At 40.4% G+C, this 144,179-nt stretch overlaps 1 protein-coding gene across 1 annotated transcript; it reads left to right on the top strand.

The window, feature by feature from the left end:
• The first annotated feature begins 73,987 nt into the window (after positions 1 to 73,987).
• On the top strand, positions 73,988 to 136,960 carry arhgef39 (Rho guanine nucleotide exchange factor (GEF) 39). The gene is made up of 12 exons (XM_076722518.1): positions 73,988 to 74,070; positions 78,997 to 79,168; positions 83,442 to 83,536; positions 88,961 to 89,081; positions 92,284 to 92,402; positions 105,429 to 105,499; positions 112,286 to 112,414; positions 123,523 to 123,752; positions 132,193 to 132,281; positions 134,959 to 135,079; positions 135,717 to 135,814; positions 136,025 to 136,960. The coding sequence occupies exons 2-12, from the start codon at positions 79,019 to 79,021 to the stop codon at positions 136,059 to 136,061; spliced, it is 1,260 nt and encodes a 419-aa protein (XP_076578633.1). The 5' UTR covers positions 73,988 to 74,070; positions 78,997 to 79,018; the 3' UTR covers positions 136,062 to 136,960.
• The last annotated feature ends 7,219 nt before the right edge of the window (positions 136,961 to 144,179 follow it).

Below are 144,179 nucleotides of genomic sequence, written 5' to 3'. Positions count from 1 at the left end.
AGGACAGATGCCTGGGAGTTCCCGGTCAGTTAGAACTGAAGAAGCCTTTTGGATGAGAGGCGAAACATCTTCTAGAACCACAAGCAAGTCCAGTTGTCTTTGGAAGCACTTAGAAGTACCATGACCTGGATGGATGAGAATTATCACAGACATGTGCTAACTCTAGGATCTTGGTCTCAGACTCTGAAAACTTCATCATGACATTGGGAAATCATAGCAAAGGTCATGTTGTCTGTACTGGATTTTAGATGACTCTGTATGCGAAAAATGAATATGACTGTGGAAGCCCTCACTCCCTGATATAATCCCTCCATGGAGGGTCCATCCAGGTTTTAGGACAGACGCTCTGACAGTTATTGATAGCTGATGTGTCAGTTTTGGATAATCTCTGTACAGACGTTGAATCACTCTCTTTTTTATGAGTGGCTATATAAATAGACCTGTGGAGACTTCACTCGATTAGGCTATACGTTCTGATTTAAAACTTCATCAGGAAGTTTTGTCAGGCATATTACAACATGGTAATTTCAGCAGCCCAGAAAAAGCAGCAATAATCATGATTGAATAGTGATGACGACTGTCATAAAGCTATGGTTGTCTGATCAAGTTAGTTCACCAAGACTAACGACTGCAACAACACAGAAGAATTGACGATGACTAATTAGCAAATCCATAATGTTTCCCTCCTCTTAAGCATCTCCCTTGAGGCTGTTTTGAATCATTATGCAAATGATGTTGTCAAATGTCAATTAACGTGAGCAGAAATCCTGTGATTTATTATTTTGAAGAGTTGTGTGCAAGAGGAAACTTTCTTCTCTAAGTCATTAAAACTGTAGGGGAGACAAAGGTGGCAGAGAGGAAATGGAGGAGCAGCTAACTAGCATTTAGCTACAGAGAGAAAACAATCCTGCTGTTCTGATGCCATATCACTGACCAGGAGAAACTGAAACAGCGAGCCAGTTTTCATGTAATGATCAAGAAAATACATACAATTAGCATGAAAAGTGGGGGAAAGTGTATGTTACAAAACGACTAGGACTGGTAGGGCCCTATGATTTCCATGATGCAGAAGACAAAAACATAATTGTGGATCTTTATATCAAAAATGCATTCAAATGTAAATGGAGGAATATCATGAACATTTGCCTAATGTGGATGTAATTTATAAAAAATAAATAGATTATTCCTACCATAATGAGTGCTTTGTCACAGAAAAAAAGTCTCAGTTTCTTTTACGGGCACGGTGCTTCTGTTCTCTGCTCTGTGTTGGTGTTTTATTGACCTGTAAGAACATATGCGATGGCCACATACTTCTCACATCAAAAACCAAGAGAGGCAGCACACTAGCAAGAGCTGATCACTTCAACAAACTCTCTGAAGTGCAACCAGACTGACGGATGCAAGCTGTGAGTGCGTTGAAGATTTCATGGTCGTATGTGTGGAGTCAGATATTCTGTTGGAAAAAAAGGAAAAGCTACATACGTTTCTTGTCAAGCATTGTTGAAACGGTGTTAGGAAGCTTCTGCCTCCTCCTCCCTTTCCTTGTGTTTTCCTGTGTTTTTCTCCTGTCGTGTGTGTGAGTGTATGTATGTGTGTCTGGAGTGGGCGGTTCCTCCGTGATCATGACTCACTTACACCTGATCCTCTTGCCAATCAGCCACCAGAGCTGCAGCTAATCCACACTTATCAGCCACAAGATAAAAACCCAGATCTCCTGATCAGATTGTTGTACTCTCTAGCCTCGTAGCAACATCCCAGCCACATAGCTCACCTTGTGCTATGTTCTTGCTTTACTTTGTTTGCCCTGCCTGTTTCTGAGTTACAAAGTCTGTTCTCCTTGTGTCTCAGGATCATCTCCTTGTGTTTCAACCTGCCAGGTTTACCCAGCTCCAGTCCACCACCAGAAAACCTGCTGATTCACGTCACCTCACCTACCTGCCAGCTCCTTCCTGGATGTCTCCCAGTGATCAATATTCCCTTTTGTGACAATAAATCCTAACACTATTCAAATTATTAGTAGTTGTGTCCTGCATTTGGAATCCAGCCATTTCCTCTGCCCTTAAAACACCGAGGGATGTGACATGAACATGAGGGTAGCCTCCTTCAAACTAACTTACCAGGTGTGTTCAATCGGCATATGTCCTACAGAAGATCTGTGTGATAAAAACAACAATATGTTGTGTTACTTAAAATTCAATGATAGTCCTTATATTTTGTGATTTTTGTGATTAAACTGTAAAACAGTAAAAAAAAAAAAAAAAAAAAAAAAGTAAAACGGAAAACTTGGACTTTTGAGAAAACTTGCAATCAGTCTGGAAAACATTACAACAGATTTTAAGTGGCCCTAGACTTGGTGTACACAACTACTACTAGGACACAACTACAAACCAGAGAACTTAGGAAGTACTTGTAAAGTAAAACGGATCAGCATAATCCATCAGTACTGCTCTCATGTTTTGAAAATTTGAGAAAATCTAGTTTGGGCATAGAATTTCTTTTTTTCTTTTTTCTTTCCTTCTTTTTTTTTTTTTTTTTTTTTTTTTACTTTGGTGGTGACAAGTGGAACTTGGTTCCTGACCTGAATTGCCAAACACATTTCCGAGGTGTTCTCATTTCAAATAGGTCTGTTGCTGTTCTCAAAGATGCACGTTTTCACTTGTCCAGAAACAATCATTCAGTGTTGTCGTCAGGCAGCGTATTACGTCCAATTTTATGGCATAATGTGATCTGGAATGTGACCTAAATTACTGACTGATAATTGTGATGCAGGATGTTGCAGGACTTTCTCACGGTGAGATCTATGATCAACACTTCTCATGAAGTCTGGAAAAGCACAGGATCACACACTGAATAGAGACCTTAAAAAGGGGTCAACAATTAGCAGAAGACCAAAACCTAACTTGTTTGATGTGGTTCAGACTTTGTTGTTTATGGGCTAGTTCATATAGACTGCCATGAAAGCTATCATTTCAGCTATGGCGCTGAACAAACAACCACTTGAGACTTACTTGAAAAGGACACTTTGTTGGTGGTGTAAATGCAAACTCAACCAATAGCAGCACTGTGCAATGGTAGATATTGTGATTTTAGCTCAAATTCAAAAGTTAATTCCAGTTACATTTACAGGCCTGATGTGCTGACTGTGGTATCTTCAACACTGTGGAATAGATGAGTCTTGTAGATCCACATACAAAGAGGTTGATGCGATGTTTGAGAGTGAACAGGTGGGAGAGGAATCCAGAGAACTCATGAATGACAGACTGACAAGACGTGGACTGGAGCAAACTGAGGTAAGGCACCTGAACACAAAAAAACAGGTGTCAGGAAAGCAGGCAAAAAATACTCAGAGTTTGATGCAGGAGTTTCAGTCATTACCACGAGGATGAACGGTCGACTCAGTGAATACTGGGTGGAAGGCCGGTGCTTTTATACTGTGGCAGCAGGTGAGTCTCGGTTGAATGATTGAGAGCAGGTGTGCTCAGGAGAGGAGGAGGCCGGACCAGATCTGCCAGCCACTTCCTGCAGTAACACATACACACAACTTTAGTCATAGTGCAAGTGGAAGGAAAACACAAGAACACAAAAGGAGAAGGAAGGGAAGACTGCAGGCCCTAACACTATCTACAACTGTCATTATCTGGGCGCAGTTTCCAATTCATGCTCATGTTTTCAACGGGCAGGAATGTTTACAGTTTCACAAGTAGTTTTCTCACTTAACCGTGACCTTAGGCAAACCAACCTATCTATAGCCAAACTGTTTTAGCTGCCTTAGCCTTAGCTCACTGTGCTAACTGCAGTGCTAACTCTAAGTTCAGATGTATCAATGCTATATAAATCAGAAGAGTTTGAGCCCGTTATGTAAAGTTTTATTAGACACCAATGTGTTGCAATCTCCTAGGAGCACTGTGTTTTTAATGGTGCTTCATGGATTCAACCAAACAAAGGATGGAGAGCTGGGGGACTATACCAAAACACTCATTATTCCTGTAAAAACACAACACAATCAACAACTGCAATCAAAAACACAATGAATCTTTTTTCCTCTTCATTGTTGCAAGCCTGACAAGTACCCTGTGAACTGAACGGCCACAGACTTTCAATAGCAAGGGTGAAGTGGCTTTTTTAGAGGCAGCACAATTATCCAATAAATCAACCTATAAAAGACAACACAGGGTGTCAATTAGCTTGTGTAATTGAATAATTACTGGCCAGAGAGCTCAGGCACAGTCACTGCAGAAGCTGTTCTCCAAATGTCAAAAAGCAATTGAAATAAATTACACATCTCTCAGATCACTCCAGCGATTAGAACGGCCATAACAATTCACTCCATTTACCTGCAATAGTTCGCTCACATCAGTGTACCACCACACAAACACACATACACACACACACCCACACACGCAGAGTACATTCTTCCAGCTAGTGGAGTCTCTGTGTTTTCAGACCTCTGCTCTCTCCAGCAATATTTCAGTCTGATTTTGTGTGTGTGCTTGTGTGTGTGTGTGTGTGTGTGTGTGTGTGTGTGTGTGTGTGTGTGTGTGATGAGGTATTTATCACGTTGTGGGGACAAAAATCTGTTTACACAGTCACATTGTGGGGACCCACCTGCCTTATGGGAACAAAATGCAGGTCCCCTTAATGTAAATCATAAAATTTTAGGGTGAAGACTGAGGATAGGGTTACGTGTTAGGTAAGGTTAGGTTAGGTATAGGGTAAGGAATAAGCAAACAGTGGTTAGGGTTAGGGTTAGGGTAATGCTCCAGGAAATGAACGTAAGTCTATGTAATGTTCCCACAAATGATAAAAACACAGTGTGTGTGTGTGTGTGTGTGTGTGTGTGTGCAAAAGTAGAATTCCTCCCAAACTCAAATTTCAAAATTCAAAGGGTCTCATTGGCATGAACACACTTGGATAGAGCTTTGCCCTCTATGATTACTGACATAAACTGTTTAAAAATTGTAAACAACTGATAGAAAGAAGCATCCAGTGTGGTGGCAGACACAGGGATAAACTGTCCCGCTATTCTTTGATTTCATCAGTATAATCTGTACTTTCTTGTTATCTGAACAAACTGTGGATGTTTGTGAGTTTTTGGAATACTTGTTCGTGAACAGGTTTGAATTTTTGGCACAGTGTGGGGAGCTGCAGTTCTGATTCTACAGCAGCAACTTGACACAGTTGCCACAGTTGCTCCTCCTATGGGAGCCAGGATTTCCTGTTCCTACACATTCTATTCCTATGGGTTCTTAGTGAACATATTTTAATGTTAAACGTGTTACGCATACTGTATGTGGTGAGGTACTACTTGATTGCTTTTTTCTTTTGATACTGGTGTTCTACAAAGTGTGTAATATTTTGGCTTACTTGTCCCGAGGCAGGAACACAGTGACATTATTAAAAAGAAGTTTGATGGGTTGTGATAGTAGAAGCAGTTGTGTTCAGTTTTCTTGTGCCAGGAGAGATTACTGGCAACATTTCAGGTGTGTTCACTTTCAGTTTGCTGAGGTTTCAACTGATAGGAATAATGGTCAAAACTACAGAAGAAAAACCCAAGTTGCAATTAAGTTGAATTATCCAAGAAACATAATCAGGCCACAGATAACATTCAATTCTTTTTGTCTTGTTCTTATGATGAAAAGGTTTTCATTCAGTTTAGTTTTCATTTTCATAGAGACATAGTGCTAACTGTGAGACGCTTGTGTGAACAGTGCTGGAGCAGCAGTGGAATTTTCCCCACACATAACCTAATTAGAGATCACATCAGGGTTGTTAGGTGAATGGTTTATTCATTATCCAGAGGTACATTTAATGGGCCAAACTCATTTAGACGCTCATTATCAAACTTGGCAACAGATCATATTATCCTGTGGTTTTGATCTTTCTGAAGGACAGAAGCGTCAAGAAAGGCAGAGAGAGGCGAGTGCAGTGAAAACTAACAACGTGCCAGATCAGTGCTTTGATTAAACATTGAAGGATCGCCTCTCACAAAGAACACTGTCGTCTCTCTGCTCTGTTTCCATGGACTCCCATGAGTCTCCTGCCCCCACCATTGTCCAGCCAGCACTGCAGCCACACCCTCTAGCTGGGGTTAACCTCACCTTATTGGCCGGACCAACCTTTGATGGTTTCCCTGGTGCCATCAGTAAAGAGGTGGATGTAGAATATTCAATCTTTCTTCAGTCTAATGCCTAATGAGCAAACAGGGGTGGGGACTGCCTTTTGATTGGCAGGCTGAACTAAATATGGAGTATCAAGGTCATCCTTAATAAGATGCTGTTGATTCATGTTTGTCATGGATCCACTGGGTCTGCACAGATGATGTCCCATGATAGTGTGCGTGTTCATATTTTGAAGAAAATGGGATAAAAAAAAAGGATATGAATAAAACAATGACTGGTAGGCACAAAGTATTGCTTCATGGGTATTTTTTCCATGTTCCATTTGTTTGATATGCATAATCATGTCACCATGATTGGCTAACCCTAGAGGAAGACAAGAGTGACAGACTTGGAAAAACAGGAAATGAAAAGAATAAAAGTTATCTTGCAAATATTACAATGAATGTTTCAGAGACACAGCAGAGCAATCGGCAGTGCTGTATTTAAAATGAAGGTCCAGGATGGAGGAAAACAGAATATGAAACACAGTGGACTTAATTCCACTTACAGGGTGATTAATGTAAGGCTGACATTAAAAATAAGGCTGGTGTTATTCTATGTCTTTCAAATCCCATGAGAAGACCAGTACCAACAATCTGTTAGTCTCAGCCCAAACCCAATGGCTTCTACTGAAGGTGCGAAGCCACTAATATGGCTGAGTATTATACTTCAATATTTTTATTTTTGTAGTACTAACAGAAATGTGTCTGTAGCACTGAGTTTCAAAAACTGTCAAGTAAGAAAATCCAGCATTAAACAGCTGGTCACATATGGACTTGTTTACTCAGTCTGACGATGTTTCTGATTAAAGCAACCTTTTCCCAATGTTAGACTATTTTATTAAGGTAAAGTTCTAGTATAGGTGCTTATTTTTAGACATTTAAAGCTGCATTAATGATTTTTTTTAGGCCAGTTCTGGGCAGCAGAGCAAGATAGAAACAAAATATTTGACATATTATATAAAGTTATTATGGTGAATGATTATGCAAGCAATTAAGCAAACTATTTCCACACTGAGCAAACACAGTGCAACACTATCATCAAAGTCCAATATTCACTCTCCTTTTACTTGTTTTCTGGTTTGGTCTCCACCAACTCCTGAGGGAAATATTTGGCCTTGTAGCTGCTAAATGCTCACTATATTCACCAGCTAGTCTGTGTGTGTGTCTGCTGTTTGGCACGGGACAGGTTTGTACAGTTGGTTTAACAGAGTTGAATAACTGAAAACAGTTCCCTGCTGCTGCTGACAACTTGTGTAAACAAACACAAATACTTCATTCAGAGATGCAGAGAGCTTCAGATATTTTCATGTCATATCTCGTGGCCTTCATTAGCAGAGGAAGTTTGCTCTGTTGTCATAGGTGTCATGGAGATATTACAGCCTTATTTTGTTGTCATTACCCAGGTATCCTATCTGTGGTACTATTGTGAAATTTTAGACACTGATACATATGCACTGTAGGTTTACACTGTAGTACTATACAAACTGCAGTTTTTAATCAAATATCTCTGGAAGAAGGAAGAAAGTGCATTTGATGGGGACTATTTTCAGCACTGAGTTAGTCCACGTTTGGTGCTTGAGTGTGTGTTTCTGGGAGCAGGACAGTGTACGTGAGACAAAATAAACTACAGTGTGCGCTCATGGTAATGAATAAACATGTCACCCAGTGCCACAGTGTGGCTCATTCATGTGTTTTTAATAGTTTTTTTTTTGACAACAAGCTCTATCAACTCTATGATACACAAATGAGATATTATCAAGATTTAGATACACACATAATACTTGTTTGTAGGCCACATTCACTGATGGTTCTGGTCTTTTCATGGTAATTGTTGACAATATGAAAAATGTAGAACATCACCGGACTTTAACTATAATTTAATCTAAATAAACAGTGTATACTTTGTTTAATGGGTCATCTGCTTGCATCAGGCCTTGAGGTATGTGGAATCAATCAGCATAGATGATGAAAAAACTGTCTGTTTTAGATCCTGGCTGAGTTGATGAGTTCTATCTCCTTTAATTTCCCATCAAAGTGTCAGGAAGATCACTCGTTTCCCAAATTAAACATCATTCACTGGTAACTTATTCAAGAGATTCCAATTAACTGAAAAGTGGTTCTTCATGATTGTGTTCCCTCCACCCGCCCCCCTTTCCCATTCAAATACTTTAAAGAAAGCCTTAAAGGAGAAAGCTCGCCTCCCACCCCCATCCTTCTTTATCCAGTGTGTGTGTGCTTCTGCAAGTGAGCTCTATCAAGTGGTATAAATCTTTAATTTTGGAGATCAGCATTAATGGCCGAAACAGCCTCAGATCTGGGTTCCACTCCCTGCTTTCATCCTCTCGGCTGGAGGAATTCCGGGAGGGTAGGGGAAGGGGGGGGGGCTACACGATCGTTTGCTCCCATAAGTACACAAAATTAGCTGCTTATCAGTTGATCTCCTTACATGATCCTTTAGAAATCTTTTGTGTGCATCCAAGGCCGCTGCCTTCACCAGAGTCATGAATCCCTGCTGGCTCCACAGAGGGGGTGATAGAGGAAGGGGGTGGAGGGAGCTCTAATTAAATCACTTTTCAAAGACAATAAGGCCAGAGCTTCCTCCTCTTCCTGAACTTCTGCTGTCGCCAGCAGACAGTAAGCTTCAACTTTTAAATCACAGCGCTGTAGCGTGAAGGAAATTGAATCGTCATTAATACGTTTTAGCCTCCTGTGTTGGCCATTGCCCTGTTTTATCAAAATTCAGCGAGCTAAACTTAACAGGGAGACAGATAGAGAAAGAAAGATATGGAGGGAGAAATACTGGGTGGAGAGTGAAGCGGCGAGCACTGCAAGCCTGCTTTTGTTTTGATGTATTCTCTCGTTTGTTAACTCGGCTTTCTCCTAATCAATCAAGCACCAGACACATAATTTTGCTGTTCTATTTTGACTTCTTTTGCCGAATGTAAGCATTGGTTATTCTCCAGGCTCTTTCATAATGTCGCTGTTGCCGAGTATTTCTCCACATTAATGAGTGCAGGCTCTGGAATTAGGCTGGGCGCTGCCTGTTAATGGGGCCTGTGAAAGCTGGAGAGTGACTGCAGCTCTCGTTAGCCGAGCCGGCGGCTATTGATTGCAGCAGGCCACTGGGGGCTCCCTACCTGCGGTTGACTTTGTACTTCTGCAGGAGTTGTGAGGGTCTGCTGAACAACAGGGACCACGCACATCTCAAACAAGGTCTATGAAAAGCCTATCAATTAGGCTTTGAAGGTCAAGCAAACTCTCCCCCCACACTCTCTGTCTCCCCACACTTGCTTGGTCTTGAGATGGCGGTATCTCCTCTGCTCTCTCCAAAATACATCTGAAGACTCCATTCAATTAAATATCTCTCAGCTCCAGCTGCTCCCTAAGTGAAAGGTCAACTAAGTCCAGGAGGCTAAAAGAGAAAGGCTTGGCTTCTTCACAACCCCTCCCCACAACAAAGCCTCCCCCAAGCAGGCGCTCTAGCTCTTAATGATACCCACTGGTCAATCCCTAACTAGCAGTGACAGTTACCCCCAGAAGCACCACTGCAGACCAGAGCCAATCGATCAGGTGAAAAGAAAAATACATATAATGATAACCCGCAGACATAATGTCAAGCCCTTGCACTGTCCCAATTGGTTGACATTCAGGTAGATAGTGGGGAGAGAGAGCTGGCCAGACATCAAAAGCAAGGTGCAGCAGTGAGCTGCTTGCTCTCTTGCGCCCACTGAGGTGGGTTAACCCTCTCACATGAACTCTAATTATCCACATTGTGGCCTCAGGGAGTCCCAGAGGGATGGCCAGCGAGCCCAACGACACATACACTCAATAACCATCAACACAAACACCACCTAATTGAGTCAAATTGGGTCTCATTATTTAAGCTTTAGTGCAACCATGTTAAAACTGAAGCCAACTGTGTGTGTGGACCCAGGGATGCCACAATCGTCCAGTTTCCAGGGCAGTTGTGGAAATAGTCAAAAAAGAAAAAGAAATGTAGAAAAAAAAGCCATTACCACCAAACCTTTTTCAAATCATACTATACCATTTTACATCTTTGAATATGGTATATCTACTGTCCATTCAAGGGCACCATTGGTTTACATTCATTCCCATATACACTGCTTTCTATTTATTTCATTAAACATGAAAATCAGTCCAAGTACCAAAATGACAGCATGAGTTATTTTCAGTGTCTTCCATAATGGTTCCAAAAACAATTCATATGAGCAAATAATGCTGCCACATCTAGAAATAATGTTTGATTCATTTTTTGAGAATTAAACATACTTAGGGCTTGGGTTAAGAGGACAAGAGTGTGGTTATGGTTAAATATGAGAAAACATGTCAGTCATGAATAAGAGAAACCAAAGTCAGGGACTTCGTTGAGGAGTGATCTGTCTGACATTTTGATGGGAAATTAGAGATAGAACTCATCAACTCATCTACCTGATGCAGATGACCCCACTATGAACTGAGCTCACAGCATAAAGAAATGTTTAAAGGCTAAGTCTGGTTATATTCTATATTATTCATATTGTCAACAAGCCCTCTGAAAATACCAGAACAATCAATGTGCAGTGCAAAAAAGCACTATGTGGCAAGCAATATGAATTCAAATTGAATATCATCTAAATCATATCAACGTTGAACAGCAGTGAATCAAGGACTCTAGTCAAAGTGCCTTAACTTACCATTAGTAGGCCTCCAAAGTGGTGCTAAAGATTCCTAGCAAAGAGTTTCCTCTAAAGAGCTATTCACAACACTGCTGAGAGCACCTTTTAATGATGAACTGAGAGAACTCCTCAACTAAGAGAAGAGGCAGGGTCAACCCAGTTGCTATGGATAACATAATTTTTTTGCTAATTAATTTGAATACTGAAGTGTTGGATCTACATGTGCAGATGCATGTGATTTACTGGATAGTTCAGCAATGGACATGAAACAATATTAATTTTTTTAGTGAGTGGTTTTGTATACTTAACAAACTGTCCAAAAAATTGCAGTGTAAAATGTGTGTTTTTCATGATTCTGTCAGGCTGAGATATTTCTAGTTCACCAGCACTACAAACTGCATGGTCTTCCCAAGTTACTTCAGTACCGCAGAGTTGCGTAAACTATCATCTCTGATGTTACTGGATTGTTCAAATTGATTGTTAGTGATGTGTTTAAAAGTTAGTTATCATTTTAACACTGATGAGATGAAGTACATTATTTGTGGCAACTGTTTAACTTTGAGTGGGTCTTTGTGACTTACGACCTCAAACTTCTCACAGACCAGAGTTTTAGCACTAAAACACTTTATGACTTATAATTACAATTAATCATTTGGCAGACACTTTTATCTAAAGCAACATACATATGAATTCACACTCCGATGGCACAGCATTTGGGGCAGTTTTGGGATACATGTGGACTGCTGAGGCCAGGGATCGAACCACCAACCTCCTGATGAGTGGACAACCCCTGTACCTCCTGAGCCACAGTCGCCCCAATTACTCTCAGATGAAAAAAAAAATGTAATAATAACAACAAAAAATTTTTGAAACTAACACACGCTTTAGGGGCTACTATTAGGTTAAGGTTGTTTGTGAATATGGTCCTAGATCATCAATTTGCATCTGTACACTTTTAGCAATGCTGGCACTAGTTGTGGATGCTGGTTGTAGATGGCAACTGACTGGCGACTAACAACTATTGAATGGATTGCCATGGAGTTTTGTAAAGACACTCATTGTTCTCAGATGATGTATCCTACTGGCTTTGGTGTTCCCCTTAGTTTTCTCTTGTGCCACCAGTGGGATTGACACAGTGAACTATCCTGATAACTACTGGATAATTGTCATAATGAATATTCTTGGTGGCTGCCAAAGGATGAATCCTGAAGACTTTGATCCCCTGACTTTTCCTGTAGCATCACCATGAGGTTGACATTTGTGGTTTTGAGAGAAATGTCTCATCAACTGTTGGATGCATTGCCATGAAATCTGGTACATTTAGGGTGAACTGGAATAACTTTTGTGATCCTCTGACTTTTCATCTAATTCCATCATCAGGTCACATTTTCACTTTGTCTATTACCTGTCATGGGCTGACTGTTTTTTGTTGATTTTGTGTTTGTTCTCTCTCATAGACTCTGTTTACACCTGCTATTAACATGTGTCTTGGGTGATCCGATCACAAGTGGACAGTGCCGGTTTCCTGTTCCTGAGTGCACACTTCCTGGTTTGTCTGCGATCCAGGAATAAAACAAATCTCATTCCTCTTCAAAAGACACTTCTGGTGGCCCACTACAGAGATACGTACCTATGCCTTTGTCTCCACCTGTGTGTCTGTGCTTGAGGAAAGTCCTCTCAGCATCACCCGCTGGCCTTTTGTGCCCTCTGCTAGTTAGGTTGTCCCTCGTCCCATTCATTCTTTCTCCATCACAAGCTAATACAGTCTTTTTTACCATTGTTGACCAGTTCTTGAAGGCAGGTCAAGTTCAAATTCAAGTATGTGAAACTGCTGACCACATAGTACACCGTGTTGTGTGTCCATGGCATCCCCCTGGACATTGTCTTGGACCGAGGTCTTCCATTCATCTGTCAGGTGTGGCAGGTGTTCTGTCATGCCCTTTGTCTCACAGCTACGGCATCAGTAAGTGGCAACGGTCTTAAGTGTTTCTTCTGGTGACTTGGGAGTTTTAGAGTTTTAGGGACCTGGTGGTTCCTGTTGACACACTTGGAGGTGTGGCCACACTGCAGTACCTGGGAATGGACAGAAACAGGGACAAAAAGGTGGTTAGCAGGACCATTATCCAGGTCTGGCTGAGACTGCAGCTCCTTTCTTACTACCTCCTCAATCTCCCACGACACACACACCATAATGCACAATGCAAGGAAGACTGACTTGAGGTCAAAGCCAGACTCATCAGGATTGTGTTGTTGGGACAGGGCATCAGGTTTCACATTCCGGGATTCTAGGCAGTAGGTGAGTGTGAAGTTGAAATGGCTGAAGAACAAGGGCCACCATGCCTGACGGGAGCTGAGTCTCTTTGCAGACTGGATATATGAGAGATTCTTGTGGTCTGTCCAAACAACAAAGGGTTGTTCTGAACCCCTGAGCCAGTGGCATGCCATCTTCACCACCAGAAGTTCTCTGTCCGTGACACATTGTAGTTCCATTCCATGAGTGATAACTTTTTTGACAAAAAGGCACACAGGTAGAGCTTTTGGTCCACGTCCGAGCAGTGGGATAACACCACCCCCTACGCCGGTGTCAGACACGTCCATCTCCACCACAAATTGAAAGGCCAGATCTAGGCAGAAGTGAACAATCCCTTTAATTTGGAGAAGGCGGTGTCAGCTTTGGTGGGCCAGGAGAATGGGACTGATGGAGAAGTGAGTCAGGTTAGAGGGGCCACCACTCAGCTGTAGTTGCATATGAAGCGTCTGTAGAAGCAAAACCCAGGAAATGGTGAAACTGTTTCCAGGTTGCCAGGACTGGCCACTCCTCCACGACTTTGATTTTGTCTACCCTCATCTGTCTATAATGAATCCCAAAAAAGTGACAGTATTAGCATGAAACTCACACTTTTCTGCCCTTACAAACAGTTTGTTCTCCAAAAGTCGCTGTAACACCTGCCAGGTCTGGAGGAGGAGTGTCAGCCTTAGGAGTGGGGAAGTCTCTCTCAGCATTTATGTGTGCAAAAGCAAATTTTTGCGGGGTGCACGGGTGGGTTGGGGGCCCCAGGGATTTCTTGCTTGGAGTCCCATGAGACCTTAGCAACGCCACTGACAACAACAACTTAAACAGTTAATCCACCAACCTCACAAACCCCAGTATTCAATGTTTACACATTATTTGCGCTACTGCAGTATTGCACATACAGTTTATTGTTCACATTTATTTATCATCAGCAACTTGCACATATTTTTTCTGGTAAATAGTTTATAGCTCTAGTTCGCCCTCTCTCATAAGAATTGTTTTCAATATTTGTTTATATACTTATTTATATTGTATTTTTGATGATCAGAATATTATATAATGTATTATATATTACAATACATATTATCTAACTATATATTTAGTTGTACTTATATTACTTACATTTTTAACAACTGCTATTATTCTATGTTTATATACTTAGGTATATTTTAAGAATTGCTGTTATTCCATGTTTATATGCTTAGTTTTTGGGGGGGTTTTTTGAGAACATTCTTTTTCTCTTAGTTTTCATTTCTCATCCTTATTCTTCTTTATTGAATATATTTTATGTTCATGTGTATGTTTAAACTGCTGCTGCAACAAAAGAATTCTCCCAAACTGTGATCAATAAAGTAAAAGTCTAAGTCTAAATCTAAGTCTAAGTCTGGAGAGAGACTTGACCTGGAGTTGAAATCATGAGTGGGGTTTTAGATTCGGATGGACTCATCAATACCCCCACAGCTATTGATGAGTCTTCTCTTTTGGCTGATTAGCAAATGCTGTTATTCATAAGGGTGAAAAATGCCAAAAAAAAAAGAAAAAAAAGACAGAAAAATGCCGGAAAAAAATGGCTTGTTAATTGTCTATGGTTGGGAGGAGCCGAGTCGGGTAATGTTGAAAATGGTGTAACATCATTTCCACCATTAGCAATTACTATTATTATCATTAATAGTAGTATTATTGCCATTACTGCCTATTATTATTTTAATACTTTGCGAAGGCAGTTGGGGGGGGTGTTGGTGTCTGGTCCGTCCAGGCATGGAGCACACCAGGCCCAACAGGCTCTCTTGGCATGTTGGAGGGCCACTGGAGGCACCCTGGATGGAGGGGTGGGTGGACTGTGGCACTCCTGGCATCTCGTCCACGGTGACCGGTCATGCTCACATCATTACTGACCCCCCCACCACATGATCTAGGGTGAATGTGACTGTTCCCCCAGCGTTAGGGCCATCAGGGCCATGGGAGTTACAGACACCCCCAATACAATGGCTACACCATCAGTGGCGACATCCCCCTGGCCCTCTGACCCCCTGACCCCCCAGTCAGATCAACAATCACGTTTTCCCCTGTGTGTGTTGCTGAGACTGGAGACAGTCTTCCTGGAGGATGTGATATACTCTCAACACCCCCGCTTTTCCTGCAGCAGGCCTCCTGGCACTCTTGATCATCAATAGCTGCATTAACTGTCGGGGCAGTGGGATCTCCAGCCAGGGGATCAGTGCTCTTGGGTCACCCATACCTCACCTGGTGCGTCTGCTCATGTCGAGGGGCTCCGTGCCTGGGTGGGTCACACCATGACCCCCAGCTGAATCGGGGTAAATAAAGTTGATCACATTTTTGGGCCCATATTGGAGTCTACCACTCAATATTCATGGCAAGAGTACAGAGCATAACCAGAATGCCAGCATCAGCTAGTCATCCACCACAGTTACAGGTTTCTGTCTCTCTCTCTCTCTCTCTTCAGTTTAATCATCTTTTATTAACTCATCTCCTAAACTACACTCTCCTTTAGTTCTCTTTCTTTCACCTATCCGCCTCAGAGAACAACTATTCAAAATGCTGACACACACACACCTGTAAACACCAACATCAAACCAACACAACACACGACAGCTAACATAACCCTGTTCTGTTACTCCCTGTGAAACTCAGTTAACTGGCCTGTATGTATTCACTGTTCTTACTGTTCTTGTCTTCCTCATGTTGCTTTGTCTTTTTGTCTTGATAAAAAAAAAGGGGGGGAGAAGAAAAAAGAAAAGGGAGAATAAAAAGAAATGTGATACAGGGAAGAGCGTGTATACATGCATGTTTGGGGACGGTAGTAGAAGAAGACTTTCTTTTTACTTTGCTCTGATTCCCATTTCTTGATCGATCCTTAATTTAAAAGCATTGCTTCTTATCCTTCCTTCTTGCTTCTAATTTATTTATTTTTTCTTTTGTCGTTGCTTTGTTTGTTTTAGATGCACACACACACACATGCCCCTAGGAACCAAACTGCAGCAGTAACTGGCTGGCATTATTACAATTATTTATATATTTTCATTTGTTGTTGTGTTGTTGCTGTTGATGATATTTATTTTAGGGCTTTTGTTGGGTGTCGTCGAGTTCTCTTACTGTCTCACTTTATGTCTCACCTTAAGTCTTTATGCCTCAGTCCTGTGTTGGAGCACTTGACACCAATGAAAAAGAAAATGAAAGTATGCATAATTCTAAATAAATGGGGTAAAAGGCTCTTTGTGCAGACAGCAATATGGTCCTTTAATTGCAGACAGACAAGTGAAACCATTTGCCCCAATACCACTAAGCTCAAAATATAAGCACTACTGATCTGTCTGATTTAAAACCTGGTTCCTTTTTCCAATTCTTCACTTAAAGTAAGAGAGTTTTATCAATTAGTCAATATGATACGCAAACTCAGGTCTGTCCCCTGGTCCCCTTCTCAGATTCAACTCGCAGTGTCCCATTTTTGGATATGAACTGGACAGACGGCCTGACTCCAGTGGCAGATGAGAAAGTGCTCAGCTGAGCCGCCCCAAATTCCCATCAATAGGCTATAGTGGCAGCCAAGCAGCAGTAAGACAGGATGGCTGTCGCTGCTTCACTGATTACAGCAGCAGACTGCAGGAGGGTACAGAAAGACGCTAAGAGACCAACAGGATCCCTTACACACTCCCTCTGTCTTCCCGCTGATTTCTCTATCTCTCTCACCCTCTCTTCCCAAATGAAAAAGTGCAGACTAAAGGCGATCACATTTCCCATATTATCAATAGTTTCTGCTCTGTGGGTCTGCTGTGATCCTGTCGCCCATGGCCTTGTAACCTTGTTCGACAGTCTCTGTCCTTCTCCACTACTTCACTGCTCTTACTGGAAATGCTGATGACAAGTCAACTTGTGATGAACCAGCACATTATCTCATCATCAAAAAAGTAGGACTTCCACAATAAAATGGCCACACGGAATACTACATTCTGAATGGCTGGTGGATAACAATCATACAGCTCTGGCTGGCATCTACATCACTGTTTTAAATGAGTACTCATAACTGCAAGGTTACTGTTTCATATGTTACCAGGCTACAGCTAGTTTCAATTTAAAGACTGTGTTGCCTCAATGTATATATAACCAATACCAATAATGGTTATTCTGCTAGAAAGCTGCCTTTAAATAAGCAGGGTAATACAGAACGACCTGTGTAGTCAAATAAGTATGGGTGATGATTTATAAACTGATTTATCATGGATTATCCCAAGGGTCTCAAAAACCACTACTGGACAGACTCACCATTATGCATAATGTGTTCTTTGTTCCAATTAAAAGTATTTCAGCAGTTTTAGTGTGCAAAATATTGTTTTCATATGTAAGTGTCATTGTAATAATCTTTAATATTTAATAGTAAATAATGTAATTAGCCATGTTGAATGTTGTAAGAATGTTGCCCAGTATGAGACCAGGTAGTGCCTCTGAGGTTGTGTTACTTCCAACACACTCCATCAGTCAAGTAGTGTCTTTGAAGTATAAGTTCAGAAATGTTTCAGTTTAGGCACAGTACATGGTTAGAATTAATACTGCTGTGATGAATACAGCCTGGGTAGTCAACTTCAGTCGAAGGAAATGAACTTTTTGAGATCAAAATCAACAGAACTAATACATTAATCAATATATTAGTACATTTAATGAACAATGTAAGAAGGTCTTAAATATTGGTAGGCAGACATGATCAGAACTATGTAGGTTACGACCAACAAAGACCTTCTAATCAGTCCTTGGATTTGTATTGATTTTGGGATCATTCTGCATTCCATGTCAAAGAAAACAAATGCTGTTGAACACTTTGATTTTTCATTTTACTCATGTCTCCACAGTTCCACCAGCAGACCATCCAGTCAATATGACTTGTTCTCAATGTACTGCCCCGCCAATGATTACCTATTGACCCCTCCCCTTATGGGAATGTTTTATATGACAGAGGGTCTGATCACATATTCAAATATCCTGTAAGAATCTCATTTCAGTAAATACAAAATCCATAACTGGATTTGGATTTCTACAGCTCTGGGAAAACTGAGAACATCAGAATACGACTGTCTCATATGGCACTTTAATGCTGTAGTAGTTCTGGACAGGCTTGGTAAATGCTTTTATTGTATGACAGCAGTGCTGACCAATTTTCTGGAAATATGAAAGCTTTCTCATTGATTAAACATTTCTGCAGCTTTTGGATTTGGACAGCAAATAAAACATTTATTGTCTGTCATTTAGAGTAGATGCTTTCATAGATCATTTTAAGACTGACTAGGACTTATAAAGAAGTGGTTCCACAAAACCCTGACATTTCTACTTTCAAGTCAGGTTTCATTTTCTCAATGCAAAATCTTGTATTAAACTTGAGTCAAACTGCTCCATGACTAGAGACCTAAAGTGAGACAGGCTGATTAAATTCCCTCTCCTCTGTGAGCATTTCACCCAGGTTCAAATGCCCCCTGAGTGCCTGAAATGGTTCATTTGTTGAGGCTGTCCCCTGCATCCATTTATACAGGTGCCGCACTCAAAGCCATTCATTTCCTTTGGCTCCTTATTCCTCCCTTTATTCTGAAAGTACTACTTGCTCGCTTTGATTGAACTCAATGGGATTACAACAGAGTTAATCGCTCCTGGGTTTGTCCACTTATTACCATGTGAACTCCCCCTGGTTCCCATTGTTTCCAGGCCTCCCATAAAGATTACCTGCTCTTGCTGCAGAATTGCTCTATTGTCTCCTATGGAGCGTGGGCTCCAAATGAAAGGTGAATGGCATACAATACAATAGAGAGGGCCACAGTGGTGAGAGGTGGCTGTATATGCACTAATGAAAGTATAGGTGTAGTCTTTAAAAATAGGAGTGTGGCAGCTCTCAGATTGAGCTATTAGATCCAAGTGATTTACTTTATTTACCACCAGTTGAGAAGAAAATAGAATGAAAAACCAGTTCACAAAAAAGCCATGGTTTGAGGCCACACACAATTTATATCCTGTACGTGTTAGCATCTGTAGTCATAGTCAAACCTTTGTTCAAAATGCCTGTAATCAGCAGTTTGTTATTAAAGTTTCCCAATGGGTAAACTTGTTTTATTTCAGTGACCGTTTCTCTAGTGCTACTGCGTAGATCAGTGCAGGATGTAGCTCTTCCTGGGGGGGGGGGCAAAGACCCAATGTAGGAGGGGAAAATACGACATCAAGCTAAGTTAAATGATTATGGTTTATGTTGGGTAAAATAAACAAACAAGACTTTGGTGATGCTATTGTGCTGACATTTATGTCACAAAAATTCTACTTCTACTTCATTTAGTGGCTTTCCCTATCATTCTTAAGGGTTCATAAAAATTGGGGGTGTGGGCTCTGAAACTATTCTGGCTTCTGAAGGGAGGTCTTGTTCCCGGAACATGGTTCCGAAGAACATCAAACAAGTCAAAGATAGTTTTTCTTTCAAGATGTCACTTAAGCATAAACTGAGTGATCTATCATAAATGTTGATGATGTTATAGCTGTTTTGTTATGTTTTGGTTTGTTTTTTATTGATCTTGTGTGCCATTAATTTGTATTTTTTTCGTTCTTGTGTTAACAAAGACAGAGAAGACCAGATTTAATTCTACCAGCATGTCCACAGCTCCACCAGGGGAAGCAACCCTGGACCATGTCTACACCAGCATTCCTGGCAGCTACAAAACCCTACTCTGGCCCACATTTACCTGCTTCTCCTGCCTACTTACTCACAGCTGATTGAAAGGGTCAAATGATCATAAACCCACCAGAGAAAGATTGCTTTGCTTCCTTGATGCCAGCTTTCAGAGACATCAGGAGAGACTGTAGAGAGACATCAACACCAGCAAAACCAAAAAATATGTGGCAAGCCAACCACACCACTGATTCCATTGCATGAGAGGCCACATTGCCCATTGAGCTTCACACATTTTATGCTTGCCTTGATCTCCTAAACAGAGAGTCAGCTGTTAAGTGTACTCTGCCTCCAGAGGACCAGCCACTGTCAATATCCAAAGCGAATGTGAGAAGAATCCTACTGAGAGTGAATTTGAGTGAAGCTATTGGGCCTGATAACATCCCTGCCTGTATACTAAGAACATCTGCCTTTCAGCTAATGGATGTCATGAATGATATATTTAACATAACATAACACTGTCACAGGAGCCACAAATGTCCCTGAAAATACACACACCTTGGAAATAACAACATCTGTACCAGAATGCTTTTTATTGGTTTCAGGTCAGTATTCAACACAATCTCCCACAAGAAACTGAATGGTAAACTTAGCACTCAGTAACAAACATGTACCACACAATTAGATATTGGACTTCCCCACAAGGAGACTCCAGGTAGTTTGGATTGGTGGTCACATCTTCTCCACTCTAATGCTGAACACCAGGCTGTGCCTCCAACCTGCAACATTGAGGGAATTCTGTTGTGAAGTTTGCAGATGACACCACCATCATCAGCCAGATTTCAAGCAATAGTTAGAACTGATGTGGGAAGGAATATCAAAAATCTTGCAGGGTAGTGCACAGAAAACAATCCACTGCTCAATGTTAACAAAGAGTTGACTGTTGACTTTAGAAAGAACGAGACAGTGACCCACACCCCGTCTACATCAGTGGAGCTGAGGTGGAGCAGGTGAACAGTTTTAGGTTCTGGGGAACCAGCATCACAGACAGCCTGCTATGGAAAAAGCATTCCACCTCCACCCTGGGAGAAAGTTTGACAGTTCAGCAAAGGAGCCCCGATAGTTCACCTGTTACAGTGCATGTCCCATGTACTAAAACTGTGTCTTCGCTACTCTGTCTATGCTTCTGTCTCTCTCCAGCAGCCCTCTTAAGCAACATTTCTTGTGAACTTAAATTCTTGTTAACTTTTATAGAGTAATAGAAAGCATCCTGACAGGAAACATTACAAATTAGCATGGGATGTGCACAGCCCAGGACAGGTGGGCTTTCAGAGCATCATTGGCGCCCATTTACCAAGCATCACTGATATCACTGCGGTACCTGAGCAGAACCCAAAGGATACTAACAGCCAAAGCCTGTTAACCCCGCTGCCATCTGGCAAGCAATACAAAAGTATCCGTTGCTATACCACCAGACTGTAGCAGTAACTGAAGCAGCTGTTTTGTTATGATTGGTGCAATATATGTGTTTTTTACTTTCCTTTATAGTTGTGTGGGGCTTTCGACTGAGGTTGGGCGGAGTTTTGGGAGCTGGCACTGACACAGCTGGTTCCCATCTCAATCCCGGACGTGATAAAGATGGCGTACAGTGGAGGGCTTGTCACCAGATTATTTCTGCCTCTCAGTGGTATAGTCGGCCCTCTACGTGTTCTCTAGTGACTTAAGAAAATACTCTTGACTAGACAGATCGTGTATTCCTTGTGATTTCTCACTGGCTCTTTGTTCTTCACCCCCCCACAGAGGGTCCACCTGTTCCCGCTACCATAGCGGGAACAGGTGGTAGCGGCGCTACCAGCGTCCTGTTCCCCACATCAGCATCCCTGCCACCTCGCCGCTGGACCCTGCTCAGCCACCTGCCTCTAGCCCGCACCACCATCCGTGTTTCTCACCTGCGCCTCACCACCACGTGTCATCTCGCCCTACGGAGACTCTTGATTGTCACTCTGCACTCCACTACATCCTCACGATCCACTTGTCTCCTCCTGATCCTGTACCGTCTTCACCACTCTGTGAACTCACGATCATACCATCCACTCTAGTATCTGCAAGTACACTGTGCGCAGTAAATCCTTAACCGGTCACTCCACATCTGAGTCTGCATCTGAGTCCTAATTACTACCTTGTCCACGACACGTTTTTCCCCAGGCTGTGAGACTCAACCTCTGCGCCCCAGCATAAATGATAGTTTTTGTTTTGTGTGTAGCACTTCATTGTATAACCTTATATTATAAAATGATTAAAAAAAAAATCAACCTTGAACCTTGAGACTTTCAGACTAGACTTTGAGATACTACATGAATGAAACTTTATGTAATGATAACTGTGACATGTAATGACACCCACAACAGATATCTGTGAATCGATATACAGTATATGGGCCACTGTCTGTAAGAGTTATTCCTGATTAACTCTGAATCAGCTGCTGCTCAGCACAAGACTAATAACTACTCATTCTTTTCTAATATCTTTAATATCAGTTTCCATTTTTGATAAATCATACGCAGAAGTTACTGGTGATATTTTTTAATAATGTCATGATTGAAACTTGATTGGCAGCTTCTCAGTGCCTTAGATTTCAGTTCACCAACATCACATTGATAATTAGACTGGATTATCATGTTGTTCATTTTGTTTAACTTTATACATCTGCCTTGTGTTCATAGTATTGAATATCTCTTTGGAGGGTTGAGTGGCAGGTATTTAATTTTGTTATGCCCTAACCAGTAAGTAGTAATTTATGTATCTGTCTTCTCAGTTGCTAGGAGCAGTTTCTCCACGATCGATCAAATATGTTAATGTGAGAGCTGTTGGTTGTTAAAAACTGGCATGCATGTGGAAGTCATGGAGGTCAGACACAGGCATAGAGAATCCAGCAAATTTCCAAAATAAAACCCGACAGACTCCAACATTAAACACAATTAAAATAGACAAAAAAGAAACCATTTAACTATGTAGCCAACTTACGTAGTACGTAGTAGATGGACAAATATCAAGGAAAAATGACCAAAAGAGTGAGTAAACAAAATCAGGCTGGCAAAGCAGTTCGCCTCTGAGACGCCCCCAGTGAGGTTTGAAGCTGTGTGGAGGACAAAACAAATTGTGTCAAAGCTGTAACACGACACAGACATGCCGGTGAAATTTCTGGGAAAGAGCTGTTCAACTGGAAGAAGACACCTTTAAACTGACGTTTTATGTTGGGGACTTTTTGGAATTCGCTGAGTTTTGATGAACCATTTTCTCGTCCAGGATATTTTAAGTTGGATCTTGGACTATGATTTTGAAGACCTGTTGCTAACCTGCACACTGAAGAATAAAATTCCATCTTCCTTTTAACCTTCTATTTTTGCCCCTTTTTTCGGTTGTAGTGCACTTCCCCACCATAGCCTGCTCTGGTGACATCAACATGATATTACAAATAGTGGAGAATGTGGGGTTAAGTGCAGATGATTGGGAGTGAAGATATTTAAGACTTGACCGGGGCTGGACTAGGACAAAAAAAAAAATGGCCCTATTGTTATTGGCCCAGACCAGATCCCCACAATCAGTTAAACATTAACCACCAGTAGCTTTAAATATGTTTAATTTGTCATTAAATGCAATACATTAAGTTGTTTCTTTGCTTGTGAAAAATGTTGTGCCAGTTTGTTGTGGCATTGCTAAACTGGCCTGTTGGCTTCTCTTTGTCTTAAATGTGTCTTAACTGCCAACATTTCGCAGCTGTTTGAACACGTTTCAACAGATTTCACCGCTTACAGTAAATTTATGAAAGAGGACAACGTTTTATCGACGGTAAACACATATTTTACAATGTAATAAACAGTAATCAATATAGGCAACTTTTTTGTCGCCCGTGGAGAAAATCCTCAGGTGCAGTTTTGTGAGTTGCTGCACATGTCACTTTATAAATTTTGAGGAATGCTGTCTACAACAAATTCTTAATTATTTGGGCCTTCTTGTAAATTTGGTAAATGTTATATATAAAGATATTTCTTTCTTTGTGTAAAAAACGTGTCTATTTGTCCCAGATTATTGGCTAGTATTGGTTAAAAAACAGCAATGCATTTGAGTTTTGAGAAAATTTGAGCAAACAGAAAGATGTACATGTTTATTTGTATATAGAGCGTGGAAGCTGAGATCTGATTACAGGCAGTCACTCAAGACACATGTGGACACACTGCAATGCCAGGTGTGAACTGACATACTTAGAGCTGTCGAAGTATGTCTAAGTTGTGATCTGATCACCCAAGACGTAGCCAATGCCTGGTATAAACAGACCCTATGATGCAAACCCATTGCTTATTGGTTGTAGGTGATGAGACATGGATATACCATCCACAATCCTGCCGGGTGCTTTGCAAACATCTCCAGCATTTCACATGTAGGCTTGTGAGAAGGTCAGCTAGCTATTGTTGATAATTAACCCCCAGTGTCGACACAAGCAAACATCGCCCACAAAGCATCACTTCAGAGGACCATTCACTCTTAAACTTGTATTTATGACCCACAGCCAACAATCAACATGACCAACACGCACACATACCCACATATCTGAGTGGATGAGAAAAGGTCAGACATAGCACTTCCCCAAACCTTTTGTGGTGTTTTGCTTTGCCACCGGGAGAGTGGCGTGTTGAGGGACTGTCAGAACTATGAGGGCTCTGCCAACAGAGAGGTGTGCAACCTTTAGTGTCCTGGCCTTGAGGAGCTCCACTGCTCTCACCTTAACATTGCTTTAAAGGCCATGTGTACTATTTACACTTTACATTTACCCTTTAGTTTGGTGTCTCCTCAGCTGGAGGTGTGACCAGCATATTAATGAGCAGCCACAGAGCCCATATATATAACAGCTGCGAGTACAAACGGTTATCAAGGCATGCAAGCATCCCAAAGTACAAAAACAAAGGACTTTTTCTCAGGACTTTCGATCAATTTAAATGTTTCACAAAAGTTAAATTCTAGCACACTTCCACAGTGCAGGAGGCAATACTTTGTCTCACTCACTCAGCATGATCAGCGCTTTTGGTTGGTTTGGTCTCTCTGATCGTTGTTCAAGAGTGTTCTGGGAAATCTAGGAAATCTCTAACTGAAAAAGAATATGCATAAGCTAAGTTGACAAAACTGTGGAAATTACAATTTTGTTTAATGACAAAATAAATCCTGAAATGTACTGAATGTCACAGGCAGATGATGTTTATTATGGCTGCAACCCAAATTATTCAACCCCCTGAGAGTGGAAGGATTTACAAATTTCAAGTTTATTTTAAAGACCTACAGTGTGTAAAGATTATATCTGTATCAGCTGAGTGATATATTCAAAATTGTAATAAAATTGTGTAAAAGGTCTGCATGGCTGTGGATACAATTTTTATGTTATGATACAACAATAGCGAAACTGCTTGGACACATGGATCCTTGCATTTGGAATATGGTTAAGTTTAGGCAACAAAACCACTTCAGTTAAGATTTGGGGGGAAATTGTGGTTTCGGCTAAATGTTAATAGCAAAAACATCTTTTGTGTCTAGTCTCTGCAGACTTTTTCTGCAGTCTAACATTAAGTGCTGGGAGTGCCTAAACAGAACAACGTTGAACAACACTACTGCTACACTACAAGTAGATAGTGTATTGCAAGATTTTTTTAAATTTTATTTTAGTGGAAAAAAAATAAATGTAAATAACACTGAACGTTTTACTGATTTACTGACTGACATTCATTATCAACATTTTTGCAGTAGGGAGTATTAATGTACACTGATGTCATGGTTCAGTTCATACCCTGGTTTAGGAGTAACAGTTTGGTACAGTGGGAAAAAGAAAACATGCATAAGGATCTGTTTTGTTTGTTTGTTTGTTTGTTTGTTTGTTTGTTTTTTCATTTATTTTGAACAGGCAGCATAGCAAGTGTCATAGATAGACAAAATCCTGTCTTTTACTATTATTAATATACCATTTTTATTTTTCTGCAATATGTTTGAATTGCAACTCAGCAGTAACATAATTCTAATTGTTCAAGTCAAAGAATGAAGATTATGTCTAAACTTTTTGTGTAGCTAGCTAGCTCTAAATTACCATAACAATATGCAGCAACCAAAGACAAACAAATATGGAAATGATTCTGGTTTAATATATCACAAGTGAATTCAGCACCAAAATTAGATCAAAGCGTCATGGAAAAACATCCATATGCTCTCTGCTGTTTGAAGAACATCTGTCTTGTTTTCTCCCAATTCACTGTTAGAGTTAGGGTTAGTCTCTAATACACAAAAGAGGGTGGCAACATTTACCTCAATACATAGTTCTTGAGTAAACTGTACCTCTATGAGTACCTTTATTAGATGATACTTGTTAGAAACAATTATAATTTTATCATTACATCATTACATCCAACTGTTTTTATTATTATCCATATTGTATTCAGTCCATCACCTATTCTCTCCTCAAACTTTAAAGAGCTCAATGGCATAAGTTTAGTTTTAACAGTGGCATGGACATTGTTGTCAGATGCCCAGTCAAAAAAATACATCCTCAATTGAATGTATTTTAATCATGTGGCAAATTCCAACATAAAATAATTAGATTAAAGCATGTGTTGTGCCAAATGCCCTTTTCACTGTTTTTCTATGTGTGACAAAACCATTTTGTTTTGGACTGCTGTCTCAGTGAAGGGCCAGTAAAAAGTAGGATTCATTTCAAAATTGATACCATCTGTCTGACCCGCCTTGGAACTTGTGTCATTTTTTTAATGTTGTTTTGCTGTTTGCCTGTTGAACTTAGCATTAGCATGTTGCACGGCTAATGCAACTAGCTTTGACTGAAGGCAACTTTGGAGTGTTGTGTTATATTGACAGAAAATCAGAATGTTCAAGTAAAACTGTGTGAATATAAACCCTCATTTGAAGCCAATTAAATAATGAGTAGTAGCTTTTGTTTTGTAGAACATCATAGTGCAATGCTCAGCTGGCTTTGTTGTGACAAGAAAGTCCCTGTTCCTCACCAGTAACCTGTGTGTGTGTGTGTGTGTGTGTGTGTGTGTGTGTGTGTGTGTGTGTGTGTGTGTTATCGTTGCTGCTGAATGTAAATTTGACATTACTAGACAGATGTGCCCGGAAGATGCATGTGAAAAAGAAACGGTCAAACTTTAAGGAATGCCTGAAACAGTGATTGCTTTGCTTGCCAATGATGAGTAACTTTGATTAGCACACTGTTACTGCAACACGAGTATTAGTGACACACGTTTGCAGCTCTTTTGCAGATCTAGTCTAACATACACAGTAGGCAGTTTGTTCATTTTTAACGGAGGAGATGGCCCAATGGGAGCAGCCCGCCCCCCAACACACAGGCACACACAGGCACACACATACGCCCACCCATATTTAATTGTCTGGACAGGAATCAAATCCAAGCTAATTTCACACCTGTCTTTTGCTTTTTGAAAAATCAACGAAGGTCAAACTGTCCCTCTATTCTCTTTGAAGCCATTCTGGCCACAAATTCACAAAGCTGGCGATGCTGCTTGTATTCCTGTGTGCAGGGGTATTCAATCAAAATTAAGAGAGATCCAGCTAGGGAAAACATCCTCAAGGAAAGCTCTGGAACATCATAATGTCTAAGTTGCATTATGATTCAGTGCCATATAAAATACTGTATTTTATTTTCTGTTCCCTCAGTTCAGATTTGAGTTGGTATGTTTGCTCAAAAGATGTTCTGTGCTTTGTCTCTCAGTGGCACTTCAAATTGTCGCTTTTAATAATGAGAAACAAATGGGACATACTGGTTTGGAACTGGCTGTGGGATGAATGAGCGTGTAAGAGTCAGTCCATTCTTGATTAAAAGCTCTGTGGTTGCTGTCTACTTTTCTATTTTTAGAGCATGGCATGTGAAACGACTTTTTTCTGACTTGCTTATTTCTGAGATTGTTGTCTCTCGTCTCGTCTCTCCCCTGTGTGTGTGTGTGTGTGTGTGTGTGTGTGTGTGTGTGTGTATCTCACTCACTGACGTGAGTCACAATGCTTATTGGAATGCATAGATTTGATTGGCTGAGTAGCCTCATGTGAGATGATTTACAGGGCACGCAATTGGTCTGAGTTTCCAGGGCCACTAAACCAGTGCCATAAAGGCTAGAAAAGTTGCAGATTACAAAAGAAATGCTCCATAAAACTGTAATAATTCTCAATAATGTACTGGCTATACAGTAGGACACTATCCACATAGGACAGTGCCTGGGTCGGGACCCACACTGCAGTCTACCTATTAGTGACCTGTGGGGGATGAAGAGGAGTGGCAAGTTTACAAAGGGGAAGCAATTTGATTGTTTTTCCGGGGGGGATGGCACCCAACCCCCCCCCCCAAAAAAAAAAATCCTCCACACTCCACACACAAAAACAATTTAGAATTTCTTGCACTGCAATATTGCCATAATGACACATTTAAGATGATGTTGGCTTAAAGTATAACTGTTCCTATCCAGGCCAGCATACCACTACAGTTACCTGCAATCAAGTGACCTACCGTTAGCACACAATTGTCTTTGAGGACTCTTAGACTGTGGCAACACTAGGATAGACCCCTATAGAAGGCGAATTAAAGAAGAAAGTATGTTAGTAAATATGGGCAGATCACCTAGAATAAGATCTAAGTTCATTTGACCATCAGGGCTCAGAAGCGTGATGATGTTCCACTTGACATTTAATGCAATTGTAGCCTAAAGGCCTTCTTTAAATTAGCAGTGCCATCATACATCACCAGATACTTCCCCCTTACACACACACACACACACACACACACCAACAATTTCAAAAATGTAAGGCAGCAACATTTACTTAGAGCATGCTATCTTACTTACTTTTTACTTTTATCCAAGTTCAGTTTACCTAACAACAGTTTTACTGTTACTTGAGTAAAATTTCTTTAAGGTAACAGTACTTTTACTTGAGTATAATATTCTAGTTCTCTTTCCATCCGTGCCTTTACAGCACTGGTTTAGTGTCCTAGGAAACACACAGACCAATTGAATGCATTTAAAATCATCTCACATGATGCTACTCAGCCAATCAGATCTGTGCTGAGCTTTTAATCAAGAATGGACAGACTCTTACGTGTTCATTCTTCTCATGGGCAGTTCCATACACTGTAAGAAATGATTCTGTGGTCATGTAGATTTTACTTAATGTATTAGGTAAAATATATTTAATATAATTGCGTCTTTGATTTTGTGGCAGTTATTTAATTAAATTTCAATATTTTTGTTTAGGTTTTAATTAATTCCTTATTGTTTTCTATTCAAATCTACTCATATTAAATGATTACCTATTAAGGGTCTCATTTAATTAATATTTACTCAATATTAAACATGGTTACATTGTAAACTGCCTCATTTTTATTGAGTAGATATGGTGTATCTTTTCTTACAGTGTACCATTATGTCTCATAGTTCCAAGACTGCTGGACGTAAAAGCAGCAACGTGAAGCGAGACAGCACAGAGCATCTTTTGAGCAAACATACCCACTCAAATCTGAAAATAAACAGAGCTTAATATGATCAATCCACCACGACCATACCACATTCATTAACTGCCCAACAAAGTGCAAACAAAGGTTCTGTTGAAGTTGTTTGGATTTTGTATCGACACCAAAAACCATTTATGGAAGGTGGGTTTGTCAAGTGCAGTAGTTGGAACCTTACACTGCAAAAACTCAGCTCTGAAAAACAAGGAAAAAAATCAATAAAACTAGGGAAATATTGCTTACCAAGGTTTCTAAAACAAGTAAACTATCCAGTCATAAAGAATCCACAGTTTAATCCACAGTTAAAGTAGTGCGGTCAAAGTAAAAACAAGTACTTTTGTCTGGATACAAGGAAATTGTGACTTTGACAATGCAGTTTTTGTACTTGCCAGTGTTCATCAAATGGATTTAGAATTCTCTAAGCACTAGTTTTAAGCATTAATTTACTCAGAACAACAATAAAATCTCAGTAAGAATACTATCTTAATAATCTTAATTGAAATAAGTGAAATGCTCAGCCATAAAAACTGCCTAGTAAAAAGATACATCTTGTAAGACAAAAAACAAGCCATATTGCCTTGCTTTAAGATATTTCACCTGACTGAGATTTCACTCTTTGAAGTGTTCTAGAGGGAAAACAAGACATTTCCAAGCAAATACCCTCTGTTTTATACTTTATTTTTAAATGCAGTCCTTGTGTTGAAGTGTTGAAGCTGTTTAATTGTTAAGATGTGTTGAGACTGTGCATCATAAAATCAGTTGTGACTGTTAAGATGTGCAATGGAGTTAAAAAAGAAGAAAACGGGAAACTCAAGCCACACTTTTTATTTCAATTCAGCACTTTATTTATTTTAAGATGCCCATTTTTCAGTACGTATTGTTCTTGAAAATAAGAAAAGAACATTTATTTATTCATTATGGGAACTGTATGAGGTCATCAGCAGTTACATGACAAATCAAAAACTGTTCAAGCACAGACAGATGAAGCTACAGCAGCCCAACAAGACTGGTTTGAGTGCACAGACTGGCATATGTTCAGAAATGCCACTGTCCAGTTGAACCACACCAGCCTTGAGAAACACACTTCAGCAGTGACATCATACATCAGCAAATGTGTCAATGATGTGGTGATCACAAAGACACTAGATTTTCCAACCAGGAAGCCTGGGTGAATGGAGGGGAGGGCTGCCTTTCGACAGGTGACATGGAAACATACAACACTGCCTGAGCAAGATTGAAAGCTGTCAACAAGGTGGCAAACTGGGCATCAGGAGAGACTAGAGGGAGATGTCAACACCAGCAACACCAAAGATACGTGGCAAGTGATCTAGACCATCTCAGGCTACAAATGCAGGAGTTTCCCCATCATGTATGAGGCCAAGTTGTCCAATGAGCTGAATAAATCTGCTCAACAAAGAGTCAGCTGTCAAGTGTACTCTGCCTCTGCCTATAACACTTCTGCAATATTTTTTTGTCTTCTTGTCCTCTGACTTGTTGTACTCTGTCCTGTTGCTGCTGTAACGTGTATTTCCCCCATTGCAGGATAAATAAAGTCTATCTTATCTTATCTCTAGAGGACCTGCCACTGTCAGTATCCAAAGCAAATGTGAGAAGAATCCTGTCGAGAATGAATTTGAGTGACGCTGCTGAGCCTGATAGCATCCCTGACTGTGTACATAAAACATGTGCCAATCAGCTCAATGGCATATTTGTTGACAAGCTCCAGCAGAACAAAGCAACAAGGATGAAGGAAATCACTGTGTTAGGGTTAGGGTTAGCTGAACCTAATCTGGGCAAATGATAAAAAAATTCTTCTATTTTATTATTGCTCTTATGCAACAACTCCTCAACCTGAGCCTGAACCAGGGGAAAATACCTGTGCTGTGTAAGACATGCTGTCTAATTCCATTTCCCAAGAAGACATCTCCATCTGGCCTGAACAACAATTGACCAGGTGCCCTGACATTTCATTTGATGAAGGTGCTGGAGTGGCCGGACTTGGCCCACCTTATACTGCAGGGAACAGTTATTGCACCCTTCCTCTTCATCCTGTAGACTACAGACTTTACACACAAATCAGATAACTGCCACCTTCCAAAGTCCTCTGATGGGGACAAGAGGAAGTACAGAGAACTGACCCCGGGGTTTGCGGACCGGTGTCAGAGAGACTGCAGCCAAATCAATGCAAGGAAAAACAAAGTGGACTGGTGGTGGACTTGCAAGCTCAATTTTTTCAAAATTATCCGAACATTCACCTGAACGATAAACTGGACTGGGCTGACAATACAAATGCATTATATAAGAAAGGCCAAAGCAGACTGCATCTGCTAAGGAGACAGTAGATTTTGGAGTGCAGGGGGGACTTCTGTGGACCTTTTTGATTCTGTGGTCCTTTGTTTGTATAAAAATATTGTTTCAGTTTCTCATGGCATGTTACTGTAACAGCATGTAGGTTCCTCTGTGTCAACAATGTGTTTTAAACTTAGCAGCCAAGAAAAGCAGCAGATACTTGTGAACACACCATTTCAACAGATTTCACCATTTAAACTATTTTCTGAATCTTCTAAAATTTGAATGATGGTAAATTGCAAATTTTACAAAAAAATTTGTTAAGTTTCATGAGTTGCTGAGTTGAAACTTGATCAACTGAATTCTGAATATGACAAATTCTTCATTTGTCAATCTGTCTTAATCCTTAATCCTAATCAATTAATTTATCATTAATCAATCAATGATTAATGATCACTGCCCTTCTCTCTACACCATTGACTGCACTTCAGGAGACTGTTAAACTCCTAAAGATTACAGATGACACAATGGTCATCTGCCCCATCCAGGTGGAACAGCTGGTCTTCTGGTGCTGTCAGAGCGACCTGGAGCTTAACAGAGAATCAGGGGGAGACATTCCCCTTTATTGTCACACACACATGCACACAGCACACGGAGGTGAAATTTGTCTTCCGCCTTTGACCCATCCTGGTCGTCCTTCCTCCGCGGCAGACCAGGAGCGGTGGGCAGCCAGACCGGCGCCCGGGGACCCATCTTCTTCGTCACCATTGGTCAGGTGGTGATCTTCTTGCATGTTTTTAGTGGGGGTATATTTTTACGGAGGATACCCCAGGTGAACACGGGGAGAACATGCAAACTCCACACAGAAAGGCCCTCCTCGAGCAGCAGGCACCGAAGCATGGTGGAGGACACACCCAGTGCCCGCAGCGAGATTCGAACCCGGGACCTTCTTGCTGTGAGGCGACAGTAACATGCTCAAAACTGTGAAGATGGCAGTGTATTTCAGGAGAGGTTCCTCAACACTGTCCCTCATCATCATCCTCAGCAACATTGTTTCCACTGTGGAAACCTGCAGGTTTCTGGGATCCACTATCTCCCAGGACCTAAGGTGGACTTCAAACACAGCCTCAATCATCAAAAAGGTGCCACAGCAGATATACTTCCTGCATCAGCTGAAGAGGTTCAATCTGCTTCAGCACCTGCTCATCCAGTTCTACACTGTTCCATGCATATCCATCATTGCCTGGTTTGGGTATGCCACCAAACAGGACAGGAACAGACTGCAACAGACTATAAGGACTGCTGTGGAAATCATTGGTGCCAACCTGCCCTCGGTTCAGAACTTACACATACCTCCATACTAAGAAAAAATGGACAGGAAGCACCACTGCAGACCCCTTACATCCTGGACATAACTTGTTCCAACTTCTCCCCTCTGGTAGGCACTATAGATAATTGAATGCCAAAATAACCAGGGACAAAAGAAAAAAAATTCTTCCCACAAGATGAAGATGAACAGCTAGCTAGTCATACAGTGTCACTAACACTCTGACACCAAACCATCCACTGACAGGTCATTTATGATCAAATAATTTACAGTTTTCAACATCACTCACTGTCAACATGAATCCACACACATTGTAAATTTCATTGTACGTACAGTTTATTTTCTATTTTTGCAATACTTCACTCAGTCTTTTTTGTCTTTTTGTCCTCTTTTGTCCTATGGAAATTTCCTATTTTCATTCTCTTAATTTTTCTTGTGGCAGTGCCAGAGGAATACTTTGGAGTATTTGGAAGTGCCATCATGCCATATTTTAGCGGCATACTGATTGATTCAACAGTTGCTGTAGTACCTGTGTCAATCAAATCCATCCACTGACATGATCAGTCCATTGACATGGGGCCTCCTGAGCCAGAGAAATGTTGTTTGATTTGACATGATCAATCTATTGAGGAGGGGGCCTCTTGTAATGGGTCAGGGCCATTGATTGGCTTTATGTCTCTCATCTGCTTTCTTTATTGTTTTTTGCTTATTTGTTTGTTTATTTTAAAGGATTTGTGCATAGTGTTCAGCATATGTGTAGTGCACTGTGCAGCTGTTTGAATTTGAACCACTGAAAGACGCAAAGAATTATGCTTTACATAGCCCATTACACAGCCCACTTTTTGTTCTCCCTTCAGAAATTGCTCATGACAGATTTTTGAATATTATAACCTCCATCTCATCATGACTTGATGTTGAAATGAAATATACAATCAGTGGCCAGTTTATTTACTACATTTGTAGAATTTAATGCAATCAAATACAACAGAGTCAAAAATTCTACTTATATGAGGTTTAGAATTTTTTTTCAATTTCCAATTTCTATTTATTCATATAGCATCAAATCACAACAAGTTGTTTCAGGACACTTTCCATGTAGAACTGGTGCCGACCATAGTCTTAATCTACAGAAACCCAACAATTCCATCATGAGCAAGTACTTGGCAACAGTGGCGAGGAAAAACTTCCTTGAAAGAGGCAGAAACCTCAAGCAGAACCAGGCTCTAGGTAGGTGACCATCTGCCTCGACTGGTTTGGTGAGAGAGAAAAGAGAGATGGCAAGAGAGGAAGTGGTCGGGGGTGGACAGAAGTGCAATTTCAGTAACAGTGACAGCTCTAGTAACAGACTCTTAACTATATGTAATATATATGGCATAATATATACATACATTATATATATATATGTGTGTGTGTATTAGTGACAGATAGTGTGTGTACATAATACAACATGATCGATCTAATAGTAATGAAAGTGCGACTAATAGTAGTAGCAGTTGCAGTGGACGTCAGGCAGGGCCATGGCAGGAGTACTAGCTATAATCCACAATCCATGGGAACCTGTGAGATGAGAAAGTACAAAGACTCCGGGGAAGAAGCTAAGTTAGTAGCATTGGCAGCATATGGAAGCATACAGATCGAAAGGGAGAGAAAAACAGAGCAACTTGCTGTAACATTCGAAGTCCTCCAACAGTCCTATCCTATAGCAGCATAAGTAGGGGCTGGTCCAAGGCAAGCCTGAGCCAGCCCTAACTAAGATTTATCAAAAAGAAGGTTTTAAGCCTACTCTTAAATGTAGAGAGGGTGTCTACCTCTCAGACAAAGACTGGAAGATGGTTCCACAGGAGAGGAGCTTGATAGCTAAAAGTTCTGGCTCCCATTCTGCTTTTGGAAACTTTAGGAACCATAAGTAAGTCTGCCTTCTGGGAACACAGTGTTCTAGTGGGCTAATAGGGTACTATGAACTTTTTAAGATAAGATTGTGCTTGACCCTTTAAGGCTTTGTAAGTAAGGAGAAGGATTTGAAAATCTATTCTGGATTTTACAGGGAGCCAGTGGCAGCTAATATCGGAGAAATATGATATCTTTTCCTAATTTTTGTCAGAACATATGCCACAGTGTTCTTTACAGTTACAATTACCACTTCTGAATTAAAAAAGCTCACAATGATCGGCAATGGTCAGCTCAATCTAACCTGTAAGGAAAAATGAAATAAAACCAGGAATCTAAAACATTAGGCAAAACTTAATTAGAATTTAATGGACTTAACAAACACAAATTACATTTTCTTAAAGAGAGAGAAACTGCAGTTTTTTGTAAGTTTAGGTTATTATGTTAGATTAATAATTTTATGCTATGACTTTAGGTTTGAAATGAATCAAATGCTGATTTACTCACGTCTGCCAAGTTGGCTTTCTCATTTTTACTATTAAAGTCAAATTAAAAATACAGGCAAGGCAGGCAAGATTTTTTTTATTAATTGCTCTCATTCTGGTTCACCTTTCCCTGTTCAGTGGCAGCCACTGCCTTGCACTGTCACCTGCACTGCAGGCTTTAACCATATGCAGGGGCGGGGCTTGTGGACAGACAAGCCAGGCAGTTGCTTGGAGCCCCCGGCCACCCGGTGGGCCCTGGCCACTTACTTACAACAACGATTATTGGTAGGCCTGGGCTTTCTGGAACCTCTGTTGGTCCCTGGACCTCACTTTGAGAACAACTAATCTATTTTTTCAGTATTCATCTCAAATGTCCCAGAAATTGTGCATTTATGTGTGCAAAAACCAAATTTTTGCGGTGTGCACAGGTGGGGTGGGGGCCCCAGGGATTTCTTGCTTGGAGCCCCAAGAGACCCTAGCAACGCCGCTGACCATATGGTATCACCTAAACAGATTAAGGTTTGCATGTATGCAGATCTGTTCAGTAAAAACAATGTGTTACTTTGCAGATGCCTACATTAACAATGTTGCCTTATATATAAAAAAAAAAAAATGTAATCGGGATTGCACAATGTGAGTGTATTTGCTTTTACAAACTTCTAGTATACGTGTAAATACCACTTTTAGGAGACAGGGTTTTTTCCAACAAAACAGCACATTCCCTGAAATTGTAATACCACCACTGAACTACCAAATTACCTGACCACCTCACTGTTTATGTTTGATCTTTAATGAATAGTGAAGCATGTTTCATTACAGCTTTTACAGACAGACACCTCTGAAGCTATTAAGTGAAGTCATGTCCTGTCCTCTATCATATCAGTTCCAGTGGGCCACACTGACTGGCCACTACATGACTTTTATTGAAAGGCCAATATCAGCACAGTGATAAATGGTTCCAACACTAGTTTAGATGGCCTGGCTGGCGGCTCATTTGGAAGAGGAGCTGCATACAAAGTTCAACCCCATCTGTCTCCAGCAGAGTTAAGAGTCAATGCTGGTGCCACAAACACTCATCCATGACATTTGCAGTCAGCTCTGAGACACAAATCATCCTGTGGGGAGTCTTATAATTAGGAGTGTTTTGCATGATTTAATCGATCAACAGAGAAAAACACGAGAAATATCCACAAGGTATTAATTACTGGTCTGCACAATTTTCTGTTGCCATATCCACAATTCACTCAAGTGGGACACATTTACACTCATAGTCTCTCCCTCCACAATGAAACATGAATGAGCATCCAGGGTGGTCCCGGCTTCTAACTATGCCCTGAGCCAATGCCATAGGCAAGGCGTTCCTCTGGCTCCTTTCTATACAACATACCTCCAGCCAAGAACCAGTGCCTTTTCAAGTGTGTTACACAAAGTGGAAATGTTGAATATGAGGAGGAAGGAGAACTGCACAAACACAGATACATGAATCAAAGGCCTGTTGGCGTCAGGGGAGGGGAATACACACACCTTAATCAAGACAAGCTTGTATATTTTATTTATCGCCTATTTATTATTGAGTATATATCACTGTTAAATAATTCAGTAACTTCTCCTTTCTTACCCATAAGTTAGGTCTCAGTGCACAATACCTAGAGGGTACATTTTCACATTCATTTTTTTCCCAAAGTATCACTGTTAACATTAGATCTCAACTTTCTTTTACTCCCCTCAGGGGAATTTTGATTCATAATTCAATCATTAATTCCTCCAAGGTGACAGAGGACTTCCACCAGTCTGCGTTTTGCTTTGATAATGTAATTAGCCATTAAACAGACACTGAGACATTTTAAAGGTGACATGATCTGTCTATGTCAAACTTCATCACATCCACCCTTAAGGCTCCCAATCAAATGAGGATATGTCCAAGTCAAATTATACAGATTACCAGTGTAATCACAGGCGGTGCGGTGGCAACGGTGCTGGCAATCAGCAGGCTGTAGTAAAGGGTGTCATCAGGTGGTCATCTTGGTCCTGAGTTGCACTTGGAGCACGTGAGAAGTGAATAAACAGTGCGGCTGGCCAAGCAGGCTGCCAGAGATGGTTTAATTAAAACTGTGACATTGTATCATAAAAACCAGAAACCTAATCGTGATGAATAAGTATAATGTAATTATCAGCCAGGTTATAAATAGCTTTAATTTCATGCTTTGCGGAAAATGAAATGGAAATGGCGTGGAGGGGAGGTGCATCAGTGTGTGTGTGTGTGTGTGTGTGTGTGTGTGTGTGTGTGTGTGTGTGTGTGTGTGCGCGCGTGCATGTGTGAGGGGGTAGTTTACCGAGCTTGTCGCCAACCTCTGCCAGCGCCAAGAGACAGGAGCCAAATCCAATTTCTCCTCTCAGGTCACACGTCTGTCCACTCAGCCATCCTTCAAACTTCTCTCAATCTGTCACCCTCCTCATCATCATCCTCACTGCAACATTATCCAATGTGACTTGGTGGGGATCGGGGACAGCCAGGAAGCCACCTGGCAGGCCAAAAAGTCCTGACAGTTTGTCACCTTCTCTTCCAGATGCTCGATTAATCCCACCTACACACTCACACAGGGGCCCTCGCATTCTAGAGTACTTAACTGAAACTAAATCCTGAATGACCTGAAGGAATACAGGGAGCTGAGACTGCAAGTGATGAGTACAGAGTCATCAAAAGCCTATCTCACTTATGCTAAAGGGTTTGGAAACCTTAAAAAGTTTATATTTAAGTGTGAGTCTGTGGAGCTGCATACATTTTCATATACTGCATGATAGTATTCAACTGAATGCATGCTGAATCTGCTCCAGAGTTTACCAATGAACATGTCACTCTGAAATATCTGTTCAAGTGACAATGAATTAAAAGTGGGCTCAGATTTTTTTATAGCTTTGGGCACCACAAACTAAAGTTCAGTCACCTCTATTGTATCAAAGTGGAGACAGAAATCTCAGAGATAGATCTGGGGAGAATCTGGATAAATGGAACCACAACTACCGCACTACTGCAGGCCACTAAAGGGAGGAAAGAAAACCATTATTGTTCCACCTTGTTTACTTTACATGGGTTCAATCTGATTCACCTGTTAAATGGTCAGGCTCTTCAAAATCAATTGAAAGAGTGGCATCAAGCTCTCATTTGAGATATGTATATATATGCAATGCAGCTATTCACATGAAATCTAGACCAGGCATGGTATTAACTCAATAGAACAAGACAGATAAAGAAATCATAATATTACAGTCCATAAAAAAAGTAATATGCAATAAAGTGGAATGACACAGGAATAAGTATGGCACCTGCCAACTGAAATTTATTTAATACTTTGTGGAGTAGCCTTTGTTTGCAGCTGACAGCTTCAAGAGGCTTCCTGTTCGAAGAAACTAATCTCTCACAGTGTTCAGGTGGGATTTAGGCCCATTCTTCCACTCAGGCAGTTTTTAAATCTTGAAGATTCTCCTGCTGGTGAATCTTCATCTTCAGTTCCTTCCAAAAATGTTCTACTGGGTGTAAGTCTGGTGACTGACCGGGCCTTTTCAACACCATTATTTTTGGTTGTGTAGCAAACTTCAGATAGGCTTCAATGTTCCTTTTCTTTGGTAATGGATTCTTCTGGGGTGATCATGCATGGAGACCGTGGCAGTGGAGTGAACTGTCCACCGTTTTCTCTGTGATGACAGTACCTGCTGCTTCCAGGTCTTTCTTGAGCTCTTTTCCAGTGGTCCTTGGCTCTTGGGCAGCTGACTAACTTTCTCACTGCCTGGACATGGTTAGATGATGATGGACTGATGTTCCTTCCACTTGCAAATAATGGCCCCAGTGGTGCTTATCGAAACATTCAGGACTTTAGAAATCCGTCGATAACCTAAGATTGAAGACATTTTTAAATAAAGTCTTAATTGACCAGAATTTGTCATAGCCTGACCCCATGCAAAAGAAACATCAGTGCCAGCCCTTTATTCAAATGCCTAAATACAGTGTATGTTAATGGCCCCTAGCAGCTGTGAGAATTATGACTGTTGTCATAAGCAGCAAAGATAGAAGGAACATCACATTCTTATACAGCTGGAAAAAAAATAAAAACAAAATAAACAGTAAGTAGGTTGAAGTGACTTGTGGGTAGCTTTGACATAGGAGACCACTGCTTGCTTACTGACTGTTACCAACAATCAACACTGTCTCTTTTTACCATGAATGCCACTGTTCCCTATACCGAGCAACCACAGCAATTCCCGAACAAAGTAGTTATTTAGCCCAAACCACAATCCCTCCCAAACCTTACCCGAGTCAAGTTTGTGCCTAAATCTGATCAAACTTAAATAACAGTATTTTTTTCATTTGAGGTGGTTTTGGAAGGCAGTTACAATAGATTTCTTGTTTATTTAGGAGTACTTGTCCCTTTGTTATCATCTGCTTATTTGCAACTATTAAATACTTGACATTAAATGTTGTTGTGTCATCAACGCTTAAGCTGTCCAATGACCAGTGAAACAAAAAAAAAAAAAAACCTGACTGGATTCTGTTCAGTCGTCAGACAAATGAGTAGCTCAACACCCAAGAACAAGAGAAGGCTGAGATGAAACAGCACAAACAGCATTGCTGATTTGCTTGTGGGGAGGATGGAATTTATGAAGAGGGTTCACAGGTGTGAGAGGTGAAAACCCAACTGCCTGAGAGCCTAATGATCTGAGGGGGCCTTGAAGTAGTCCTCTGGGAGCTCCAATAAAAACAAGCGGGAGAGGACCACACCAAGAAAAGACATGGTGGTCACACTGAGCCAAGAAGAGAGTTTTCCTTTCAATAATGCAGGAGCTGATGAGGTTTGATCATTGGGAAAGAAGGTGAGAATGGTCTGAACCTGCATTGAGACACGTTCAGTGTTTTAAACACTTTGGCTATTTTCAGGGCATCTCTATTATATCCAAATTAGGGATATAGTGTGACAAACAACAAGTTTTTTATTTTTTCTCTGTGTATCTGGGGCACTGCCTCAAAATCTGTTGCTCATCTGCAAACTAGTGGTCTCTGTTGGTCTAGATTGCTGCTCATCCTTCTTGTATCGCTTGTATTGAATATTGACATAAAAAGCGGCAAATTTCTCCTTTAACAGTGTCATGCTGGAATTGGACATTTCAACTCTGTTGTATCTATTGATAAATTGCAATATTACATTGAAGTTTCAAAAGCAGACTAGAACCGCATCAGTGAGGATATTTCAATCTGAATCAGTAAAATCAGTAACAATTATTGTTCATTATTACACAGTCCACCCTCACCCCCTGAAGTCTGTCTGCTTCAGAAACAGCTTTGGAATTTGGTTACTGCAGCTCCCTTTGAAGGTTCGGGCATTGGTGCAATGTTGGCTGGCAGTGCAGGCTGGCTAGCGATGATGCTGGTGGTCTCTGGTCAAGCCTATCTACTGCACAGACAGACCAGTTTTATGAGAAGACCACCTTTCCAGCAGTGACATTTCACTTTAAGTTTCATGGTGTTTTGTCACTTTTCTCTGGTTGCTATGATCAACACATCTAATTTGATTAGCAGAATGATTGCAGTCATTAAATTAGTACAAATCGAAATTTGGTTTATGAAAACGTAGAAAACTATTCAGAATGAGTCAAAGTGTAATTAAAAGCCAAAACCTAGGTCAGAGCCATTCATTTTATAGCTGCTTTTAAGAAATGTTATTTGAAAGACCACTCAGTTAAAGTGAAGGTCTAAGCATCAGTATCAGCGTTTAATAGAAATGCTTCCAATGAAAAGCAGATAGCAGAGAAGGCTATACTTAGGCGGTGATAAACAGTGCAGAGGAATAATACTGAGCTTTTTAAACCTTCCACTATTAAAGACCAAATGAAAGGTGAGTCTTAATTATACCTGCAGTAATGGCCCACATATAGTGAAGACTGAATGAGCTTAGACCACACATAATGGTGAAGGACAAAGTCGTTTTTTTCTTCTTTTTTTTCCTTTTTTTGTGCGGTGTAATCATAAAATGAAATTCCCAGCGTCCATTAAAATGAACCGGCATATTATGTCCCAATTGCCAAAAGCTTGCTGATGATGAGAATATCTCTAAAAATGTCTATTCCCTGTTTATGTTTATTTCAGCGACAACCCATAAGTCTTATTTATACTTTTATTTTCCCTTTTTGCCAGCCTGCAATTTGTGTTTTATTGTGTCGTATTAATTTCCCCTGAAGTGACATTCTGATAGGAGCAGAACAGATGGAAATCTAGGATTGTCCTGGCAAAATTCATCATGAAAAATGCATCCGACACCTGTGTAATTTGCCTAATCATCTTTTCCTAATAAGCTCCCTCCATTAATTATGCACGACTTCCACAATGCAATCAAGATAAAAGTAAATCTGATGACTTAATACCCTTCAAAATAATTACCCCCTCCTCCCCCCCCTCACGGTGCCTCCCCCCATCCCACCAGCCAACACCCATCTCTGGGACAGCTTTTCTTTTGATATCTTCCTCCTCATCGCCTCCAGGATTTTAATTGGAATTAGAGAACAGAAAATACCAAATGTGGCCTGTTGTCTGCTTCAGTGTAGATTTCTCTGCAAAGTAAGAACAACGTCAAACCCCAGCTTACTTTAGTAACCGCAAACATGCCCTTCCATTTTTATATTGTGCACTTTTAGTTTTAATTAATTTTAAAAGTCTACATTAAACTATTTGTCCTTTTACTCGCTTATTGCATTGCATAGTAAATACCCAATGTAATGGCATGCTGTTGATGGTAGTATTTCATCAACTTTATATTACATTTTTAAATCAGCTTCTTGTACCTCCATTTAAAAAAACCAACACCAATAATTCCATATGTATCGTTAACCCACCCACTCACTTCTCATTTAATGGTATGCAGTGGCATACATTATAATATAAAATGAAAATACACTTTGCATGGGAGGTGAATTGGTGAAGAGTCTATTAGATGAGCTGAGGAGGGTGCAGAGGGAGACGACAGCTGCAAAGACAGCTACAGGAGGAAGCTGGAGGTGCACCTTCAGGGGAACACCGTCAGAGAGGTTTGTAGGGGCCTGAAGACCATCTCAGGTCACAGCAGCGACAGCGGAGGGGGCCCTGAATCTGGAGACCGGGCATGGGCAAACTGAACCTGTTTTTCAACAGATGATTCTACCCCCGTTCCTTCCCACCCACTTGAGCCCAGACCTGACGCTGCTACTTCTCCACACCCCCTCCCTCCCCCTGGCGCAACACCCCTGACACCAGCAGCACCCTCTTCACACCACTACATTCACCTCCCCCCACTTCACTCTACAGGAGCCACCCCCCAGTCGTCCCCCAAGCCTCCCCATGAGAGCTGACCAGGTGAGGAAGGAGCTCAGGAGGATGAAGGCGAGGAAGACTACAGGCCTGGATGGCATCAGCTCCAGACTGCCCAGAGACTGCACAGATCAGCTCTGCGAGGTCATCCTGCACATCTTCAACATGAGCCTCAGTCTGGAGAGAGTTCCAGCCCTTTGGACATCAGTTACTTTCTGTCACCATCACGAAAAAAGGATTTTGCCTGAAGGTGGTAGCTAACTACCAACAGTTCATGGGGTTGTTACTGCATTTGCCCCAATTACATGAAATTGCCAACAGAAAACATTTCCAAATAAGGCTACATTTCCTGCTTTACAGGGTTAAGTAACTTAACATACTTTATCCAACCCAAAACTAGTGTTTGCTGGAAGTTAGCTTTTGTCACTCATTTCCTTTATTCTCTCTCTCATTCACTCTAGTCTCACCCATCCAGGAATTTGGTAGGTAACAGTACTCATCACCTAATAGCTCATACAGAAGACTGACACCTAGCTAAGCAATAACAGAGGAATAGATGAAAGATTCAAGGACAGCCCTAAACATAGGACTGTATATTAATATATTTATATGGAATACTAAACTAAGCTTTTAAACCTTTTCTGTGATGTGCTCTTTTGCCTCTTGCTGAGACTGGATGGTCAAATCAAGAGTCTATAAGCCATTAGTTTCACATTTCCATCTATCAGCATTAGCTTCTTTTAACCATGACCACCATCATTTACTCAAGTACTGTACTTAAGAACAATTTTCAAGTACTTGCACTTTTCTTGAGTATTTCCAGTTCATGCGAAATTATACTGATATTACTGACAGGTATATTCACTAGTTTCCTTGACTTTACACACAGATGCATTATTATACGTAGACTATAGGACTCTGTATAACCACACATTGGTGTTGGTTGTTATTGTGGCTTAACAGACCCGTTCAGGTTGGGGTTGTTCAAAGCTTTGCTGAGATTTAAACCACCAAACTTCATGCAAGAATGAAAAGGTTCTATATTGTTCTGGAACAAAACTAACAGGAGACTGATGATGCCCCCAATTTAAACTTGTGATCTCATCAGGATAAAGTCCATGTAAATTCATAGATGTTATTTACACTCATTCACATACACATTACACTTAGTTTATCCTGGCAGCTCCTTTGGCCACATAACACCTCCCCAATGTCTCTTCAAGAATTTGTTCAAGAGTCTGTAACGTCTTTTCGGTGTCGCAATGAGCCATGAGCGAGTGAGTTAGTGTCTTGTGCATAACATGTACACCAATTATGTATTGTCCAAGATTTGGACAATACATCATTTTACATCGGGTTTTCTAAAGCTTTAGATAAATTTGATTTCGTCTGTTCCCTTCAAACGTCTATCACCTCTATTAGAGACCGTCAGACAGGTGTGATTTCTTATTTTAGTTGTGCCCCCCCACTTGGTCACAGCCTGGTGTATGATCGTCGACAGCAGCTGCAGGTGCAGATGAGTGTTGTTAAGGGAGACAGTGAGACTCTATAGACCTAATGAGAGTTAACCTTTGCTGTCTTGCTGGCTTGCTGTCTTGCCACAGGACCTATCTGTCATGTTGTTACAGGCTGCATGTGTCTTGCCTTAACTTTGCTAAATGAGCTGCTAAGAGGGAGAGGGGAGGGGCATCTTCAGGGGTCACTGCTTATACAGCAGCAGCTGGGGTCATAACATGCAAAAATACGGTGTGAAAACAGTAGTTTGGCTTAAATCTTATTACTGAATTCCAAACCTACCTGGTGCCCAATGGGCTTAGGTTTACCACAGGTTATGGGCAGTCAGTCTGTACTCATAGTTTTAATAAGTGTGTCCACAGTGGTGTACCTCCTGCTTCTCTCTTCTGGAGGTGTTTTCAGGCCACTTTTATTTCCCAGTTGTTAATCCTCCCCCCATAATTGAAAGAGTACTCCACTGATTTAGCATTGCACTCCTTTGTCAGGCTCATAATGGACAGTTTAAAAAGAGGATTAAAATCAATGCAGCAGAACCAGAGATAACGTATTTTTATTACACACATTCTTCTCTCTTTCTGCCTATATTACCCACAATACAACAGTCTGGTTAAAGATTCAGGTGTGTCATGCTAGTAGCAGCTAATGTAGCCTGAAGCGTCTCGCCTCAAGCAGAGATGAGGAGCAGTCTCCACAGGTCTGGTAAACTCACTTCTTTCAAACCACCAGATTGTTTTCAATTTCAAACTTGAACTCTTCAACCCCAGCCCACACTGTCTTAAGTGATATCACTTGAGGACATTCCTGAGATTGCACACAGCTCTCTCTGGAGACACAAAAGCTTTATAAAACTTTGTTCTACACAAGAAGGACTCCCCAACACCTGGAAACATACACTTATGTGTAAAATCAGGGGAGTTTTCCATTAATTCCTGCTCATTTCTGAATGGTTGTGCCAATCCCATATAAGTATAACCATACAATGTTTTACCCCCAGGTTTAATACTAAATTCAAAGAAATTAGACTTTTGCAAATCTGCACTCATATGCATTCATTGCTCATTCTCATCACAGACACACAAAAATGTGGGATTTGAATAGACTGAAGAGTGCTAAACTGCATTTTAGGCATTAAAAGAAGCACTCACCTCCTCTCCAATAATGGCAATGCCCAACATTAGCCATTGCTTCTCAGTACAGATGTATCTAACTATGCAGCTGGCGCAGTGATCTCCTGTGTTCAAAATGGGAAAGAACAGATTATAGCGTATGCGAATCATTTATTTACCTGCACACAGAAAAAGTAGTCCACATATAACAAACAAGTCTGACCTATTGTCTGGTCTGTTAGACTCTTCACTACTTGGACTGTAATCCATTTACAGTCATCACTGATCACCGTACGCTCTTCAGTTTAGGTAAACCGGATGTCACACATGACCCCACAGGATGATGAGGCTGTTTGGCTTTGTAGTTGGATCAGTATCAATGGACAATAATTTACAAGAAGGGACAGAAACACACAAATGTTGATGCTGTGTCACAGATTCCCCTCTCACAACAGCACCCAGGGATCCCAGAGGAAACAGTGTATCAAATGTACAACCATTCCTCTCTGGTCAGTCTGGAGACTCCTCCTTCAACTCCACAATCTGCCAGTACAGCTTTGTTTAGTTTGCAAGCACAGTAGTTCAGGTTTGCTATTCAGACCAAGTCACTGCTGTTGTTCAGACAACAAACACAGGTATGGAATTGTTGCCACAAACACTTTCTCGTCAAGGAAATGACAACCCCTTCTCTCAGAAGTGTATAAATTGGTCCAGCAAAACAAATGAACTTACCTCGAACATGTAGATGGGAAAATTCAAAGAAAACTCTGGTGGCAGCTCCCTAAGCTCTGTCGAAGAATTTAGCTTGCACCAGGAAAGCCAGCTGGGTATCAAGAGCTGATTCCCACCATACTAATTACAGACACTATAAACATTCATGTTAATCTCTGCTCTGGTCATTACAGCACTGATTACACCTTCAAGAAAGCCTCCTTTGCAATGTGTATTGTCTGTACAATGTGATAGCATATGGTACCAAATTCAAGCATATATGGCAGAGTAAGCTCAATGGTTATATCCATTCATGTATCTTTTATGATGTTTTACTATTTCCCTATTTACCTAGCAGTTATAGTACTTAGTAGCAGTGTTTATTTTCATTTCTGTGTTTCAATTTAGCAATGACACTTATTTTTTAAATCCTTTGACACTGCATCGGCGAAGGGGGAATAATGTAAAATGGGATTTTTTTTGTGAAGATTTAGCTTGTAGATTACATAATTTTTCTCAGGTTTTCTCATGAGAAAATTTAATTTAATTAATGGTAACTGTACATGTCAGTGATTCTTAAGCAGTCATGACATGATGTAAGATAGTGAGATGACATATCACATTTGTTGTCAGTATTCAGTGGTTCTGTTGCTGAAGTTGACATTAATGTGGATGACATTACACAGATGAAGCTGTCCCTGTGCTCTTGATCATTTGAAAACTTTAGCACTGCAGACTTGATATAACACATGCAGAGGCAGAGGAAAAGTTGTACATGTCAAGAAGAAAAGCCAGAGCTAGCTTATCTAAATAAAATGCAGCCATCATAAATTTTATCAATTACACCTGTGCTTTTTCTGCTTTGACAGGAAAGAATGCCTGCTGTGAAAAGGGCCTTTAAAGCAGATGAGAAGCTGTCATAAAAAATTAAATTGTACAATGCATTTTGTACTGAGATGTACTATAAATGTCAGTGTTGTTGATGTAAGGTGATGACAAATGGACAGGCTAACCCAGTGGTTCTCAAACTGTGGGATAGCCTCTCCTGGGGAGGCATGGAACCACTGTACGGAGGCGTGGTTCACCAAAGGACAAATATGGAGTGAAAAGAAAGTTGGATCCTAGTTGCTTCCCCTATCATTGTTAATAATAGATCAAATTTGGGGGGTGGGAGCTTTTTTGCGACTTCTGAATTGAGGTATTTCAAAGAAAGTTTGACAACCACTGATAACTGGGGGTTTGTGTAATAATGGGTCAAACCTAACCTTAAAAACACAGTGAATGTAAATCTATGAAGATCTTAGTTTTTCCACCTCAGGCCTGAAGGAAATATAACATTCTTACTCAGCTCCACTGCCTGTTTAATTTTGACTTGAACCCGTGGCACGGGTTTGTTTGCTTGGAAGTTTTCAGAACATTATTATAATCACAACGTATATTTGGGTCTTTAGCTTGTAAATCCCCCTCCTCCTGTCATTCCCGCCTTATCTTCTGTCTTTTTTTTGTTGGCAAGATCGATGGTCTGAGGTTCAAATTTCCACTGTCTGTTTTACCATCCACACCATTCAGCCGTCTTACTCTATTGTCTGAATTTGCTCCCATCTCACTGCAGATCTATATGAACACCGTAGTTTATTTTCATCCCTCCTCTAGTGCATGTGACAGCATTGCCACAAAATTCCTAAAATCCATCTTTCCTGTTTTAGGTCCCAGCTTGCTCTCTATTTTCAACTACTCTCACATCCAGGTCTGTCACCGACTATTTCAAAATTGCCAGTGTTCAACAAATACCCTCACTAGACCCAGCCCAGTAAGAGAATTACAGACCAATCTCCAAGCTACTCCTGAAGTTGGTTGAGGGTCATAAAACTTTCGACAAACTTCAATCTGGCTTTCATCACAAGGATAGTACTGAGACTGTTTTACTGAGAGTAACCAATGATGTTCCTATGCATGCAGACAGAAGTGAATAATCCATTCTCATCCTACTAGATCTGACAGCTGCCTTTTGCACCATCGATCATGCCATTTTACTTTATAAGTTCGATAACTGTGTTGATATTTCTTGTAAAGCTTTAAAATTGTTTCATTCCTATTTGACAAATAGATATTTAAATGTCTGTATCAACAATCATGTGTCCCCTGCTGTGTGGTGTCCGTCAGGGCTCGGTCTTTGGACCAGTCCTTTTTATATTGTACATGCTTCCTCTTGGTCATTTGTTCAGCTGCTTTCAAGACATATCACTGTTATGCCAATGATACACAGATCTGTTTCTCTGTTAAACCCAGTAACCTGAATCAACAATCCTCCCTCCATGATTGCTTAGCTGCCACCAAGGAATGGATGTCACTCAATTTCCTCCACCTAAACCTTGAAGAAACAGACATTCTTTGAAATGGTCCTGATAATTTGTCCTCTGCAATTGATCAGTTTATTGGTCCATTTCCTCAGCTAAGAAATGCTGCAAAAATCAGATGTATATTGTCTTCTACAGATCTTGAAATATTGATTCACACACTTCACTTGCCTCCCTCCATTGTTTTCCGATCAAGTAAGATCCTGCTGATAAGGCTCTGTATGATTTTGCCCCCAGTTACATTTCTAATCTTGTCTTCCCCTATTACACTTGTTGACTACTCCCATCCTCTTATCACCGCTTTTTATCCATCCCCCGCTTCACCTGCAAACAAAAGTTGATCATGCCTTTGGTGTTTTAGCCCAACCCTCTGAAATCATCGTCCTCCATCTATCAGATTTGCTAATTATTTGGACTGTGTCAAGTAGCTTCTAAAATGCATTTTTTTTTTTTTTTAAGCAAGCCTTTGCTTAGATCTCTGTTCTGGCCATTGTTTTTCTTGTCTGGTCTTTCTCTTCTTCTTTTTTTCATTGTGTTGTATTTCATATTGTTTTGTATTTGTTCTTGCTTTTTTGTTTATTTGTTCATTCATTTAGCTGCATTATGCATTGGTAGTCATGAAATGCTCGACTTCACCAGATAGTCTGTAATGCTGGGACCAGACTACAGCTCAATTTTGAGACGATTTTGTTGTGGCCGATGAATTACCAGCATAGTGGCCAATCGTGAATGACAATCCAGCATCTATACCCGAGTAGTGTGACATGCGAAATGACCTATCACGCAGCATCTGGGACACCCAACAACACCCCGATGAAAAGCCGAGCATGTCAGAATTTTTTGTCTCGACACACCTAGTTTGATATCTCCCATGACGTGTTCCTGAGCATTTACCAACCAGGTGCTCCCTCAAGAGCACAGTCAGGTAACCATGGCAAAGAGGAGGAGGAGAAGGAACAAATGCTGGTGAGAAATAGTGGAAACTCTTCATCAGCCAGGTGAGTAGCTGGCTACGCGGTCATAACATTTTCCCTGGTCCTAATTGTGGGAAAATGCTTATCACTACTCTAGCAGCATATTGTTAGCTCGCTACTAATTCCAGATCTAACGTGAAAGTAGCCTGTTTATTACGGCCAATACAGCCAAGACTGCTCCTTGTAGAATAAAGCACTATGGAAATAAAATTACTATATGTGAAACTCGTACCTGTCATAATTGTTATTTGGATACCACCCTGTAGATGTATAAATAATGAGCGAATGGGCCGAGGTTTACGCCTCCTCTTGCATTTGCCCACCCAGACATGGTTAGAGTTTATGGCACTGTGATCATTAGATCTGACACAACTATCGTCAAAGACAAAAATACTGTGTCGTCTGATCCTGGCATAACTGTGCCTGTCTGCTCTTTGAAGCTGAACAGGTAGTGTACAGTGGTTTTATCAGAGTTTTTTCACTGAAAATAGCCAACAAGTACTGCTGGAAAGTCACTTGATAAGAGAGATGATTGCAGGCAAAACTAAAACAGTGAGCTAAAGGAGACTAAAAAGCTCTGTTGAGGATAGTGAGAATACTCTGTCAGTTTGTCACTGCAAGAGACTCCTTTCACAATTGATCCATTGTTAATACAAAACTATTGATTTGTGCAGCTATAAGGCTGGAGCATCTATGGAAATGATGACTGACCATTAAAGACGTATATGTCTGTTTGACAAGAAGAACCATCCTGGCCTGTAAAGGAACCAGTAAATATGCCTGTTCCGTTGAACCCATTTACTTTGAAATCCTGTCAAATTAAAAGTGTGCTTTGAGGTACAGTATGTCAATGTTTAATGTGAGGAATGTTGCCAAGTTATTGACATCATCCAGTGTTATGCAGATCTCCCCCACCCACTTTGAGATCTCGTAATAATGGTCCCGCTTTAACACCTGCACATCACAAGTGATGCACTGCTGCTCTAAGTAGCTGTTTATGGGAGCTTTTACTTCGTTAATTTGACAACTGCTGAAGTGTTAATCAATGCTGTTGCTGTGGTAACCAAGCAAACAGCAAAGCAGAGTCCCTGTTAATTGTGCTCCATTGTTTCTGACACATACATACACACACATACAAAGAGAGAAAAAAAAAGTGGAAAGAGAAAGAGAACACAGTTTAGAGCAATGAGTGTGTGCTCACCTACCTGCTGTCGAGTTTAGAGTGCCAAGTAACATTTTCACATTTATGAATTATAATTCATAGTCATACAGTTTCACACAGATTTTTTGTGTGTGTGTTGTTTGGAGGTAAATGGTCATTGCTTTGCACTGACTGAAAGCACAATTTTCTCCTGGGGACCAGACTAAATTACTAACTGGGCTAACTGGGAAGTAGCCCTGCAGCCCCACACCTCCTGTGGCCCCCCAATAGCACTTAGTTCACTGTTTATCAGCTGGGCTGTTGTAATTGAAGTATAAATTGGTTTGTGATGCACCACTAAATCATAATTAAAACTGAAATGATACAATCCTACATATTAAAATAGATATAATCTTGCATGTGTGTTCAGCACAGAGCTGGAGTCAGGACATGGTTAGCTTAGTTTAGCAACTGGAAGCAGAGAGAAACAGCTAGTCTGGCTCTGTCCAGAGTTAAAACTAAACCTACCAGCACCTCTAAAGCTCACTGATTTACATGCTCTATCTTGCTTGGTAACTCGTCCTCATAAATGACAGAACAGGTCATTTGCCAGTGTCTCCCAAGTCAACATGTGTCTGTATATGACTATTGTAGAGTATCTGTGACAGGTGTACTGGGCCTTCAATGTCACGTTGCCTTGTCATCCACAGGGGTTTGTGAAAATGCTTTCCAGAAAGACAGACTTAAAGTCAACAGACTTAAATATATGAATAATAGATAAGATAAATAAAATCTAAACAGGTTTAATAACAAAATACAGGCATTCAGAGTCAATGAATGAAATAAAAGTACCATAAAACACATGATTTAGAAGCAGTTGAAAAATAAAGAGCAGTCTTTAATGTAGTCAGCCACATTGTGGGCATACTTTATATCCAATGGCAACTGATTCCAGTAGTGGGCAGCATAATGACTTAAGGCCATTTCAACCACATTTGGTTTGAACTCTGGCCAACACTACTTGACCAGGCCTAGCAGATCTGAGAGATCTACTCAGCTTGTACAGAGCAAATATATCTACAATTTATTTTCACTCAGACCATTAAGTGGCTTGTCGACAGTAAGTTCGGCCTTGAGATCAATTCTATATTCAACTGAAACCTGCACAAGGATCTGAGAATTGGAGAAATGTGTTCTCTCTTCTTAGAACTGATCAGCATTTTGAATAAGTTGCAGCTGTTGAATGGTCTTATTGCAGAGGCCAGAATATCATGACATCAGTCCAGCTTTCAGGATATAAAAGCATGAATGATCTTTTCTTGCCTTGCTCACAAAGGTCCTCATTTTAGATGTGTTTTTAAGATGCCAGAATGACGATTTTGTTTGTTTGTGCTTTGATGTGGGCACAAACATTTAAATCCTGAAGGGTGACACCAAGATTTTTAACGTTGGTGTAGGAACTTACTACCATCCTTCTGTCTGTGTTACTAAAAGGGATTATTTCAGTCTTTTTTTTAACTGAAATTTTTCCTGCATCTAGTTGTTTTATCTGCTCGCAGACAAAGTGTATAGGACCATAGTCATTTGGTGAAAGCACTACATACACTGCATTCAGAAAATAATCACACCCCTTCACTTTTTGTTATGTTACAGCCTTTTTCCAAAATGAATTAAATTCCTTTTTTGTCTCATCAATCTACACACAATACCCCATAATGACAAAGTGAAAAAGCTTTTTGGGAAATTGTTGCAAATCTATTAAAAATAAAAAAAAAACTGAAGTGGATCTGCAGAGGAGAATGGGAGAAATATGACAACTACAGGTGTGCCAAGCTTGTAGCATCATACCCAAGAAGACTTGAGGCTGCCAAGGGTGTCTTAACAAAGTGCTGAGAAAAGGATGTGAACACTTATGTACATGCGATATTTCAGTTTTTTATTTTGTGGGGAAAGTGAAGGGGTGTGAATACTTTCCGAATGCACCATAGATCTGGGTATAGCTATGATAAGCAACCTGGAGAAGTTTAACAAGAGGAAGCAGGTTGCACAGGAGGGGCCCAAGAACTGATTCTTGTGGGACTCCATTCTTCATGTGGGTTCTTTCAGCTTCATAATTGTCAATACTGACTAAATAGAGATCAGATGCAGTGTCAAATGCTGCAGTAAGATCTAATAACGTCAAGACCCTGTCACAGTATATTAAGTTCTCTGACCTGCTGCCATTGCCTCCTCATCTGCTTACCCGTGCCCTCAGTACTTTTCCACACTCATCCACGCCTACCTGCCTGCTCACCTGATCACACACCTGAGGCTCATAGCAATCAGTACAGTATATAAGCTGCTCTGCCACACTCACTCTTTGCCAGGCAAGACTCTCCAGCTTTTTCAGATGTATGGATCTCCCATTGCTGAACCTGTCTGTTTCTGACCACATCTGTTCTCCTGATCCCCAGTAAATATCTTGGCCTTTTGTCCCTGACCACATGTCTTGTCTTACCCTTCTCGCATCTTTGTTTACCTGAAACTGTTTGGTGTATGCCACACCAAACAAGAGACTCAGAGACTTGGTATCTTGCACTTCCTGGATCTTTGCCTCCCTGTGACAGCTTGGTGTTTGATTCACTGTATGATACCAGAGACTGTGTACTTGTTGCTGCTAATCTGGTTCTGCCAAGTTTAACATTGAAGTTAGTATAAGCTATATCCGAGTTGTGGTGGTTCTGCATTTGTGCTCCAAACCCACCTTGTGACAGACTGTTAGACTTAGAACCTTTTGTGAGAGCAGTGTCAGTGCTATGATGTGGGCAGAAACCTGACTACAAGCTGTTAGGGATGTAATACATCTGCTAAAAGTTAATGTTTTGATTAAAAACTACTTTCTCAATCTTGCTGAATGAAGGGGAAATGGGAGATATGCCTGTAGTTATTTCATTTTAAAGCATCGAGGTTTCTCTTCTTCAGGAGGGGCCTGACAGCTGCAGTCTTTAGTGATGCTGGAAATAGTAGTGAGCCATTTAGAATAAGCAACAAATCCACTGCCAAAGAACTAAAAATGATTTTAAAAAGCTTGTAGGGAGAATATCTTGCGAGCAAGTGGATGGTTTAATATGCAGCACTATTTCCTCAAGGATTGTATTATTAAATTGCAGTGGATTCAGACATAAAGACCACTTTTTTTCAGGGGGTGGTAAGGTCGTAGTGTCACTGTTAGGCTGAGAGGAGCTAATACTTTGATATTTTCAATTTTGTGATGGAAGAAGTATGAATTGGGGGATTTATGAATCTGTCAAAAAAAGTATGAGTACTATTGATATTCCCATTAATAATACTAGAGAAATGGGACTGTCTAGTCCTTGTTAACTCAGAGTCATAATGACAGGGTTTCTCTTTGCTCATAGTCAATGTAAAGTTTACTTTTTCTGTATGTAATGCCTGTATGTAATGTACTTGTTCTTGATAGTTTTAGATTTAGTCTAAAATTGCAGATCAGCTGTAGCTTTTACACTGATACATCCTCCAGACCTTCAATCACAGACACACTGGCTTGTGTCACAGTGGGCAATCAACAGTGGTAAACCAGTTTCAGCAGCTTCAATTAAAAATTTACATTCTCTCTAACTTATACTTAGAGATGCCCTGAAACACATAATATTCATTCAAATGGGCACTTTTAAACAGTGGTGAATTTAGTCTGTGCAAAAGTTTGGTAGCACACTATGTGACTCTTCATCTCCTTTGTGTTACATCTGCAATATCTCTGATTTTATCCCAAGAATCCTGATGACCATTTTGAAACATCATCAGTCCTATGTGAATTGCTCAAATGTGGGATGTCTGGACCCAGGCAACACTGACAGCACCTTTTAAAACCAGCATTCAAATGTGCTCCAGTGTCATTTTTCACACACCTCAGTTTAGAATCTTAATCCCATTTGATATGTTTTATTCATATCTTGTTTAAGTAATTTAAAAAATACAGAATTTCATAACTAATTAGATTTACTTTCTGTCTATTTACTAAACCCTCCTGTGCCAACCACACAACCACATGCTTATAAAATGCTAATGTTGTGTATATGGAATATGAAAAATGTTAACAAAGCTGTAGAGAAAATGAGAAGTTGTATGTAAAAAAAAAAAAAAAAAAAGATTAGGAAAAATATAAAAAAAATCAATAGGAAGTTTTAATGGGTTCTACGTCTGTAATGATAGAGGAGGTTAAGAGGCTAGGGCGCGGGTTAATGGCGCTATCAGGACATAGACCAAGTTAAGTGCAAAGTAAAGGTCTGCCACCAGAGGTTAATTAACCTTTCTAAACCCAAGGTGTCTGAACGCACATACATATTGAATGGAAGCTGCCACAAAAAGTCTGTAGGTCACGGCTAATACATTCTGCAAGTTACAATTAAAACATCATCAGACCAACACCTGATCTCCGTTTAAGAGCCATTTATGAAGCTGCAATTCAGGAGGCAATTTATTACAGTCAAAAGCCATTTGAATGGGGGGCAGTTAGGTTAGCAGATATGTAATTTCAGTCCATGCAAAAGCAGTGACTGGGAAGGAAAGGCCAGTGATGCAAGCACTGAAGCATTTACTACATCTACCACTTCATCCTTCTTTATGTTAGTGAATATAACAGTGAGAGAACATGGAGATAAGTTAGATGACAGGAACGCAGTGGTCCTCTGGAGGCCTTTAGTGCTGCACTGTATGTGCTGCATGTGTTCTTTTGCTTGTTAATTAGATGTTAAATCTACAATATGCAAGTTTTTTTGGGAAAGATATTCTTGTTTTACCAGTAAATAACCACAGTCACCTTTCTGCTTTCTTATATGTCATGTGATGAAGACACCTGGTTATATGTGTGAAAATATATATATATATATGTGTGTGTGTGTGTGTGTGTGTGTGTGAGTGTGAGTGGGTTTCTCAACATATTTTCACATCAGCTGTATTCACATCGAAGAACAAAGACAGAAAATATAGCTGTGACAGCAGAGCAGTCAGATTACATGTGGAGATGAACAAAACAGAGTTCTTCTAGTTGTAACAGAACAGTTGATGTTCAATGGAAAAAAATTCAATATGACCACCTAAGATAGTTCAAAAGTTCATCTGAAACTAATGTGTGGCTTCAGCAGTCTTAGTCGCATCAAGAGGGTATTATTGTCTTGTAGAAATTCCCATCAGTGTTTTTTTTTTTTCCCCAACACCAAACCTACAAACTACCAATATGTATTTCTCCACCACAGCTCAGTAAACCAGAACTACCTACAGAAACAAAAAGAGGGTATTTGCTCTAAACAACTGTGATTTTGTAAAATTCTGTAAAATACACACTTGATTTGTCTACTCAGACTCTTTAATCTTCATATTAGCAAGGACTTTGTATTTTGTCAATCATCTCTTGTAGTGCAGTCATGGCTCTGACAGTATGGAGGAATAATTGCAGCTATCAGTAACTGCTCCAATAGCATATGGCATGTCAGTATTGTATTCAAACAGACACGAAAAACTTGAAACCTATCCTTTAAACAAAGTGACAACTCTCTGTACTGGAACATATCTCTCATCAGTATAAATGGAGATAGTTTGGTTGTTTGAATAAAGTACTTTCTTGTTAAATACTATATCTTATCTATCTCGAGGTGTCTTTTTGTAACCGTCAACTGTCTCAGAGAGATGGAAAGCAGTGATATGATAACCAGGCAGGATTAAGAATTAGGAAAATTGCAGTTACACTGTATGAGACTCCAAGATGATTGGCCGGCTGTGGCTCAGGAGGTAGAGCAGTCGTCTGCCAATCGAGGTTGGTGGTTCAATTCCTGGCCTCAGCAGTCCACCAACCAAAGTATCCTTGGGCAAGATAATGGACCCCAAAACTGCCCCTGATGCTGCGCCATCAGTGTGTGAATTAATATGTACGTTGCTTTAGACCATTTGTAATTGTAATTGGGCTTAGGTGTGAATGTGTTTTATTTATGTGTATTAGCCCTGTGATACTGTAGGCTGGTCACCTGCCCAGGGCATGCCCTGCCTCTCAACCCAACACAACACATACCCAAATGACTGAATAGGTTGATTGCCAATGACTTGTAAAACGACATATATCTGTTGAGAGTACAAGTAACAAGCCAGTGTGACAAAGGTGGACCTTTGTTTCCTTAACTGACCTTACTCCTCACATCATTAACACTATGTAATGGTCACGGTTTGCTTAGGTTTAGGGTCCAAAACAACTTGGTTAGGTTTAGGGAAGTTTAAGATCATGGGTTAAAATAGGTATGTTACCGTTATGTACGTTTTGTAACATATGTACATTATGTAACTTAAAATGGGTCAATGCTGACTTTCAGTTTCACATGGGACACAAACAGTGGCCTCCTGGGTGTCAGTCCTGTGTTTGACCCATCCATTCCCAAAACCTCCCTCCAAATGTGGACTTTCTTGCTCTTTAAACACATCACCTGACTTCCTCCTTTGCTTTTGTCATAATAACTCTGGCCACTGGAGGTTGCTGCCTAACAATAATGTAAATCTTGGTCATAATAGCCTACCTTGCAAGTTTGACCTATACAGTCATTTTGCTGGTGAGGACAGGCTCCTCTCACCCAGTGCAAGCTGGGACAGCTTGAACAAGATGCAGATTTTAGAGTCATATCCCAACAACGTGAGTGTAAATTGCAAAATTGAATTGTAAGCATAAAACAACCACTAATATTATTTGTCAAAGCAGATAAACACTCAGTTGCCGGTTTAGTTGCACGGTGGTAACACTGTTGCCTCACAGCTAGAAGGTCCAGGGTTCGAATCTCGCCGTGGGCGCCGGGGGCGTGTCCTCCACCATGCCTTCGGTGCCTGCTGCTCGAGGAAAAAGGGCCTTTCTGTGTGGAGTTTGCATGTTCTCCCTGTGTTCACCTGGGGTATCCTCCATAAAAAAATAAAAAAAAATACCCCCACTAAAAACATGCAAGAAGATCACCACCTGACCCATGGTGACAAAAGGAACTGGGTCCCTGGGTGCCGGTTGGATGGCAGCCCACCGCTCCTGGTCTGCCGCGGAGGAAGGACGACCAGGATGGGTTAAAGGCGGAAGACAAATTTCACCAGTGCATGGCGTGTGTGTGCATGAATGTATCTGTGTGACAAATAAAGGGGATTGTTCCTCTGATTCTTCTTCTTCTTCTTCGTCTGCATAGTTAAAGGTGTTTCTGTGATTTAGCCTACCCTCTCAAAAAGCAGACAAAAGAATAGAGATAGCAGCAGTATAATACATTACAGTACCACCACAGCACCACAAACTATATCCAACAAAATGGTCACACAGTGGAACCTCCACCCCTCTAAAACAACTTCATCAAAAACTGAACATTAGAGCCTTCGTTGCAGGACTGCTGTATTAGAATGCATTAGTTTTAATGAGGTGGGTGTACTGAGAACTTAGTGTAGATTCAACTATCACACATTTGATGCCACTAACAAAGGTTTTGATTAACATTCACTGAACACAAACTTGCTGCTGACTTCCAGTAGAAGAGCAAATAGCTGTATTCTGACAGAAGAAGTTGTCCCTTGTCACCCCTTCAATGTAGTTTACACCTGAACGAGCCCAACCAAAGCTACTGAGAGGTCAAATGAGCTTTTCCAGAGCTGGTTGATTTAATTACGTGTAGCAGAAGTGCCAGTAGTAGTTTCAGATACCTCCAGCTAATCACAGCCAGGTTCCGGACAGCCTTAGTCACTGGCTAATGCAGTCCTCAAGCTACGGAGCAAGTCAAAATGAGATGCATGCACACACCCAAGGTAACATATCAAACGCAGTTTCCTCTTTCAAGCAGTCTGTACAGCGGGTTCTACCATTCCCTCAGTGACTGGTATCCCTGTTGATGCCTCCATGTTCCCCACGGGCAAACACTTCCAAAGGAAAGACGCATTCAGAAACAGTTTTGCGCATCCTGTCTCTAGGAAGCTTCCTTGAAGGTGCACTGTGGAATGGAGCATAGATGGATAGGTGTAATAAAAAACTTCCTAGTAGGCACTTCCTTTACCTTACAGACACACACACACACACACAAACACACACACACACACACACACACAGCCACAAACACCCAATCAAACCCCCCTCTGCGTCCCACGAGTCTGTCGATCTACACCCTAAACAAAGACAACAAAGCAATCCCCACTGGAGAACGGCCATTTCTGACTGCCTGCTTACATATACACAATCTCCTGCTTCCTCTCACACTCATTCACACACACACACACACACACACACACACACACACACACACACACACACAACTTCCATACTCAATGATGTAATGAACCTGCAAGGCTTTGCCTTTTTCCCTCCTCACTCTAGGATCATTTTTTTCAGATGCATTTTTGATTCAGTTTCAGAGAGGAAGTTTTTAGAGTGCGCCCCACCCCTCTCCTTGAAACATGTCTACCCACCCACCCCAGCCCTCCACCCTGCTTGTATTTAAATACAAAGTTTGAGTACATGCCGCACCTACTCTCTGGATGAGGCCTATTCCCCCGGCTCACTCTTTCCAAGTAATTGCCCTGTTTTTCAGCAAGTACAGATTCCTGTGCCACACCAGTGCTGTGCTTTAATTTGTGGGTAAATAGGTTTTCTGCTGAGTTTAAAGGCACTGTGTCCGTTGGGGGATTCAGCTTTGGGGAGATACTCTGAGGCTGAGAGAAATCATTAGGCGAGAGCTGATAGGGGGGCCCGTTTCATGATGCAAACAAGCAGTCAGCACTGACCTGACAAGCTTCCCTGACAACAACTCACACTTTGGATTTCTTTTCACTTGATGTGGCAAGCTAGTTTTGCAGTGACTGTAGTGCAGTGTGGTTAAAGGTCAGATTTATTACATATGAACGCAAATGTTTGGCTGAAACTCTAATCACATTGACTTCGGCCTGGCAAACCCTACAGAACTTAGCCAAAGCTTATATGGATGGAAGCCATGACGCAAACTTATTTTAAAGGGTTGGCTCAGCCAAATTATAAAGAACATATTTTTGTAGAGTGTTTTGATTTTATTTGACCAATTTCTGATATATCTAACTGAGATTTCCAAAGTTTTCAAAGGAGCTATTTCTTCAGAAGAAAGTAGTTCCAAAGAAAACTGTCTCTGTGAGTTCTGTGGTTTATCCAGAGCCACAGGGACACTGTTTCTGGAAAGACACATTGCTGCTGATTTTTTGAGTGTAATTTTGCAATACATTGACCTCCACAAATTAAATTCCCTTCAGCACAATTGTGTTTGGAAAAATAATAGGAAAATAAAATAAAAAGAAAACTGTTTGCTGGATTGGTACCACTAGAAGGAAATAAAGTTTTTTCATTGTTTGGTTTGGTTTGTCAATGTACTGGCTCCTTTTAACAATCACTACAAGTCATGGAGGACATATTTGAACGTTTATCACGCCTCGCCCTTCTCTATGACAGCGGGCTTGTGCCCCGCCTTTAAGTGTGGATGTTCAAAACAACACATTTGCTTTTAATGATTGTGGACAGACGAAAGATATTCAGGAACATGATGTCATCCACAGAAACAGGCTCAGCCATGGCCTTTTTCTGAGTTTAGGAGTTCTCCCAGTCCCACAGCACAAGCTCAGCATCTCAGTGAATAGCTCTTAAGAGGAAACTCTTAAGAACTTTAAGTGCCATTTAGGAGGACATCATTGATGACATCATTAGAATTATTTTCTCAGACTTGAAAAGAGAACACATATAGAGTACAACTGTTTTCACATCCTGAAGTAAAATGACCTTCATGTGTGACCTTGATCACTTTATTCACCAATGTGTACATCATCCATCAGCAGCAGTAACACAAACACTGCTTTTCTCTGGGCCAGTCTCAGCCCACTGTTTTGCACAGTACATGCGCTTTCAAGTGTTTCCATTTAGTTTTCAGAAGCAATAGATTGTGTTATTGTATCAGAAAAACATTTCCGCCATATGAAGACATTTTGTTTGTGTAGATTTTCTTTTTTTAATAAACATAGCTGTTTTTAAGCATAGCTAGGTCACAAAAGTTTATTGTTTGACTGTTTTCACAAAGCTTTCTTTTACATATTTTTATTTCTGATTTTCACTTGTTTCTGTCACTCTTTGAATCCCTGAGGTCAGACAACATGAGCCCACCACATGGTGGCTTAGTAGCCATCAGACCTCTGCTTTTCATCCACATATGTTTACCACTTCCACTCATCTGTACAATCCTTTCATTAGCAAGGGTCACCTCCTGAAACCAGCACATGCAGCACAGCTGTGAGGAGATCACATGGCAGTAACTGCCTTTTAAATTGCCAGGTTTCATTTGACAGCCTCTGCTCAGAAAGTGAAAAAAATCCTTCAATTTCTAAAAGTGACCCTGTTCCTTTAATCTGTGGCATCCTTGGTAGCATTAATGTGCCTTCATCCACTGCTGCTGCTCTGATAAATGTGTAATTAATAGCATATGGTGAAAAAAACACACACACACAAAAAGTCATTACTGCAACAACAGTTGTCTCTGGTTGTCAGCTCAGTCCAAATGAGCCAATTTCCCAATAAATTGCTGATTACTAATGACAATGTTCTGTGATTACACCCTTAATAATTTCTTCTGAGGGTGATTACCCATTTCAAAACAGATAAGCCTCATGAAAAAAAGTCTTTCTCGGTCTAAACTAGTCGTAAAAGGAAATACATCGCCCCCAGAATGAAATCTCCTCTTCTGTTTCATTAAGTCTATAATATGGCCTCAAAAGAAAACTAATTTCTGATTGGCTGGCAAGTGTAAATTGGAATTATATATCAGGAAACCCCTATTGTCCCAGTGAGCAACTTCTATGCCTTTGTGCAACGATTACAACCTGCAGGTGAACATATGATTGTCACACTTGCTGCGTTAAAAGAATATTAGACATCTAATATAATCCCATCACTTTGATCCAGTGACAGGATGATGTTGAGACAACTAGAGATGAGCATGAGACTGCCACATGAAAGCTAGCATGCTGTTTTACCTTTTGTGGGGTCTCGACTCCAGATTTTCTTTAAGAGTTTACCCCTTCAGCTTGTCACTCTCTTGTGCCAAGCATGAGTTAGGGGGGCTTTTTAGCTCATAGCTGCAGGTTAGAGGGACAGGAACCAGGATGTGTCCACAAACTGGTGGGCCATAAGGTACTGTTTATGCTAGAAATGAACTAGTTCGTATGATGTTTTGTCCCAAATTTCTGCTGAAGGCAGGGTGAGAAGCTTTGTGTCACTGATGCTATGTTGTTAGGGGATAATGTCTGAAATGATAACATTTTCAGATAGTCTCTTCTGGAAGGCTTTCATAGTGTTGCACAGTTGTTCACAAGTGACATTTGACGATCAGACAAACAGTTCTGATGAAGCATTCCACAAGCTTGTCGAGTGTTGGGCAGTATTAGCGCTACAAGTAGCAGTGTTACTACTGTTACTGCATTTCTCAGTGGTGGTAACGTCACTGATTTCTGAATCAAATAGCTTTTCAGTAGCTCAGCTGACAGAAGTGTTTCCATATGACAGTGACATCACGTACCAATCCTTGGGCTGATGCCTACAGCGTCTCCGCTGCAGGGGAATACAGACATGCAAGCTTGACTTTACTTGATGGAAATATGGCAGAGGGTGAGGATGGAGAGGAACTGATCCTGAGGGAGTCTGGAAGTTTGTTTTTTTTTTTTTTTTTTCCTACAGTGGTTAGGGTTGAGTTATTAAAATTTCAGTTAACTTACAATTTGTCCTGCAAATGTGTCCAAGTCTAAATTGTGCTCATGCAAACACACACACACACACACACACACACACACACACACACACCTAGATGAACGTACATGCAGGTAGCTTACCCAGCACTGAGTCTATGTGTGTCTAGGGGCCAAACCCTGTCCCCTCCTGATTTGGATGTGACATACACCTGTTGCTAACTCGCAACAGCTGCTGTCAGAATTCTCCATGAATACTTTCCAGTTTCACGAATGTACAGCAGGAGCCTGCATCTTTGCCTGTGTGTTTTAGCGCAGTCACATGACACTATTACAAAATACTCTGTCAGTATAACAACATATGCCATTGTTAACTGCGAAGCATACTGAACCATCGTTATTAAAATGAATAGATGGTACCCACCAACACCCAAAAACGGTCATGGCCTCAGGAGCTGAGTAAAAAGTAGACCGGTTTTAATAAAAGCAAAGAAATTCAAAGAATATGCAACAGATGAATTCAGGTGATTTACAAAAACTGGAGAGATGACTGAGAGTGAACAGGCCAGATGAGTGTCCTCATGAGGCTCAGGCAGACAGGGCATGGACTGAAGCAGGCAATGGTTTGGTACCTGAGCACAAAAAACAAGAGTCAGGAATGCAGGTAAGCAGACAGGGAAAGGATATCAAAAATACAATAGTGATTCTCCTCAGTCATTACCACACAGATTAACTGAAAATTCAACAAATACTGGGTGGAAACACTGGTGCTTATATACTGTGGCAGCAGGAGCGTCTTGATTGTCTGATTGAGAGCAGGTGTGCTCAGGAGAGGAGGAGGCTGGACCAAAACTCTCAGCTAAGCCCTGCAGTGAAACATACGCATACATGACAGACAGACACAGGAGACAGAGAGGGAAACACAAAGATAGAGCAGGAAAAGGAGGGAAAAGTGCAGAACCCCACACTGGGGTTTGCTGGTGGTATGTTTTCTGTTTTATTTTGAAATATTTACGTCTCTGTTTCAGTAAATTCACATCCTCTCTTTGGTTTTTGGCCTTTGTGCTTGTTGATTGGTTTCACCTGTTGCTCATTAGCCTTTCCTCCTTCATATATTTAAGTCAGTGTTCTTTCTGTGCTCCTGGCCTCCTTGTGTGTCCAGCCTTTTCCCAGTGTTTGCTTCAAGTGATTCTGGATTTTTGCTTGGTTTACCTGGACCTTGCCTGTTATTGGATTTTGATTCTTCTCTGCTCCCTGATGGATTTGTTTTCCTGTTTTGGACTCCCTTCTCTGTATTTGACCTTTGCGTGCCTCACAATCCCGTGAGCTTTTTGTACTTTTTGATTTTTGCATGAATAAATTCATTGAACTGCCTCAACTCTGCCTCCAGCGTCTGCATTTGGGCCTTAGCTCTTGTATTCCTGTTTCCCTGCATGCGCAATTGTCTCAAAAACTTTTTTTTATTGATGTAGTGCAACAGAGTACAAGTGATTTAACAGCAAACAGATGCAAAAAAAAAAAAAAAAAAAAACACTAACATGAGATTACAGGGACTCTCAGAACAGGTTTGGTGTGTGTGGGTCAGGAGAGGACATGAGCATGTTAACTGTTCATGTGAGTGTGTATGAGGCAGGTGAGAAGGTGCCTGCTAACAAAACAAGCAAGCAAAATAATACTAATGTTTCTAAAGTTTTATTCCAACTGTGCTGCTAAAACTGTGTGTTCTCTGCTCTGGCCTCTCATGTTTTGGGGTATAAAGTTAGAATTGGTCTAATGTGCCATTTATGTTGTTTCAAGAATTAAAGATGATATTGAAATGATATTCATGATCAATATTTCTGTTTGATTTTGCTTTTCTGGCATATGTATTATCTATCTTACGTCATTCATCAGTATCCCAGTGTTACTGCCTTGGTCAAGAGACTCATGAAATAGAGATTTTTAATGTGAATGGAGCTTTCCGGCTACACAAAGGTTAAATGAACATTTGTTTAAAGATGGTGTTGAGCTATTTCACTCAAAATCAAAACTGCCAACCTCATGGGGGTGCTACAGGAAAATTCACCGGATCCAAAATATCATACTAATTAATATCAAGATCGTATGACAACCCATCCATTAGTATAGATTTCAGTCTGGAGCAATACAGTGGACTGTTGCCAGCCTAAAGTCAATACAATGTTAACATTTTTGTTATTGAATGGTTGGGGAGTCTTCATCATATTGAGCAGATAATCCATTTATTGTGTACAAGTTACCTCAGAACTGCTCAATGTACTACTTCCCAAGTGTAGTTCAGTAACAAGCCAGAGGCCCTATCAACCCTCCACCTACTGTGTTCAATATCAGAAAGTTCCAATAAAGTCCATTGTCTGTTGTCTCATACATAATGATTAAAACAAAGTGAGAGAGACACGGTCAGATGACCTGAGGCTCACAGATGAGGTCTGTGGATGATGGGTAACTCTCGGAGGCCTCTGATACCTTTATCAAAAAGCAACAAGCTTTTTTTTCAGATGTGAAATAATGTAACTGTCAATTGTTGAATTCATTTGATGATAGCTGAATTATGGCAAGTGCAATAGATGCATCAGGAGCAGTACTAATAATTTTTACCGGAGGAAATAAGCCAACGCAGGCTCCTTTTGCAAAGAACGAGATAGAGATTTGCTTTGAAAATCAAGTATTGCTAAGGAGAATAAAACTATTTTAATGAGATAAGTGTACTGGAAAATAAGGTGACTGTGAAGAGGGTTGCTGTTGTTTGTTTACATTTCAGCTGTACTGTAGTGTAGGTTCTTCAAGGTTCGTGTCAAATTTCCAAACCTCCACAATCCAAATCAGTGTTTATTTTGGCAGTTAAGATTTAGTCTTTGTTATTTTGACAAAAATGTATATTAGTTTTTGTCACATTTTAGTCATTTGATTTGCATTTTTAATGTTCATGACTTTCAAGCATTTTGAGTCTACAGCTGTCGCTGCATCCTTGATGGGTACAGTTACCATGGCTACATGTATTGTTCCTCTCACCTCAGGTTCTCTGTGTCGTGATTAATTTGTTGGAAGTTGGAATTTTATTAGCTGATTAATATAAACTGAAATAGAAAAGGCCTTCAGGCGACGTCACTGACTGACTGCTATTTGATCTGCAATAGCCCTGTACTGCACACTGGCCACAAGATGCTGCTCTTCTTCATCCCCAGTGTTTTTTCCGTCACTACCGGTCTGTGCCACTGGCTCCCCCTACTGCTCAAGCTATTTTGGTAACTCCCAAGAGAGCATTTTTAGCATGGCAGTTTTAATTCAACACAGATCACATAAACACTACTGCAATGTAGCACGCAATAATTATTCCAATACGCTTAGACCCATAATTCAGATTTATGATATAGCTGACAGAGGTGTCATTTCTGATAAGCTGACCGTCATTAAACCAATCAGGTTACCTCTTCTCCAACCAGAGTGGCCCTACTGATGGTAAGCTCCTCATCTAAAAAAAAATATCTATATGCAAAGACATTATTTCCTCCAGTAAGCTGGATTTTTGTCACAGAAAACTGGCTAAATGGATACCATTTCATGGATAGAAGCCACTCCTCCTGATTTTGTGTATCTCCATCAGCCCAGGCTTTCTAGTTGAGGTGGTGGTTTGCAGTGATCTGTAGGAATACTTTAACTTGCTCTCCTGCTCCTTTTGGTGCTTTTTGTGCAAAATGATAAATTACCTGTGTTGTGTGTTAAAGTCCAGACCACAGGATCAAAGCAAACCCTTTCTGAGTGAATTTTCTGAGTGTCTATCTTTTGTCATGTCACAATATGCAGCCTTTTGATTTTAGGTGATAAAAGACAGATTGTGTCTCCTATCAAATATATGAGCTTCTAATCAAGTAACAATCTTCTGTTTCAAATCCAAATACAAAACATCTCTCGGATATCATCACCAAGACCAGTCATAACTCCAAGATCATGTTTAACCTCTCTGCTTGTTCCACAACAATTCCTCCTCAATCAGTTTGAGCAGTTCAGAAATGTCTTTCTAAATAAAACTGACAACATTAGGTCAAATATTTAGCTTTTTTTGAGGAACCTTCTGCTCTGACCAATTTCCATCCAGTCTCTCTACTTGTGCTTGGACAGATAATTGCAGGCATTTGAAGCAGTTGGTCTGAACATATGGACATTTTTTTAAACATTTCTCTAGCCATAGGTATAGTCCCATCTTGTTTAAGTAAGCCACAGTTCAGCCACTCCTTAAGAAATTTGGTTGTGACCCAGCTGTTCCAATTAATCATAGTCCAATTTCAAATTTTTCCTTCTTCTTTAAGGTATTAGAAAATGTTGTTTTTAACTCTTGTAGAACTTAGTGCAGCTTTGACATTGTTGACCACACAATTCTCCTGGATTGCAACATGCTGGGATGGCATTTCTGGGCCTGCAATTGAGTGGCTTCATTCTTACATTTCAAAGAGAAGTTTGACTGTTGCTGTTTGCAACTGATCCTTCACACCTCCAAATACTTCATGTGGGGTACCGCAGGGTTCAATTTTAGGTCCACTACTCTTCTGTCTCTAAACGCTCCCACTGGGAAGAATCATCCCAACTTACAACATCTCTTTCCACTGCTACCCATATGATACTCAGATCTACATGCTTCTCAAGCTCTAAAATCAAGCCAATGTAACTCCATTACAAAACTGTCTCCAAGATATTAACAACTGGCTGGTTCAAATTTCCTTCAATTAGATGAGGACAAGACAAAGATCCTACTCTTTGTCCCCCACATCATACCACTGTTACTGCCCAGAACCTTGATCACCTTTCCACCTGTATCAGATCACATGCTAAGAACCTGGGTGTTGATCTAAATTTCAACACGCAGGTAAATTCTGTTGTCAGGTCCACCTTCTTATAACTCAGAATCATCTCCAAGTTTAGGCATTTCCTGTCGTCTTCTGATCTAGACAGAGTCATTCAGGCACTAATATCATCCATGCTGAACTACTTTAGCTTCCTCCTAAGCATCTCTCAGACTACCATTTTCTATTTAGAACTATCAACACTAATCCTCAATTATTAACAAGGTCCAAGAAACAAGACCACGTCACTTATATCCTTCTGTCTTTACATTGGCTCCCTGTTCATTTCAAAATAAGCTTCAAAATCCTTGTGATTGTCTACAAATCTATGGTCTCACTCAGTCATTAGTTTATTATTTATTATATCACTTATTTCCATCTTTCTGAACATTAAAAGCGATCATCTCACCCTTTATAATCATCAATCCATGCCTTGCCAGGGCCCTCCAGGTTGCTGTTTCTTTTTACTAGTAACTGGCTTGCAGTGGACAAGGAAGCACTCAGATCCTTTACTTAAGTAAAAGTGTCAATACAACATTGCAACAATATTTTGTTAGTAGAAATCCTTCATTTAATATATTAAATTTATTGTACTTATTTTCAGAAAAGCAGCCCCAGTGGCTTGAGTATTAAATGACATCATTAATTCCAGTGTATCAATGTGAAAGCAGCATTTTACTGTTGTTGCTGGTCAAAGTGGATATCAGTGGTTAGTCAGGGGGTCAGTCATCTCCCAACGGTAAAGATCAGAAGAGTTGTGAGATGATTAATGTAAGGGGAAAAAAGAAAAATCGAAGTTCTGCTACAATCATTTGGAGTAATTTTTCACACTTTTCTCTGAACTTTGATTGTTGTGTGAATTATTGGAGCATTTTACCTCTTTCTATAATGGCAATGGGCTGCAGGTAGACACTGCTTTATTGGAAGAGGGTCACAAGCAACAAAAGGATATATGTCAGCTTTGAATGTGAAAAGTGACTTATTAAATCTGTAGTGTAGTTTGCCTGTGAAATGTAGTGGAATAGAAGCATGAAGTACTCTAAAATGGAAATACTCAAGAGAAGCACGTGTCTCAAAACTGCACATAACAGTAATTGAGTAAATGTACTTAGTCATATTCCACCAATGCTAGCTTGCCCCTCTAAACCCAGGTATTGTTGCAATGCTACCATAGGCAAGTCAATTAACCAAGGTAAGGAGCTGTGAATGATCAATTAAATTGTTACATATTTAGGTTTTATAATCTGATATTATTTATGTATATTTATATGAAGGGAAATAAAGGGGTTGTAGCTATGTAGCATTAGGTCGATCAGGATCTTGATGATGATTTGGTGGCACGGTGGGACAGTGGAAACACTGTCGCATCACAGCTAGAAGGTCCGAGGTTCGATTCCCACCTGAGGCGCTGTGGGCGTGTCCTCCACCAGGAAAGGCCCCTTTCCCCAAGGAAAGTTACTAGTTTCTGTACTCCTTTCTTTGTGGAGTTTGCATGTTCTCCCCGTGTTCACTTGGGGTATCCTCCATTACAAAAAAAAAAAAAAAAACACTAAAAACCTGCAAGAAGATCACCACCTGACCAATGGTGACAGGAAGGAACTGGGTTCCCAGTCTCCGCTGTCGGCTGGCAGCCCACCGCTCCTGGTCTGCCGTGGAGGAAGGACTACCAGGATGGGTCAAACGCGGAGGAATTAATTTCACAGATGACGTCGACGTTGACAATGATGGGGGGGGGGTCATCCCCCACCGCATCTGTGTAGGACTGCATATCAGGCACCTTGGTGTGGTAACTACAAACTACAAACAGGATCTTAACTAGTGTGTTGTAATATCTTGGAGCCCTTCCCCAGCGCCCAGACTCTGTCTATCTGACAATTCAATACAGGCCCATTTTGTAGTTTGAGGCTTGAACGACAGCTTTTGAGAGAGTTAGTGTCCCTGACCGTCAATTAGGAGCAGACCTCATTGACACACATAAAAAAGCCTGCCATCCAGTGCTTTCAGTAATTGTGGGCATGACAGTTTATCATTATCCATGAAAACTGCTGGATTTTGCAAACAAATGGCTGTTTTGATGGTCCTCCACCACTCAAGTGTCACTCAATTTTCTGCAGCTGTTTGTTTCCATGTGATTATTTTCTCTCTCCCAAGGCCAAACGGTCATTTCACTTTAATGAGCTCACCGCACTAAAAAACACAAAGCAGCAGTGGGGTGTGGAGTGCAAGGTTCCAAAGGCTGACTGAGAGTTTTAACCAAGGCTACTAAAGGTAGACAATAGGCAATTACAGCTAATTGCTTTTGAAAAACTCCACAAAAGACTCTTGTTTTTGTATTTGTTCTTCCTACATATTTTTCATTTTTTGTTCTTCAAAATAATGGAGTTGATTGTCCATGCTAATGCTTTATCTGAAGTACTCCAACCCCAGATCTACGAATCATTAAATCTCAATAAAGCTGGAAAAGGTTTGTATAAGATAAGACAGAGGCATATTTTAAATAATTACACTGATTCAAAGAGTACATAATTCTCGTGACAGCGGAGAGTTTAATCTAAAGAGTTCTCAAACAATTGTAGAAAAAGCCCAAACACATTACAATTTTTACTACTTAAGTCTAACTGATACAATTATGTACTTGTGAACAGCCCAGAAGCATGACTCAAGTGTCAACACTTGACGCCATGATTACCATTTGACAAAAACATTGTTAATTACAACTCAGAAGTTAAGTGAAGAGCCAGGCGCTGAAGCATTAAAACATAAATGAAGCCTTTGCCCCCCTTCAGCAATCGTAGATAATGGGATTCCACATCAATAAACACTTAAGAGATTTTTTCAGATCAAGTGCCAGCATCCTGCAGAAAAAATGCTATTTGACAGTAATATTTCCCCTGTATTCACTTAAGAGAATTCTGTCCAACAGTGCTCCTATTTATTTTGATGTGACTTTTTTTTTTTTTTTTTTTTTTTTTTTTTTTAGAACCAACTCATTTGATATCTCTTGGTCTTGCAACCTTGTTTCGTATAACATCTTCCAGCTAAGGTAGCCTTGCCTCCTATGTGTTGAATAATTCATGACTTGCAATTCAATACTATTGGATTGGGGAGAGGGGGACTCAAAAGTTGAATTACAAAACATCGCATTCTTTCATCTCATAAAGTTTTTTTTACAAAGTGCAGAGGTCAATTATGAGTCCTCTGGCAATAGCTGGTATGAATAATACACCGAAGGGCTCCAGAACCTTGGGAGAGTTCCTCCACTTGTGTAGATTATTGGCGCTTTTACTTTTTTTTTCTTCCTATCCTCAGGTAAAAAAAAATGGACCCTTTGTCTGTGGTGTCCTGTACTGTTCATGCTTCCATCGCCTCAAGGCAAAAGAGGCCTAATTTGCACCGGTCTGTTTTGGGGCCAATTATTATAATACCAAATGTACTGGAAACACAATAAAATTGAAAACAATAAAGAGTGGGCCTACCAATATCATGCATTTTAATAATCCTCTCATTAAAGATGCATTTGATCTGTTCAGCAATTTGCGTTTTACCTCACTCTCTTTAGACTCACATTACCTGCAGAACATGGACCTGCTCCTGGTGTGAAGAGAGCTGTTCAGAGGCCTTCAGTTCTCTTCAGTTTAAGTCCCCTTTCAGAAAATTCACGTGGAATATCACCTGTGAAAAATAGCACGTGGAAAGGAATTGCTTTTCACACCAAACCCATTAAGTGACCAATTAAATGATTAAGTGGCATGTGGAATTAGAAATGTGAATTTTAATCACATGAAATTTTAATCACCCAGAGAGTTAACATCCTCACCAGTCGTCCTCTTTCCAGCTGTCATGAGCAAAAACATGTAAAAACTTTACAGGTGGAAGGCGCCCTTTTAATTGATTTTTGCATTATAAAACCCAGTGTGTTATGTTGTGTGCAAGTGGAAGGTATTTTGTCAGGCATGTTTTAATTCAGCCAGGTGTCACTGTAGAAATTCTAAGACCTTTGTAATAAGCCTACTATATGTGAGTGTTTAAGTGTTTTATATGTTGTTGACAGATTTTTTTCATCGTATATTTCCAATTACATGACTTGTCTTTGTATAGTGACTTAATAAATGGCTCATTGCATATGTGGTTTATTCACAAAACCTCATCAATGAAAAAATCAGCTCACCTTGTGATATTGACCCTGTGATACTTGTGTCATAACCCGACTTGTTCGAAATGTTTTAAATCACTCTCATAGACCTCTAAAGATATGCACTTGATATGGCTAATCATAGACAAGAATGCTTAGAAAAGCATTGCTTTACATTGATATGCTGCCTCAATGATACAACCCTCATTCCAAAAAGATGGTGCTCTAAGGCTTAGAGCACCAATCAGGTGAAATCTTCCTGTGTGTCTGTCTTCAATTCCTGCAAGAATAGCAGCTTTGTGTTCAACTAAACAGGCCCAGGTTTCACACTGAGTAAGTAAATTGAGTAAATTGAGACTACATTTTCATTATATTTCAATAAATACACTTTTTTGTGACATTTTTGTTTGGTAGTACGCCTTGTGATTTTTCTAATGTAAAACATGTGCCGTGGCTCAAAAAGGTTGGGAAACACTGCTTTATACGGTCATGTGTTCAGAAAGTGGTGAACCTCTCTCCATCCTCGCTTGTGAACGACTGAGTCTTTCAAGGATGCTCCTTTCATACCCAATCATGATACTATCACCTGTTACCAATGAACCTGTTTACCTGTGGAATGTTCCAAGCAAGTGTTTTTTGAGCATTCCACATCTTTCCCAGTCTTTAGTTGCTCCTGTCCCAACTTGTTTGAAACATGTTGCTCCATCGAATTCAGAATAAGCAGATATTCACAAAAATCAATGAAGATGATGAGGAAAACATTAAATATTAATATTAACAGTATTAATAAAACATTAAATTGTCTTTTTACTGTTTTCAAGGGTTTAGCAAATGGCCACATTCTGTTTTATTTATGTTTTACACAACATAACAATTTTTGGGAATTGGGGTTGTATAAAATATTGTTTCTGATAAAAATGGTAATCAAACTTGTATTTTGTGAGAGAAACAGGGACATTGATTGTGAGTTTATCTGGCGTTATCACAGTTTAACTGTGATGTGTTTTCAGTTACATTTCCACTCTGCTTCAGGAACAAGGAGCTACAGGACTGCTGAAGTGAAGATGAAGTGTACAGTAATCTTCAGTGTAAAAGCTATAGATAGTCTAAGAATTGTTTGCTGAAGTTCCAATAATCGTAGTTGTTTATCTGTTGTATAGCTATTTGACAAATTGTTTGGCAGGTGTTAATTCAACAACTAAGAATAGATTATCTAAACATGCACGTTGTTCTTTATCAAAGATATTTCCCTGCGTGGGAGGGCCTGTATTCTTATGATCAGTTGACAGCTGTCAAGTTCTGATTGCAAGTTCTGCAATCGCGATATGCAGGTGAGTATCTATTGAAACAATCTGAAACCACTGAGACGACATAGGATATCTCACACCACACGTGTGCAGCTGAGTTGCTGGTTTTCCAGTAGCTCCCCTCCTGACTTGTGTCCTGTCTTGCAGCACTAGATGTCAGTGTTCTCGTTGCTCTGTGGAGCTGCAGGCAACATGAACTACAGTGTGGGATGTGCTCCCTAAAAATGCATCTCAGTATTCCACTTGAAAGTCCTCAGTCCTCGCAGATTTCATGCTATATCCTCATGCTTCACAGCCTGATTACTGAAGGCATCTCATAATGAGCTGCAAACCGCTGAGCTGGGCTTTGCTCTGGACCCACTCTTACATCAACCCGGTGCTGCATCTCTCACCACTTGTTGACACTACAGTTGTATCTTAAGTAAACAGATACAACTTTATGCAGCCACAGTGAAATCTATCAGTGGTTGGAGAAAAGGTTAGAGAAGACTGCAAAATGAAAACAGAGAAAACAAAAGGCTGCTAGGTGTCTGTGTGTCACAAAAATTCAATTACTATTATTTGTTTAGGGGTTTCCACCACTAAAGTACTATATCACCTAACACAGTAAGTGGGTCCTGCTTTAATGCCTGATGTTGAGGACCTGAGACATATTTTTAACACTGAAATAAGATGGACATGCAAAATAAATTGTGAGCAAAATCATCGGGAAAGAATAGAAAGAAGATAATTATCACAAAGTGAGTAATCGTTGCAGTTTACTGTATGTCTGCAGGGCCAGATTTACCTCACTTCTATTTCATGTTTATTTCTTATGTTTATTTATACATACATTTTTTCTGTCTTTTTTTTTTTTTTTTTTAACAAAGAGAAGGTATTAGTCATACAAACACACGGTACAAGCCAGAGGACTATATTAAATCAATTAGTTTAAACTGATTCTAATTTCAAACGCTAAAAGGATTCTTGGCATTAGCGCCCATTTTCCTATTGACAAAACTGTGGACATCAACCCAAAATAAACAAGTCTAAGACCAAGTTGAACAGTGTTTCCTCATTTAAGACACGCTTAACAGAGTCAGTTTGAGATGAAATCATAACAATTCTGTAATGTATTTATGCTGAATACAGCCAAGTCTTTTTCCTTCACATACATAGCCTTTACTAAAACTGAGCACACTGAGGTCATGTTCTCCGTAATAATTCTGGGAATTTGGGATTTGTAATGACATGAAAAGTTTTTTGCCTTCTACAATTTTACACTTACACACATGCCATTGTAGAAGTCATGGTTTTAAGGCTAATGCCAACATTTTGAATGTCTTCAAATTTCCCTAAAGAGAAAAAAATAATGAAGTGAGTCCAAGGCGTTTCTGGTGTGTCTGTTGTTGCGTGGTTTCATAAGTCTCTCCAGTATCTGCAAGTGTCTCCCCAGCTGTGCGCGCAGACCGACGTCATTGTCTCAGTGTGGAGCATCCAATCAGCATGCGCGTTGACATCGCAGCCCGGAAGAAGGAAGCACAACAAGAAAAGAGCGCCTTGATCAAAAGTTGAGACGTTACCTGAAGGTAAGCTTCGCATTACCTCACACACAGTATATACGCGACGTAAAGATATTTTCTGTTAATATTTATTTCTCACGAAGCAGCAGTGTTACTGTAACAAAGAACGTTAAGTTGTTGTTGCATTTTTTCCAGAGGTTGCTCATATCGCTTTCGCAGTGACAAATTCAGTCAATAACGTTACTATCCTTTCGAAAACGTCTTACTACGCTTTCATGCAACCTTTACTTTACGTAAAAGTGTACAGAGGTTTGGTTTTATTTCACGTCATGTTTCACAGTGTCTTCGCTGTAATTTGCCGGTAACGGCCACGTTACCTGAGTTTCTCTAACAAGAAATTTTTCAGTGAAATGTCAGCAGCCCAAAACTCAGCTATTCGAATCGTGATTGTGTCTGTCTCAGTGGGCGTTTCAGAGCTTTCAGTATGTTACCGAAAGTAATATTATGAAAGTTTTGCATACCACAGTGTATATGAGAAACGGTGCAAATGTAACACAGGACTAAAGTAACACAGTGACTTTTCTCGGAGTCCATAGAAGTCTGGAATATTTGTCTGCAAACGTAACACTTCCCAGAACCACGTAAAATTGCGTAGATACGTCATGAAACGTCATGATTTGGCGGAGGGTTATTCTAAAAGCTGTTTTGCATCACAGCAAGTAAATTCACTAATTTTTTGAATGACAAGTTGTGTTTACTGTTTCATGTGTCATAGTCATGATGGTGTGGCATATTATTTTGTTTGCTCTGGCAGTTTTTCAGTATAGAAGCAAGTTGGATTAATAGGAGTTGTAGTTGGGATGATGGTAACTGATTTCTTTTGTCTCTTCAAAGTAACAGTGAGCATTTCTTTGGTGCTTCTGTCAATACCAGCACATTGTGTGTGTTACAGCATTCATTAAAAAAGAATACGCCAAGAGTCAAGGTGAGAACAACAGAGAAAAGTCTGGCTAACCCTGAAAAACTGTTAAAACATTTTGATGAAACTGAAATTTTACATTGAAAATATGATCTTGTGTTATTAAGATAAAAGACATAATGTGTTTGTAATTACATATTAACAGGGCATTGTCAGACATTTTTTTTTTATTAAAAACAAGAATAATATAAACAATTCAAGTTTATGCCACTGTATTACTTTGATTCTGACTGACCAGGTCCAAAGTCACAATGCGCAGCTTCTGCTCAAAGTTAAATTATACCAAAATCATTCCACATATGTACAAAATAGCAACTGGTATTGATAAAACACATGTGGGCTGTTGATCACACTGAAAATTAGTTTCTGTCTGTAAAATTCACTTTTAAAATGATGTTTATCTGAAAAGTGTAACTTTCACCCTGGTTCTCCCCTGCAAAAGGTGAATGCCTTCACTCTAAAACTTTTCTGGTTTTTCTGACGACTCAAAATGCTTCACAACACAAGTGAGCATTCACACATTCACATACACATTTATACACTGGTGGCAGAGATGATGGCAGAGCATCAGGAGGATTTTGGGGTTCAGTATCTTGTTCAAGGATCCTTCAACATGTATACTGCTGAGGCCAGGGATCAAACCACCAACCTGATTGCTGTACCTCCTCAGCCCATTATTGTAGCTGTGTGTGCACTCAGTATTTCCTGTCATTGAATACTAACACTTGCTCCTCCAAGTGTGGGGCTTTCCGATTATTCTTCTCTTTTTCTGTGCATACTCCTTCCAGTTACTTTGCAGTTTCTTCCACCAACTGTGACATCCTCAGCCCCATCATGAGAATCTTCAAAAATACATTTGTGTGTGTGTATGCGCGCGCGCCCCCCCCATGTATTACTCACATTATGGGGACTTGCCATACATACGGGGACAAAACACCAGTCCCCATAATGTAACTCATTAAACTTTTGGGTGAAGACTTGAGTAAAGGTTAAGGTAAGGTTCGGGTAAGCCTCCAGGAAATGAATGTAAATGTATGTAAAAGTGATGAAAACCTAATGTGTGTTTGCGTGTCTGTCTGATGACAATCTTAACTAGTGACTGATCAAGTTAATGATCATTTCTTGTTATATAGCTTGCTATCAAGACTCCCCAGCAAGAAGGTTGCTATACTTCATTTATCATTGCCATTTTCATAATGGACAGAGTGTTGTTTAGGAGGGATAGACACTCATGCTCATTTTTGGTGGCCCAAATGTAAACAAATAAAAACAATTCAGAAACGGCAATTTAACACAACTTTTTACAGCTTTCCTTAACTTTGACACTTCAGTAAATGAAAAGACATTAACAGAATCCAAATAGATAATTATTTAAACTGAAAAGTCAAGTTCTTTGTCAGCATATGGTATCTATATTATCTCACTGTCTCTAAGTTCGCAGCCCCCCCCCCCCCATGTTCAAATGTTTCCATACTCAGATTTTGTAGTGGAAATGAAGGTTGCAAGAAATATTCTAGTTGTGTCAGTCTGGCACTATATGAGTCTATTTGTCATAATAACGATGATTTAATGTGGGATTAAGCCTGGCATTTTAGGCAGGTTTCACGAGTGAGTATAAGCATGTTTGCTTTGTCTAACCCAGTTATAATTTTTATTCAGGTTGAACAAAAGCCAGTTAGGTGATTTTAGGTGTGCACAGAGGCAGCTTGGGAGAATTGGTGCAGGCTTCATGATAAACTGCAGAGGTGTATTGTTGGATGGCACCTTAGTTCAGCTCATCATCCAGTCACAGTGAGGCTCACCATGTCAGTACCCTCCTGTGGGAAAGGTGTACCCTGGTTAGCATTGATCAGGCCCTCTTGTTTACAGTGCCTGGATCCTCAGGGACAGTACAGGGGTTAATTGGTGCTAAAATTCTGCTCTCTGCACACTCCTCGCTCTCCTAATACAAAGGAGATGACACTAATGAGGGAATGCTGGGAGGACACCGCTTCTCCATGGCTGTAGGTCAGCTGGGGGAGGGTTTGATGATTACCACAGCTGGTATAGTAGACCAGTGCAAACATTGCGTGTGACAGCATTTTGTGATTATAGCAAAAAAGACATTCATCAAATTGCTATCAAACAGTCCAAACATTTTTAAGTATTCAATCATTTAGTAAAACCTCACCTTTGAAAGGCGATAATCTGCCAAGATTTTGTTCTTATACTTTATTAATAACTTAAGTTATAAATAACTTGTGGAATTCAGACAGTTTCTATGGATCAATGAACATTTTTTTTTTCACTTTTATCATGTCATCAGCTTTCCTTTTATGTGTTAAATATTTCACTTTAAAAAAAGAATGAAAATTTATCATCTAGCAGGATAGAAATATAATGAAACCTACGATTTTAGTCACAGGCATTTGTTTATGCTTTTGTAGAAAGTGATAAGAGGCAGTAATTGTATGGCTCTGATTGGCTGAGTCAGCTAGTGTACAGCAAGAGCAAAATTAGAAAATGGAGCAAAGATGGTGTTTATACGAGATAAGTTCAAATGGTCACATCTCAGAGTTAGTGCCTAGTTAAGAGTGATTCTTATTAGCTATGTAACCAGACACTTGTTTGTGTATGAGGTGAATCAATGACACATCGCTATGCTACTTGGTAGCTGTGTCCAACACCAATTCCCATAATTCCTAGAGAATGGCCACTATTTTGGTAGCCACACCTCCTACTAGGGCTGGGCAGTACACCGGTCACACCGAATACTGGTGTATATTTTTGTTATGACATGAATTTTTAATATACCACCACACCGGTGTATGTGATTACATAACGATTGGAATGCTGCGCCGCACGACACTGTTTCAGATGGGACCGTTTTCAATGTTGCGCTTCTAGACACACATGGTGCGGGGCATGGTGAGGGTAAATTGTAGTGTTCTGGTGTTACGTTAAAGTGAAGATGGATGGGATAGACATTGAAAGTTCAGAAACTGAAGCTGCAGAACTAGTAGAACATGATGCCACAGAAGAACTTGTCCCAAAAAAGAGGAGCCGTGCCTGTTTTTTTTTTTTTTTGGTTTAAGAAAGAAAAAGCAAGTATTGTTGGGAAGTTGTTGCCAGAGGCATGAGCAATTTGCTCCACCACCTTAGCCACAATGCACGTCTTGGAATATCAACAGTGTATGAAGTTAAGATCAGCGCCCTCCACATCAGCAGGTAACACGGGAAAAGCAAAAGAAAAATTGCGCCAAATGTCAGTTCAAGGCGCGTTTGCTGGAGGGACTCCCTACGAGAGAAAAAGCAAACAGTGGATCGAGATTACAAACTCTATCACTATCCACCTAGCCAAAGACATGGTCACATGGTCACGCAACACATTCAGTATGTACTGCATACTGCATACTGTTTTTCATAGTAGTATGCAGTATGAAACTGTTCAGTTGAGTTATTTAGCAGGCCAGGCTTAGCTGGTTTCCAGTTTTGGAGGGCGGAAGTAAACAACAACACAAAGAATGGCAAACAATCACTACTGTGTAGCGTCCCCTTATGCTCTTAAAACAGAGAAATTATAAATGTGTTTTGTTTTTTTGTTTTTTTTCCATAAGATGAACGTTTACCCGAGAGATGGGTAATCTGATGATAGGAAGGAACTAGATTCACTGGAGCTTTGTTGTATTACTTCACTGCAAATGTAATGCAATTTGGAACCAGTCCTCCCAGTATTTTTGTTGCTTTTGAGTGTAATGTTATCCTTGTTGTCCTTGCTTAAATTGAACTGGTTGCCTTTTCCTTTGCTGACTGATGGTATTTTGTACCTGTTAATGCCCATGCTTGTTTGGTCATAATGTGCCTGTGCGCTGTGTTTAAACATCGTGTGCAACAACTTGTGTGGATTGAAGTTATACAAATACAGCCTAAAAGCATGTATATAGCCATTTCGAATGTGGCATCATGTTCAGTTCATCATTAGTACAATGCCTGTCCGTAAACCTGGCCTTTTCCAACTGCTTGTGTCTCTACAGTGTCTTCCTCACCACTGTTACCATGAGTTTCTCCTGTGGTCCGCCTGGTCCTCTTGGATGCACTAGCATCCAGGAGCAGAGGGAACGCTGGGAGAGAAAGCGCAGCCGGACAGCCAAAGAGTTGGTGAAGACAGAACAGCGCTACTGCCAGCAGCTGGAGCTGGTCACCACTGTATGTACTGTAGCTGTCAGGCGCACTGGTTTAACTTGCTGAAGACTCAGAGTTTATGTTCTAACATAGAGTGACTTTCAAGGTCTATTTTTTACTTGTATTTTATTTTAATACTATAATAATATAATTTATATTATTTGAAGTAAAGTTTGTTGTAGTGGTGAAATGATCTGTAGATGTCTTGATTTTGGCATTTGGCAAGGATTTTGATTTTCTCCACAACCTCCTGGTACTGTATTCTTTGTCCTATGGAAAATATCACCTCACTTGTTCTATGTGACCCAAGTTTACCTCTTCTCAAAGGGTCACCTCAGCCAAATTACAGAACTTACCATTTCATTTCCATCCATCCATCCATCCATCCATCCATCAGTCTACACACATCCATTTCTCTTGCATATCTGGAGCCAGGATGTTGTGGCAGCAGGCTGAACAAGGTTGTCCAGGAATTCCTCTTGCAGCAATGTCTTCCAGCTTCATTGGGAGATCCCAGTGTAGTCCCATGCCAGATGAGATATATAATCCCTCCAGCATGTTCTGGGTCTGCCTTGGGGCTTTGCCAGTTGGTCATGCCTGGAAAAGCAGGTGCTTGAGCCACCTCAGTTGGCTCCTGTTGATGCAAAGGAGGAGCAGCAGCTCTTCTCCGAAGTCCCTCTTGATGTTCAAACTCCTTACCCTATCTCTCTCTTACCCTACAAAGTAAACTGCATTCATTATCATGTTCTTTTCGGTCTCTGCCCAAAGCCGGAATCCAGAATATATGTAGATCGACTGGTAAATTGAAAGCTTTGCCCTCAGGCTCAGCTGCCTCTCCACAACAATAGCCTGGTATGTCTCTGCTGATGCCTCACCAACCCACTTGTTGACCACAGCCTTCATTTTTCTCTCACTTGTGCACAAGACCCCAACATACTTGAAATCCTTCACTTGGGGCATCAACTGTAGATGTCAACCAAATACTGGCTCTGATATTCAGCAGTCTTTTTTGCTGCTAAATTGGGACAACTAATTGAGGACAGGGACTTTGAGAGAAGGACTCAAGTTTCAGGACAAATTTAAGTAACTGCAAGGAACTTTCATTTTTGTGTTGATTTTGATGGCCCCTGTGCACAAAGCAGTAGTGTTTCCACCACTTTCTGCCACAAGGATGATCTACACTGAACAAAAATATAAATGCAACACTTTTTTCATGAGCTGAACTCAAAGATCTAAAACATTTTCCATATACACAAAAGACCATTTCTCTAAAATATGGAAGTTCAGCTCATGAAAAATGGGAGCAAAAACAAGTGTTGGATTTATATTTTTGTTCAGTGTAGCTAGCTTGTGAATTTATTTTGAAAATGAGTGAAAGAAAGACACAGCTTATTTTTCATATTGTTTTTCTTTTTTAAACAGCTAAAAAGATTAAAGGATGCATAGCGATGAGGCACTACATCTATTTGTGGCTACAGTATTTCAGATAATAATTATATATGACCTAGTATTCGTGTTAGCTACCACTAACAGATTTGGTTGTTCTATAACACAAATTTTATTCAGAAAGCTAAAATTATCACCATTCCCTATATTACATACCTGTCTGGGAGAAAGAGGGATAATTCAATATCTGTTATGAATAGGGCTGTAACGATATATCAAATCTTGCAATATTGCGACAGAAATATGGATGGATGCCGTCGTGGTACTGTGACGCTATCTACCGTGTCGCTACATGGTTACTTACTATCGCTCCTTGTTGAAAACTATAGTTTTTTGTTTGAACAGCAGAGGGCGCAGGTATAGTAGTCAGGAAGACAGACTCCCATCATCAGGCCGGACTGTGCCCACTGTGCACACACTTTAAACCTACCTTGCTTCACAAGCGAGTGAGGCATGTGACTGTTTTTTTTTTTTTTGACCAGAGTTCAGCTGCGTTCAACAGCTGTGCTGACCACCAAATACAGACTGTTAAATTTGCCAGTACCTAAACTGATCGTGGATGTGGTCACCTGATGGAACAGCTCTTTAAATAATTGTATAACAGGACTGCTACTGAGTGCTGCATTGTTTTTGTTTTGAAATTGTGTGTAGGTCATGGCTGGCAACTTTCATTTTCTGAAAGAAGGAACCAGAAGCAATTTTAAGTTAAGACAAATTTTATATGAAAAAAAAAAGCACTATACAGTAATTTATTAATAAGGGCATTTTTTCCAAGTCTTTTTTTTACATATATATATATATTTATATTGCAATATCATATTGTGGTCTTGTTATCGAGGTATTATTTTTACAGTACTTTTTGTTACAGCTACTCTCTGGGAAAATGTAAACCTTGGCTCTTCTGGTCTGCCTTTCATAAATTTCATGGGGATCGGACATGGTGACAGAAAATGACTGACATTTTCTCATTTCTCATTCTCTGGACCCGAGGTCCACTCCTAAGCCTCTGACATGACCTTCCACCTAGCATACAGCACTGGGCTCCACTAGTTAGGTTGAGCCGGGTTGGATTAAAGTTAGCTTTTAACTGATGTTATGCTGATCCAACAGCAGCCTGCTGGAAGCACTAACCTTAGCTAATGTCAGCGGTCAGAGCTAACACTGGCTAATGTCCGCTGTCAGAGCTAGCATTGGCTAATGTCTGCTGTCAGAGCTAACATTGGCTAATGTCTGTTATCATAGCTAATGTGAAAATCAACTGCAGAGAGAAACAAACTACAGACCTTCATGTGCAGCATCTTTTTCATTTGCTATATGAAATATGGAAATGATTTCTGTCAATCTTTCTTCATCTTTCTAGGCAGTCCAAGCACCTGTATTGTAACTGCATGAATTGATGCACCTCAAAATCCAGGCAGTGGCCGTTTTGACTAACTTGGCTCTGATACCTGACATTAGCTGAGGTTACCACTTGTTCCAGCAGACCGCTGCCAGACCAGCATAACATCAGTCAAAAGTCAACTTTAATCAAACCTGGTTCAATGTGGACAAACAACAGCACAGGCAAACAGACTTAACACGCTTGTGGTTTGAGAGTTTCAGGTGACAAAACAAAATTATATCCGTAAAGCCATTTTATACGCTGTAAGAAAAATCTTAAATATAATATTATAGAACTAATACTGTGACTATCTACATAAGATAAAACATTTTATTTATTTAAGCAAATATCCTGTACCATAAATACCTGCCTAGCATTTGCAACAAAACAAACCACTTGAAAATCAGAAGAAAATTTATTGGGTTCTGTGATTTTAATTGTGGATAAACCTCCTACTTTGATAGACTTAGTACATGCATTAGGAGGGACGGGTTCGCTGTAAGAATATGGTGGCCGTTCCCATGGAATTGTTGGAGTTGGTATTGGATGTGTGGACAAATTAGAATAGCAAGGCACCATCAATTCACCTCACGCACAAACACCTCACCTTACATTACGTCTGCATTCTCGTTTTAAAACAGGGATTCACAACCGTTTCAGATTGTTTCACTCACACGCATTGCAAAGCTGTATCACATGGTGATGCTGTGATAAATTATTCATTGCCATCATCAACTCCTTAAAGCTGCGTTTCACTAAGATTGTTTCCATAATAAAAGATATAAAGCAAATAAAGGCAAAATTTCCAAAGTAAACATGTTCAGAGTCAAAAGCTTGAACATACAGACAGCAGAAGAGCACTTCACGTGTTTTATTGTAGCAGTGGAGCTGTACAGTACATATGTATTATCAGAATAAGAGGTAGCATTTATGGTACTCTTCCCTGTGGAGAGAACAGACTTTTACACCCACTGCTGCAGCCTTATTTCTACACAATTACTCACCCTCCACCCGTTCACTCCAATTAGGAGTCATTTTTAGGCCTAATGCGCATTCAATTTACTAATCCCATTTTCACTTCAAATGACTTGAGACCAGCACAGCTGTCGCTTTATTGTGAGTGTTGTGGGACAACAACATCCCTCTCTACTTGTGCTTTATATGAGCCATGCAGACATACAGTACCATGTAATTTTAACAGTCAGCCTGGACTGTTGGGCAAAAAACTACCAACCTCTATGTCCCTGTTGTCAAGAGTCATAAATGTTTTTGCAATGTGTTATTGGTATTACGTTTGGTCTCTGTGTTGGGAGTGAGTGAGGAACTGAGATGTCAGTGAAAGCACCTACTTATATAAAAAACAAATAATCAAAGGTCTATCCAATCAGAGGCATCCCATTTCGAGCTTATTAATGCAAATGCTGAGAAATAACGTCATTTTATCTCCCTTTCCTCTCTTGTTTCCCACAGTACTTTGTGGAGATCTTGAAGGCCAAAGGAACCCTGAGGCATGACATTAGAGAAAGCATCTTCAGTTCAATTAAAGCCATTCATTCCGTAAACCAGTAAGTATCCTCTGAATAATTTAAACAATAGCTATGCTTCGGAGATGGTGGGGAGAGACCATGTAAAGGGATGATGATTAGCAGTTTATCTCTTGCATAAGAATGCAGTCTAGATAAACTCTTAGTTTACCAAAGCAAGTCCTTATCTTCTCCATTACTAGAAGTCAATGATATTATGTTGTAATGTACAGGTGTTCTTTTCCCCAGTGGATACATTAATGCATATCAGGCATAATTACTCCAGGTGATACCACAAGTGAACAGCATTATTGTTAGCACAGAAAATGAATGAACTCTAGCTGCCTGTCGGACCTGCTGTTGAAGATCTGAGGGGGGCAGGGTGGCCAACTGGAAGTCAGAGCTGAGAGAAGCTGATCTCACCGCATGTCTAGATGTCAGATTGATCTCGCCGTCAGCGTGCTGTAAAACCAAAATCTCCAAGTGAAACTTGAAAGTTGATGTTTGAAGTTAGTACATGGGTACATGCTGAAGCACTGGATTCAGCCACGGTATCCATAAATCAATAAAGTACAAAAATAAGGTTTTTGATTCCTGATGCCAAAACTGATGTTTTTGTTTCAAAGTGATAGGAGTTCAACTTTGATCATATTATGTTTAAAGATAACAACATTCGGTGTCCTTGCTGCATCTGCTACATTTTACCAACCTTGGCGTTAAAAGGTGGATCAACACTAAATTAACTTTTTTCAGTTAATTATTAGTAAATTATTGTACTATGGATTGATTCTGGTTCCAGTCTGTCATGATCTTCAGTAATTTTGTCTTCTAGACAACAAAACAAACAAAACTGAGAATTCTCAGGCTCAAGCGCAGGGCTTCACAGATGTATGCACGCACCAATAAACCTCCACAATTATGTAATTATGGTCAACATGAAATCCTGGTGCATGCCTTTTGAAATTTGGCCTGCAGACGCATGCTGAGTGTGAATGATTGGTTGTTATTGGTTGTTCTGTCTCCCACCAATACACTCCAGCAATCAGATAACCAATGTATTTATGTATTTATTATTTAGTTTCAACACCATTTACAGCTAACAATGTGGACATTTAGCCTCTAAATGTGATGAGCCCATCCGATTTGCTGTCTACACCTTGAACACAGGACAAAGCATAAATAGTTCAGTATCAGACTGCATAACTTACAAACTGTGGAGTGAGTGGTTCGGATACCTTTGATTGGGAATTCTATTTCCAGAATAAATAATGAATGGTGCAGGTTCCCTCGGGCTTTAATCCTCTTCGGACTGACAGGCTCTCTTGTTGAGAATGCTACAATGAAGATTGAAGTATGAATTACACAGTCTGATGTATTGGATAAATGGTTCCGCAGTTCCCATACATCTTCATTATGAGCCCCTTATTGAATCAATGGTTGAAACATAATAGCAAGCACTCCATTTAAAAAATGGTCCATGGAGAGACAGTATGTTAGTGCAAGACTGATTTACCACTGCCAAATGATTGATTATAGAATTTCCCATATTCCTTTCACTTGCTGTCACTCTTAACATTTGGTATACATTGAATATCTGTGCGACAGTGCCAAGAATAATGCATAATAACAGTGGTGATAATTGTCTCTCATAGATGGATATGCAAGTGACTCTGTCATCCATCTGTTCCACATGAAACAGTTCAATATAAGTTTTATCCACTGTAAGTCTTAATGCAAACAGGCTCACTATAATCAAGGGACATGTTGTAAAATGCATGCTGCTGCTTCTGTCAGCAAATGCTTGGTTTCCCAACACCAAGTCTGGAGTGAGTGATCAGATTCAGAATTGTTTTCATATTCTTTGATTTCAATCAATTTGTGCAATTTTGGATTTTTTTTTTTATTTAGGCCAAGTTTGGCCGCTTCTGTTTAGACAATATTGAACATTCAAGAACTTTGGTTTCTTTTGTTAAATGGAAACACACACACACACACACACACACACAGACACACACATACACACATTTCAGTATCGATACAGAAACTCAGACATTAAACATTTATTGTACTTTGCATGGTAAACCATTGATACAATGTTTGGGGGATTTCTGATGGTCAGTCATGTTACCTTTTAGTGTAAATGGATTATATAATGAGTATTGTTGTGACGCATTACTGAGTAACGTGTTCCAGTAATGTGATGATGTAAGAAGTAAAATTTTGACATTTTGGGGCTCAGCGTTTTTGCTGTCGTACCAGGTGTTTGATGAAGGGTTGATATCAGTTTGGTCTCTTTGTGGTCAGTGACCAGACTGGTCCAAGACATGTTAGCCTGGTGCAGCAGCAGGAGGTGTGGGGGGGCAGTTAGATACTGCCAAAAGCAGAGAAATGTACCTCCAAGTTGTCTTGTTTACATCTTGTGTTTCTTTTGCTGGCTGTCTGTTAGACAGTAAGTTATATGTAATGAGTAATTGACATTTGTCAAGTGACTTTCAAGCACTGATACTGACACGATGCACCAAGGTTGCTTTTATATTGATTTGATTTAGAGCTTCTTGTTTGTCATTGTTTCACTGTTCTGTCACTTTTGCCTGAAAGAGGACCAGGTTCCTTGTCAGGATTCCAGATACTGAGAGAAGTTGTGTTCAGTTTTTTAAAAGATTAATGAAACAAATCGAAACACAGAGAAATGTTAAGGAGCTGATGAGAAACCATGAACATATGGAAAGCTGAACGCACAGGTCACCATATGCTCCCGTTTAATTCCAGCTGGATGGTGAATGTTGCGTAGATCTGAAGAATCCCACACACATCACTGAGATGATGTACGCATTTGGGCTCTGATTTCTAAGGTGGGTTGTTGATCTTCACAAAGCAGCAAGCAACCACTCCAGTGCCAGAAACCTTGTGTGAGAGCCGTGCTTGTCAGCTCTGCACAGCCTAATGGCTCTCTGATAGTAGTACAAGTGTGTCAGTGTGTGCAGCGTGGAGGTATATTCATCTGATGTTTCTGTCTTTATTTACTTAACTCCAGAGTGCAGTGGGACTAGTAGTAATGAATTCTGCCTTCATTAAGCTTTGTTGAGTTACATAAGAAAAGGAGATGTGAATATATTGATATGCCAGGCCATTCATTCTGCTTCTCACTGTTTATGGAGAACAGAGAGCAGGCAGCAGAAGCAGCAGCCCAATTATCCCCAGCTGCTAACATGACAAACAAGAATCAACAACTTGAAAGAGCAGTCAGTGGATCCAGGAGCATACAATCAGTATTGGATTTGAAATATGGAGTGGGAGGATCATAATGAGAATAGGTGTAGTCTGAGAGGTAGATCAGACATGGAGTGACACGAGTCACCATGTTTCAACACAGCATGAATCACGTTGTACAGTTCACTGAGAGCAACAAAGTGCTGCCTTATTGCTTTGTTTTCTTGTCAGTGATTTGTGGTTATGTTAATGTAATTAATAAGTAGTCATTTATGTTAAGCGGATGCTCACACTGTGTCGTAACAATTAGTATTCCTCTGTTCAAGCCTTCCCCAAATGAAGGCGCCTCGGCCTGAATTGTTTGGTCGAGGTTGTATCCGCCCCAGATGTCGCAACTGCTTGGAATTAATGTGGATTAACGTGACACACGCGGAATGCTAATGTTATCTCCATCCTGCTGCTGATGGCCAGACAATTTAATTGCTGTGAAAAAAGTATAAAAAATGTAATCCATAATTTCATATTTATCATAATAGCCTCTGGCAGTAAGAAGGGAAAAAAACGGAAACACAGTTTTTCCCGCCCTTTGCCCTTGTTAGAACTCTCTCGGCTGCTCCTGCATCTCCTGATTATGAACAGAGGCTACCTTGGCGCACAACTTCATTAAAATCTATTTAAATCAACTTCAACAGCAAAGTGCTCCTTCTTACAGCATGTACGAACAGAAGTCTCTGGGAACATCATTAGAGAGTAGGATTGTGTGTGTGTGCGTGTTTGTGTGTGTGTGGTACTTCCTCTAAGTTTGGATAACAAGCTCCTTCACAAGTGTCAACACCCCCAACCAATTGCGTCCGTGTTACTGTAATGTGCCTGACAGGCTGAACGACTGCTTTGCCTCTGCCTTGATCCAGTTGTTTTGTTTCTGAGTTCAGCGGGCGTGTTCTCACTACAAAGTGGCCCCGGGTGCCCTGAAGGTAGACCCACCGTCTGGGTCCCAGTAAATACGTCACCCACAGGGAGAGGCCTTCAAATGACACTACAGAGCTTCGCCTGCTAAACCCCCCATTAACGGGGAAGCAGTCCTCTGAACTTTGCTCAACCTCCGCACTGTCTCTAAACATGTGTGCCTTTCCTGAAAATGATGCTTCAGATGTGATCTCATCTTATTTGAGCTCCTTCTTTTCACTGATGCAGAGCAGCAGTGCATTCTCAGGCGGTAATGTGCATTAACTCAAAGTCCAATGCGGTTTGACTGGAGGCTAAATGCTCACTGGGGGACACTTTGAAATGAATGTGTCAAAGGTCTGTGATGCACAAAAAAATATGCCACACATATTGAAATAGTTACTTCTGCCATGTCCTGTGTTGAAGTTAAGCATGTTGTTGCGACTCAGTAATGATGTCACACTGCTTCTTTGCATGCCCTAAAAAATGAGTGTCAGTGACCTGATGAATTATATTGGCTGGGTCAACATTTTCTACGCATGTATGGTGTATTTGAATTTGGGCTTGGGGAAAAAATCAAATTACAGTTTTAAATACAAATATTGTGGTAACTCGGAAACTAAAAATGTATCTCACATCTACGTTAATATCACTCAGTCAAACTTTATTTATTTATTAGCTTTGTGCACTGCAAACTGCTCATATATGATGAAACAAGAGTAGACCATAAGAGTGAAATAAAAACTAGATTAAAAGGCATAAAATAGATTTGGAAAGACAAAGGTGAAAATGATGACAATGAAATAGATTTAAAAGCTACATTGATAAGTCATTGATAAGATATTGATAATAAGAGATAGATAAAAGCAAGAGTAAAAGTATATTAAAAAGACAAAACTAAATAAATGAAATTGATGAGGGATTAAAAACTCAATGAAATAACATAAATACATAGTGACGGTGTATTAGGGCCACAATGAGAAAAAAATCAAAGATTTTGTAAATTTATAAGAATAAAGTCGGATTTTTATGGGAATAAAATTGAAATATTAGGACAATAAAGTCGTAATTCCCGAACCCTAACCCCATTAATACAGTAAAATAAGATAATAATGTCTATAAACCATTCTAAGTCAAAGCCAGGCTGAAGAGTAATAAGAATAAACATTACTTTACTACAGCTGAGTTGCCATTTGCTGGCTGACTTATGGCTTGTTAAGACACAGTTACTTTCGCAAGTTTGAAATTTAAATTTCACATTCGCTTTATTTTATTATATCTAACCTGTTTTTTTTTTTGTTTTTTTTGCAGATCTCTGTTGGTCCATTTGGAGAATGGCTACTTTGGCCGTGGCTTTGACCAGTTCTGTCCACATCTGCACCACTACAACACATATGTGGACAACATCTATAATGCCAGCAAAGTGCTTGGGGTAGGAACACAGTATTTCCACATTAGCACACCTCTGTGTCACTCTCCTGTTGCACTTTAGAGCATTTCACAAGTTGGTTATTACATTAGATGTGATGTGTGATGTGATGTTTTAATCGTCTCTGTTGGGAAATTATCCAATGTATTCCACCAGTATTGAACTGAATACACAATAACAAACGCAGAAGTGGTTACTGTATTCTTTCATGTGTGTACTGTATAGCATGAATTGTTTATGTGATTTTATTATGTTCAACAGTGGTTTTACTCAGAGTCGTGTATTAGAACTATTTCTTGGTGATGTTGACAGGTTTGATACCACCGTGCCTATCAGGGCTGTCAAAATTGTACTGGTTAACAGTAAGGTGCAACTTCAGATTTGATTCCAACAAGCTGGACTGAGCTTAGAACACTGAGGCTGTGTACAAGACAGGCCAGAGCTACTTTCTGCGAAGGCTCCAGTTATTCAACGTCTGCGTTACCACGCTGAGGATGTTCTACCAGCTTGTGGTATCCAGCGCTATTTTCTAGGAGCGTGTGAAAACAATCCATTCACTGAAGAAATCTTACCTCCTGCACCTCAGAATCGATTCACAAATGTCAAAAATCTATTTTCTCAGTTGGTAGTAATGTGATGTTGATGGAACAAAAAGGGCAGAACTCACCTGCAAGGGCAGTGCAGCACATGCTAGACTTATCTTGTAAAAAAGGCAATGGTTGCAAGTGTCTTTTGAATTAATACCTAAATAATTAGTTTGCGAGATGAGCGTGAAACATTTTGTGAACTTTCTACGCCGTCCCTCAGAGATCAACATTAGCACAAGTGAGCAGCGATCAGCCATAACAAATGAGACCGGCTGACCAACGCACACTGCAGGGCTGGTCACACATGGCACACTGGCTTTCACAGTGGAGCGGGTGAGAGGAGAAGAGGTCTGCTCTGTTTATTGAAATCTTCCTCTTCCTCTCTGGTTGACTGTCTCTCCGTGAATTACACTCATTACAACTCTCTGACTTCCGGTACGCTGTGGGACACTGTGCAGTATCATGGACATAATCATTTAACATTTTGAATCAACCATATACATTTACCTGGATTTAAGATTTGATATCTATATAGCACTTTTCATACATATCTATCATCCATACCATTAACCAGGTTATATATAATGACACTTACTGTTAACCAGTTTATATTTGTGGCATTTTGGGATTTTCATTTTATTGGTAATTTGTTTATTTGTTTTTGTTTATTTTATATATTTGCACTCTTCCAATGTTATCTTAAGCTTTGGATACACACACAATATTCTATACCAGGGGTTCTCAGACTTATTACTCAAAGGTCTGCGTCTGATTTTTATTCAAGGTCAGAGGTCCAGAACGATTGGCAATCACAAAATAACATTTAATCAATGATTTATCGTGACGTCTCTTGTGAGTGGGTCAGCACAAATCCGAGGCAGACGAGGCTCAGACGGTTAGTCCATATTTATTTCTGACTCCAACGTACTCTTACAACTACATTTACACTAGTTTGTGAGAGAAAAGACTCATTCTGTATCTGTGATTTAGGAGCTGAGAGCAAACTCTCCGGTGCAACAAAACACAACACTCTCCAGCAGTTAACCTTGACATGACAATGGTGTCAACAATAGGGAAATAAGCCACATTAAAACCACAATCATCTGGGGCAGGATCGCTGTGAATGATCTCCAGCTACACTGTATATTCAATGTCACTAACAATTTATTGATCAATAGAAACTGTATTTTGAAATAGAAAACATATTTTAGCCTATTCATAACACAAAGTATGACAGGACTCTTCCACTACATTTGTCCAAGAACCAGAATTTTTCTAAGCAGACACTGTGGGGGCTAAACTTTCAATTAGCTTAATACATGCTTCTATTTTGACCTACCTATTATTGTCTAATTGTCAAAATTAATATTCATCTTATGAGCCTACATCAGTGTGAACAGACCCAAAAACATAGAAAATGCACAATGATAACTGGATACATGACTAGAAAATGCTCTCAGACCTCCACCAAGGAGGCAGTCAGTACTCAATACAAAACCCACAGTTCCACTACCAACGAATGAGTCCTTATATCAACAACAAACTCCTCTTTAAGATCCCAGGAAGCAAATAAAAACACTCAGTTTGGGAATCTATACAACAGTAGGCCAACAAAAATAAGCCAAAGTGACAGCTCTTATGTCTAACAAACAAGCTTAGTGATTCTCTGACAATACTGGAGTTATCTTACATAGTCAGTCCAGTGGGCTGCTGTCGGCTCCAGGGAATGGCCAGCCCGGGAGCTGAGCGCTTTGATGGTGGGTCCACGGAGTACAGAGGATGGAGTTGGAGAATTGTCTGGTCACTGATTAAGGGCAGGGTCCAGACTGACGTACTGTTTGCTTCAGTGGACAGAGTAATACATCAAGTATAGTAATACATTAACTTTTTCAGATTTGATACATTCACTGATTTTGAGGTCAGAAACATTGTTAATAACACTCTCCAGCTCTATATTATCTCACTGACAACTGTTGTTGCTGTGAATTAGGGCAGAGCTTTCCCCAGGTCCACTTAAATGGAGCAGTAATGTTTATTGTGATGATTGAAGGAAATGACAAGATAAGGCTTTTTGTCATCCAAATGTTGACATGTACTTATGCTGACATGATGTACAAAATGCATATTTAATGACATCTACAGCCTCCCCCCTGCTCCATCTCCTCATACCTCAGCTGGCAGTCCAGCATAATGAGTCACAACAGGATGGTTATTGGGGTTGTCTGGCAGAGTAAGCGTCTAGAAAGTGACATAAGATTCAGGGGTTGTCACTGGTTGTGACATGTCCATCATCGCCTCTAGAAGCTTTATGTAGATGGTATTAGCAAAAAAAAAACAATCATGTAGAGTAGTTCACGAGCAGTATCCTGGGTGAGAATGGGGGAAATCTGTTCTGTTAAGCCCTGTTTATGTGGGATTTCTCTTGGGAGAGAGAGTGAAGGTAATACTACATGTGGTAATCATAGATGTGGTTCCCAATATAATCCCAAAATACTGAACAGCCAAGGACAAACCTGACTGCACATCAGAAAATGTCACTTTGCAAAGCCACAAAGTTGGTTCTTCTAAATGTGCCCGGCTCTGAGAATAACTTCACAGTGATTTGTGTGTTGTCTTAGATTCAGTTGAAGAAAAACAAGGCCTTCAGACGTTTTAAGAAGCTGCAGGAAGCCCGACCAGAGTTCAACAACCATAAGCTCGAGGACTTGCTTCAACTTCCTGTTCAGCGGATTGATCAGTAAGATATGAACTCTCTGTTTAAACAAGAGGGCTGTAACAACTCCTACTGCCTCCAGTGTGTGTGTGTGTGTGTTTGTGTGTGTGTGTGTGGTGGGGAATCTAATGTTCTGATTTCTCCATTGTTATATCATGAATGTCTTGGCCACTGATTTATAAGATCTGCTGTAGATATTGAAGGTCTGTGATGGTTTGCTTAAAGTTTTTATTTGGAATAAAGATAAATCTACATTAGAATGCCGGAATGCTGCACTCATAATTATCTTTGTATGAGAACATTTTGGAAGACATTGCCAGAGCTGTTTGTTTATGGGAGATCAGGGAGAGTCATCAGGTGATGACTGATAAATATCATTTTCTCCACCTTACTCATATATTACATCTATTAAAATATATATGTGTTTTTTGCTTGACATAAGTTGGCTTAACTTGGTATCAGAACAGTGGCTTAATGACTTAATGTTATCTTAAAATAAGGATCATTTAATACGTTATTTAATGAAACACTGATAAATGAAAATAAGCGAAGTGGGAAAATGTATTAATATAATGGCAAGTGGAAAAAGTATTTTCTTTGGCTAACTTTCAACAAAGAGCAGCAGTTCTTGTTCTGTTGCTGGTGCAGTGAGTCTCCAGAAAATATTTGAGGAGACGATCCTTAAGTAAAGAGCCCTTTTATCATGGGACGTCTGCTCACAGGCTTGGTTGTTACACTGCTTTCCATGTTTGTTTGTGTAAATCACTAATGAATAGTGTTGCATGTATGATGAGATTTATACTGCTCATTTGAAGCGTAATATATGGATGTTTGTGTCGCAAGAGGTGTTATGTCCATGCAGTCTACCACAGTGGGCAAATGTTTGTCTGAAAATATTTCTTGTTAAGGTTTGAGTGGTGCCCTGTATGCAGCGTTAATGCCCTTTGCCAGTCACATGCCTGTTTAAGTGATGAGCTCCACCGCTTGCGGTGATTTTTATACGGTCACACCAGTGCTTTGTGAAAAAAAAAAAAAAAAAAAATTACATACAGCCCTGACGTACACTTCCACATCATAATTCTATCAATTTGTATCATACTCACCACTCTTTTATTCCAAACACTGTTCTCATTTACTACTACCACTTTATTAGTCGCTTCTGTTGTTTTTTGGTTGCTGTTAATCTGCCATCAGTGAAAGTCGGCGCTTGTGACACAGATGTTTTACACTTTCATACTAAAAGCTTCATAGGTGCTCAAAGGGCTTAGTCCCTCCCTTTAGGCTTTTAATGTGCTTTTTTATCATCATTATTGTCCATACTGTAATTTTAGTATGCTGTTCTATTGTGTATACATGACACCTATTGCATGTCCGTCCTGCATCCCCCCTCCCTCTGTTGCTCCTCCTGAGCTTCTTCCATTTTTTTTGGGGGGGGGGTGCAGTTTTTCCTTATTTGTATCAAGAATCTAAATCTAAATCTAGAGGATCTTAGAGATTTGTAATTTGTGATATTGGGCTATAAAAATAAAATGACTTCACTTGACATTAAGAGCAAACAACATCAACAGCAAACAGGGACAGATCAGTAAATAGGAAAATGTCTTACTAAACTCACACACAATTGAGATAAATTAAGGAATTTATTGGTAAATGTGAACTTTGGATACTACCTGAAGTTCCCTTGTCTACAACTTAAAAAGGTAACATTTTGTGACCTTTGAAAGACTTTATGAAGCATGTCTCAGTGCCATAAACTCCTCAGGCTGCAACATTATGATTAACATGGAAGGGAAGCAGGTACAAATGATGCCTTACGTCTGATGACATGACACTGCCATCAGTACAAGTCCACCTTCATCTGTGTTTTTAAGATTTGAGCAACCAGGCGTTATGCGTTGTTCTCAAAACAACACAACATCACATCACCTCTTTCAGTGTAAGAATAGGAGTTTGTGAGGTTTCATTTAATTTAACTACCATAAATTATTCATGTACTGGTTCAATTGTCTATGTAATTGATGCTCAAGTTATATAAAATACTTTTTATTACTCACAGCTTTGAGAGAAGTGTTTGTGTGTTCCACCATTGAGAGCACTACAGTAGATGGGTCACAGATTTCACGCTTGAGTTCTGTTTTTGCCATTACTTTTCCTTTCAGCAGTCACCCACTGCACTGTGCAATCTATACTGTCCATGACAGATGTAATTATTATTATTTTACGTAGCGCCCATGTAAGTACTCAGACTGTCCAGTAACTGTCAAAATCTCTTTTGTTAAGCACCAGTTTTTGTTTGGTTGTTTTGTAATTTCATGCGGTCTTGATCTTGCTTGTTAATTAGTGGAACAAGAGGAGAAATGCGCTGAAACGTGCTTTCCAATGCAGCAGATATCATGACAGTGGTTTATCAAGCTGTTTGGTTGTATCTTAATTAGGCCCTTTTCATCTTCTCATCTCTCCAGCTGTACAGTTGAGCACTCAAAATGTTACATCCATCCATCATACAAGAGAAAAGTTGTCTCTGAGATGAGCTGACCCCCCCACCTTAGCATCTGAGACACTTTACTGGATTTCTCATTTCTGTTCACTTTCTCGTCTACAACAAAGGATCGCCTTCCGTCTATTTTCTCACGGTTCCCTACGCTTCTGGAATGCAGTTTTACAAGCCTTAGAAAATGACAGGGATGCACCAATCCAACCTTTTCTCTCCTGATATGACGCATCAACACAGAATATTGCTCTAGGAAGTACCAATCCAATTCCAGTGCTCCCTTTTTTTGTAGGTTCAAAGTCAGTATACTGTATTGGTATGTATGTAGGTGTGTTTGCGTGCGTGTTCTCATATCAGGTTAATTAAAAATCCTGCCTGCTATTTGTTTATCTTTGGAACTCCACAGTTAATTTATGGGTCAGTTGCTCACAACGCCGTGGGGATTTAAAGGGGCGTAACGGCCAGTAGGGGGGCATCTTTGGCAGATGGCAAACATCAGTTAACACACAGGATTGAAATGGATTGGCTTCTGCAATGCTGATACAATCGAAGAGTGCCTGTACCAGACCCGATCCCCATCCTGCGTGTTGGCTTGATCATCACCACATACTTTTAACTGTGATGTACCAGTCCATGAAGCAACTGTGATGAAAATGCTGCTTTTCTGGAGCATTGATGCACATCCATGCTAGGCAATATCACAGTGATATATCCTGACATGTCAAAGTGTGTCTATGCTGATGGTATACAAATGATTTGCCACCAATGTGTGTTCCCATTTGTGTCAGATTCGCATCATTTTAGACATGATTAGGATTCAAACCCTGAAGGGGTATAACCCTGTTGTTTTCGTGCTGATTTATTATAATTTGTGGCTCAGGAGGTAGAGCAGTTGACCAACACTCAGGAGGTCATGGTTCGATCCCTGGCCTCCGCAGTCCACATGCCGAAGTATCCTTGGGCAAGATACTGAACCCCAAAAAATTGCCCCCGATGCTGTGCCATTGGTGTGTGAGTTCATATGTACATCGCTTTGGATAAAAGTGTCCGCCAAATGACTAATTGTAATTGTAATAGTAGGGAGAACAAATGGCAGACATTTGATTTCGCAATTGGTGAAATGCTGCAGGCTTTGTGATCATGAAACAAGTGTGTGATTGCTCTCACTCCTCCTTTAATTCAAACTAACTGAACCTTTGTGAAGCCTGCTCACGGCTTTAATTTTGGCCGATTGATCTACTTCCTTTTGTTGAGCACAAAAAGGTTTCAACAGAATGCCTGCTTGCAGCTATATTTATTGGTATTAATTTGAGGATCACTTAGAATATGTTGTTATTTTACTCCAGGACTGCTTTGTAAGTTAGACTGTTGAACTTTCTTTTAGCATGTTGCTCAGCTAATGCGGCTACTCAGTATCTAAACCTGGACCCTATTTTGGTGTCTAAAATACCAATAGGTTCAAAAAGGTTTGGAATTGGTCTGGTAGATCACCTCAACCTGCAGCAATGAAACGGGCTGCAGTGGTGGCATTGTATTCCTTGTGGGCAACTGCAACCATTAAAGTACACCCACTAAAAGTGCTCAGATTGTTATTTTAAGTGTCTGACAACATTATGAAAAGGATTCCTGCATAGACCTTTGTGTTAAAGAGTAAAATCCTTTTTGTCTAGCCAGAAACAGCCATTATTTCACTCTCCTCAAACAACCAGATTCATTTCAAAAACTAGTAGTTTTATCTTGCAGATCACTGAAAACACGATTCAAACTCGACAGAAACAAAACTCAACAAAACCGTCTTTGTTATGCTGCATTCACATGGATTCAGGCAGATGGTAGATGGCAGACAGACAACACCCTCGTGCTAGCACTGGAAAACATTAGCAGTCAGGGGGAATGATGGAATGACGACATGCGTGCCGATATGTCACTATGGTGATGTTGTATCATTTGCAAAGAATGATTAATTATTAGATGATTAGATTAGTTGACGTTAGATTGATTATTAATTATTCTTAATTATTATCTTCTCGTAGTCCAGATCCCCCGTTTTCTCCTTGTGTGAGAGACCTGAGTCAGGTTTTAATTGCTTCATGGAGAATGTGCTGGCCTGATCTAATTTCTATCGTCCTGCCCTCGTGCACCATGATATCCGGCCTGCCATAATCCATGTGTATGTAACATTATTCTTTCCACCTCTCCAACAATCACCTACTCTGGGTTGGCCAAAATAAACACTAATTCACCTGGTTAGATGTAAAAATATTGTCTCATTACATTGTTTTCCACCTGCTACCTCTCTGATGCCAGAACCTCCCCTTTGCTCCTCTCCTGATATTTCAAATATAATTCATTTGAAGCAAACTAAATAACACAAGCAGTAGGTTGGATGCCGGTTTTTTCATGTTACTTTTTGTGTAAGTGACGTCACTGCAATGCTAGCTCAGATAGCATTAGCTTTGTTGTTATACGGATGCCTGTTGGTGTGTGTGTGTGTGTGTGTGTGTGTGTGTGTGTTGCTGCTTAAGGTAACGAGATAGCTACATGTGAATGCAGAAATTTCAGGAATTAATTTGCTTGGCAACATTGTGTAACTTTGATTAGCACCCAGCAGTTAGCTTGCTCAGACCTTACACTGTTAAAAAGCTGGCCTCCTGAGCAGTGAGGCCGAGGCTAATACGGATCAGATTCCTGCTCAAAAATGTGCAATGCTGAAGTTTTTGGTTAGAAGAGATTATTGTGGTCATGTTCACCATACAAGAGTGCAGCTTAACTTTATAGCTAAAAACGCCAGAGCTGTGTGAGTGTAATAAATAATGGACAAGCCCACTGTGAGGTCACCAGTTGGATTGTGGACTGCCGTTTTGAAATGCAGAGTTTGAAACTATGGCCATCACCACCCTGATTTTATGGAGCCAGAAGTGACTATATTTGAACGAGTGGAACTACCATGGATATGCATTGCTGCACCTCTATCCTGATTGGATCTGACTGAGAACCTGAGAACACACTATGGTAGCCACGCCCTAAAACATACCACGCTTTATTATCTATTTTACTCTAAATGGGACCATCATTTACATAATTACTGTGTTGAAGGAAACTTGAAACTAACAATTATGACCCTAAAGTCATTTGGAAAGTGTTTACTGAGGAAATAAAAAAGAGAGAAGTAGGGTCATTTTCTAATAATCTTACATCCAATCTGACTTCTTTTTGTAACCAGTGGCATCGCTCCCTGCTAGATGTTAGAGCGTCTACAGGTTTAAGGCACTTCCACATTGACTTCACTTTTCAAACCCAGAAATCCATCCATAACACAGAAGTTTAAATGAAGCTTTGCATCATAATAAAATCCACTACTGACAAGGGCTAATTACAAAGAACCTATAGAAAATTTGGTTGTGTCTGGTTTCAATTGTTAATGAACCTCTAAATATAAGTAACATTGTAAAAAATTAGGATGCGCTGATCCAATACAAAAACAGTTCTCCTAACTCAGTTTTTATTGCTGCAGCAATCCATTTCTTTGTGTCATTTCACATTAACTTACTGTAAATGACTTCCATGCAGTGGAGAATACAGATTTGAATTTTAAGAAAAAAGAGCTCTGGTCTTAGATAAGTACTCAGGTATCAGCAGGCATCAGAATTAATATTGAGAGAATTGGATTGGCACATACACTAATTATATTAATTTATATGGTGTGATAATGAGGCTGGACAGTATAATGAAAGGTTTTCCTGTTTTCCCATTCAATGCATTGCGTGAATGAAGCATGACTTCCACAAAAACCTTGTATGCATTTGTCTCTAGGTCATTGAAAATGTCCTGGAAGTATTTCCTTTACAAGAGTGGGATGCCTGTTTACTGTTTATGTGACCAATAAAAGAAATGAGAGTGCCTTCCATCTCTCATGTGAGTAGGCTGACCACTGTATTTGACTGACACCTAATCAGTGTGCCTCATTCTCTCCAGCTCAGCCATCTCTCACTCCACCTTTTTCTCTGCACTTCCCATCATCATCATTGATTCGTCTGTCGTCCTCAGTGAAACTCAGGAGACTCGAGGGATGTGTCTAATTGTATGATGATTTTAAGTGGCACGGCCAGATAATCATCTATGGCTGGCGCCTTACCTTGCTCTGGCTCCGTGGCTGGGAATAGCAGGAAATTGTTGTCACTTATCACCATTCAAGGATGATGGATGGCGAGTAGGGCCTGGAGTGTGGATACTTATGTTGCTGCTCGGGGAGGAATAAAATCATTGCCTTTATTAAGTGGCATTCACTTGAGCCGGCTGGAGCAGTCATCAGTGTCCTCCCCACTGAGATCACCATTATGACAGTGATGGGGTCTCGAGTTTATTGCGGGAGTGAATAGCAGCCCTCTATGCCTCTATTGCCCATGTTTGTGTCGATAATAGAGATGCTGCTCTCATAGAGATGGCAGCAATTGGAGACCTTTAGATATCTGCTCTAAGCTGAGCACCATTTAGTATAACAACAGAATGGCCCAATGGTTGGCTCACTGTAGAGCATGCTTTATGTAAAGGCCGTACAACTCGAGAGGTCTCGAGGTCAGTGTCACACTTGCCAAGCATTGAGATGTGTGTAGCTGCTGTGTGTTGCACTGGCCATGCTTGGTGTTGTCTGTATTGCCGAATAGATTTCGAATTGACTGCTTTATGCGCTCAGGTAGTTCCATAATCTCCAGCTGTTGAACACAGCAAGGTTCTCCAACACAAGGTCAGAGTTTTGATTAATTTTGAAAGAATTGTGAAATATGCAGTCTTTCATAAGTGGCTTCTGTCCGTGGTCTGCAGGTGCTCCGTTGTATTTCGGTTAATCGTTTTGTGAAGTTGTCTGTCAGTTGACCCTGTAGTTCATTGCCAAATTTGAAGTGAGGCTTGTGATAAAACAAAGTGTTTCTGTTATGGTGTTAAACAGTGTTTTGTCATGCATCGTTAGTTGATTCTTTTGACCCTGAACATAGAGACCACACTTTACATCTGAGAAGAAAAGTTCAAGATTGTGATGAGTGAATATGAGCTCTTCATAATCAACTGACCCAGACAAACTTAAACATTATTATTCCTAGGGCTGTGCCTGAGTCAGTATTGTCCATGTCACTAGTATTAACAGATTATATATTACATGGTATTCTGCAGCTGGTGCAGGTGGTTGATAGTGGCTTGACATAAAATACTTTAGTTTTTCCTTTTCTAGAGATTAGAGCTGCAACAATTAATTGATTACATTGATTCTAAAAATATTTGGCAACAAATTTCATTATCAATTAGTTGAGTCTGTTACGACACAAATCTGCTGGAGATGGCAGATTTTGCTAATGCTAATTAGCTGAAATTAGGTCGGAGAGATGCTGAGGTATAGTGTAATGTTGTTTTTGGAATATGGCTTCATGCTATTCGTGAGAGACAGTCTAAAGTGAATCTTTTGTTTCTTCACAGCAGAAACTTGAGCTAAATCTGATCAAATACAGTATATATTAGTTACATTTCCCTTTTGTTGTCAGTACTTGCCTTGGTTGATAGTTTGAAAGAGCATTGCACAGTGAGATGAGGAGTAAGTTTGAATAAAATGCTGGAAATAAGCAAGTTTAGTTTTCATTTTGTCTGCTTAATAATGGGTTAATCAAAGTAACAATCGACATATTACTCAATTGTCATAATAGTCGTATAGTCATTGGATGATATACATCAGCTTTAAAAAACAGTGATGTTTTTGAATCACTTCACTATACGTGTCGACATGTCAAGTCTCACATTCTAGCTGTGAGATGTTTCAGTGTCTTTGATTATCATCTGGAAGGTTAAAGCATCAGATTTGTGCACAAAAGATGTAAAGTGTGTATACCATGGATATATTAAGGAGAACTGAATACCACGTTCAAGGATGGAACCCCATTCATTGTTTCATTTACTGGGACATCAGTCTGTACAGTGGAACTGAACAGAAATAAGCTTTGACTCGCAGGCTGTTGTATCTTACGAGAATGTATCTGTGTGGTTTCTGCATCATAGACTGTGTATCTAAATCTATCAAAATGTCTTAGAGGCAGAGATACCGACCCATACTCTTGACTCGATCCCAAGTTCAACCCCCGGCTGTTTCTTCCACATGTCAAAGTGCCCCTGAGCAAGATATCAGTGGGTGTGAATGAGGATGATATCATGCTGATCATGCTAAGCTACGCTTATTCATCACTCTTCTATTTGAGTTACACTTAGCAGTTACCTGATTTTTAGTTAAAACTGAATTTCTAAAAGGTAATTGAAGAAAAGAGTCAGATGAATCAGGAGCTTCTCTTCTTTGACTCCAGTGTTTAAGGCTCAAGGACTGCCCTAATTGTTTCTCAGTCATATTTTCACTTAAAACTGTCCAATTTCAAGCCTCATACTGATTGATTTAAGTTGACTCATGCAGCAGCACCCAGTTAAAAAAAGCTCCAGTCATTCTGGAGTTCTAAGATTGAGAAATGTTTCCTAACATCCCCATTTGCACAGAGTTCCTGAGTTCTTTTTGAGTAAATCCCTGTTAGTCCCTGTTTCAGAGAAAGATAAGACTGTCTTCACAATCACTTCACATTACATTTTAATTGCTCAAGTTTGGACAGTGGAGTATCTCTAGTCTTCTATATTTACAACGGGTGTGCATTCCTTTCCTTTTAAGCTATTAAATTTGAGTAATTACCCACAAGCCCATGCCATGTTCAGTAACCCATGCAGGAGCCTGCCAGCGCCTCTTGTCTCTTAATTACAATTTTGAATCCTTAATGCATGTATGGGAGGCAAAATAATTAGACAGATATTTCTTCCATCTCTTTTTTCTTTACTGACGTGTGTGCAAATGCCCAAATGACCTGACATGTCTGCTAGGAGAGAGTGAGGAAAAAAGCCTGCATATCATCTGCATATTAGAAAGGAATTAGTAGCTCCTGCTGCACATCCCTTCACCCGTGCATACTTTCTGAAGCTGCATTCTTCATTAGAATATCTGAACTGTTATAAATATGGTTCAGATTACGTTATTGTCTCATTATCTTTTCTTTGCTTTGCTGCTAATGAGCGGGACAGGGCAGCTAAACGAGAGAGTCCCATTTACATTATTTGAAATGTGCCGTAATAATGCTCATTAGAGTGTTCCCTTTTTGTTACACAGTTGCTTTAATTAGATTTTCGTCTCCGCTCCTTAATAAGAACGAGGGCATCCATTGCTAATAATGCCTGTAATGTATTTGTTATTACAAGATGAGACAAGAAGAGAAAGAAGTGAAATTATTTCTCTTTTTAAGTGTCTCTTAATTGAAGGAGGCTTAATTGGAGCTTGTTTGACTTACGTTTTACTTCCAATGAGTAATCGACTACAAGAACAATGCCCCCCCCTCCTCTTCTTCCTTCTCCACCCACAGACCCACACCCACCCACCATTGTGCTAACCTACTGTTCTGTAGTTGAGCTCATGTAAATTCGTAATAGTGCAGCACACACACACACACACACACACGCACACACTTGGCTGGGTTAGTTTCAGGCCAAGCTTTCAACCACACCTCATGGCCTTCCTCAGCAGATGGAGTCGCTCAGTTGTCATGGGCATAGTTCAGCTGTGCTCACATGAGACAGTCTCGTGATAACAGGTGGTTGCATACGGAAGAGATGATGACTGTCTCTGTTCTCTGGTGTCAGATGCAAATATTTCCCTTGATCTGTCTCCAGTCGTCCACTGACTACTGGTCAATGACCTTTGAGCCTTTTAGTTCTGTTCTTCATAGTTTCCAGAGGTCGACCACGTTAAACGGTTATTTCCTTCTTCCAAAAAAGTGTTGAAGACCACCAGGAGCAAATGTTAGGAGTTGAGTTTTCATTAAAACAAAGTTACGACCGGTGTAGGCCTCTGCAGAATGAATGTAGGGGAAACACTGCTTCATGCACATGAGCTAGCACTTTATGCTAGTCTTATACTGTTAAAATAGAATGTGCAGTTAAGCCAGTTCATTCTTGACCTTGGAAACAGCAGTTGGCAAAACAATCTTTAAAAAAAAACTTTAGATCATATTGTTGTCTCACTAGTAAAATGAGTTTGCTCTGTTGAAAATGTATTCTTAGCACCTGACTTCTTGTCCATGTTGACCTTAACATGAAAACGACATGGCTGCACCACAACAGCAGAACCTATTGTTACTTCACAATAAGAGCTCTTACTTCTTCCGAAGACAGGATAACACGCACGCTCTCCTCAAGTTAATTGGACAATCAAATGTAGTGCAAGCTGTGTGAAAACATTGTAATCACACAGAAGTATTAATGCATATTAATATTTGGAACGTAACAGACTTAACCCTTAGTTTTTTTCCCCAAATATTTCTAAATACACCACTTCCCCAAAATACCCTAACCCTACACCACTTCCTCCAAATGCTCAAAATTCAACAATTCAATTTGTGACAGCTCCCCATTTAGTAACTTGATGTCATTTTACAGGATTTCTGGGTAATGAAGTCTTTACACTTCAGTTAAGTGAGCATATTTCCAAATGCAGCTTGAAGAATCATCATTGTGCTGTTATGTTCTTTACACACAGTGCATATAAACACTATCACATTACACTGTTGTCACTCGCCAACAAGTCTCATCCCACTCATGCCACCGCATGGACCAGCAGCGGTGTACAGTCTGCTAGCATCACTAATGACCTCTCTCTGTGGCACCACTGTGTCTCTAAAACAAGCTCAGACTGCACAAAGGGAGGGCTGCAAAGGCAGACAGACTCACTGGAAATCAATGTCAATTGTCAATGCATGTCAAGGTCACATCATCCTAGTAAAAAGGATAAAGATTTCTGAGGAAGCTGATGCTCTTCACAGCTGTTATTTAAGATGGAAACTGAAATTGGGGTAGCAAGTTAATTTCACAACAAAGGGCTTTGCTTTCTGAGTGTAATGAGTGTCATTTTGAATAGAATTTCAGTGATGCAGGTGTTGTCCTGGAGGTGCATTCATCAGTAGTGCGAGTGACTGGCAGGGTACTGGATAATTCCTGGGTGACTGCAGCTTGTTTATGGGGAGAAGGCACAACAGATGTTATAGATGTTACGGCAGAGTCAAGCCCTGTAATACATGAAAGTGGGTGATGCAGACACAATATATGCAGTGTCTCCAGAGATGTACTCAGCTGTGGTTGAGCACTGTTTTTCTTCAACCACAGTTTTTGTCAGATCCTCCATTCTTTGTCAAGTGTCACTGGAACTTACTGGGAAGCACAAACAAGAAATGGAGATGGCACTGGGGTGAGGTGATTGAGGTCTGCGTTAGCCGCACATTATGTTAGGTACACATCCAGTGGCTAACCAAAAGACTTTTAGCTAATAGACGTCTGTCTCTCTGCCACTGCCAAAACCTTTTAGTCACACAGTATAGTGTGAGGTGCATGTCAGCCAAGCACCCTACACATATAGCCACCATGTGTGGCATAATGTCTTGCTGCAGAAGTATAAATGAAGCGTAGCATCATAATAAAATACAATACTGATTCAAATTCAGTCAGAAAATTAGTTTGTGTCTGGTTTCAATTGTTAATGAGCCGCTAAAAATAAGTAGCATTACAAGAATTAGGGGTGCACCGAACCAATCAGCACCGATACACTAATCACATCAGTGCTGATACAGACTTCATTAAGTAGGTTGGGAAGTTCCTTTGGATGAGCTTGTAATGTGACCGATGCACATTTCTTAAAATGAAAAAATACATAAATAGGTAGGCGAATAAGTAATAGACTAGATGTCCCACAGCCACAACACTTCTGGGTACGGCTCACATTTTTTTTTCTCCCACACTTGCGAAGACAAAGGGTAAATTATTAGGTTAATTCATAAGTGTATATTTGGTTCACACTGGACTGAAGAAAGACGAATACCAAATGTGCTGTACTGAACATTTAGGGATCAAGTTACGTATACATTTACAGATATTAATGTTGCTTCACCTCTGGTGAACAAAGTGTGATGGATTTCCTTATAGTAATAGAGAACACAGAGAGAGAGAATGGTGAGACCTGTTACTTTGATCATCCATCAAATCAAAAAACAAATTATTTGATTACAGTGCTGCAGTGTAAATTGTATTTTGAAAATGCTATTTTTCATACATTCACAGTGTTTCATTTGTTTGTTCATGTGACTGAGGAGAGCTCAATTAAAGCCAGTGCACATCTTCATCTTACTGTGGTACGGAGGTCTTGAGGTTGTCACCATCAACACTACAAGCAAGCAGAACCTGCTCTGCGTCTGCATCAGTCAGTAGCTTCAGTCACACCATGTGTGCATTTTCTGGACTATTCGATTCCTATGAGGTGCATTTTCTAAGGCACTGCTGCTGGATTCCCGCATTCAGTTTGCAGTGACAGGTCAAAGAATGCACTGTCCAACAGTGACTGTGGCTCTGCTAGTGATTGGACGACATGAATAATGTCACCAAATGTTTATTGTTCCAGTTAACACTTAGTGAGCACACAGTCACCTTTTTTACTTTCTGTTTTCTCACAGGTATAAACATTTCCTTCAGGACCTGGCTGCCAACACAAGTCCGGACATCCCAGAGTTTCAGCAGATATCAAGTAAGTGTCTTTTCTGATCGTGCTGCTGCCTCAGTAATCGTGTTGCTGCATTTCAAGGAAAACATCTGCAGATTAACCCCAAGTGCTTTTATTATGGAGCAGTGTGTGTCTAGAGCTGCACACGCAAATTTGCACACTTGTGAAGCTGAGGTTGATGTTGTCACCTCTTCCAATCTGTCAGGATTGTTGGGGATTGTCAGCGACAGCAACCTAACAAGTGATGAGTGTGTGATGATGTGCTTGGCATCACTAGTCACACAGATTTTTGGCTCACTCACAGTGCAACTCTTCCTACATTTGACAAGCAGTTTGGAGCACAAGAGTTAAGCAAAGCTGTACAGTTATAGAATGTAAGAGCAGTCCTCCAACAGCAGAAAAATAAACAAAAAAACAACAACGTGTGAAGACTTTGATCGCACCCGTCAGCCTCTGTCATAGTGAAAGACAGCCCTCATTATCTTCATTTGAGGAACAAAGAAAAGTGCTCTCTATCCCTTTCATTCCTCATTTGTTATTATTGTCACAGCGGCGCTTGGCTAGTAGAGAAATGAAAGCGAGGCAAAGCTCAATATGCGTGTAAGTTCGAGTTTGATGTGGATTTTGACATAATTAATTGGGAGCGGATCAGAGGATATTAAGCGGGAGCTATATTAATAAATAAAATCTTCAACATCAACACGAATCCCGATAATGACTAATTTCAATCGTCAAATAAACAGCAAATCTGACTCAAGTGCGAATGTACACAAGGAATTATTTATGTGTATCAATTAAAATCTCATTGCTGGTGTGCTGCCTTTGCTTACAAATTAAAACAGCCCCTTACTCTAAGATGAAGGTACATATCTAAATGTGCTCCACCATCTCCTCTTCCTCTTCTCATTAGAGATCCTTTTTTAAAACTCTGCTGCTTTTTATTGGGGTGTGTGTGTGTTTGTGTGTGTGTGTGTGTGTGTGTGTGTGTGTGTGTGTATGTGTGGAAATACTTCCTATAGTCAGCCTGGTTGTATTGTAAAGGGAATTATTTAAAAAAAGAAATTCCAGACAAATCACATTGTATCTGATTAAGCAAAGTAGCAGATAGAATCACAAGAGGCTTTGTTGTTGTTTTCTCTTGTTGTGCTGCTTTTCTCCTTCTTTGTCCCCCCCTCCCTCTTCCCTCGCAGTGCATTCAGGCTGGATTTAATTGTTGTAATTGCAGTGCTTCAGGAGTTTTCATCAGCCTGCTTTAATATGACACTCTAACGCCTAACTCCACTGTAGTAACCATAACCAAGTCTGACCTGACTTGAAGCAACTCTCCAACTCTGTCAGAGATTTAATAGTAAGAGTTAACAGTTGTCTTCCCGTGGTCAAACACAGTCTAAATAGTGAATAAATGGAATAAAGAGCAGTAAGAAGTGGAAGATGTCTTCAGAATGTGTAATGGGCTGGATGTATTATTAATGCCTCGGCCAGAACTCAGCCCAAGAATACTGTAATTAGGAGCTGTTGTTTTTCTAAAGCAGGCAATGGAAAATATTCCAAACATGTGCAACAAAGGGAAAAAGTCTACATGGATGCCTTGTTTGGTTTACATTGTAATTGTTGTGAAGTTAAGCGAGCCAATTAGGCTGTGATTATTTTAGTGTAGTCAAGTTGCCCTGAGGATCAAGTTCATCCGCCAAGTTTCAGTGCTCAGAACAAAAGCAGGAAAGTTGCGCTTGAAATTAGAATCCATCTCTTTGTTGTTATTTTGGACGCGTTAATGATGTAGTTCTAAATGTTTACAGCAATTATTATGGCTGGCACACAGTAATTGGATGCTTGTGTCTATTTTGATGATTTGCCTATTTGTTCTGGGGCAAAGATTTTAAAGCTTTGTACAAAAAAAGTAAGGAAGGTAGTTTGTGAGGAGGTTCTTTAGATAGATGTGGAATATTACAGTTAATCCACTAACATAAAATTCAAACTGAAAATTCAAAATCAGATTTGATCTTCTGTTGATCGATTGAGTAGGGCTGGATTTTGTTCCTCTTGTTTGAGTACTGGCTTGACTATTAATAGCACTATTAATAATAAAACCACCTCCTCACAAGATTTTGAGGCTATATAACAATTAGAGATGTCCTGAGCCGATCCTAAAGATCAGTAACAGGACTGATCCGGACATATTTTGATGAATCGGTTATAGCTAAAATAAAGGCGACCAAATTCCAGTCTGTTGTTTGCTGTACTTCCTGTGTTTTGTCCACCTCAGCCTGCTATTTTTGCAGCACTCCTCTCCTTTACCACAACCAGACCTTGCAGTATGACACTTTCTCACTGCATGCGCACGTGGAAATCTGATCATGTGGGCACAGACACGAAGGTTAGCACGGATTTGCTAAGCTACGATGCTAATTATTAATCAGTTTGCAAAACATTCAGGTGCCTGATGAATCATTTCAGCCCACAGCTCGGCTGGTAAGCAATTTATTACATCAGTTGTTCTTCCGCCTTGACGGAGTAGCTGCTCACGGTGTGTTTTGCACCCCCTGGTGGTCAATGCATGTGTCATCGCAAACAGAAATCTGGGACTTGCTTTTACCATCACCCCATCACTGTGTCACACCATGAACTAGAGCTAAAATTTGTAGGATTACATTTTGGTATTTTATGCACAAAAATACAAAACATTAGCTCGTATCAGTTTTACATTATCAATCCACAGTTCCTAAACCAGCAGGGCATTGTACAGGAGGTAAGGTGGGAATGGTCTGACGTTGTGGTAAACACTTTGGAACAAATTATTCAACCAAATGAGTTGTGCTTATTGGGGGCTGCTGTATTAAATTACAGTCTGACAGCTCAGCTGATTTGCAGGGGGTCAATGGCTACAATGGCCGCCATGGTGGGGACCAGCATCCCTCTAATTAATATGACCTGTTTAGGCGTCCCTACACACACATTCAGACACAACATACAGGCCAGTCTGACCTACTCAGCAGGCCATCAGGCCCGATCAGGACTGCTGGGAGAATTTAATTTGCACAGCTCAGTTAAGACTCTGCAAAACCTCGCTGGTGAAATTAAGCATCAGACCACGATGCTGAGTGAGCCCCCAAAACAAAGAGTCCAGCTGCTTCACATGTCTGTGTGTGCACTTGCGTAGTATAAGCCTTACTGTGTTTCCACAAAAGGAATACAGTGTATTTGGATATATATTTGTCCTGATATTCAAATCTTACATTTTCTATTAAGACAGTTAACAACCGAGGGAAATCCAGTAGTAGAGATGTAGAGAAGAGGCAGATCGGGAATGACACGCAACAAATGTCTGTGGCTGTATCTGACCGGGGGTGTAGCAGTTAATGTGTCTTAACCCCTAAACCGCTAAGGTGCCCGAGGGTGACCTGATTATTTCTTTCTCCTGTATAATATCATCGGTCTTTCCATTCCATTAACATTAGAGGCAGACCAAGAAACTGGACTGAAATCAGTATCTCAATTACATAGTTACATAACACAGAGAGCACTGACAAGTTTAGTTTTCATCTGCAAAATGTCCTGCTCACTGCATATCTTGGTCACATTTCGTAACTTTTCTCACAAAAGGTGAATATTGGCTGATATGTTGTGATCAATTAGCTGCAGTCAACAGAGTTTATTTAGGGAGGAAAAACCAATTCTATGTATAAGACTTTGAGATATAAAAAATTCGTCATTTTGGACTTTGTGAATTGATTAAGAGTTATTAGAACATAAGAGTTCTAAATATCAGGCAGGAAGAAGCATTCACTGTTCATTTCACTCAGCAGCAGTTAAATGAACTCAAAGCAGTTGCGTCCCTAAGTTGTACTGCAGTGTTTAGGACAGGAAAACGCATTTAAGATATATTCTAATTTCCAATAAAAAAAATCCCCAACAAAACAAAACCGAGTTTGATAAAAATTTCGAATGTGTATTTTTTTGTTTTAACCACCTGGAAAAGCCTGTGAAATAGTTACCTGTCAGACATTAAGAGGATTTTTGAGGTAGGGCTGTATGAGGTCCATGATCAGTTTATCACCTGCTGTAGCTGGCATCAGAACGCTCCTTGTTCAGAGATGCAAGAGTTGCAGCACAGAGGCAAAGCTGCTGTGGACAGGGTCAGCAGCAATACGTAATCAGCTTTACCTTTACCTCGGGCCACTACATTTTCTCAACAACATAAGCACACAGACTGAAATCAGGCTTCACTTTTGTGAAGATTTGAAAGATGGTGTGTGTGTGTGTTCAAACAAAAGAGGTTTCCTGATCACAATCTATAGATATCAGTGTGTTCTGTTGACTGATACTGGCCTCAGACCGCTGTAGGGCTGCAACTTACAACTCTTTTGGTGGTTGAATAATCAATCAACGCCAATGTGCCTCCGATGCTCCGGCATAACTGATGAAAGTCAGCTTTGGACATGTTGCAGTTCACAACATTTTTGGCCAAGTTGGGAGTGAAATGCTCCCAGACTTTGGAGATTTTTAGGCGTGATGGTGTTGCTATCATGCTATTGTCATAGACTTTTAAAACATGGATGTAGTCTTTGTGGCGTCACCCATAGGTTTGTGGAGAGTGATTGTGTAGCTCAGTGTAGCTCAGTTCTTCCTCGAGGAAACATCAAATAGGCAGGAGTGCTGTTGCTGCCTAATGAACTTTTCCTCTCTTCCGTTGTCCCACCTGACAGCAGCAACCTCAGCATCTCTCCTCCTCCTCTTCGCCATGGTTACCTGACTTCGCTCTGAGAGAGCATGTGATTGGCAAATGCTCAGGAACATTTCATGGGAGATGTCACACTAGGCGTGTCAAGACAAAGAATTCTGACATGCAAGACTTTTCATCGGGGTGTTGTTGGGCGTCCTAGATGCTGCACGACAGGTCGTTTAGCATGTCACACTACATGGGCACAGACGCCTGATTGTCGTTCACGATCTGCTATGACACTGATGTCTCAAATTCGGGCCTGATTCATGTAGTCTGATCCCGACGTAGGGTATCCTGTTGTCTCCACGGTGAATGACATTTTGTCGTTGCTGTCATACCACTCAGTGTCACTCATATTTCTTATGTTTGTTGTCCCTTCCATAAACAGCTGAAAATCTGACCCAAACAGCTGATATGCAGCGGAAAACATTCTACACTTGAGAAAATGTAGTGCCCGAGAAAAAGGCAGGCTGTCAGCAGCATTACACTGCTGAGCTTCTGTGCCAGAACTCCTGCTGCTTCTCTAAACTGGGGGGTGTGCTGACACCATCTACTGTTGATGATACGCGGGTTATGGTTATGTACCTCATAGAACACTACTCCAAATAACCCTAACTATCCCTTTAAGGTCCCTTTAGATTTCACCCTCAGTATAATGCTGAGGCGGTGTATTTTGAGGCCCGTGTGTTGTCGGTAACTTTCAGAGGCACCCCGCTGAGCAGAATTGGTGCAGGCTTAGCCAGAAAACTGATTCTGATTCTGAAATCTGATGTAGAACATTCAGAACACACTGATTTTAATGTCTTCCCACAGACATTTATTCTATTTCTTGTTCAGCTAGAATGAATACAGTTGATACAGTATGTAATCAGCCAAACTGCAAACTGTCAGGGCTGGACAGTAATGGTACCAGATCCTGTTTCTGATTAAAGACTACAACATAAACCGAGATTAAACCTAGATATCCACAGATTGATGTTTTCTCCAGCCTAAAACCATATACCATGGTGTGTTTGTGAGTGTGTCTGCGTCTCAGTGGAATGATGGGTAAATGACAAACATGCACAGAGCCACAGAGTGAGGCTGCGGCCACAGGTGGAGGGGGAAAAGAGAGGCAATGAATTCCCAGGTGATCCCTGTTCATTTCCCTTCTGCGCTACACTTCAAATAACATGATGCCACACGGCAACTCTGCCTTGACTAATGCATTCAGGCTGCACCGAACCTCATGATATGTGTCTATATACACATGTATATGTGTGTGCATGCATGTTTGTTGTTCTGTTATTATGAGGACCTGGTGTAGTTTCCTCACAAGCACAGAAACAGATAAAATTCTCACCATTTTCTCTACTTGCCTGTCCACTCAAAAATAAATCAACTTTCCCATTTTTTTAAAATATGTATATCTATATAGATATATGTATATCTATATCTATATATATTTATATATAGATATATAGATATAGATATATTATTAAAATGAATGTACCCATTAATTTAATAATTCATTTTAATGAATTAACAACAGGCATATCAATTAGGGTTGAATAGATAAAAAAAATGAACAATTGGTCATTTGAAAGATGATGCTGACTATCCTAGTTTTAAGACCTTGATGACTGGAGCCCAACACTTTTCAGTCTTTAACCTGGACACAAAAAAGCAAAAGAGGTGTGCCTGAGGACCTTCAGCTGCTCAGAGGCTCGCAGGGGATCAAAAGCTCAAAAAGATAACTATGTCCTGTGAGACCTACCTATGAGAAAGGTCTGTATACTGTTAACAAATGGACCTCAACTTCAGGGCTCAGGCATGTTGGACCAAAATCAAAGAAAATCCTCTTTGCGTAGCTCCAATCATCCTCTTTCATATATTTACATCCCGTGTGTTTTGGACCTTCTATCCCACTCATGGTAAATGAAAGTGCAGTGCATGTAGAAGGAGTTATGTTCAGTCATTGTTGCAATCCCTGGTGGCTGCAACTTTTTCCACAATGGTCTAATGTCGTACCCAGAGATATCATTACACAAGGATTTCATCATTGAGTGTCCTCACGTGTATGCTAATACAAATGTTTGTGTTTGCTGTAGGAGCGGTGACTGCAGTGTGTGTGGTGTCCCAGCGCATCCAAAAGAATGTCCAGTGCCATGAGAATCACCTGCAGCTCTGCCGGGTGCAGAAACTGCTGAAAGGGCGAAAGACGAAGGTGTTGGCTGCAGGTTAGAACCTCTGATCACATATTCCTTTCATCTCCCCCAAGAACCACCTCCATCTCCTCTCTACCTCTTTCTGCATCTATGTCCTTTGGGACACATTGGGGTGGAGGGGGAAGCAAGACAAGTATAGATAAACTGAAGGGAAATTAGTTTAGTTTGGAGACATTCTGAAAGCACTCGCCTGGAGTGCTTTTAATCAATGGAATTCATTGGACTTTCTGCAGGAAACTGAAGTACTTTGCACATCACACTGAGCCCACTGTATTAATAGAGCATTACTGCTAACTGTTAGCAAGTGAGTGTGTTTTTCCCCCTCATCCTGCCTTCCCTCTCCCTCAATTATTTCCCCTCTTCTATTGTGGCTCCCTCTCTACTTGTGGAGCAGTGGCCCTTTTCTTGCTGCCACTCCCCCTCCTGTTGTTTGTCTGGCCTCCTCGTTGCTCCGCTCACCCTGCCAATCTCCCCCAGGACCAATTAGAGCCCAGCCTCATCTCGCCAACCAGCAGATAAAAAGGAAGCCAAAGTGTGTTTTTGTGTGTGTGTTTATACGTGCGTGGATATGAGTGAATGCATGTGTGTACGAAGCCACGAGTGTGTGTTCGTTTGCTTGGATATGCAGGCTTGTTTTATGTGTGTATTTGCGGATGTGGTGGTGTAGACTGGGAGTGAGCGCTGAATAGCAGCTCATCTCTCTAATGCCAATGTGGGAAGTTTCAAAAGCTTCCTCTCATCCAAGTTCTCAGACCCTTGCAACTCCGCCGGCTTCCTTTCCAGCCAATAAAGCTCCGGTCCCACCAGGCAGACTTCAGAGCAGCAGCAGCAGCACCACCCCACCCCGCAACCCCACGCCGACCCATTCTCCTTCTCCCCACCAACACCACCTCTAATGTGGGTAAAAGAAAAGCTCTGCCTTTTACAGATGAGAGGCGTCGGAGCCCCTCAAACATATTAAGTAGCTCTGTAGGAGATGAGGGGGGCGATTGTGAGACACAAAGCCTGAATCAATAGGACATCGATACAGCAGACAGTCAGCCTGTTTCCCTTGGAGGCCGCAGATTTGTGTCTGCCTGCCTGTTCCTTCAATTTAAAACAAAGATGTCTCACATTTTCTATCTTGTTTCACATTGACTTTTTCCTAATTTGTGTCTCTTTGTGTTCCTGACTGTTGCACATAATTGTGTTTTGTATTTTCTGTCATTTTTCTGTTATTGCATTTTTTTTGTCATATGGTCAATCAGACTACCTCATTCAATTAAACAATATTGTGCAGTTAAGAAGAGCTTAGAGAGAAACAGATGATGAAATGTTTCCTGCTTCCTTTGAAAATGCTCATCCTACACCAGGGCTGTCAAAGGACATTCTGAATTTGAATTTATATTTATGGTAAAAAAAAGAAAGAAATCCATGCATTTGATTGTGAAAATTAATATTCCATTGAGGGAAAAAAAAAAGCAGCCCCGCTGCCGTGGCTGCCAGAGTGCACTGCAAAACCAGAGCTTATGTTATTTAGGTATTACTGTTTTGTGTTTTTTAATGTCGAAAAATCTGTTGAAGTCGGACATATTTAAATCCTGAGTCAGATGTAAACATATTTTGGGTCTACATACCATTTTCACTGCCTCCCTGATGTCTGCCCTCTCTCTCTCTCTCTCTGTCTCCTGATTTGGTGAATTAAGACTTTATTTCATCCAATCTTAAGTTAGTGGTGATTGTTGGAACAGTGAAAAGATGAACCAAAAAAGGTTTGGTGAGTTCTTGTTTTGCGTTTTAATGAAGTGTGTTTTACAATGCTAAAAATGACTGTTTCTGTGAATGGAGTCTGGTGGCTTTGGGGAGAGTGGTATTACAGCTGTTTCTGGTTCAACAAAAAGGATCTTACTCTTGAACAAAGAGGTCTATCTCTGCAGGGACCCTTTCCATAGTGTTGTCAGACACTTACTATAACAATCTGAGCTGGTCAGTGGCACAAATAAACCCTTTAGGTGGACGTACATTGAAGGAGGGATTACATTGCAGTGCCTTTGATGGCTGCCGGCTGTGGGCAATTTTGACCACCCTGACCTACACTGATCCATCAAATTTTTTTTTTTTCCTTTTTAATGCTCAAAATTAACTGTTTTAACTGTCTTAATTAACAATTTTTCCCGATGAATAATCATTTGGGTCGTTCATCAAACAAAACTGATGACAAGTCTTCTTCTGCTTTGATGTTCAACTGAACATCTTTGGGTTTTAGACTGTTAATCTGACAAAACACACATTGTGGAGTTGTGATCTTGGTCTCTGGGAAATTATAATAGATTTTTTTTGCAATGTTTTGACAGACTATTTGATACATATCTGGATACCGAGTCCACAATCCAATAGAAAAACCACTTTGTAACAATACAATATGCTGGGATTGGATTCAGCTGTGATTTGATACGGTTTCAACTCAGATTTTGTATTATTACTTCAGAGTGATTTCTGTATTAGTTTTTCAGGACTAAATTCAAAAGAAAACATCAATGTTTCCTGATTTTTGTCAGTTTCCATACTGAATCAGAAATACACTGATTCAGTAGCTCTACTGCCACATTAACACACAAACCGTAGTAAGCATGAGCAGTGATACGGTGGGTAACGTTTTGGCCAGTCATATAGGAGAATGATTTTTCAGTAAAATGTTGCTGACAGTATTGTTCACCTTAGGTCCTGGGTGAGTGCCATCCATCTAAACTTGGTATTTTCAAGACACCTGTATGGGTACATGTTCTTGTAAATAAACGGCTTATTTTATTTTCCATCACCAGTTCTTGGAAGTGGTTTTAGCTGGCATTACAGTCTTCAGGTAGACTGTTCTTCTCGGTATACAGCGAGCATGTGGCTTTCTTAAACGATAGTAACATAGGTACCATTAGAACTACATGAATTTTTCATTGTGTGACTTAAATTGAACTTTTACTGTGAAATGGAAGTCATTATGTAAACAATCGACGCTCTCCTCTATTGACTTTCTGTAACTGTAACTTGATAGCCTCAGGAGGAACGAGATTTCCGTCAGCTGTGTGCTATGTATATCGATGAATGACAATAAACAAACAAACAGGACAGTCAGGTGGAACACCTCAAACCTCATCAGGTTACTCGGATAATCTGTACAACATGTCAGATTCAGAGTTGCTTACATTATACTGTCAAGTTTTATCAGGACCAACCATTTGTAGATGTGTTGTAGCCTACAGCGAATGAAGGATAAGCGTGTAGGACACCCACCCGTTGTAATTGTGTCATTCTTGAATCTAGCTTGGTAAACCAAACTATGTATTTCATTGCTCAAATGTAGTTACTGACATTTCTTCTTTGTTTGGCTTCTATAAGAATCACTTTCAGGTTGTTGTATGATGAGTTTTTGGAAAGGTTTTTTTTTTTTTTTTAATCATTTTTATATTAGTATTTAGAGTAATTCCTGCAATGCATGATCTAATTTCACGTGAATTATTTTGAACACTGAAAATGCTTTTCCTTCTACTTACATTTTACACCTACTGTGATCTTTATTTGGAACCATAGGATTACACTGTGGGGGGCCTCAGTGGTGATGGCTCAGCTTCTCCACATCACTGGACTATCCAACAGACAAGGACTGCCACTGAGCCTGGAATAACATTACAGAAAAGGTTCAAACACTGAATTCGACTGCATTAGTTTCGGCAACTGATATATACTTACACACAGGGATGTTTGAGTAACTCATGTCTGTCATCTCTGTCAAAGCTGTGGCAGAGTCTGCAGGGTCAAAGGTAGCTGAGTAGATGAGGTGTCTTTGTTGGTATGGATGTTGGAAAGGCCTGAGGCACTGCCAGCACCAGTCTTTGCAGAACACAGTAGCTCTGACAACTATAGCAGAATTGTATTTCCTTATGAGCACCACGCAATATAGCATAACACAAATACATAGCAATTTTACATTATAGCAAATTCCTCAATATTAAATACTCCAACATTGCTCCAGCATGTGAGCCTACAATAGATGCCAGCCAGATTAGCCACGCAACATACTAATACCAAGTTCAACAGGCTAAAATGCAAGATAAACAGTAAAGCAACACAAAAATAGCAAAACTTAGAGCTTCCAAGTTTGGAAATCCATCCATCCTTGACCTTCATTATTTCTGTGCTGGCCCCTGTTGAGAAAGCAGTCTGAAGTAAAATGGTTTGCAAGCACATGAGCTTTCCTGGTGTTGAGGTACATTTCCATCAAAAATAAAGTTAATCCGTAGCTCTTCTGTTCTCTGAGGTTCTGGGAAGATGTTGCAATTTGTGCTGGTCTGCGCGACCAACAACAGAATGCCACAGAGTTCCCATACTTAGCTCGTAGCCTCAACATAATGCAGCAGCTGCGTTGCTTGTGAGGAAAAAGAAAAGACACACACCTTCAATAAGGTAGTTCTCAAGTCCTGGGTAGAGATACTCAGATGATACAGAGTGCAGGATGAGCCTGCACTTTACACAGGATGGGGAGCCATACCTGTATGGCTTGTTGAATCCCATGATTTCTGACTGAACCAGCCGACTAAAAACTGACTGGGTTGCCGTATTTCACATGTTGTTGCTGGGTCGACACTCTATATAACCAAATGTATTTGCACAAGCATTGAGAAAGTGACTTTTTCCATAATGTGTCCCCGTTAAAGTTATTCATTTAGCTTTATTGTGGTTATGTGTTTTCATGGTATTGGGTTAGCAGTTGTTTTACACTCACAGAGGGTCTTTCATGCAAACTATCTTCTTTTGTAACCTGGCACCGTTATCCTACATGGATCACGGACATACTGTACCTTGAATTGGCCTTAAACATAGCCACACACAAAGCTACCGCTAGTTTCTTTGTTTCTGACTAACACCTGTGCTCGTGCATGTGGAACATACAGAAGCATAACAACAACACACACTCTGCCATGCACCCAACACATGCACATCCAAGCAAGTATAAAAATAAGTGTATTTGGTGAGACTACTCAATTTGCTAGCAATTTTACTTTTTGGATAGATAGTGCCCTGAGGTGAACTGACTTAATGCAAGCTAAAATCTATTATTTGATATAAATATTGATGCCATTTAAGATGTTGCACCTACAATAACAAGATGTGTTTTCCCGAGCATATTTTACTTCCCATTTTTGTGATTTCAAATGCACTGTGAAGATGTCTGGCTTGACTTTACCCAATTTGGAAATGTAGCTATCTTGTTGGAGACAGATAGGTCTCATACACACACACACACACACACACACACACACACACTTGTAGATTCCGCAGATTCACAGACAATGAAAATAATCACTTATTTCAGCTGTAGTCTAGTTTATGCCTTTACATTCCTGAGTTCCTCTGTTTGCTTTTATCATCAATAGCTTAACTATTCGAGAAAGACTGTTGGCTTACCAATACCAAACCTGAGTTGCACTCATCCTGCCACAGCAGCTGCCCTCTGCATCTCTTATTTCTCTGGCCTCGGATACATCAGGAGGAACAGGACCCTTTGTAGATCAATCTTTATGTCCTACCCCACCTTCCTCAGCCCCCCCACCTGGTCCAACCCAAAAGACTTTGTAGTAGAGCAGAGGTGCTCTTTGACAAGGGAATCTGAAAGGCCTGGACATGGAAAGGAGTGCTTGGCACTTCCTGCTCTTTGAACCTGCTGCTGCCTCAAAGCACTGTGGATGGTCAGATCTAGGCAGGGGGTCTGAAGTGTGCCTGGTCCACAAAGAAACTCCGCACACAGAGCATATTCAGCCTCTCTGACGCTGTCAACTTTGACGATCAGGGGGTCTGATTAGGAATATCACATAAAACTTAAAAGGTTAGAAAAACCCTGGTTACTTTGAAAAATGGCACTGGATGTAGTTTTAGTTAATAAGAAACCATTTTTAGAAACAAAGTCAGTGCGCTAATTAATTTCCATTTATTTTTGCAGCATTATTTTCCCCAGAGTACAAACGTTTGTACCTCAACACATAAACTGAAGCCTCAGGACTGGCTATGTAGACGTGCACCTTTAGCACACACTTCCTGGTCAGATGTATAATTTGAGAGAGTAGGAGAGGGAGATCCCAGTATGTCTGGATAAACACTACACTTGGTGTCTCCTGAAACGCATCAGTTCTAGCATGCTGGATACTGGCAGCATTCTGATGCTTGAGCAGATGTAATACCTGCCTCGAACTGTGCGTGACGACTACCTCACTGAGCTGCTGCCATGTTGTTCCTGCCAGCCCCATCTTCCTCTTTTGAGTTTGCTTTTGATAGTGGCCATTAGTAATGATGATGATGATGATGATGATGTGATTTTTGTTTACCCTCGTTCAGAGAGTGAGTGAGTGAGAGAGAGAGAGAACACTGTCCTTCACCTGATATTTTTTCATGTCTCTGATGTATTCTACCGATACAGACATTGAAACTATCTTGACAGATTGCTATCATGTCGATATGACTCAACAGATCATTTTCACGGTCTGTTTTTGCTGAGAACTGCTTGCATCATGCAGCAAAAATAGATGATGTGCCGCTCTTGCGGGCCATGTGGCCGCTCTAAAGGGTGCCCAATGAAAAGCAACAGGTTCCACAACACACGTGCTGCTCACACAGGCAGTGTGTCTCAGGCATAACACATTCCTGCCCATACGTGAATTAAAAATGATCTATATAGAAGTGACATATTCCATTATCGCAGAATAATACTATATTATAGTAATTTTGCATGAAGTTGATGGACTACTGTTCCAATATCCATCTATGCTGAGACCTTATTTTGCTACAGCCAGTCAATCTTGCATAAAGCAGTAACGTTCTCCTGCGTTCTTTCATATGCAGAGCAGACAGTCACAATGAGTCAGACAGCAGTGGGGCGGCTGTGGCTCAGGAGGTAGAGCGGTCATCCATTTATCAGAAGGTCGGTGGTTCAATCATGTCTACATGTCGAAGTATCCTTGGGCAAGATACTGAACCCCAAATTGCTCCCGATGCAGTGCCATGGGTGTGTGTGTGTGAGTGAATGGTTAAAAGCTCATAATGAGCAGGTGGACTAGACCGTCGGCGAATGAATGTGTGTATAAATGGGTGAATGCAGACTTGCGTTGTAAAAAGTGCTTTGAGTGGTCGTCAGAATAGAAAAGTGCTGTATAAATACAGTCCATTTTCCATTACCGCAGTAAGAGTCACAGACTTTGACAGAGGTCTCCTTGTCTACCTTACAAACATGTTTGTCAACAAGAAAAAAGACATGGTAACATGAAATGCTAACGTCAGTTTGCAGACTAGATAGCTGATTAGCTGCTCAGCATGTAAATGTACCTGGAACTGTCGATTGGGTTCAGTTAGATGCTTGTGTGCTCCTTACTCTTCAATACCACTAACAACATAATGTGTACCCGTGACACGTTGCACCGTAGGTGTAACTAGCTGCTGTCAATAAGTACTATACTGACATGCCCCTCCAGCTGGCTGAGAGGAAAAGGAGCATTTCTGATAAAAGTCCAAAAATAACACTGTCTTCAGTGTTACTGAACATGGCGGCCTCACTGATTATGCAATGATCCAATAGGATTATGTTATGACCAAAAGTTTTAAGTATTTGAATTTCTTTTCCTCAAAATCCTGTTTTGTCCATCAGTTTGCATGGTTCATGACTCTTAATACTGCAATACCCATGAGCCTCAGCAGTCATTGCTATGGAAAAGAAGCAAGCTTATGGTGTAAATCAGAACAGTTTGTGAATCCAAAATGCTTCATTGTTGAATTTGTGGGCAGAGCAAGCACCATAGTTTTTGAATGAATCTAAATTTGACCCAGAATCCAAAAATGAATTGCTTTAAGCTGCAGATTCTAATAAACATTTGCAGCACTGTATGTGCTGTTATGTTGGGATCAGACTACACAGTATTTTTGTCTTTGACGATGGTCACGGGCAGGCAGGTGAAACAACTGTTGATCATGGTGACAGAAGCGTTGTATGTGATGCTGGCGGTGTCGACTTTGGCCCATTCGCTCATTATTAATGCATCTACTGGTCAGCATCTGAATAACAATTATGACGAATACGAGTTTCAGATATAGTTATTTTATTTCCTTAGTTATTTATTCTATAAGGAGCAGGCTTGCCTGTGTTGGCCGCATTAAACAGGCTACTTTAATGTTAGATCTGGAGTTAGAAGCTAGCTAACCGTATGCTACTAGAGTAATGATAAGCATATTCCCGCAATTAGGACCGGGGATGATGTTTTGACCGTATAGCAGCTACTCGCCTGACTGATGAAGAGTTTCCACTATTTCAGTCTCTCCCTTGAGGAAACGTCAAATAGTCAGGGGTACTTTCCCCTCTTTCTTTGTCCAACCTGACAGCAGCAACCTCCTCCTCCTCTTTGCCATGGTTACCTGACTGCAGTCAGGAGAGAGCACCTGATTGGTCGACGGTCAGGAACATGTTGTTGGAGATATCACGCTAGGTGTGTCGAAACATAAAATTTGGACATGCTAGACTTTTGGCCGGGGTGTCGTGGGGCGTGTCACACTACACGGGTATAGACACCTGATTGTCCTGTCCGATGCAGTTGTTTATATTTTGTACTGTTTCATGCCCATCTAAGCTTGTCTATGGGAACTTACATGTCCAGAACTGGTCTCAAAACCACTTCTACCATTTTAACAATAATAATAATGATATTATTTTTATTAATTTTATGTTGAACTAATTGACTCTTTGTTTTAGTATTAAATGTGTCCCCAAAGTGAGACTTCTCAATTCACCCTCCACACTTCATAATTAAATAATAGTTTATTTTTTTGACTTTTTATTTATTCACTCATTTTTTTTGTTTTGTGAGTAGCATAAAGGGACTACGACTTGAAATTTGTTGCATAACCCTGCAGAATGATGGGGATTCAGTGGAGCAGGGATTCTCCATTTTGTAGGCATCCCACCGGAGTCCTCTTCCTGACATTTGTACCTCTTAAAATGATCTTAAAGCATTACATTCAACTTGATGAAATGTCCTTCCTCTGCAGTTATGAGGCCAGAAAACTCATTTGCAACCAGAAAATAGGCCTGTCTGGTAACCACAGTTACCAAAAGGATAAAAGCCCCAGGTCAGTCAGTTAATTGTGAAAAAGCTGAGGGTGTGAGGCTTCTGTTGTGTGAAGACATTTCCGACTACTCTTCTCTTCTGTTCAGATTTTCCTGAACGGAGGGTTGAGATGACAGACCGGACTGAGTGTCATTAAACATGCTACTTGCTCAGTCTTTAAAGGGTTGTATAAGGCTCAAACAGGGTTTTATTTATATCATATTTAATAGAACGATCACAACCACTGCTCCAATCTCCACACAACACCTGAGAGAGTCATGGGGTGTCTCTTGACTGTTTTTCCGTTTGAGACCCATGGCATTTTAAAAGCAATTTGACCCCTGCCTGGCCCCACCACTTAATCTCTGTGGGCTTGTCTGTAGCTGAAAATGTCCTCTCTGAGCCCCAGAGGCACAGCTCCGGCCACTCAGGCTAGCTGCAATCACAGGCTACTGGCTGGGGCAATTACAAAAACACCCAGGACCCAAGCTGAATTTTCATCTTATCTATCCAAATGTCAGCCTCATGCTTATTAGCTATCATCATGCTGCTGCCAATCACGGTGAAAGATATGGGAGCTTTCCTCAGCCGCCACACCCCAACATGCCTACCTCCCACTGAGTCTGTCTTAGATTTTCTCTCATCGTCTTTGCTCCCTTCAAACAGCCCTCATTTATCTTTTCAATTCAGCATGGCTTAGTTAGTCTCGTTATTTTTGTTCTCTGCAGTTCTGCAATTTGATGCTGAGGAGAATGATTGTTAACACTTTTACACAGACGTCGTGATGTTGGTTAAACCTGCATTGGTGGCCCATCTAAATGTGTCAGCGTGAGTTTGCTGTTTGGCGTTTTGTCAAATCCCAAATCAGTATTGAATCTGAATTTGTTTGAATCCTACATCAAATTTGAATCTGTTTCAGCTTTCAAAAATAACTGGCCTTCTGACTTTTGGAACTTTTTCTTTTTTGTTTCACAAATTGGGACTAGAGCATTTGCTGTTTGTACGTACTGATGCACATACATGATGCAATAAGCTAGCGCTCAGAGTTGCCTCTCTGTTGGTCTTGTTGAGTCCAGACACCAGTTTGCAGAAAGCAGACAAAACTTTCATTTCAACCCTTTTTGGGATTAATGTCAATTAGCTACAGCTGATATAATTTGCAGCTGGTTATGTCATTTTGCCAGAAACAACAGTCAGCACCAGCTAAAAATGAGAAACCTGCGAATGATAACCAGAATGTCTTGTACATTTTTCTTTGCTAATAAAGATAAGCTGAACAGAGATTAACCTGTTACAAAAATCTGGTTGCACCAATGAATGTCTCTCCTAGTAATCCTATTCGTAATGTTTAAAGGTGTTGGTATGAAACATTATGTTGTATTTTGCAGTGTAAGTCACCCATCATCTTGTGCTATTTAAGACCATCCAAAATAATTAATGGAACAAAAAAACAAAAGTCTTGCATCAGTGTTGATATTTGCTTAATGATAAAGTAAAATATGTATTATGCCTACTGTGTTATTTTTTACTTTATCTTCTGCAGCTGCAGCACAGCCCCCAAGTGAGGAGCACACACTGTTTTCCCTCCAGCAAGAGTAAAAATCACTCAGGACAGGGTTAATAAATGTCACAGCGTAGTGACAAAATATGTGCAAGTCTTACACCCATTCAGCAGTTGAATCTCCATGGCTTAGCTATGCTGTCATCATTCCCTACTAAACAAACTACCTAAACAAATTTGATAAGGAATTTGGAAGGATTCAGATTCGAGAAGCAGATTCTGAACTGGATTCAGATTTGATCAAATGCTATGAAGCCCCATGTCTTGTCAGGTGGCAAGGAAACTTTAAATGGCCAATGGACACAATCATTCTCTGTGTTAGGTATGAGATCTGTCCCAGATGTCTCATTGCATGCTGGGAAAGCCTTCAGCTTCCATACAATCCATACAAGCAGCCAAAGATAATGATTGTTTATGTTTTTGTCTGTTTCTCCCTCCTCTTACAGGGAGGTGGTACATCCGTGAGGGCTGGCTGAACATGGTTCCTCCTAAAGGTGCAGATGCTAAGCCCAAGATGTTCTTCCTGTTCTCTGACATGCTGCTGCAGGCCAAGCGCTGCAGCCCACTGCATCCAAACAATGGGGAAAAGTTTGCCGGCCAGCATGCCTACCCCCTGCAGGACTGTACTGTGGAGAAGGTGTTTGGCCACACGAGGAGCAAGGGCGGCCTGCTCAGCGTGAGTGTCAGTCCATAACTGCTTACCTGAACATTGTTCGTATGACAAGTTTCTTTCTAAAACATTGGAGCTTCTAGGATATTATGGAATATCGTTTTAGATGGTGTTCAGCTCAGTCAGAGTGGAGAGTGAAAAACAACATTAACAAACCAGGATTAATGAATGGAGTACCTATTTATTAATGGACAGTAGCTGAAAATTCATATTAGAAGGAGGAACAATACATACAATACAATACACAAGGAAAACAGCAGGAAACTTTTCATTCTAGCCTTCAATTTTCTTCAATATGTTCCCCAAACTAGTTAAAAGGAAAGATTTACATTTTTTCAAGTCTATTGTAATACAATACAAGCCCCTGTATACATTGAAAGACTTAGTGCTGCAGGAATAAGTCCTAAAACTGGAAAATGAGTTAGCATTGTTGCACTTCTGGTTCCCTTGTCTCGAGGTCAATTGGTTTTTTGAATAGGTTTTTGTTAGATGCCTGAAATAAGGTCTGTGGTTAATACAAGCTCCAGAGAACATCAATAAATACCCTACTTGTGAATTTTGAAGCTTTTACGCATCTTAAAAATGGCAGTTGTTGACAAGAAGCTAATTGTGACTGTAGAGGTTGGGGGATATTAACATCATCACACCAAAGATGGAAACTCATCCTCTGGCTACTCTGCTTTTACAGTTTTGTTGTGTTTATACTCACACTGTTGCAAACTATTCTCACTCAAACTTTCCAACTTGTAGATGTATCAAGCAAAGTGTGTATAGTTTAGTGTAGCTGGAATCTTGGTGCTGGGGACACTGGAATTATGTGCTGTAGTTCATTTATAGCCTGATGTTAATTTTTACTTCTGGTGATTGCATGTACACTTCAAAAGTCACAAAAGTGGTGTTCAATTGTGAAGATGATATTGTAGCAACCCACTGGGAAACTTGTAGTGGGTCTGCAGGTTAGCACTTTGACCACCAGAATTGTGGAGAGAAAAGCAATCACAACACTAAGATAGATTAAAAAGCACAATTTATTTACATTTAAGAAAAACAGAGTGAGTTAAGGCCTAATGGTCTTGAGGGGGAATGTCTCTTTTACTCGCCAAGTCAGGGGGAGGAGAGCAGGCCAAGGTCCACTGTAGCCGCACACTGGTTGCTTCTATGACTGTAGTTTGTTGTCACACATAGCCCTTACTTGATGGCTGGTTTCAGGCTGTTGCCACAAACTAGGCTGGCATCGATCTTCAGCCTTTACAGAAGCCGAACTCTGCCTTCAGGCTGCAGCATGTGGGGGGACCTCGGCCTGCAGGTTGGAGAACACACAGAGTTAAAAGACGCCAAGAAAAGGACGACAAAACTCACATAGTTAATTTTACAAATAAGGTAACCAGTATAGTCCCTTTTCCTAGCCACACATACCTGCAGGTTGGAGAACACACAGAGTTAAAAGAAATTAGTAGTTGCAGCCTGCAGCTTAAATACCCCGACTGAGTGAAGCACCTAATTCGCACCTGTCGTCAATTACCACCACACCATAGCCATTGGCTCACAGCAGTGAAGTCCCTCCACCCACACAGCACTACACACCCAATCAGTGCCCCTGCGCACACACACACACACACACACACACACACACACACACACACACACACACACACACACACACAGGTCAGGTGAAATACAGGTACTGATACACACTACCCTGTTACAATATCACTGAAGAAAACACTGAAGTATCCTAAACTTTTGTTCAGGACAGAGTGTGTTTTCTGCAATAATCCAACATCCAAAGGAAAAACCCCTTTGGCTTTTTGTCAGGGCAATAGTAACTTTCGGCTTTGCTGGCAAAAACACATCATCCCTGTAGCACTCTGTAATCCTTCTCCCTCTCCATACTAACCACAAGTTATACCTACATAGTACAATAACACTGTACAAAATAGAGGTCTCCTTCTGTGTAAAAAAGTATTCCAAAGCTGAATTCTCACAGCTTGTTATGTCTTATTCAGACATTTCAGATGAACTTAAGAATATATTCCTACAAAAAACGAGGACTGTGTATTCTGTCCTGCAGCAGGGGTGGGGATCCTCAGGCCTCTGGGCTGTATACAGCCTGCAGGACCACTTGATCCAGCCTGTGAGATAATTCATAAATACAAAAAAACAATTGCTTTTTTTCAGCAATAAAGAGAGTAACATTAATTAGTAGGCTAACGTGTGCTCCCTGAACACAACACACCTAGCGGTTGACACTTCAAGAAAACAAAAGTCGATGAGGAGTGTTTTAGTTTCCAAGAGAAATAGACTTTTTTTTCTTTCTTTTTTTGAACGAAAAGTCAAGCCAGTGTGCCTAACTTAGTTTGTGGGGAACAGTGATGAAAAATGACAATCTCAAGAGTTATTACAGCTCGAAACATGCTAAACTGGATGCGTTGCGAGGACAAATGCGCTTGGCTAAAGTCAACGCTCTTCAGCAGAGTTTGGGTGCCCGACAGTCAGCTTTCACAAGACCACATTCTGACAGAGACGGTGTTTTTCAGCAAAGTTTTGTGGTGAGTGAGCTAATAGCTAAGCAGCTGAAACCTCATTCAGAGGGAGAATTTGTGAGGGAGTGCCTTGTTGCTGCTGCAGAGCTGCTAGCACCGGGGAAAGTAAAATTGTCAGTTTGTCTGGAATAATTCAAAGAGATGAAAGGAAACCTGACACGGAAACTCAGTGACAGCAAGCGTCTGTGTGATTTGGCCTTCATGGTGGACATTACCAAGTACCTCTCAGAGCTGAACCTCAAGCTCCAGCCAGCTTCTCAGCTCTCTGCTCTCACATGTGAAATCATTTGATGAGAAATCAAAGCTGTCACGAGTGCAACTGGAAAGTGGGAACACTGCAAGAACAAAAGCCTGCTATGACATCTGAACATGCTGGTGAGTGTGAAAACCTCCTTCAGGCATTTGGTGAGAGGTTTAGGGACATGAAAAGTAAACAAAAGAAACTGAGCATATTTGCTAGACTGTTTAATTAATGTGGAACCAGCTGATGTGCCTGACAACTAACAACATGAAACCACTGAGCTGCAAAGCGATGACCCACTACTGTCAACAGTTCTTTTCGGAACTGACTCAGTCCTGCTCAAGACTGACTGACCCAAACGGAAAACCAGCTGCAAGTAGTATCATCATCATCATCATCATCATCATCATCATCATCATCATCATCATCACTACTACCGTCTGAGACCTCACCACCGATCAGACACCTCACCAAGGAGGAGCAGTTCCAGTCATCAGTTTAGTATGGCTAAGGGTGCAGCCCTGATACACTTGGGGAAAAAAAAACAGGAAATAAACAATACACTATGAAAAAAAACAAAAAAAACAAACATGTATGACAAATCAGCAGAAGTCACTGACGATCGCCGAGCTTTCAGTTTTCTTCACGTGTTTGTGACAAAGGACCATCTACAGTAGTTGACACAGGGTTTGTAATTGTCTGTGTAACTGAAGACAAAGTGGGAAAAGTTGAATGTGTTGTGAGAAAAATGCTCAGAGTGTTTGTTGGGCAGCAGGTGGGGGAGACATCTGTTCATTGATTTGAATATACACATGAGTGAGTCCTAAGCAGAGGCATTATTTAATTTCCATTTTGATGTATGTTGCTTTGATTTGTCTTACTTATGGCCTTGACAGTTGCTGTTGTCTAATCTGCCAAACATAGGTTTCCTGAATGTTTTCCAGCCTCGCTGAATGGAAATGTCATTTAGTTCTGCTTGTCAGAGAAGACCTTTGTTCCCTCGCCTCTTCTTCTCCCTAATCACCTCAAACCTTTGTTGAAGTAGCCCAAAAGTTGAACTTTTAATGTGTCTCTCCTCTCGATCTGATCCGTCTCCCAGGTCTTAGTACAGCTGCTGGCTGACAAATTGTGTCTAAATGATGTAGATGCTGTCATGAAACATTCAAAGGAATGAGTCGCGCGTCATTGAGTGAGTAACCAAAGCGTTTATGCAGCGAGTGTTTAGTGCCAGTGCTGCATGGTATCAATATTCATTTCAGCAGATACGCTCTCGCTCAAAGAGCTCTTTATGTTGTGCTGCTAATGTGCTTCCCTGTGATGCACAGCAGCTACGTAGAGGTTTGATACAGCCTGCTCACACTGCAGTCTGTCCAAACTCTTGGCAGCATTGGATGCTTTTTGACATTGAAGCTTGATTTATGGAGGACTAATAGTACACAGTTGGGCTGAGATAATTAATGGCATGATAAAACTAGACAGAAAATTAAGCAATTATAATTTAATAACTGATTTTTCATTAGCATTCACCAGTGATATTAAACTGAGGAATGTGGTATATTTCAGAAGCTGGAGCCAATAAATCTCTTTTCACCTGTAATATTTTTTTAGCCGTTAAATTCAAATAGGGCAGCCCCTCGTGATTTTTTTCATCATCAATTAACCTGATGTCTTTTTTTTTCAATTAGTCAAAAAAAACATTTCATCAATGAAATGGAAAAAAATATGAAAATCTGAAGTTCTAACAACCTAAGATCACATCGTCATATGTCTTGTTTTGTCGGAGCAGCAGTCCAAAACCTGAAGGTATTCATCTTACTGTGATGCAAAACAGAGAAAAGCAGCAAATTCTCACATTTGAAAACATGAAACCAGAGAATAATGTTCTCTGCTTTTAGTTGTCAAGCAAATATTATTTGCTTGACAACTGTAAATAACTGCAGTTAAGAAATGATCAAAATTGTTGCCATTTAATTTTCAAATTGGTCTTTCGGCACATTGAGATTGAGATCTGAGCACTAAATAATTCAGAGGATTGAAAATAAATAGACAGAACATGTGAAGACGATCTTTTGTGGCAGCCATAAATTGTGTTTAAAAACTCTGGATTTCCCTTAACACAGACATCATCTGATAATATCAGTCTCATGTGAATCAGCATTTCAGGAATTTTAGGATTTGAGAAATGTAAACATATTTTTCTCAACTCTTTTAGATTCATTTAACAAAACAAATTAAAGTTCCCAAATTTTAAAATGCTGTCAAAACACAAGCAGCCATATGAGAACTTCACCTGAAGAAAAACAGGGCTGCAACTAACAATCACGTTTATTATCAATCTATCTGTGTGTTTAATATTGTTTAGTTTATTAAACATTCCATTTTTCCAGAGCTCAAGATGATGCCTTTGAGTGTTTTTGCTTGTTGGACCAACAGTTCTTTACCCAAAGATAGTCAGTTTACTATGATATTCCTCAGTCTTGACTGATAAATTATTTTTGATTCATTTGCAAGTAACTTTTTTCGGTTAACCCCAAAAATTATGAGTAAGAGCTTTGACAGCTCGTTGGTGCACATAGTTTCCCTGCCTCATCGGCTGTTGTGATCTGCTAATTTTCAGTAGTTTATAGAAACAGAAAAAGGATTTTTACCAATAGAATATGCAGCACCAAACACAGACGAGAGGGTGAATTTAGGTAACCTTGTATATATATAAGACTACAGAGTGTCCAGCGTGTGTGTTGCAGTATGATCCTCTTGTCATGACTGGGGACATGTTGTCATGACCGGGCCTGTGTGACTTCATTTGTTGAAAGCAGTGTGAATTAAAAGCATCCTTCAAGGGACTAATGAAAAGGCTGCTGATGGGGAGATTAGTCAGAGCTATATTATTTGGTGTGTGTGTGTGTGTGTGTGTGTGTGTGAGAGAGAGAGAGAGAGAGAGAGGGAGCGAGCTGGGGAGTGTAGCGATGCTGCCTGCTGTAACAGAATCTCTCAGTTGCTGGATCAGATTAGGCTGCAGATCCATCTCTTCCGGCCCTCCAGTAAATACATCTTCCTCAAGCCTGTCGCCGCTCTCCGCCAGCCCGCTGCACGTTATCTAATGGCAGAAATGGCATTTCATTAGCCTCTTATCCCACCGAGGCCCAAATGCATACTCAATAGCATTACACGTAATTTCTCATAAGGACACATTATTGATCCCGGGCCCCTACCTGAGCTCAAGGAAAAGGGCTGTCAGCACTCCAGGGCCCTCCTCATCCAGGGCAATGAAGAATTAAAGCCAAATTAAATTTGACAGCTGAAAATGCCATGGCAATCTATATGCAAAGTTTGAAAAAAAAAATCGCTTTTATTAAAATTTCCGGTGTTTTTTTTTTTTTTTTTTTTTCTTCTCGGTCAAACATGTTGGTCACAGGAGCTGCCTTTTATTTGTGGCGCACCCCTCGTTTTTCTACTCATCTTCCGGCTTCTGCTGTTCCTACGTCTTTCTCAAGCGTCCTTATTCTCTCCCCTCTCTCCGTCTGCAGCCTTCCTCCTGCTAATATCCCCTCGCTACTTGAATATTTTCCCACATCCCTGACAGATTCTCTTTGATGTATAAATAATCAAGCTAAATTATGTGCAGCGATGAAGCTCCGTGCTCTGACGTTCTTATTATACAAAGTAATTTCTACCTAAGAGGGTCAGATTTCCTGACAAATCCCTAATTACCGCATTGCAATAGAAGTGGAATCTATTTGTGCATAAATCAACCGCCGTCCCCCAAGTGGCGAGTGCCTAATATCATGCGGCACTTTATTCAGCCCCACTCACTGAACTCTGTAATTAGATAATACTTTTGATGATGGTACATTTGAAATCTTAATCTATTTAATGTATAATGAGAGACACTCCCCTTCCCCTGAGTAAAAACATCATTATATCTGATGAGCTATACATTCCTTTGTACCAGCATAAAGTTCTGTCCACATACACAAGGAACTGATCGATATGTCACTTCTCAACAAGCTGGTTTCCTGTATAGAGGCTGCAGCTGCAGGTGAATGTGAAAGGTCATTTAATATGGTGAAGGCCTAATTTTGATCCTCTGTAATGGCTTTCCCAGTGTAATTATGCGGCTCTAAAAGCCCCTTTTGTTTGGGCTCGGACATCATCATTTGGTTTGTTTGACAAGTACAATCTGAGGCCGGTTTTAGCAATGTGAATGAGAGAGTTGATAATTACTGTTGACTCAAAGAAAGAGGATCCTGCCACTCTGTGGAGCCCAGGAGAGATCGGAGACCAGGTTTCTAGCCAGCTGCCCACAGGACACAATATTTTTTGCTGTAAATGTGACCTGATTGCAACAGATTGTGTTACTTTACTCGACTTTTCTGTTTTTCTTTAGCGTCAGATTTCAGTCACACTGCTAACGGTGATGATCGCCTGTGAAAAGCAGCAGTAGGTTTCATTGTATGATGAGCTGACGGAGAAGAGGTTTTACCTGGATTTGGCCTGCCCTCTACTGTTTTTGAAATGTTACTGCAGGTTCAACCCTGCTGCAGACAGGCGATTGGTCTCAAACAGATGGTCAGGCCACTAAAATACAACCAAAAGCTGTTAAATCTGCAGTTGTTATGATTCCTGTGCCTCCTGGGAAACATGTATAGCCTTAATGCGTCTTTTCAAATCATGGAGCAAACTTATGATCAGGTTGATACACTAGAATGACAAAAAGGGCACAAGCACTACACATTTCTTTCTTCTCTCGTTTACTTGGAACACTTTACAGTTGAAAAGGCTAAATACTTCTGAAGAATAGACTAAACTCTGCCTTCCCACTTTTGAAAAATTTATCACTTTTTCCTTGTAACTGTACATTTCTAAAGGAAGTTTTAAGTGTTTAATAGTTTAAAAGTCTGCCAGAATTGGAAATCCATGAGCAGATCTTGATCAGAATGATGAATTAATCATCAACTACTAATACTGATTGCTCTTTTCGAGTGGCCAGCTAATAATGACTGTTTAAAGGCTGAGTGAAACGCTTGTGTTTTGTTCCTGTGAAGTGTTAAAGCATAGCCTTCATTGACTGTTTTTGTCTCCGGGTGAACTCTGGCAATCATTAGGAATTTCAGGCAATATAGAAACAAAGGTTTGGTGAAACATGTTAGCACTGGGCAGAGGTGGAAATGTAAACCACAAAGTCTAATTTAAAGATTTCTTCAGTGCCAACAAACACTAAGCTTTTTAAAGTCGCATTGTACTCTGAAAAATGAATCACAGCGGCAACAATTTTCTCCTAATGAGGTGAATTAGGATAGCACTACAAAGCACACGCTACAAGGTATTCTACCTATTAAGTGTGGAAATGTGTGTTTGATTGGCAAACATCGTGTGTACCTGGATTCATTTCTACTGTGCAGCTGAAAAAGTAAGAGCCAGAACACCCTGAGCACTTCTGTTGCAGCGACAGCACCGCGTGTTGCACTGAAATGAATGAGGAAGTCTGCCTTTTTGCTGTGCTGCTATTGGCAGCATGACAGGGCTATAACAGCCATCGAAACACCCATCACAATACACAGTAGAACCTCACACCCATCATAACAAGTCAGACATGGCCATACTGCTGACAAACGTCCTAACGGCTGCCTTCTTCCTCCTCCTCCCCCTCCTCCTCCTCCAGCTAACCTTCCCTAGAGCCAAACTTCTGCTGATGTCCAGCAACCAGGAGGATCTCAATGACTGGTACCAAAGCCTGAGCTCAGCTGTCAGGTATGTGCCTGCTGCGCATACAGACACACACACACACACACACACACACACACACTTTCTTGTAAATGCAGTCATTTGCAAACAAACTGTGTTCACGGACAAGAGTGTTATGAGTGTCACTAGGCAAGATACTGAACCCCAAACTGCTCCTGATGGTTGTCCCATCAGTGTGTGAATGGGTGAATGTGGCACTTTGAATGATAGACTGGAGAAGCGTAATATAAGTGCAGTCCACTTCATACAATCATGTGTTCACAAAGTGGTGAACCTCTCTCCATCCTCACTTGTGAACGACTGAGCCTTTCCAGGATGCTCCTTTCATACCCAATCATGATACTATCACCTGTTACCAATGAACCTGTTTACCTGTGGAAGGTTCCAAACAGGTGTTTTTGGAGCATTCCACACCACAACTTTCCATTTGTTGCTCCATCAATTTCAGAATAAGCATATATTTATAAAAATCAATGAACATCAATGACTTTTACACTGCGTTCCAACTTTTGTGGAGTCGAGGTTGGAAACAGTGGAGCTCTATGGCATCAAGGAAGAAGATATAACGGGCTTTGAATACACACACAATCCTTGTTAGTAGGATAAGATATTCCTTTATTAGTCCCACAGTGGGGAAATTTCCAGTATTACAAATAGAGGGCATCAGTAAAAAAGACATTAAATAGCAAACAAGCAATATAAACAAGGAATATTGAAAAAACAAAACATTCCTTGTTACATTCATTACATACATACATGCATACATTCATTGTTTCTATGGGATTTGTTCACAAGAAGGAAAAAAAAACTATCACCAGATTTACCCTCTAAAATGCATTATTGTGGGTTATGAGGGCCTCAGAGGTCAGTTGATTCATCACTTGGATTTTTAAAATAATGTCTTCCTGTTTGTCATTATCTGATGAAAAGCATGTGGTTCAGAACTTCCTGTATTTAATCAAATAATCTGACAAAAAGAATAAAGTCTGGGATGAGTTTGGAGTGTGTAGGTATAGAATTACTCTCAGTAAAACTTTGACACGGGCTGAAACTGAACCTCAGGCATGTCTGTCTCTCAGACAGCCTCTTAGCATTGATCAGCCAGACCTCAGTAACTCCACTCTCAGACTGTGTGGCTCTGCTTCCCAGAGGAGGGTCCGGGGTCAGTCCTGCCATGTGTAAGGGCCAGCTATGCTGAGGGCCCCAACCCCGGCGTGCCCGGCCAGGCTAATTAGTTTATCACTTTGTCAGAAAGGCAAGAGAGGAGGCTGTCAAAGAGCTCAGACCACCCAGCAGATGTGGGTCGAGGCTGCAGGCTGACGGCTCTAAACTCCAGGGAGTATAATTAGCTCTCGTGGAGGACCGAGGAGAGGACAGGCTGAGAGGACCAGGGGTCAGCAGCCCTCACACCACTGGGGAGGAGTGGAGGGCTGAGGGGTGTGTGTGTGTGTGTGTGTGTGTGTGTGTGTGTGTGTGTGTGTGTGTGTGTGTGTGTGTGTGTGTCCACACATAGTTGAATTATTGATTTAACAAAGACACACACTGCCTGGACTGACATCTCTGAATCTATCAGATGTTGCTCTCAATTACTCTTCAAAACGTATTGTTTTCTGAGCTCAAGTCATATCAGATAGGTAACCATCGTTTCAGTGCTTTGATTGTTTTTAATGGCAAAGTACCAACCTTACACCCATAGTGTACACTCATCTGTGCGTCACATCACTGCCCTCTTTTATCTGTGACTACAGAGGAAGCTTAAAGGTCCAGTGTGTAGGATTTATCGACATCTAGCAGCGAGGTTGCAGACTGCATCCAAGTCAGCACCCATTGCCTTATTCTCCCTCACGGCGGCCACTAAAAACATGAAAAACACCAAAGGCGCTCTCTAGAATCAGTGTTTGGTTTGTCTGTTCTGGGCTACGGTAGCAACATGGCGGACTCTGTGGAAGAGGATTATACACCAATGGAAACATACACCTGAATCTCACACTGGACCTTTAAAGACTGTTTTTACTCTTGATTATAGTTTTTTCTCCTCTTGATAAAGAAATTATTAATACACACACACACACACACACACACACACACACACACACACACACACACTCCCAGCCAAGGGTCTTCATTAGTGTGTAGATCAATGTGTGGTGACAGTAAGTGAACAGTGAGGAAGGCTGAGACTTTACCACCTGGGACGGAGTGAAGGCCAAAGACAGTTTAACTCTTACTTACCTTTTCATCTGCAGAGCATGGCCCGCTCCACCTTCATGACCTCATAAGATCCATTTCTCATGTCTATGTTAAGTGTAGGGCTGGACATTATATCTATATTATCATCTTTAACTCCCAGTGGAAATGTATTGGGATATGACATCATGTTATTGTTTCACAAGATTCTGTGATATGCCCCTTTGTGGCTATGATCCTCACTTCAGCCTAGAAGAAGAATGTGTTTTTGACTGAAGACACGTTCACCTCTGAGTTGGACGTGTGAATCGGGGGTGGACAGAACAGTAGAACTCCCTTTCAAGAGAACGCAGTCCAGCGTGACACCAACGCTCACTCAAGTCTCAACAGAAACATCACAAGCTTTGTAAATGGAGGATTGATTGCAGGACCGCTGGAGTCATTGAATTGTTCAAATGACCCCGATCATCTAACCTGGTGTGTGTTGCCTTCACAGGAAGCTGCAGTCTCAGACAGTCGTCCAGCAAAGAGACGAGTTGTGCCGGAGACCCCTGCGCTCAGCCGCCAGCAACCACGACGCACCAAGCAGCAGCAACCCCAGCAGAAAGAGAAGCATGGTTCGCTCCACACACACACATTGAAGACATTTATTTTTAATGATTTTATCTCCATTTCCAGGCGGCCTTCTTGCTTTTCACCGACAACTGGCTGAAACCTGGCGATAAGGCCCAGCCGCTGGAATTATGTCCCCCAAGCTATGACTTTTTTAGTTCCCCTACAACTGTTAGCCGCGGTGGAGGACCTTCTGTCATTTTGAAAAACCTCCTCAGATGTTGTCCAGTTTCTTTTAAATAGTTATCTTCATTTGAGACCTTTATGTTCAGAATTTCCCAATTCTCACTCGTAGTTGTTTACTCGCCCCCTGACTCAAATGCAGATTTCTTGACTGAATTTCCTGATTCTGTGTCCTTATGATTAATGAGAATTAGAAATAGAATTAGAAGATTTTAACCTCCATGTTAATGATTCCTCAAACAGATTTGCTGCTGACTTTTTATACTTTCTCACTTTCTGCATCGCCACATTAAGGTAACACAGTTAGAATGGGGCTCCGTGATATAATATTTATTTGTCCACTTTAATTAAGTCCCAAATATTTTCTGTTGCAGAGAATATTTTTCATTTGAGGCAAAGTTTTCAGAGCTTCTGCCTGATTTTCCACTGAAATGAATCGTGTCTCTGCCCTCTCCTCAGCTGAGCACTGAGACCGGTGAGCTCGCTCAGGAGCCGTCAGCTGAGTGGGAGAGCAGCTCCCCCAAGAGGATGAAGCAGTGTGATGCTCCAGAGCAGAGGTGGGATCATTTTGTGCTTATTGCTGCTTCACTTTTTGTGGGAAGACCACATCAGACATTATCCAAAGCAGAGTATTTTTACATGCCTTAAAACATGTCTGGAGGGGTCTTTAAAGGCTTCACGGAGACTTGCTGACAGCAGCACATATTTCAAAGTGATGGCTCTTTGTGTTTCACTATGATTTGAGATGTTTTATTTGTGTCCAGCAGTGCAGATGTGTCCACTTCCAGCTGTGTGATCCTCTGATGGACCAGACTGACTTCTGCGTTCCAGTTTTGCCAAACATGACACACACGCAGCTGTACGGCTGTGCTGCTAACAGCTTCTTTTTTATTGGGCTTTTTAACACGTGAAGTCAGGAGAGGTTTGGATTATTACTCAGCAGCTTCAGCTTCTGCTCATCCTGTGCAATATAAACTATCTTGATCCACTGCTTTAAAGACCAAATATCTAATGAATGTTACACTGTGAGAAATATGTTGCTGCTGCTTCTAATATTATAACACCAGCACTGCAATGCAGGAGTGTATTCATGAGTTCACCTCTGGAAGTGCTTTGTCCAGTCTGCACTGAGTGCTCCGCTCCACCAGACTCTTCAGTCAGTCAGCATTTTACGCTGCGTTTACAGGGAGACTTTAGAAAGGAAGAACTTTTATGACAGGTGGACCTCAGAGCTTGGACCACATCCCATTTTTAAGAAGTACACGTCAAAGCATCCAGTCACATAACAGGAGCATTCACACCTCTCATTTTGTCCAATCGGCTCTTTGAAAAAGGAGTGACTGTGGCGTTGACCTGCCTTCACTTTTCACTGACTGCAGGGAACAATCAAGCGCTCGTGTTCGATTGATGCCGTGTGGATTTTACTGTAATTACCAGATTCAGTTCATGGTCTGAAGCTCCACAATGACCAATATCAAATTCAACAACATTCAGAAAATATATATGTTAATAAAAAAGTCAAAAATGAAACATTTTTTTAAGATAAGCAATTATTACATTTGTTACATTTGTACTTTTTTTTTTTTTCATTTCATTTTTGTTTTCTTTTATTGGAATTCAGTTTATCATAGAAATATATTTTATTTCCAAATGCCCATATAACAAAAGTCTATTTTCATTTAATTACAGCATAGTTTTCCCGGAACAAAAAAAAAAAATGCTATTATGACATAAAAAGACATTCAGAATAAGGTGAATGATGAAATAACATTTGACAATGAGTTCAGTGTTGATGAGCTGTTTAATTGTTTAACGTCCCATAATTATGACTGGAAATGTATTTGTTCAAATGTAATATGGGCCATCAATTTAGGTCACTTAACTCTATTTATGAACGATCACACTATTGATTATAGCAACAAAAGCACCTCTGCCGTCACACGGGAACACACTGTGAGATCAGTGCTCATACACTCCTCATGACTCGACCGGACACTCAGCAGGTCACATGACTGTCTGCTCTTCTCTGGACTCTTCGCACAGCTTTACTGCCTCAAACATGACAATCTGTACACATTTACACTTTTTGGAATGTCTCATTTGATTGATTGGCAGACACACATGAGTTATTCATAGCTTTTAGTGAGACACTCTGGTGAATTATTATTGTTGTTATTGATTGAATGACAGTCTGTGTCTGCGTCCTGCCAAGAACGCCTGCTAAACAGATGTGAAGTCTGATCAGCTGACTGTCTGATGTGGTTTTTATTACATCGTGCATCTAACCTCCATTATGTCCTTTAATCATATTCTTTATTAACAAAAGCTTCTCTTCTAATACTGAAGAGATTTTATTAACACTGTTTTTGATTTTTAAGCTTAGTGTGCATTTTACACTTTATTTTTTATGATCCTATTTTTACAAGTGTTTTGGGTGTCTACGGCTCTTTGCAAATAATGAGATGAAGCTGGAAATTATGGAAATTCGACAATAAAACATTCTAAAAGAAGTCCCTGACACTGGATGGAGACAGACCAGTGGTGTATCAACATTTTTAGAAAAAGAAAAGCGCCGTAGAATTGGTTTTGTATTTACAGATAAATATAGAAAACCTTCTCTTTTAGGTGGTGGTTGTGGCTTGACGGTTTGTCCTCATTCTCAAAGTCGTCAAAGGTCACTGTGACCACACAAAGCCCATTGTGGGCAGTAACTCAAGAGTGCATTGGAAATGTCCTTTTTTTATTGCCTTATTGACAAGTGTGTAGGATCTCGACTTAGAAAGAATTAATAAATACCACACAGTCAGTCATGTTTACTCACTAATGATGACAAATTGGTCCGTAGACCAACACAAGAAAAAAAAAATTCTTAAGTCTTAAAACAGTGGTCAGGTTCCCATATCAACACTGAGACAGTTTTTACTTGCAGTAACTTTCCTCTTGTTCACACTGGCCACTAACATTTCCCTCCTAACATGCTTCCAGTGGAAGTGATGGAGTGGAAGTTCATTCTGTTACTATGAGGCATCAGCACATTTTCTGCCAAAGCTAGTGTTTTTAGGGCCAAATTTTCTCACAATTTGTATAAAGATGTTATAAATACTCCCAAACTATAAGTTAATCCCAAACATGTTGAGTTCATTAGAATATAGTATGACATTGCTGTGCATTGACAGTGCAATCTAAAAGACATCAGGGAAAAAAGGTGATTTCAGGTCAAACTCATTTTACATGTCACATTTGAAAAATCAGGGAGACAGCCATGTGCCTGAGCGAGCGGAGAAAGCCAAAGCACATGATGGTCCACATGTTTTTAATCTGGTTAAAGGCATTTCATGTTGAATTGTATCTTTCTAGAATCATAGCTCTGATTTGGATTACCAGTCCTCCAGTAGCAGGCCAGTGTGCAATGCTGATGAAGACATTTTAAATTTTCAACACTTCTATATGTAGACTGCAGGACACAGAGATTGATTAGGTTTCTATTTTAGAGGGCAAATGATGGGTGGTCACTTCATCTGTCCACAGTCTGTGAGACTCATCACACTGATGGATTTCTCCTCAACAGTGGATGATCAGACAGAGTAGCAGCAGAGCTCAATCACTGCTTGTTTTCACACTGCAGTACTGCTTTATTAACACCGGATGGAGGCAAAGACAACTGTACCATCACTCTGACATCTCAGAAAGCACTATGTAGAGCGACCACTTAAGAAAAGGTGGAGCTTTATTATATGTTAAATATCAATAAGGTGCAAAGCCAAAGTGTACGCAATTCCAAAACTATGGACAGGTAAACAGTAAGGATCATAGAAATGTATGAGATGCAGCATGTTGAGCAACTGGCTACTGCTGGAAAAATGCATTTACAATACAATGCTCCTACTGGACAGCTGCTCCTGGTGCACGAGCCTTTGCCCTGATTACACATTGTGCTCATTCACATCTCAACTAACATTACACTTGTATTTTAATTTAAAAAGTTTGAGTCTGGAGAAGATTTTTTTTAGATGTTATTTAAATTCTTTGAGGCGTTCTTTGCACAAGTATATAAGTCATTAAAATTAGCTTCACTTCAACCAACAACCACTATAAATTCTGTTACATGTAAATGCATCTGTGCTAATAATATAATAATATATATATCAGCCTGAAAGGAGCCATTCTTCTTGGTTCTTTGTTGCTTAGACTTTGGGAAACACTCCTCAATGAGCTCTGACAGTCTAATGCCCAGAGCAGGGCGCCCTGCACAGTCTGTGGTCCTCAGTATTTGGGGCGTTGGACAACTTGGCTCTGGTTTACCAGGAAAACTCTAAACGCTGTGAGGTTAGAAAATAAGGGAGAAGTTGATCCAGCTTCCTGCAATTATGCATAATTCAATCCATTTGCAGTTTAATCATGCAGAGATTACTTGGAGTGGTGGCTCATCCTGCTCTTTTCATCTGCACACATCAGACATCAGCTTTGAGAATCAAAGGAGGTTAGCGCAGGAGCAGTTTCACAATCTCATTATGCCTAATTAATTGAGTGGAAGTGATGAAGCTGTACTTCCTGACATCAAAGGCTTCAGACGAAGAAATCTTAAAGCTGCTCCGTGTGTGTATGAGTTAAAAGCATTCTAATGCATAGATGATTCTTTCCCAGTTTAGAGCACATGATCTGTGCTGCAGGATTAATGTCACACTAAGCTTCAAACTTTCCAGTCTGCAGGGACTGGGTGCTTTCATACATAAATGTCACTAACAATAACACTGTACTCACAGGGACATCACCAAGGATGAAAAGACTACTAGAATACTATACTTAATCAACAATACTTTAAAGATAATGTACATTGTTCTCTGAATAAATGTTAGTGTTGTTATGTGATGACAGAGGATAGTGTTAGATTAAAGAAAACCTTCTGTAAAATAAGCCTAAAACACCTATCAAAGGTATACCCAAAGTAAATTAATAGCCTGAACCATTTGGAGTACGTGCATGGTTTTGGTCTCTTTTGAAAGGTAACACACTGAACCTTTATCCCCAGCAATCACTGCAAGTGCTGCTGTTATTGAGTAACAGAAGTCATGAACACATGGAAGTAGAAGGTTTATATTTCCGCTGGAATGTTTTGGGGTTTTTTTTTTTTTTTGCAACTAGATGCTTGCAGATGACGTTATCTGGGACTTAGCTGGAAAACACAACAGGACCACGTCTTGAAGCCTTATCCTGCTACAAAACAAAAAATGCTAACAATATCACAGAAAATGAATTTTTTTATGGTATGTCTAGGAGGTCTCCCTCACCAAAAAAGCCATTTGCTTTAGTTAGCGAGATAAATGTCTGTATATTTATATTCAGAATCTATATTTAGGCCATCTCGGTTGGGTATCTATACTCATATTTAGGCTATGTATTTTAACATTGGGGCCACTGATAATTTTTGTCATTCCAAACCCTGTGTAATATCTCTTTTTGCATTGAATTCCTTGATTTAGCTGTAAATTACTCACCGAAGCAGCATAGCCTTGTTTTCAGAATTTCATTGTACGAAGCATCAATCATCCGCACAGTCCTTTGCAATTGGCTTGATCTCTACAGAACAGAAGAGAACGAGGCCCTTCCTTGATGACATGGAAGATCCAAAGACACCTGTTTGGAACATTCCACAGGTAAAAAGGTTCATTGGTAACAGGTGAGAGTATCGTGATTGGGCATCCTGGAAAGGCTCAATCGATCACAAGCAAGGATGAAGCGAGGTTCACCATTTTGTGAACACATGATTATAGAAAGAATATTACTACGTGGACACTGGAACACTTCGTAACCCCACTGTCACTAAACCTTGTTTAGTGGTAAATGATTGCATTGTTTATACATTTTACCTACATTTTCGCACACTAAGCTTCTTTGGAATCAGGGTTTTATAAAGAGTGGATCCAAGAAGACATTGAGAAACTGCAGATTTTGCCAAATAGGACCTGAGCCACATGACCGCCTCTTCATCATGGAGACTTGGAACACAGACTGCACAGACTCAGAAGAGCAAAGCTGAAATACACAGTCACACAGGGGGAGGGAGACAAAGACGATATGCATACAAGAAGAGAGAGAGAGTGGGAGAAAGTGAGCGATGGCCCATGCTCCTGACTGACAATACAGGACAAGGAGGAGAAACTAGTTTGAGAAAGAGAGAGAGAGAGAGAGAGAGAGAGAGAGAGAGAGGAAAGGGGGTGGGGATGGAGAGATAAGCACACAGCTGTGCTTATGGGATACAATCAAACAGGATTAGAAAGATCCAGTGGTTATCTTAAAGTTTACAGTATTTTTGTCAGCAGGACAAACATGGCTCACAGAAGAAAGGCTTAAGAGGTTCATTGAGGCTGAGACTGGATAATGGTAATGAGCACAAGGCAGACAAAAATAAGCAGCTAACTGAAAATCAAGGTGAAAAGATTACTTTTATAAGTTTGGATTTAAAAGCCCAAGGTAGACAGATGGTCTGATATCAGCAGGAAGTTTATTCCAGAGGAAGGGAGCAGATAGAGAAGGTCCTGCAGCCAGCTGCTCTTTTTAACTCTGAGGACACCCAGGAGCCTTGTATTCTGAGGGTGGAGAGCATGGGATGGAAAATAGGTTTAAAAAGCTCAGACAGGTGGCTTGCCCATTTCCAATTTTGTAAGTCATCAAAACCAACTTAGAGTCTGACATGTGGAGTCCAGATGAAACAAAGGTGTGATTTAAGATCTCTGCATCAACCAAGGACAGCTATGTTGTGTAGGTGAAAAAAGGTGGTCTTCATGATTTTGTGAAATTAAAACTGTAAACGAGTTAATTTTTGCCCAAAAGACTAATATTCATCTGTTGTTCCTGGTAAAATTAAAACAAAGAATCAGCTTAAAAATAAAATGTAACATGCCAAAAACGAACACACAATATAATCATGTACAAAAATCATGTAAAAAAAATAGTTCAGTACAAAGGGGTAGTTATACTAAATACCCAATACTAAACAGTCACATAAAGATGGCCGTTAAAAGTCAAAAATCACAGTCTGTGTTGGAGTATAGCATGATCAAGGAGGATTGCCTATAAATGGCAACCTAGATTAGGGTTTGGGTTTTCTGATTAATGATACAGTTTCAGGGTACAACTAGTACAAGACGTAGACTGGTGGTGTTTAAGAAGGCCGTTAGTAATCAGTATAGGAATATCAAACACAAAAGCAAAGATTGAGAGTGGAGGACAGGATGCATTCTGACTGCCATACCTTCATACAGTGGATGCTCTACAGGAATGTGTGAGTTCAGAGGTCCGGGATGAAAGACAAGATCCTGCATGATTTGGGTAGAGCTGATCATATTTAAAGAGATCTGTTTGGGTTGGAGAAGGTGGTGAAATGATCCAAATATGGAATGGTTCAGGTGCTGCAGTAGCCATTAAGGCAAATGTGCAGCTGCCTTCGTGAGCTAAACTGTCATCCATCTTCATTTTACCTCAAAATACCATTGAGGGGGCTCACTTACAATAGTGCTGGAGATGTAAAACAGCGCTTGCAAACAGGACAAAAAACACAAAGATAGTGAATAGATGCACAATAAAATAACAGATACCAGAATAATTAAAAAGATAAACTTCCAGTATAGTTAAAAACATTTATAATCAATTAAAACCGGATCTGAAATAGAACCTTTCGCCGCAGAGACTCCAAGTTCAAGGCCTTTTCAAAATGGACAAGCTATTCTATGAGCGAATACCAAGATTATGTGAGTTCAGAGTTAAAAGGAAATGAAGCTTCTGTATTATATGAATGTAGACAGACATAAATTCTTCTGGACTATGTTAGTCCACACAAGTTACTACAGCACTAGCCAGTCACTGTAACATAATCTATAGCACTTTATGGCTATATACTGTAGCTACAATAAATGGTAAATTGACTGTATTTATACAGCACTTTTCTGTTCTGACAACCATTCAAGCGTTTTATGACACAACTCTGGATTCCCCCAGTGTTGAAGTTATAACCTCAGTCTGAAGTCGACATTCCTGACATGCCTGCCCTGCACAGGTGTCTCCATGCTGTGAGCGCAGTGAGACAGCAAGTGATGGACAACAAACAGGACTCAGGTCTGTCTTTATCCCTGGGGGAGAGCTGTAGGAATGCTGGCAGTGAACTTGTTGAATCTCAGTTGTCAGTGAGTTGGTGGTGTGGAGTCTTGAGCTCTGTGTAGCAGCTGGGCAGAAGGTCAGGTGGTTCTGAGTTTTGATAAGAATATACTGAGATGCCTTTACTGTTGGTGATGAGGAGGTTGCTGGTTTAACATTTACATGTATTGGCCCCTTTCATGGAGCTTTAGGCCTTGATGAAAAGTAACAAAGCACTTACCTCAGTTTCATTACCTGTACCATAAGTGTTACCTGAAGCGTATTGATGCCCTGTCCTTCTCTGTTCAGGAAATCCTTTTGCAAATTCCCTTTACATGACATTGTTTGGAAAATAGAAAGTCCATGTTGAAAATGTCCCAGTGCAGCAATGTGCCATGATGATCCAGCCATTACAGCTGGCACAATTTAGGTCATTTTTAGTCTGGGGTTAGGTTCTTGTGCCCATGTCACACTCAAATATGTTGCAAAGTTGTGGCATGCTTCAATTAGGGTTGCTTGGAGCCCCTGGCCACTAGGGGAGCACACTAGCTGCGGAGTAGCTTTGGATGCTATGCAAATAGCTGCCATAGGTACGACGTAATCCCTTAATGCAGAAGTATAAATCTGTAACCTTTCTCAGCCAGTTTGACATCCACTCACACTTTGACTCATGTAACTCTCACACGACATCCAGGTGAGCTAAGGGTAGACCACATGTAGTCTGAACCACCTTCAAGTTGAGAACAGCTCTACAGAAGTTAAATGCCTGGGACTCCTCATCAATCAGACGAT

Source organism: Chaetodon auriga, chromosome 22, assembly GCF_051107435.1.
Source record: "Chaetodon auriga isolate fChaAug3 chromosome 22, fChaAug3.hap1, whole genome shotgun sequence".
In the NCBI taxonomy this organism is placed as follows: domain Eukaryota; kingdom Metazoa; phylum Chordata; class Actinopteri; order Chaetodontiformes; family Chaetodontidae; genus Chaetodon; species Chaetodon auriga.
The sequence above is the reverse complement of the archived record's forward strand: the minus strand, read 5'-3'. Positions and strand labels throughout refer to the sequence as shown.

What these genes read in the sequence shown, in the direction of transcription:
- arhgef39 (XM_076722518.1), top strand. Translation starts at nt 79,019, where the DNA reads ATGAGTTTCTCCTGTGGTCCGCCTGGTCCTCTTGGATGCACTAGCATC. An exon ending in ATGCCAGCAAAGTGCTTGGG is followed by an intron (nt 89,082 to 92,283) that starts GTAGGAACACAG and finishes GTGTTGTCTTAG; the next exon opens with ATTCAGTTGAAGAAAAACAA. An exon ending in TGTGATGCTCCAGAGCAGAG is followed by an intron (nt 135,815 to 136,024) that starts GTGGGATCATTT and finishes TGTGTCCAGCAG; the next exon opens with TGCAGATGTGTCCACTTCCA.